Here is a 144,179-nt window from a genome sequence, read left to right as displayed (position 1 = left end):
TCGAATGACAACCCTCGACACTACCACTCGGTTACCTTGGTATTTTTGAAATGAGAATTCAGAAGGTGTGGGCTCTGTGTGAATTTGGTAGAGGGAAGGATGATGTATACGATTGAGTTGAACGATCTAGTAAGTGGGAGAAAAGTTTAGTCTAATAGACAGTAGGTACTCGATCGTCTAGTAACAAGGAGCAATCGTCTAGCAAACTCTCGCTCTCATCTAGTAAACTCTCGCTCTCGTCTAGTAAAATCTCGCTTGGTCATTTAGTCTCTCGAAAGGGCTATCATATAGATTTCTTTCGCTCGATCGACTAGTAATGCGATAATAATCTGATCCTTCAAAAAATGAAAACTCTTTTTATTTTATTCTCTAGTAATTAAAAGTGACATTAACCTCCCACTTGCACGGTTAATGGAGAAAAGAAAATAACCAACTAAAACAATTATCTTATATTTGTTTTTATTATAAATAAATATAATAACTAATTTATCATATTATATTTATAACCTATAGTTTGAATATCACATCACATGTAATATATAAACCATAGTTCTTTTCTCCTTTATTTAATACAAACCATATTTATATTAATTCCTCCAATTAATGTATCTAATACATCAAATCAATTATATCACATATAATTGAACCAATTTAATTATATCCCTCTTGTTAATTTGAACACTTCAAACTAACCCAAAAACTGATTTTCAATTTGAATCCATTGAGCTACCAAGGGGACCTTTTGGACTTGTAGCTTGAAGCTCCAACTATACGTGAATAACTGGCTATACTCTTTAATCACGATATCCATCATTCGTTAATTGTCAGACACTCCACTAAAGATCAACAGTTGTACTCTTCGCACTATAGATATAATTCTGTGTCCATTTGATATAACCAATCAACGGTACGATAACCCTTCACAGATCGCTCGTAAGTACAGTTGAGCCAATTTATCGTTTTGCTTCTGTAGTTACATCTAACTCCTTAGGTACCACTAATTCCTCTAATGAACAATACATCATAGTCCTATTATGAGCGAACACTTCTCGAGCCATGAGAAAGTGTGTGGCGCCATATCGTTTAAGCCCTAGAATCAACCTCAAGGGAGTAATCTATCTACTTACCCCTGTTTCTGGGAAGAAGTGAATTTCGTCTTATGTAGCTGAGTTCCCAGCTCCTCAATCAGACGAATCCCCAAAGTGGTAAGTTTGAGTCGACAATCTGGCTATTCGTACCCATGCAAATCAAAAGACCGTTCTCATAGGCAGGAGTTCCCAACTCACTCAGGATTAAGGTCATGTTACCTATGGTCATCCTAGTAAAATGAAAGTTTCTGTTATGAACGACGTTATATAACGAGACTAAACATTTCGTGGTCCGATCTTATACAAACTCTTTTGTATAGGATACCCACACTCGCATGTCTCCACATGAATGATTAGGATCAGACCATCTGTAGCACTTTACAACACTTGTAACATCTATAAAGCGGGTCGTATCCGTAGTGTCGCCAGGATAAGGTTTCCCTCCTTTATCCATATACTCAGACTATTTAGATTATCACTTAAGGCATGATTCACTTGTATGTCTCCACATACATGCTTAAGTTACAACGATAACCAAAGATCTTAGTTTATTGGTTTGTGGTTAATGCAACTAAAATATCTCATATTTCATAGACAAACAGTGAAGAAAAATATCTCATATTATTATATCACAAATGTTTGTTCATACACGTGTTTACAAATTACAGGACCCTACGAGATTTAGGGCATCAACCCCAACATGGAATATGTAAGCCAAAGTGGAGAGTACCTTTAGGATATCACAAAACACGTTTAACTGACTTCCAATGAACAGAAGTGGGCTTGTGAAGAAACTGGTTGAGCTTGTTGACAATATATGATATATTAGGACGTGTATGAGAAAAGGTACTGAAGAGCATCAATAACACTGCACAACATGGGGTTATTCATAGGATATCTATCGAACATAGATAATTATTTTCCACTGATTACAGGTGTCAGACATGAATTGATATGTGAAAGACTAAGCCGATCAAGAAGATCAATAATATAATTAGCTTGGTTAAGATGAATGCCTTCAAGAGAGCGGTGCACTTCAACTCCAAGATAGTATTTGAGATCAACCATATTCTTTAAAGCAAAAGTGTTATGGAGCTGAGTAATTAACTTTGCAATGTGAGTATCTTAAGAGCCCGTAACAAGGATGTCATCAATATAGATAAGGACAAACATGTGATTAGGATTAGAGGGCATGAAGAAGAGAAAACTATTGGCCTTGGAACGAAGAAACTCTTATTTAAAAGTGTTTGCCTTGAGTCTATCAAACTAAGCTTGAGGAGCTTGTTTTAACCCATATAAAGAACGATGTAGTTTACAAACAAAATGAGGATTTTTCTCATCAACAAAACTATCAGATTGCTTCATATAAACGTCTTCTTCAAGATGCCCATTAAGAAAGAAATTATTTATATCCATATGCTTAATACTCCATTGATGAGAAACAACCAACGTTAGCATAAAACGAATGGTAGGAGCTTTAACAACAAGACTGAAAGTTTCGTGGAAATCAATACCAAGATTTCGATGAAAACCTTTAGCAACGAACCATGCATTATAGTTTTGAATACTCCCATCAGGATGGCGCTTAATTTTAAAAACCCATTTGTTACCGATTAAGTTCTGATTTATAGATGGAGGCACAAGAGACCAACAAGTATGGTTGTTAGACAAAACACTCATCTTAGTGACCATAGCTTGGTGCTAGTGTTTAGAACACAAAGTGGCAGTAACAGAGCTCAGTTCATTTTGAATCAGACAATGATCAATAGTGCCAAGAAAGAGTACGTAGGATTAGATTTAATAATACCACTTTTGGACCGAGTTTGTATCAGATGGACAAATATTGATTATGAAACTGGAACAATATTGTTAAAAGCATCGGATTGGGCATACTCGAACACATCAGAAGTATCATTATTCGGATAAACACCATCACCAATCCCATGAAAAACTAAATTTGCCGCTTGTTCAAGTAAACAAAGCGTCGAAGGGGATGTAGCAAGGATGACAATAGAGGCGGTTTGGGGAGAGATAGCGAAAGGGAGCACATTAGTGGAAGTGGTTTGTGCGGTGGGTAATTTGGTAAGACATAGGGGTTATTTAAGTTTTCGTGTGGCAACAGGACATCACAAGGGAGGGGATTTTGTATGGGAGGACATGTTTGACCACAAATTAAGGGAAGAGTGTTGACCAATTGTGGTGGATTTATGGGAAAGTTTTGTCCTATGAGTTTGAAGGGATAGTTGGAATAGAACAAGGAGTTGGAATTTGAGTAGGAGAGATGACAAAACCATTTTTAAAGGGAAAAAAATTCATTAAAAATCACACTATGATATATGTAAAGGCGATCATTTGAGCTTAAGCATTTGTAACCTTTTTGGGTTTCACTGTAACCAAGAAAAATATACTGTGAACTATAAAATTGAAATTTATGTTTTTGGTAGGGACGAAGACATGGAAAGTAAGCACATCCAAATACTTTAAGAAATGAGTAAGCAGGTTTTTTATGAAATTTTTTTTTCCAAGGTGAATATTACCAAGAATTGGAGTAGGTAGCCTGTTAATAATAAAGATAGAAGAGACAAAAGAATCCCACAAAAAACGTAAAGGCATAGAAGCTTGAGCAAGAAGTGTAAGATGCATCTTAATGACATGTCGATGTTTGCATTCAACAATACCATTTTGTTGACTTGTGTGAGGACAAGAATGACACAATTCAATACCATTGTCTTTTAAATAGAAAGAAAAAGATCAAAATTCTCCTCTCAATCATTCTGAAGAATTTTTAATTTTGTTTAAAAAAATCGACTAAGAGTTTTATATTGAACGAGCATAGATAAGACAACTTTTGAGCTTAAAAGGATAAATGTGAGTGAGTAAAATTGTCAGTAATAGTAACCATCAAAGGAGCTCACGGGAGCAGGGCCTAAAGATCACAATGCACAAGCTCAAGTGGTTTTGTAGTGTGAGAATTATAAGAGGCAAAGGATAAAATGTGAGATTTTCCATATTGGCATACATTTCAAAAATGAGTTATTTTATTTAAAAGTTTCAAATTACAACCACGAAAAATACAGCAAAATACCCAGTTTGAAGCATGGCCTAATCTCTAGTACCATGTTTCATTAGACACATTATTTTTGACATAACTAGACTTAGATTTAGGCTACAAAACTTTCAAAATTATTCCTGGAACTAAGAAGATTGGGCCTTTTTGTAATTGAGTTGTTAAGGCTATTTGTTAGAACCCATTCTTAAGCGTTCCTTGTAGCACCACCTTATTTGTCTCCTTGTCCTTCACAAAACAATAATTTGGGTAAAATTCAACAAATACATCATTGTCCATAGTTAATTTGGCAATACTAATCAAATTTCGTTTAATATTGGGAACATGCAACACTTCTTTCAAGATGATGGACATTTGATTGGACTTTTTAGAATATATAGTTGAATCACCAACATTGTGAATGTTTAGTTCTATTCCATCGCCAACAAAAAAAGATTTAGTACCACAATATTTAATTTTTGAATTCAAATTACCAACATCTTTAGTAACATGGCTTGTAGCTCAACTATCAACTAACCAATTTGAATAATTTAGAATTTCTGAGGTAGCAACAAAAGCCGATGTATTGGAGGAACCTTGGCTACCATGTCCTCTTAAGTTATTAAAATCTTCTTCTTTCAAGCAATAACAAACAAGTGTTGTATGTCTAATCTTTCCGCAAATTGAAAAATAGGTTTGGAATTATAATTGCTCCGGTAGTTACCATTTCTGCCACACCCTCGTCTGCCGTGACCATTTTCATTACCATGATTCCTTCTAGGATTATTATTGGTTGATGATAGATTTTGACCACTCGAGGAGCATTTCCATGGTTATTATAGATAAAATTAACACTACCATCTCAAGAGAAAACATTAGTAAACCCACAACATTGAGATAAATAAGATTACTCTCAAACGTGGTTAGAGATGACCAGAAATCTAGCCATAATAAAGTGGCTTTACCTTCAATAGTACAAGTAATAGGAAGATACTTAGCATCAAGACCTGCTACAACATAAGAGATTAAATCGTCAAAAGATACTGGTGAACCAGCCAATTTCATGCTCTCACTTGTCTGTTTCATCAAAGACAAGTATTCTGCCATACCCATAGTTCCCTTTCTTGTAGTTTGAAGAATTTCTCTTAGTTGGTTGATGGGTACCCTACTTGTTGCACCAAATAGACTATCTAGAGCTTGCCAAACTCCTCCCAATGTTGAGAATCCAACAACTTCAGAGGCAATGGTTGGCGTCATTGATCCAAATAACCACCTGCTTGATCTGTAGTCACCCATTGTTCAAATGCCAGATTGGGAGTAGGAGTAGGAGTTGTGGATGTTGCTCCACTGTCAGTGGGGTTAGATTGTGAGCTGCCCGCCACTCCACTAAGAGGTAAAAAATGAGATGGTTGGATATTTGTACCGAGTACAAAGTCATCTAGTCTCTGACCACGAAGGACGACCAAAACCATCCCTTTCAATAAGGATAAATTTTTGTCATTAAGTTTAACGTTGAGGGTCGTACCTAGAGGATGACCGAAGGGAGTAATAAGGGTATTTTGTGTTTGAGTGGAGGCAGAATTTTCTTACATGATTTTTGGATAGATTGAAGCTCTGATACCAACTTACAAATCAAGTATTAAGATAGCAAATAAATGGAAATAACTTACTGTATACATTTTTATATAATCAAAAAGGGTATAAATACCCAAAAGTTTACATGAGAGAGGCACTAACAAATTATCACATAAAATATGCTAACCATCTAACAACTTCCTATTACAAGAGCTGAAGAATAGATTAGAGAGAAGCTAACAAAAAGACCTATTCTTAAGTTGTTAAGTTGCTTTAACATCAATCATTCTAAATGGTGAACCAAAGGGTAAAGTAATTCCTAGTAAGGGTCTTTGTCAAGGTGATCCAATTTCTGCATACTTATTCTTTATTGTTGTTGATGGCTTATCTTCTTTGATGCAGACTGTTATATCTAATGGTGTTATTTTAGGTATTTTTGTATCACAATTTTGTCCCTTGATCTCCCATCTTTTATTTATAGATGATAGCCTAATTTTTTGTGATGCTAATGAAACTGAATGCTCGAATTTAAAAAGAATGCTATAATCTTATGAATCTGCTACCAATGTATCTATTAACTATGCCAAATCTGCAATGCTTATCTCCCATAACATCCATGAAGATAGACAAAATTTCTTACTTGTAGAAGGCCTTGGCATCTATTTAGGAATTCCATCTTCCCTATCTAGAAGTAAAAATAATGATTTCAAATATTTAACTGATCGCATTTGGGCTGCTGTTAGTGGATGGAAACAATCCTTTTTTTTTTCCTGTAGGTGGCAAAGAGATCCTAATCAAAAGTACAGGCCAAGTAATTCCAACTTATGGTATGAGTTTTTTTCAAGCTTCCTAAGAGTTTTTGCACAAATATAACCAGAATGTTTGTAAGAGTTTGGTGGGGAGCATCTGTTATATATATATATATATATAAGATACATTGGCTAACATGGGATAATCTGTGCCTTCCAAAAGCTTCAGAGACCTTGAGTGATTCAATAGAGCTCTAGTTGCAAAACAATTCTGGAAGTTGTATACTTGCTCTGATTCCTTGATCTAGAAGAAATATTCCACCCTAATTGTTCTATACTTGATCCCACTCCTATCACTAAAGAATCATATCAAATGGAAGAAATATAAGAACTTTTCTTGACCCATAGATACCAAAAGAAAGTACATTCAAACCTCTTTGCATTGATCAATCTTTTATCAACACTAATGTTGCTGGTTTTATCAGTGATAATGGAGAATGGAACGTGGACAAGATATTTAAAGCTTTAGGTTTTGAAGATATAGAAATTATCAAAAGGCTTCCTTTAAATGTTATGAAGAATTGTGGGGATTGGTATCCTAAATCTCTCTTATATTCTTGTAGTTTGTAAACTTATGTAAACAAATTATTATTAATAAAATAATTGTTATTTTATATGTGCATTAACTCAATCTAATAAACTAAGATCCTAGATTATTTTATGTAACTTAAACATGTATGTGGAAACATACATGTAGATCATGTTTAACTAATAACCTGAACGGTTTGTAGTAGATGGATAAGGCTGAAAACCTTATCCTGGTGACACTACGAAGACAACTCGCTTTGTAATTGTTACAATTGTTGTAAATTATTACAAATGATCTGATCCTAATTATTCATATGGAAACATATAAGTGAGAGTATATGAAGAGTTTGTATAAGATCGGACCATGAAATGATTAGTCTCTCTTTCTAACACCATTACTAGAAGAAACTTACATTTCACTAGGATGACCATAAGTGACTTGACCTTAATCTCGAGTGAGTTGTGAACTCCTACCTATGAAGGCGATCCTTTGATTTCCATGGGTGAGAGTGGCCAGATTCGTCGACTCAATATTCCTATCATTTTGGGGATTCGTCTGAGTGGGGGCTGATTTTGGGTCTTGAACAATGAGAGCTCTCACCTTCTCACCGGCTAGAGAAGGGTCTAATTATAGTGGGACTACAACTAATTGTTCATTAAAGGAATCAGTGATACTTAAGAAGTTAGATGCAATTATAGGGGTAAAAAGGTAATTTTGACCCAGCTGTACTTACGAGCAATTTATGGGTCAACACACTGTTGATTGGTTATATCCAATGGACACAGAAATATATCTATAGTGCGAAGAGTGAAGCTGTCGGTCTTTAGTAGAGTGATTGACAGTTAATGAATGTTGATTAATTTGATTAGAGAGTTTAATCAATTAATCTCGTATCAATGAACTTCAATTTTTAGGTCTACACGATCCCCTTGTAAATTTATCTCCATGGTGTTTAGTGTATAAGGAACAAGTTTAAAATGCTGACCACATCCTGTACACTTGCAAAAGAGCGTGCCTTATTTGGAGAGAAATGAACTTAAATCAGATTGTTAAAGGAGACTTCAGTGGCAGTTTCATAGATAGATGGTTTGCTATAAATGAACTCTGTAAAAATGAAAAATGAAAAATTATCGTAATAACTTATTGGGCCTTATGGACAGATAAGAATAATTTAAATCATGGAAAAATAATACCTCCTGTTCAGGCGAAGGTCAGATGGATTAAGCAATATCGTGATGAATTTGTGACTGCCAATCTTAAAAAATCTTATGCCATTGATAGCATGGAATCTCTTTGAAAGATGAAATTGAAAGTTTGGCTACCTCTGTTTGTGGGCTGGTATAAAGTTAATGTTGACGCAACTTGGAGAAACCTTTCCTCTTCAGCTGGTATTGAGACTGCAATTCAAAATGTTGATGGATTTTTGTGGCTGCTTCCGATGTATCTTTGAAGTTATCCTATTCTAAACCTCTATTAGAGATCCAAACGATACTTGAAGGGCTCAAATTTGCCTTAAATACAATACCTAATTGCAAAATAATTTTAGAATCGGATTGCTTACAAACCATCAGTTTGATCAAAAAAAGAAGGAAATAATTTCAAATGGAGCTACCTAGATAGAGGCGGCCTGTGTTAACAAAACTATTTTAAATCTATAGTAAATAGATTAACCCTAGAATCGTTCGTGCCAAATTGTCAAGAATAACATACCAGATTCCATTGAAAATTTGATGATGGATATAAAACGGTTATTGTCTTTCTCAACCAAAACTCTGAATGCTCTTAGTGGGATCTATGTTTTGGTATATGGGGGACCATAGCCCTAAAATTTCTTTTTATACTAGTTCAATTAGGATTCCCATTAAACCCTAACTAACTAGGATGAGCTTCTACCCATTAAGTCCATACTCAATTATGAATCTAGGGCTATAATTAATTAGATCACATAATAGAGTCTAATCTAATAAAATAACCGAATGAGATTAAATATTAATCTATATACATAGCTCATACTTTAGTTATACATATTATTATCTAAATACGTCTAATAATCTCCAACTTGGGCTAGGTCTCTGTACCTAACATAACTAAATTACATAAACCTTATGCACACATAAACAGGTTATTTCAATAATAGAATTCCCCTTTAGTTCAATCTGGTTCATCTCTTGTATTAGCATGGAATCAAGGCGACATTTGTCACTACCCTTGTAACTAAACCTTCCATGATCACCAATTTCAATACATTCAATGACATATACCAAGTATTGATAGATAGCATGGAAACTACATACAAAGTGATCTAGATCATGCTTGTTTCCAATTGGTCCAAATTCCTTAGTGAGATCATTCTTAAAATTTTTTTGCTAAACCGCATGCATGATAAACAAGTTCAGATAATAAAACACAAACCATCAACTTTACTCTATATAGAAAATAAACAAGATAAGGTTAAAGAACATCCTCAATAACAAACTTCCCCTAAATTATGAAATTAGAAAAGTGACTATAATACCCATGTAAGCAACATGCTCATGAAAAACTTTAGGTGGTAAACCTTTAGTCAATGGATTTGCCACCATAGAGCTTGTTCCTATTTGTTCTATCGAAATTTGACCATTTTGATCTCTTTCTTTAACAACTAGAAACTTCACGTTTGCATGCTTTGACTTCGTATTGCTTCTGTTGTTATTGGAATACATCGCTGCCGATTTATTATCACAAAATAATTTCGGTGGTCTTTATATGCCAACCACTATTCGTAGTCTAATGACATAATTTCACATCCATATTACATGATTGGATGCCTCATAACATGCTATAAACTCCACAGCCATGGCAGAAGAAATAATAAGTGTTTATTTAACACTTTTCCAGGATAAAGCTTCTCCAGCCAACATGAAAATATAGTATAAAGTGGATCGTAAAGTGTCTTGGCATCCAGCATAACGGGAATCAGAATACGCAACGATCTCCAAGACTTCTAATCTCTGATAAATGAGCATAAAATTTTTTGTTCTCTATAAATACCTCATAACTTGTTTGGCTGCTTTCCGTTAATCCATCCTCGGGTTGCTCAAATATCTACCTAATACTCCAACTATGAACGCAATATCTGAATATGTACATACTTGAGCGCACATTAGACTTCCAACAGCCGATGCATAGGGAACTTTCTGCATCTTCTTAGTCTCAAGTGTGGTCTTAGGGCATTGACCTAAATGAAATTTATCACCTTTAGCGATTGGGGTATCTACTGGTGCACAATCTTTCATGTCAAATCTACTCAAAATCTTTTCAATGTAGTTCTTTTATGACAATCTCAAAATACCTTGAGAACGATCTCGTAGTATTTCATTTTCTAATATAAAAGAATAATCACCAAGATCCTTCACCTCAAAATTCTTTTTGAGAAATCTCTTAGTGTCATGCAATAAACCTACATCATTACCTGCTATGAGTATGTCATCAACATATAACACAAGAAAGATTGATTTACTCCCACTAGACTTGTGATATACACAATCTTTCACTATATTCACCTCAAAACCAAAGGAGGTTATCACTTCATGGAATTTGTGATACCATTAATGAGAGGCTTGCTTGAGACCATAGATGGATTTCTTAAAATTGCACATCATAGACTTTAAATTACCAAACACAAAGTTTTCTAGTTGCACTATATAAATCATCTCATCAATGTTCCCATTGAGAAACATAGTTTTTACATTCATTTGGTGTAGCTCTAAATCAAAGTGAGCTACTAGTGCCATGATTACCTCGAAAGAGTCTTTCAATGAAATCGGAGAGAAAATCTCTTTATAATTCATGTCTTCCTTTTAAGTAAAACCCTTTGCAACAAGATGAGTCTTATATCTTTCAATATTGCCATACAAATTACTTTTGGTTTTAAATATCCATTTACAACCTATAAGTTTCACTCCTGGTGGCAATTTGATAGGTTCCCAAACGTCATTGTCTTTCATGGATTTTATTTCCTCTTCTATGACATTTATCCACTTTTGGGAGTTAGAACTTTGTAGAGCTTGTTGGAAGTTGATTGGATCATCTTGCATTATGCCCACATCATCTTGATGTTCTTGAAGATATACAATGTAATCACCTGGAATTTCACTTCTTTTTTCTTTACTGGATCTCCTTAGTGGCACTTCTTGAAGGTGTTGAGTATGAACTTTAGGTTCAACAATGGGGACTTGCATTTTCCGTCTCAAACAATGATCTAGAAGTGGGATCATAAAACTTGAAACCCTAGAGCACTCAAAATACCCAATAAAATAGCAACTAATAGTTCTTGAGTCCATTTTTCTTTCTTTAGGCCTATAAGGCTAGTCTCAGCTGGACAACCCCAGATGTGAAGATGCCTAATACCAAGCTTCTTTTCTATCCACAGCTTATAAGGAATTTTAGCTACTGCTTTACTAGGTATCCTATTAAGGATATATGCTACAATCTTTAGTACCTCTCCCTAAAGGGATTCTGGTAAAGAAGAATGACTAATCATACTTATTACCATATCCTTAGGTGTTCTATTTTGCCTTTTCACCACACCATTCATGTTGGGTTTTTCCGACGTAGTGTATTACGAGACGATGCCACATTTCTTTAGGTATTTGCGAAAGGGCCCTGGACGTTGTTCACTTGATCCATCATGTCTACCTATTATTCACCACCATGATTAGATTTGACAGCCTTAATTTTCCTTCCAAGTTGAAGTTCAACTTCAGCTTTGAAAGACTTGAAAATGTCCAAAGATTGATACTTCTCATGAATTAAATATAGAGGTACTCATATCTTAAATAGTCGTCTATGAACATAATAAAATATTGTTATCCATTCCAAGAAGTCGTAAGGAATGGACCACAAATATCTGTATGTATCAGTTCTAAGACGTCTGAGCATCTATTGGCACCTAATTTTCTTATGTTTGTTTTTTTTTTCCTTAATAAATTTCACACAAATGTAAAAATTACTTAAATCAAGGGAATCAAGAATTCCATCTAACACAAGTCTTTGAATTCTCTGTTTAGATATGTGACCTAAACGCTTGTGCCATGACATAACATAATTCTTATTTAATTTACACTTTGTACCACATGAATTAAATAATGGGATCTTGTTAAATGAAGAAAAAGAATCAAGCATATATAGACTATGAATTAAAGAATCGGAACCAATAAGCTTGGAAACTTGAAAAAGACTCTAACAACCTGACCCCCTAGAACTTAAGTTAGGCCGTTACTAAAATACATGCATGCATGACACTTAAAACGACACTTCTTTATGTTGAAATAAATGCTAAATAGACAAGAGAAGTTCAAAAGCCATTTATTAAATGCAATTGTTAAAACAATAATAGGATACCCATGATTCGTAAAGACTATTAAAAGTAGAAAAAAAACAATCCTTCATAATAAGTTTCAAACAGTAAAACTAAACATTAAGGGAAAAATAAGGACTCTAAATTTCATGATGCGGAAGCGTAAAAACTATTCCCAGTGGCACGATCATGAATTCCGCAGCGTCATCATCGGTGCATCTCTACCCTTACCAAAAACATCAACATAAGAAAGAATGAGCATGAAATACTCAATAAGTAACCCCACCACTGGGGTCAGGCTAGGCATCTATGTCCTCTAGATACCCACCTATGGCACATATACACACATAAAACAGGTAAGAGACTGATTCCTATCTTACTGTAGTTAAGTATGCTCACTACCTCTGGTGAATCCCGTAGAAAACACAACTGGTGAATCCCAAAGGAAACACAAAATTAGTGAATCCCGAAGGAAACACAAAACTAGTGAATCCCGAAGGAAACACAAAACTGGTGAGCATCTAACTAATCAGTGAGGACATTCACACAGTCTCAACATTCAAAAATCAACACCGTACGAATCTATGACATACATGTAATCCTTGATACCATGGCTCTACCACATACACATAATCCTCAACAACATATCCTACAACATTCATATATACCTTAACATCATAGTTTCACAACATATAAGTATGCCTCAACATCAGCAAATCAGATACCAACATATGGAAACACATAACACCTCATATTAACAATTAAGTGCCTAAGTGTATAGTAAACAAATCAGAACTCGTGCCAGAACATACTTTGATTCAGGTCATACTATCAATCAACATGCTAACATTTACCATAACATACACTCATCATGCTAGCATACAACTAAAGCCTGGCCCGTGGGCAATTCCAGTGGTAAGATTACTTATCTCGAAGTCGAAATTATGTCTAAGTGACAAGCAAATTAATCTTCCTCCTAGCTTAGATGGATCTTGAATTAGGACTAAACATAATCCAAATTGCAATTAATAAAAGAGCTTAGTTCCAATAACCAAATTAACCAAATAATTCCCAATAATCTTACCCAAAAGCTTGTCGAAACCACAACCAAATCCTCTTGACAGCACACTTTTAACTTCAAAGCTTCTCCAAAACTTGATTTTTAAAGCCTAAACAAATATTTGTCAATAGATTGAGGCAGAACACCATTAGCCAATAAATCCAATTAAAAAAAATGGCACAATCTTACCCAAATCCACAAGTTCCGATGACCTTACTATTGGCAGCAAAAACGACGAGATACGACGGATTCGAAGCACCCTTGCGTGACTGACGGCGAGCGACTTGGCCGTCGGGTTGTAAATCTTCAGATCTGGGCACAAGTGACTGTGGAATCTCGAGACTCTGGGCGACGACCTGCAATCCATGGAGACCAGCACGGGTTAGCGAGCAATACTGCCGGGGTTCGACGATCAGAGACGCGGTTGATCTCGTGAATCGAGTGGCGATGACTGCTTCGTGGCCCAGACGACTTAAAGAAGTCAAGTCGACTTAAGAGGCACGACGCTGAACAAATGCTCACGATCGGAAGAGGGGGCACGACGTTCGTGGGTTTGGACAGAGGCGGCGTGCGGTTAGGAGGAAAGAAGAAAGAAAAAAAATTAGGGATGGTGGTGTTGCCGTGTGGCACGAGGAAGAAGAAGAATAAGGGTTGGTGGGGGGTTTTTAAAAATATAATAATAATAAATGTAATAACTAAAAAGGAAGGTATAAATATAATAAATTCTTTCCGTTTCGAAAGGAAAATTAATTTCTGCCATAACTTTCACATTGAAATTCAAAATTGAATAATTTTCCGCCAAACTTAAATTCCCGCATTTATACTTGAGATCCAAAATGAATTACCAAATAATAACGTTATTGAAATTACATTATTATAAAAAAAAATGTGTGGGGTGTTATATTCTTCCCTCCTCAAAGAACTTTCGTCCTCGAAAGTTAAAACACTGCGGGGTGTTACATTCTTCCCTCCTCAAGGAACATTCGCCCTCGAAAGTTCATTTTTGAAAAAGCTCTGGGTACTGGGCTTTCATCTCATCCTCTCGCTCCTAGGTGGCCTCCTTGAACTGGTGGTTCTGCCACAAGACTTTCACAAAAGCAATTTTCCTACGGCGCAATGTCTTTACTTCTCTGGCAAGGATCTCTATGGGCTTCTCCTCATTGCTCAAGTTATCATTCAATCGCAAGGGTTCGTAGTCGACTATGTGGGACGGATCTGTCACATACTTCCTTAGCATCGAAACATGGAAGACATTATGAACTGAAGACAAAGCTGGGGGCAAAGCCAAACGGTAAGCTACAGGGCCAACTTGTTCCAGGACCTCGAAAGGTCCGATAAATCTCGGACTCAACTTTTCTTTCCTACTAAACCTCAGAATACCTTTCATGGGTGCCACTTTTAAGAATACTTTCACCCCTATCTCAAATTCCAGGTTCTTACGTCTTACATCGGCGTAGCTCTTCTGTCTGCTCTGGGCTGTTTGCATACGAGCCCTGATCTTCTGTATTGCCTCATTCGTGGTCTGCACTAGCTCAAGACCTAGCAACTTCCTCTCACCAACCTCACCCCGGCATACTGGAGACTTGCAACTCTTTCCATATAGGGCCTCAAATGGCAATGTACCAGTGGTAGTCTGATAGCTATTATTATATGCGAATTCCATTAAATGCAGGTGAAAGTCCCAATTTCCTGAAAACTCTAGTGCACAAGTGCACAACATATCTTCCAATATCTGGTTCAGACGTTCTATTTGACCATCAGTCTATGGGTGAAAAATTGTACTAAAATCCAATCGAGTACCCAATGCTAACTAGAGGCTCTTCAAAAAACTAGATGCAAAACGAGGGTCATCACTGGAACTATGATGTTAAGGTATACATGAATGTTGTAGAATATGTTGTTGAGGATTATGTGTATGTGGTAGAGCCATGGTATCGAGGATTACATGTATGTCATAGATTCGTACAGTGTTGATTTTTAAATGTTGAGACTGTGTGAATGTCCTCACTGATTAGTTAGATGTTCACCAGTTTTGTGTTTCCTTCGGGATTCACCAGTTTTGTGTTTCCTTCGAGATTCATCAGTTTGTGTTTCCTTCGGGATTCACCAGTTTGTGTTTCCTTCAGGATTCACCAGTTTGTGTCTCCTTCGAGATTCACCAGTTTTTGTTTCCTACGGGATTCACCATAGGTAGTGGGCATACTTAACTACAGTAGGATATGACTCAGTCTCTTACCTGTTTTATGTGTGTATATGTGCCATAGGTGGGTATCTAGAGGATATAGATGCCTAGCCTGACCCCAGTGGTGGAGTTACTTACTGAGTATTTCATACTCATCCTTTCTTATGTTGATGTTTCAGGAAAAGATAAAGATGCACCAGCGATGGCGCAACGGAATTCGTGATCGTGTCACTGATACTAGATTTTTCGCTTCCGCACCTTGAAATTTGAGTCCTTATTTTCCTCTTAATATTTAGTTTTACTATTTAAAAATTTATTATTAAGGATTATTTCTTTTATATACTTTTGTTAGTCTTTAAGAATTTTGGGTACCCTATTATTTGTTTTAACAATTGCATTTAATAAATGTCTTTTGAACTTCTCTTGTTTAATTAGCATTTATTTCAAATAACTGAGTGTCGTTTTAAATCTTGTGCATGCATTTATTTTAGTAACGGCCTTACCTAAGTCCTAGGGGGTCGGGTCGTTACAAAGACTAACTTTATTATTTCCAAAAGAACAAGAAAAACCAAATTTGTCCAAACTAGAAATAGAAACTAAATTCCATCTAAATGATGATACAACAAAATTCTCATTCAAATCTAAATAATAACCAGTTTTTAAATGTAATCTAAAATTCCCAATAGCTTCAATTGTAACTGTTTTGCTATCGCACAAATAGATGAATCTTTCAACATCACTTGGCAACTGGCTCTACAGGTAACCCCTTCTTTACACGTCACTTGTCGTACTTGGGACAATCTTTCTTGAAGTACCTTCCTTTTTTGCAGAAAAAACAAGGATTTTCATTAACCTGTTTCTTTCTCCTATTATACTGAGATGTCCCTTCTGCAACAACCATAGATTTCCTTTTCTTCTTATCACGAGATTCAATTGCCAACTGAGCACTTTCTGTCATTTTTATCTTAATTCTATCTTCTTTTTGCACACGTTGTGAGATAAACTTATTAATACTCCATTTATCCTTCTAAATATTATAGCTTATCTTAAATTGAGTGAAAATGGTGCACGATGAGTGATAAGTACCAGATGTATGAATAAATTTTCATTTATCTTGATATCAAGTGGCTTTCATTTACTGGCGAGATTGGAGTTTCCATAATGTACTCTCTTATGTTTCCATTGCCCTTATATCTCATATAAGTTAAAAAAGTCAAAAGACTACTTCCTTCCCTTTTTTCATTTTTAGCAAAATATTTCTCAATTTGAGTAACAAACTTATTGACATTTTCACTTTTCATGATAAATCCCCGAAAAGACTCCGGAATGGAGTGCCTAATGATCATCGGACACATGCAATTTGATCGTTCTCACTTTTCTATATTAGTCGTATTTGATCGTTCCTCAATAGAAGTAAGTTTATCAGTCCTTAATGCAAGGTCCAAATCCATACACCCGAAAAGTATCTCTAGGCTTTCGTTCCAAATATTGAAGGTCGAACCATTCAACTTAGGGATTAAACTTAAATTTCCAGATATTTGAGTAAGACCAACTAAAATAATAAACAACAATACATATACTCACAATTAAAATATAACAAAATAATTTCACATATGTGGTGGCCCCTTTAACAAAATACTTAATACAATATTGATGTCCAAACTTTGGGCAAAGCCACCACCTGTAAATGGTACTCTCAACATAGTAATCAAAATACTGATAATAAACTCTATAAAAAAATAGCCTTTCTATGGATCAATTGTTTTTCACACGAGCAATCCTTATAATTGTCATATACTCATTACCCAGAATTTGGCCAAATAACTATCTTCCTTTGGGCCGATAATTATCCGCATAAATCCATGAATATGCACATCTTATATTATTTTCATCAATCCAATCTAAAATATTATACACAATAATATAATAATATTATCGTACAAAAATGAAGAAAAACACTAAATAGTCTTCACCAAAATTCACCCAATAATTGCATACACATAATACAGTTAAAGCAACATAAACATGTGAATATCACCAAAATATCAATCAAATTTAAATATAAATTTACCACATTATTGATCAAATTTCAAAATCACCAAAATATCAATCAAATTTACATTTAAATTTAAGTTTACCACATTATCAATCAAATTTGAATTAAAATTCACCAAATATGATCAATTAAAAAAAAAAATTATTCACAAAAGTTTCAATTAAAAACTAGACTTCAAATTTACTTAATTATTAAAAAAAAAGGCTACTGTTTTTTTAATTCATAAAACTATCAATTAAGGATTACAATAAATAAATTATTAAATAAATTAAGCCGGAAAAAAAATTAAATCACAATTCAATTGGTAGTTAAACAAAATACGAACGCCTATACCCAAAAACCCATGATCCCAAAATACATGGCCGGCGAACATGGTGAGAAGAAAATGCAATCTCTTTCGATATACGTTGATTTCTATGCGCTAATGGTCATGCGTTAGACTGAAGAGTATGCAATATGTGTTAATCGTGTATGCGATAACCATGCGTTCCTGTCACAAGTTTTCTTGCTCTCTCGCCAAGTATAACAAGAACGCAAGTTTCTCGAGATGATCCGAGGTCGAACACAAGGACTTGTAACTAAATGATGTTTGTAAAGTGATGCATTTAAGGCGATGAATAAAAGTAAAAAGAAAGAAGCTAAAGGACTATGTGTTACTCCTACTCCTAGCTAAACAGACTGAGCAATGAAAGTTTGACTATGAGAATTGGTGGAGATGCGGCAACTATTAACGCCTAATAAGATGCATGGAGAAATAAAATTGTGGGGGAGATAAATTCACTGCATCATTAAGTTTGGTTGCAAAGGTAATCCTAGCTCGCCACACTAATGCATCGCATACCTCTCGGTGGTCAGCGCATGCTTATATCTCTATAACGTATGGTTGCATTGAGTATAAGATTATTCCTATCTCTAAAAACATTGCTTACTTTGCTTAGTGAGTCCCACTACTTACCCTCTCGGGCTGTTGGTTAGAGCCACTCAGCAGCTCATAGATAAGCATTGCAATAGCCTCGCACTAAGCAAAGGATTGACTCATTATATTCACACAACGCACACCTCTCGGTGGTTTGCTACATGTGTCATATCTCTATGCTGAATGATTGAGTATGCAATGGCTCTTGCAATCTACACTCAATGCATTTCAATGAATGAAAAAAATGATAAAGAAGAAGAAGATGATGAAGATGGTGTTAGAGGAACTAAAGAGATGCATTGATTACAAAATGTATTAATGTCTTAAGCCAAAATGTAATACAATATAAAGATAAGAGGAGGGATGGAGGGCTAGATGTAGGTAATCTCTTACTTCCATCAGATGTACGTCAAGGCTGTCGATGGTGCCATAGACGGGTGGTTTAGTAGTCTCTCTCGAGCTCTATCTCCAGCGAAGCTCCAATCGTCACTCGGAAAGGGTTTTGGTAATGAAGAATTCTCAAAGAATGTCTTGCTCACATTCTCATCTATGATCACAAGAATCTGCCTAAGGCAGAAACTCGGATGGTTTGCATTTGGGCTCCAAAGGCTCTATTTATAAAGCTCAAACGCCTGATAGCATTGGTAATCCCACTCTGAATCATTGCCACTTCTGACGCGGTAGGTGAAATTTTAACATCATCTTATCTCTTTGATACTCCCAAGGTATGCGTTCATGATTGTTTCTTTTCACGTACAATTCATTCTCCTTAAGTACTTGGGAAAACTTGTCGTAGGTGCTTTTTTTACCTCTGTATCAATGCATCCACGCACCTTGCGATCGACCTTCTATCATGGTTATCATTCTGTAGTTATAGCATTCCATGCGATGAACTAGTCTCATAAAGATCAACGCATGCGATCGATTCCTGCAATAGCTACAAAAATAGATATTTTAATGCAAAATAACGCATGATATAGGGTTAGTGGGGACTTTCAGTGCTGATCGATGCAAGCTCACTATTCCACATGAATCCTTAGCAATATTAACACATACTTTGCTCATCAACCCTCATAATTCTAAATAAAAGCCTACAATAGCTTGTATTTCTACAAGCTATCAGAACACTTAGTCCGAAATCAAATCAAATAAAAAAATGGTCAGTGAGAGATTTTTGCATACTGTCGGTGAGAGATTTCCAAATTACCCTTTATTGGTAATAACTTACCGTCAGAGAAATTGACTGCACACTACCGACGGCTCTACCCACAACCAACAATTGGTTCCTTTTGCGGATTTATTGGTGCCGCAAAGGGAATTTCATTCTCTTAGGGGGCCTTTGACACATGATAAAAGCATAGAGTTGAGTTGAGTTCAATTAGTAATTATTATCTGAAGAGTTATATTGTCTGTGTTTGGTGTGCAGAGTTGAGTTGAGTTGGTAATTATTGTTTGTGTTTGGATATAAAGTTGAGTTGAGTTGAGTTGCGGTATCTGGTGCTGTTTTTGTAAGTGAAATTGATTGTCTTTTTTTTTTTCTTTTCTTTTTTCTATCATTGATTTTAATTTTTAACTATTGATAGCTTATAGAAATACAAGCTATTGTAGCCTTTTACTTAGAATTATGAGAGCCAATAAGTAGAATATGCATCAATAATGCCAAGAATTCATGAGAAAAAGTGAGCTTGCGTCAATCAACACCAAATATTCTCACTAACCCCATACCATGCGTTATTCGCGTCAAAGTGTCCATTTTGCATATATTACAGGAATTGATTGTCATAAAGATTGACTGCATGAGTTGATTGTCATAAAGATTAGTTTGCCGCATGGAATGTTGCATCCACAGAGTGATAATCGTGATAGAAGAATGCTCGAAAGGTAGATGGAATGCGTTGACACCTCAGGAGAAATAAGCTCGAACGCATACATTGGGAATATCAACAAGATAAAGTGATGTTGACATTGGCCATACTGCGACAAAGGTAGCAGTGAGTCAGAACGTAATCATCAATGGTGTCGGCATTTGAGCTCTCTAAATAGCGCCTTGGAGCTTCACTTCAAAACATCTGAGCTTCTACCTTAAGGTGGATCCTTGTGATCATAGGTGAGAGCATAAGCAGACACTCTTTGAGGATTCTCCACCTCCACAACCCCTTCCGAGTGACGACCGGAGTTACATCAGAGATAGAGCTCGAGAGAGACTTCTCCACCATCCATCCGTAGCACCACCAGCAGCCTTGACGCATTTCGGATGAAAAGCAAGAGATTGTTTTCATCTAGCCTTCCATCTCTCCTCTTATCTCTGTATTGTATTACATTTTGGCTTAGGACATTGATACATTTTGTGAATTCTAAAGTATTGACGATGGTTCGAAAGAAAAATCTTCTCTATCATTCAATGCATGGCTATGTCCTCCGCATGAATTCTAAAGTATTGATGCATTTAATATTCTGCTTGGTTCTTTTCTTACTATCTTTTATGCGTTATCATTCTGAAATTCTCTTTTGACTGCTTGCTTTCTTTTGCGTTGAAAGATTATCATCCATGATGGAACTTATAATTCACTATATCCAATAACTAAATGTCGCATGGCTCACCTCACTTTAGTAGCTTCTTCAAGGTTTAACAGTCTAAGTTTTATTATGCGTAAACCTCTGCTCAAACATCTTTTACCGTATTCCTGAACGAGTTTGTTTTTAGCTTTTTGGCAAGGACCCTGCCAATCTCTAAATTTGAGGGTGGCAGTGATCCTGGCAAATGCATCCATCCTAAATATTGTGGTGATTACTTAAAAAAAAAAAAAAACTCTCTTAATAAAAGCTCCACTGTCAGCGTAAGAGGGAGATCCAATCTAATAAGAGTTAAAAGTTGTGAAAGGCACTTACCCGAAATTAGATACTTCGCATGGAACCCATGCAGGTAAGCCAAAACGAAAGTAGGTGACCAGAGTCAACATAACAACTCCTCTATCTGGCGCAACCCAAATAAGCTAAGGCAAAAGTTGAGTTGAATATGGCACGCAACCGAATTTGGATGTCCGCATGACACCCGTGGGGGCAAGCCAAAACGAAGAGCGTAACCAAGTTCAACGCCCTAATTCAATAATGAATCGTAGAGCTTTGAATCTTATTAAATGAACGAATTGTAAAAAAAAAAAAATTCTTGAAATGAGTAAAAAGTTTTTGAGCAAGGACTTGCCAGAATTAAACTTAGAAAAGATCTCTTGGAAGAAGTAGCTAGTTTTAAGGGTAGTGTTGCTGCCAAGGTCATCGGTGCAAGTGATTTATATTTTGAAAAGCTGGTCAACACAAAGGAAAAACCAGAGGGTAAATTTTGAATTTCCTAAGTATAAGACATGCTTAAGGACAAGAATGATTCTAAGTTTGGGGGTGTGATAGCTTGTAGAAATACAAGCTATTATAGCCTTTTACTCAGAATTATGAGAGCCAATAAGTAGAATATATGTCAATAATGCCAAGGGTTCATGAGGAAAAGTGAGCTTGCATCAATCAGTACAAAAAATCCTCACTAACCCTATACCATGCGTTATTTTGCGTTAAAGTGTCCATTTTTGCAGATATTACAGGATCGATCGCATGCGTCAATCCCAGACCACCGCAAGGTTGACCACATGAGTTGATTGTCATAAAGATTAGCTCGCCACATGGAATGTTGCGTCCACAGAGTGATAATCATGATAGAAGACTGCTTGCAAGGTAGATGAAATGCGTTGACACCTCAGGAGAAATAAGCTCAAACACATACCTTGGGAGTATTAACAAGATAAGGTGATGTTAACATTGCCCATACTGCAACAAAGGTAGCAGTGAGTCAGAACGCAATCATCAATGGTGTCGGCGTTTGAGCTCTATAAATAGCGCCTTGGAGCTTCACTTCAAAACATCCGAGCTTCTACCTTAAGGCAGATCCTTGTGATCATAGGTGAGAGCATGGGCAGATACTCTTTGAGGATTCTCCACCTTCACAGCCCCTTCCGAGTGACGACCGGAGTTACACTGGAGATAGAGCTCGAGAGAGACTTTTCCACCATCCATCCATGGCACCATCAACAACCTTGACGCATTTCGGATGGAAAGCAAGAGATTGTTTTCATCTAGCCTTCCACCTCTCATCTTATCTTTGTATTGTATTACATTTTGGCTTAAGACATTAATGCATTTTGTGATCAATGCATCTATTAATACATTTTGTGATCAATGCATCTCTTACTTCCTTCAGCTCCATATTCTTCATTTTCTTCTTCTTTATCATCGTTTACATTCATCGCTTGGTTATCAAAGGTAGTCGCATACTCAATCATGTTGCCTAGAGATGGGATGCATGTAGCAACCCACCAAGAGGTATGTATTGTGGGAGTATAGTGAATTAATCTTCTTCGCTTGGTGTGAGGTGGTAGCAACGCTTGTCTATGAGCCGTTGCAACGTTTGTCTATGAGCTGATTAGCTGCAACTAATTTCCTGAGAAGGTGAGTAGTGGAAAACATTAAAGCAAAGTAAGTTTGTTCCTAGAGATAGGCACAATCTTATGCTCGACGCAACCATGCATTATAAAGATATAGGCATGCGAATGGCCACCGAAAGGTGTGCGACGCGTTAGTGTGGCAAGCTGGGATTACTCGAGCGGCCTAACATAATGAACATTATAATGCGTTAACAATTACTGCATCTCTTCCAATTCTCATAGTTAAACTTCCATTGCTCAATATGTTTAGTTAGGAGTAGGAGTAGCGCATATTCCATTCACTTCTATATTTTTACTTTTATTCATCACCTCAAACGCATCATTTCACAAACATTATTGAGTTACAAGTCCCTGTGTTCGACTTCGGATCACCCCGAGAAACTTGCATTCTCGTTATACTTGGCGAGAAAGCAAGAAAACTTGTGACAGGAATGCATAGTCATCGCATACATGCTTAAACGCATATTGTATATTTTCTAGTCCAACGCATGACCATCGATGCATGGAGATCAAGCATAGCATAAGACACATATTTATTTTTTCTCTCCTTTTCCAACGCAACAACTATACACATATTATTCTAACTTTTCTAAGATTAAAAAAAAAAAAAAAAAAAAAAAAAAACTTCCAATTCTTTTTCATTCTCAAAACATACAAATTCTCTACAAAGTATCCATATACAGAACACAAAGTTTTGAATACAATTTTTTAAACACTCAAATAGAAGTGATTATTCCATTCAAAAATCCAACTTAAATATTAATTACCATAAAAATTTTTAAAAAAAAAAAACTGAAAGGATTAGTGCCATCAAATGAAACTATTGACATTGTTTTAGATATGGATGACACTTAAATGTCAATCTTAAAAAAAAAAAAAAAAACCAAAATCTTACAATTTAAATCATAAAACAACTATTAGATAGTCTTTTTTGACCAATTTATGGAATATAGATTTACCTTTTTCTAAAATCGATGAAATAATTTTAGAAATATTGATGTCTATTTTTTCTATTATTATGTTTATCAGTGTACAAACTCTCTTTTCAAAAAAAAGAAAAAAAAAGAAAAAAAAAAGAAAGAAAGAAAGAAAGAAAGAAAATTTGAGCCATAATTTTAAATTCCATTATTTATTAGAATTATGTAATATTTAAAAAAAGCAAGGTATAGGTTGTTGAACTTTTGTTTAGTGAAACAATAATAATACGTCGTATGTAATATTTTTTAGATCTAAGAAAAAAAATGAAATAGAAGAAGAATAATTAAATCTAAAAGAACAACTATAGAAAGAAAATAAAAAAAGAGAAAGGAGGAGTTGAAAAAGAAAAGGGAAAATAAAACCCATACGAGATAGACGGAAAAATAAGAGAGAAGATGAAAGAAGAAGAGTAAATGTGAAAAGAGCATGAAAGAGAGAAATGACAAAGTAATTGAGGGAGTTGAGAGAGTAATGAAAACGCATGGGAAAATGGCTGAGAGTGAGAATGATAAAAGGGAAAATAAACGAGTGACTTTATCATGAACTTACTGAAGTTGTTTGTTTTTTGAATTGATAGGTTTGGGCGTGAGGTAGTTCCATCCCTTAACGGATAGATAGCGAATAGGATTTCAATTGATGCAATACCGCACATCATGCAATGGAGTTGAACGTATTCACCTAGAGTAAATGTGATTCATACACAGGTTTTTGGGTCTCAAGTGTTAAGTTGTACTTCATTAAGTTCTATATGATGGTATGGTTTTCAACGTTTTAAATTTGATGTTGTTGTTTACATCTAGGCTCATATAAATGGCCTTGTTCCGACCGATGAGGAGAAGGCCTACTTTGATTATATGCTAGATATTCCGACACCAGATGGGTATGTAGATTTGCAACCTCCTCCACGAAAGAATGTTATTCGTGGTCGTGTTGAGGATGAGGGTTGAGAACAAGTTGATGAATCTATGATGGATAGCCGTATTACAAATTCAGATAACACCATGGGGTGATCCACCTGTAGTACACCCTAAAGCCAAGATACTTCCACCAATGATGACCATAACTAGAATCAATATCTATAAGTTTCAAAAGTTTTTCCCCATGGACTGACAAAACTAATTTTCACATTGAAACTAATGTCCTATGCTCAGAAAACCATTCTTGGTGAAGGCTTCTAATATGATCGAACAGTGTAGTCACCGGAAGGAATAGAGCATCCTTCAATATTGCGTTGACACACTCTACAATATTTGTAGTCATCTGATCATACCTCATTCCCTCTTGGTATACCCAGGCCACCTTGACAACCCGACATCGGTAAGGTATTTTTTAACACCGTTGTAGGGAGCCAACTTGTTCCAATAGTATCGAAAGACGGGCTCCCGATATACCCTAGTTTCTAACATGAAGTTCAAACACACATTATCATTGTTGAACTTCGTTGTCAGATTCAGGCTCAAATGATGGATACACGGTGCATTGAATGCATCAGAAAAAACTGTAGCAATGGAGTTTACAATGTTTTTGTGTAGATCGGATACCAACACCAGCCCATTAACTACACCAACAATTGATTGCAATCTTCTCATGAACCACGTCCATGAATCATCATTTTCTTTATCCCCCAAACTGAAAGCAACAGGTATATTTGTTTATTAGCATCAATTGAAACCGCTATGAGCATAATACCCTTATAGTTCCCTTTCATGTGTGCAACATCAACAATAATAACTGGCCTGATGCAATTAGGAAAACCTCTGATTGTAGCCCCAAGTGCCATATAAACATATTTAAAATGCCCATCGGGATCAATCTCCAATTCATAGTGAGTTCCAGGATTGGCAATCTTCAACACTTCCCAATACTGTGGTAATAAATAGAATGACTCTCTAGGGGACCCTCTCATTAAGGACAATGTAGCTTCCTTGGCCCGCCAAGCCCTCTCGTAACTGATATCCTGTTAGGTTTTGTGTCATAAAACTCGTGATTTGTAAACAATAAATTTATTCTATTATCCATAAAAATGTTATTGAGGTTTTATTCAATAAATTTGTTATTGAATGTATGAATTGCTCATTTCATTTTAGAAAGAAGAATAAATCCAATAAACTAAAGATCCATGGCTATTATATGAATACATGAACTTTATATGGAGACATGAGAGTGGATCAAGTTTAGTAAATAGCCAAAATGGTCTATAGTATATGAACAAGATTGGGCACCTTATTCTAGTAACACTATCGGATGCGACCCACTCTGTAGTTGTTACAATTTTTTTTAAAGCGCTACAAACGAAGTGATCCTAATTCGCTCATGTATTGACATGAAAAGCGGGGGCGTTCTATGCAATGAGTTTGCATAAGATCGGACCAAGAAATAAGTCATTCTTACTTTATAATGTTGTTTACTGTTTAAGACTGATTATTTCAAAGCGATGGTCTAGGTAACTTGATCTTAATCCTGAGCTATGAACTCTTGTTTATTTAGGATTATCCTTAGATTTTCATGGGTGAGGGTTGGCTCAACAGCGTCGGCTCAATAAGCCTCCCATTTTAGGGGTAAGATCGAGTAGATAGCAGGGACATAGGATGCAAGATGGAATTCACCCTTACCCGCTTTTTAGGATAGTAAAGAGGTTGTTGTCTTAAGTGCTGACTCCAGGACTTGAACAAAGGATCCCACCCTCTCATTGGCCCAAGAGAGACTTGGTTTAGTGATTGGATCACAAACCAACTGTTCATTAGAGGATCAGTGGAACTTAAGGAGCAAGATGTAATCTCGAGGGTAAAGCAACTTTTGACCCAACCGTTATTACGAACAACCTATGAAGGGTTGATTTACTAATCATTATTATATCGAGTGGACATAATATATCTACAGTGACTGGATTTCAAATACTGGCTTTAGTGAAGTGACCCGGTAGTTAACGAATGGTGGTTAATTAGGTTAAATAGTTTAGCCGGTTAATTTCGGATCATTGGAGCCCATGATCTGTAGGTTTATGAGGTCCCCCTACTAGCTCATATCGAACTAAACCTTATAACAGTGTGGCGAATGAATTTGAAGGGTTCAAATTTGGTTTTTGGAGCAAAGCGTTAAGTCTATATGATATATTTAACCTTATGTTTAATTGTGAATTAAACATAAAGAGAGAGAAAATAGGAGATATTTAAACAAGATTTAAATATCAAGATTATGAATAGGGATTCATATGGATTGGGATTAGTGTTGGATTTAATATTAAATTAAATTAATTAAATATTTTAATTAATTATTTAATATAAAATTAATTTTAAAATTAATTATTAGAATTAATTTTGAAATTAAATGGAATGATCAAAATTGCATTATAAGTCAAATTTGTTAACTAGGTAAAAAAATGCAATGAAAGTCCAAATTGTTGACTTTGGACTTTGAGAGTCAAACTTCGACCTTTGACCAAGTTAGTGGAAAGATTTAACAATTGTGAGTGAGAAATGCCAACTTTTGCATTGCTAAGTGTTGTCTTCAATTTGAAGATACTTGCCCACTAATCCCACTTTAAGTTAGTAGATTTTTTAATGTCAAATTCTCATCAAACTCAGAGTTATATGTTTTGCATGAAATTGTCTTTGAAAGGAAGAGTTTAATGAATTTAATACTTTTGACCAAAGTGAAAATTTGTGAGATTATTTGATAATCTCATAATTATTTTCTCTCAAATACTTAGATTTTTCCTCTTCTAGTTAGTCACTCACTGGATCCCACCATCCCGTTCTAAGGCCGAAGAATAGTCAGAAAGACTCTCGTGGTGGTCTATGAACCGTTTGTGAGGTGATTTGAGCTATTTTGGAGAAGATTCAAGTCTACAAAGGTTGTATTTCTTCTATCATTTTTACTTGTTTTCATTACATGCTTATTCTTTGAAATTAACCTAACTAGATACTTTAGATTCATTATTTCTTCCGCTGCACACGTATTCGTTCCATCATATTCACCCCATACTCCTTGTGAAAGTCTTGAATAATTTCATTTGGTTTATAACCACGACTAACATCCTGGTACTTAGACTTAATCAGTTTAGTTATAACCCAACTCTTAGTTTGTTTATGATCTCATTTTCTTAACATCTTTTGGCATGTGTGGGTGCTAACATATTTACTAATTTTGAACATTTCAGAATCTTTCATTCTAATGACCCTTATCTTCCATTGAAAATTCGAATCTACGCATCTTAAAATATATAACTTCTTAGTAGATTTATCGACACGATACTGGAAGTTCTTCCTAATGGCAAAGACAGACAGTTTCTTAGCCCAATCTTTTTGCTTAAAAACATGTTACCAACCTAGACATCTTCTATAATAGACTCGACTAAGACGACTATGGTGCTCGCCATTAATTTTTCGATACGCTTCCTCTTGTTACATCGGACACGGTGTTCACCACTTTCTACTGGATATGCACAATGCTCACTATCGGTTGTCGAGTTACTATCACCAAAAGGTCCTCTGTCAACCCTTGACTCTACATCCATCATTGACTCTACCACATGATCAACATTAACAACCGCCTCGGACATATCTATATTCGCCACATTAACGTCCACATCATAATCCACTGATATGTTCATTTCAAACACAGTCATCATTAACAACATCCTCAAATCGGTCACATATTCCATATTCAACAACCTACCCATATCGTCTCCCAAATCTAACAGACACACATTATTATTTAATACACTTAATGATCACATCTCATTGGAAACCATATTATATTCAGAAATAAACTCAAGTTCAGATGCGAATGTTGGAATATTTTGAACTGGATATGACGGTATCGTACTCCTAGGTCTATGGACTACTACTGGTAGCTTCAATACTAAAAGAGCCACTTGAGACATATCATCACCAGTTAAGAATTCTTGATTACTGATCCCAAATGCAGATACATTCGGCCTAACATTGTACAAACACCTTATAACCAATTCAAACTCAACATAATTTATCCCATTAATTCTATATATTTCCTATAAAAACTCACTATACTTTATTCTGATGTCAACAATCAACCTTTTCAACTGACCTCCTATGTATTCTTTCTCATCCTCCTTCCATTCACCCCCAAAATAAACAAATATAGGAGGCATCCCTGAAAAAAATCATATACAGGTTCAACAAACTTAATAAATTCAGTCAAAATATCGGGAATATTGCATAATTTCGGTGCAACTATATAAATATCTCTCCCGAGATTTCAATCCTTATGCTAAATCTTGGTAGAATTATACTCAATTTCGGCCGAGATTATTAAATTTTCACCGAGAATGTAGCATGCAAATAACAACTACAACTTTACAAAAGACAATACCGCTACATTTACCTTGTTTTTCTTGAATGTATGCAAAAAGATGAGACCTGAGGGTTTTGAGGACGACCAAACACTAGGAAAAATTTTGAATCACGTCTAGGAAACTTGTTGAGCAAGCCAACCATCTCTTTCCCGACAAATGGGTTATTATAATAATTATGTTATTTTTATATTACTGAGCGCATATTCATAAAATTCATTTCCTATCAATTGAATTTGATATTCAAAAGTTAAAATAATTAACACAATCTTCGGTCCGATCTTGCTTGAGAAGGCCCGAGAAAAACCAATTCTACAAGATTTTAGAAAAAGTGATATTTTTTTAATGTGAAAATTAAAGGGGTTTATTTTGGATAATTTTCTAAAGTTTAATGACTAAATTTGTAATTTTGAAAGTTTAAGGACAAATTGATCAAAAGAGGCAAAATGAGCACGCGGGGGACTTTTTCATTCCCCCGTTCCTTGTGGTGCTCTATCTTGATAGGAAAGATGGAAATTCATAGACACAAATTTGAAGCAATAGAGACATGCAATATAGTTTAGAGACTCATCAAATATGTTAACGTGCCCTTTAAAAAAAAATTGTCCATATTTTTTTCTTTAATAACTTTTCAAAAAAAAAAAAAAAAAAAAAAAAAAAAATCTAAAATCAATTCTAATAAGTTTAATTAGATAGAATTGAAATTACAGATTTTAATTTTTCTTGAAAAAGTAATTATATATACATAAAAAAATCTCTTCCTTTCTAGATTAATAAACAAACACAATTCGTTTTTATCGACTTAGAAGTTAAAAATTCAAATCTCTAAACATTGTTTGAAGATTTTGTTTTTAGTTTTTTTTTTTAGCACATGATAGGATTCGAACTACAAACATCTAGTCCATAATACATCTATATGTGAGTTAAGTTATGCTCGCTTTGATAGTCAAAACTTGGACGGTAAAAATTTCACTCCTTAGGAATTAGGCCTAAAGTTTCTAAACACCAAGCAGCATTCATGTGACGAGTTATAAATTAAGAGTTTTTTTTTTCTTTTTTTTTTTTTGAATGGATGACCTATTCTCAGTCCTTAAGGGCCCGTTTGATAACGTTCCCGTTTCTTTCTTGTTTTCAGTTTCTTTTTCAGTTTCTTCTTTTTTAAGAACTAGAGACAAAAATAGTTATAGAAATATGTTTGGTAACTATTTCTATTTCTTGGTTCTTGTCTCTTGAAAAAAAAAACAGAAATAGAAACTTGTTTAATAATCATTTCTTGTATTTTTTTCCTAATATTTTCCCTTATTTTATAGTTTAAATATAATTTAAATATGTAAAATAAAAAAATATAGCATGCATTAAATTATAAAACATTTATATTATCAAATACACATAAGTGTCGATGCAAAATTAATAACTATAATACAAATTTTCTATCATTTATATGTTGCTATAATTTGATTTGCAATTGTTGGGTTGTATGTCCTAAAACTCGCACTTTGTAAAGTTAAACATTTTCTATTATCAATAAAAATGTTATTCAACATTTATTCAATAACGTTGTTATTGAATTGGGACAGTTGCAAATATAGACATTAAACTCAAAACATTAACAGATATAACATAATGTAAAAAAAATTACAAATATGGCCAAATTTAAATAGTCTATTAGTGATATACCATATTATTGGTAACAGTACCATATCACTGGTAAGGGTCTATCAACGATAGAAGTCTGATAGACTTGTCTATATTTGTAATTTTTTTAAATGATGTTACATACTTGGTTATTATTCCTAAAAATGCTACTAATTGCAATTACCATATTGAATTTGTAAATTGCAATTATAAAAACTAAATCCAATAAACTAAGATATGAGTACTTGAACTTTATGTAGAGACATAAAAATGGATCAAGTTCGAGTAAATAGCCAAAACGGTCTATAGTATACGAATAAGGTTGGATGCCTTATTCTGGTAACACTATAGGATACGGCCCACTCTGTGGTTATTACAATTTATTGTAAAGTGCTACAAACGAAGTGATTCTGATTTGTTCATGTATTGACATAAGGAGTGGGGGCATCCTATGTAATGAGTATGCGTAAGATCGGACCAAGAAATAAGTCACTCTTACTTTATAACGTTGTTTACTAGTTAAGACTGACTATTTCACATAGATGACTTAGGTAACTCGATCTTAATCCTAAGCTAACTATGAACTCTTGTTTATTTAGGATTATCCCTATATTTGCATAGGTGAGGGTTTGCTCAACAGCGCCGGCTCAATAAACCTCCAATTTCAAGGGTAAGACCGGGTAGATAATTGGGGACATAGGGTGCAAGATGAAATTCATGCCTACCCGATTTAGGGATAGGAAGAAGATTGTTCTCTTATGTGCTGAATCTAGGTCTTGAACATGGGCCCCACCCTCTCATTGGCCCAAGAGGGATCTAGTTTAGTGATTGAATCACAAACCAATTATTTATTAAAGGGTCAGTGAAACTTAAGGATCAAGATATAATTTCAGGGGTAAAACAACATTCGATCCAGCCGTTATTACAAACAACTTGTGAAGGGTGGACTTACTGATTATGGTTAAATTAAGTGGACACGATTATATCTACATTAAGGAGAGTGCAACTATCGAGCTATAATGGTATGACTCAGTAGTTAATGAATATCGATTAATTCTATAGAGTTTTAGTCAATTAATCTCATATCATTGGAGCTCACGATCTGTAGGTCCATAAGGTCCCTCTACTAGCTTCTAAAACATGAACACATTGGATTTGTAAATTGAGTGAATTTGGAATGATTTCAATTTGAAATATTCAAAATTGAATTTCAATTTGAAATGTTCCAATTGAATTTGAATAGTTCAAATTAAAATTAGGATTTGTATAATTATATTCGATATAATTAATTAACGTTTAATTTATCAAAATTAAACGAAATTGGAGAGTTTATAATATTTAACTATTGATTTAAACATTAATAAGGTAAATAGAATTCATGTTGAAAATTAGGTGGATGATTAATTTAATATTTGATATTAAATTATTATTTAATTAATTAAAATCAAATTAATTTTCAATTTTAATTCAATTTGAGAAATTGAATTTTTTGAAATTTTAAATTTAATTAATTTTGAATTAATTGAGATTAAAATTCAAATTGAAATCAAGTTTCTTAGTGGAAACATCTAACCTCACTTGAAAAAAGAGCGGATTGTTTCTAATTAGAACACCTAGGCCATTAAACTTGAACTTGGATGTGGCATCGACTCTTCTCATCAGTGCTTGCATGAAGATAGGGGATAAAAACTCTTTGATTTTCTCAGATTTGGGTGTTGGCTGGAAATCTGTTTCTCCACAAGAGTTCTTCTTCCTACCAAAACCCACTCCACTCTTTTCACAAATTCACTTCATTTTTTAGTTCCACCACTCAAATTCAAGGTTGAGAATAGTAGAGAATATCTCTTGGTGTTTCATTAAGAACTTGAAGCTGAGAATTCGTGAAAAGCAACTTGGATTGGAGGAATTCTTCAAAGGTATGTTGGTTTTGAGACCCTCTTCTATAAAATATGTTTTGCATGTTTTTATAACTCAAATTAAATGTAATTAGAGGGTTTATTGATTTTATTTGGTTACGTTGCATGATTATTCATCCCATTAGCAATATTATTTCTCATTCAATTTATTTGTCGTAAATAATATTGATTTAAATCCAACTCAATTATATTATTATGTAAATGTCGTGATTGTAAAATGTTAAAATGAACATAATGAATGTCTTAGTAAACAAAAAACAATAAATTTAAATTTAAAATAATATATAAACACACATATTGCAAATTTAAAATTCAAAATTCAAAAAATATTTAAATATACCTATTGAAAATTTGTAATTTAAAAATTAAAATAATATATAAATCTAAATATTGAAAAATTCAAAATTCAAAATCAAATTAAATATTATATATAAAAAAACTAATAAAGAAAAAATAAATGTAAAAGTAAAAAAGAAATGTAAAAGAAATATTGTCAAATCAATATAAAAAAGAACGAAATATATAAAATAAAAAAAATGAAATGAATTGGTCTTCCCAAGAAATTGATCTCAAGGCAAGTCCATTGATAGGACTAACACGCCTCAGTGCCAATCAGCCAAAGAAAGTTAATATTAGTTTTTCAAATTTGAGCTTTTTTTTTTTTTAAATATTTCTCAAATTTTAGAAATAAGAAGTAAAAATAATTGTCAAACAAATCAGTTTCTTAAAAAATAAAAATAGAAAAAAATGATTAGAACGTTATCAAATGGACTCTAAATGATTAATGACGGACTCTACCAAATAAATGACCCCATCTCCGCCTCCGTCCTCGCCATTTGAAGGCGAGGACGGGACAGGGATTCCTTGTCGGAGAATGGGGTCTCCATGGGCCCAGTTTTTCACGGGGATTCCCCTACTAGTTTCTCGCGGGAATCCCTTACCATATTCAATCTAGGACTTTTTTTTTTTTAGTTTTTTAAGTTTGGACTACTTCTTGTGCTTAGAGTTAGAAATTGACTATTTATTATTGGGTTTCAATTCAACACTATACATTATAAATATATATAAATAAATTATTTTATATATTATAAATATATATTTATGAAAATATAAATATATCAAATCAGGCTCGGGGTCGGAGACGGGGCGGGGATACCGTCTCCAGACGGGGCCCCATAAATGCCCCATAATTTTTTTCCAGTTTGATCCTATCCCCTGTCAAACTAGGATTCTCTATCTCGATTGGGGAAGATCCCTGAGAATTTTACCAACTCTAATTTTACTTATCATAATTATACTATTATCTTCTAAATAATATCACATTAAAGATGACAATGTTTATTATCGTCCAAATGTAATGAATATATCAATTATGATCGGAGTCATCCTTCCATACTGCATAAAAATAGTAATGCACCGGATCTAAGCGATCATCCCTACAAAGAGAAGAAAAAAAAATTAAACCCTTTTTCTTTAGAGAGAAAAAATCAAACCCTTGTTTTTTGGTATGAAATTTGACATATTTTTCCTTTTAGATTAAACAGGATTTTATCGAGGAGAACTTCGAAACTTCAGCAGATTGGCGGCTGCGGCTCTTTTCAATTTGCCTTTTCTTCTTCCCCTGTTTGGAGGTTGGAGGTTGGAGCTAGACTAGAGCTATGGTTCCCCAATGACCACGTTGCCCAGCTCGCCGATCTCTCACGCCACAATCCCCCATCTCTATTTGCTCAATCCCGCAACACCATCTCCCAGATCTTTGACTCCTTCAGAAACTTCATCACTGCCTACAATCCGAAATGTTAAAACCCCACAAAACCCCACCTCGTATGTGCTTCCATATCCTCTTTTCTCTTCTGGGTTCTCGCCAATCCTTCAATTTCTCATCGGAGCCGCACCCTTCTTCACCCCTTTCACTTTCATCCACCACGGACCCTTTCCCTGAATTAGTCTCTAAAATCTCTAACATTCTTTCCGGTCCCAACTGGGAACGGAATTTAAAGCTTTGCCATTTGACCGCCAAACTCAAACCCCATCACGTAGTGAAGATCCTCGAAACGCACAAGAACACGGATTCAGTCTTGCGCTTCTTCTACTGGGTTTCGAGGAGGAATTTTTTCAAACACGATATGAGTTGCTTTATTTCGATGCTGAATAGGCTAGTCCGGGATCGTCTTCTTGCACCTGCAGACCATGTAAGAATTCTAATGATTAAATCATGTAGGAATGAGGGAGAGGTTAAGAGGGTAATTCAGTTTTTGAGTGAGATTAATACCAAATATGGTTTTGGGTATACTTTGTATAGTTTTAATACTCTTTTGATTCAGTTGGGCAAGTTTGAGATGGTCGGTTTAGCTCGAGATGTGTACATTGAGATGCTTAACAGCGGGATCAAACCCAGTTTATTGACATTTAATACAATGATTAATATTTTATGCAAGAAAGGAAAGGTGCAAGAGGCAGAGTTGATTATGAGTGAAATTTTTCATTATGATGCCTGTCCAGATGCTTTTACATATACATCTTTGATTCTTGGGCATTGTAGAAATCAAAATTTAGATTTAGCTTTTGAGATGTTTGATCGAATGGTGAAAGACGGGTGTGATCCGAATTCGGTGACTTATACAACCCTTATCAATGGACTATGTAGCGAAGGGAGGTTAGAAGAAGCCATGGATTTGCTTGAAGAAATGGTTGAGAAAGGGATTGAACCAACAGTATACACATACACCATTCCAATAGTTTCATTATGTGACGCCGGTCGTTCTAGTGTGGCAGTAGAGCTTCTAGGAAAAATGAAAAAGAGCAGATGTGCTCCAAATGTTCAAACATTTACAGCACTAATCAGTGGTTTATCACGAGATGGGAAATTTCAGGTTGCAATTGGTCTATATCACAAGATGTTGGCTGATGGATTGGTTCCAACAACTGTCACATATAATGCCCTGATTAATCAATTGTGTGTGGAGGGAAGATTTGAAACTGCTATTACCATCTTCCGATGGATGGTGAGTCATGACAGTTTGCCAAATACACAAACATATAATGAAATAATTAAAGGCTTTTGCTCAATGGCTGACATTCAGAAGGCAATGGTTCTCTTTGACAAAATGCTCAAGGCTGGTCCTTCCCCAAATGTGATAACTTACAATACACTTATTCATGGATATTGCAAACAGGGGTATATGAACAATGCAATGAGATTGTTAGAAATGATGAAGGGCAATGGATTTAAGCCAGATGTTTGGACCTATACTGAACTTATTTCAGGGTTTTCTAAAAGGGGAAAATTGGATCAAGCATCTTCTCTTTTCAATGAAATGTTGGAACATGGTGTTTCTCCAAATCAAGTTACATATACAGCTATGATTGATGGATATTTCACTTTGGAAAAAGTGGATGATGCTTTGGCATTGTTTGGGAAGATGGTGGAAAGTGGAAATCTTCCAAGTAGTGAAACCTACAATGTGATGATAAGTGGTTTCTCTAAAATCAATCGCATTTCTGAAGCAGAGAATTTCTGTTGTAAAATGGTGAAGCAAGGCTTGGTTCCAAATGTCATTACCTACACATCCTTTATTGATGGGCTGTGTAGGAACGGGAGGACAGATCTTGCATTCAAGATTTTTCATGAAATGGAGAAAAGAAATTATTTTCCAAATCTATATACTTATAGTTCCCTAATTTATGGTTTATGTCAAGAAGGTCGGGCTGAGGATGCAGAAAGGTTACTTGATGAAATGGAGAAGAAAGGAGTAACCCCTGATGAGATAACTTTTACTTCTCTTATGGATGGTCTTGTTGCACTTGGCAGAATTGAGCATGCATTTCTCCTTTGCAGGCAAATGATTGATGTTGGCTGCAGACCCAATTATCGAACCTTTGGCGTATTGCTGAAGGGATTGCAAAAGGGAATCCAGTCGCTTACGGAAAAAGTTGACGCCCAACATGAAATCATGCATACTTGTAGTTCTGATGAGAAATGTATCAGCACACATACAATGTACAATCTCCTGGCTAGATTGTCTTCCTATGGATGTGAGCCTAACGTCGATACCTATACCACTTTAGTGAGAGGCTTGTGTGGTGAGGGCAGATGCTACGAGGCAGATCAGCTGGTCGTGAGCATGAAAGAGAGAGGTTTGCAACCTAGTGAAGAACTTTATCATGCTCTATTGGTTGGCCAATGTAAGAACTTGGAAGTGGAATCTGCTCTTAAAATCTTTGACTCTATGGTTACAATAGGTTTTCAGCCTAACTTATCAGCTTACAAGGCTCTGATATGTGCACTTTGTAAAGCAAATTTCAGACAGGAAGCTGAATGTAATTTTCAGATTATGCTTGAGAAGCATTGGAGTAGTGATGAGGTTGTCTGGACAGTGTTACTTGATGGATTACTCAAGGAAGGGGAAACTGATCTAAGTTTGAAGCTTCTTCATGTCATGGAATCTAGAAATTGCGCTCCCAATTTCCAGACATATCTTATGTTGGCCAGAGAACTATCTGCACTAGGTAGCTCAATTGAAATCCCTCAAGTCTCTAAACAGTTGGAAATTGAAAAAGATAAACAATGACTCAAGGTGCACTTATTTGAACAAGAAAAATGTTCTCAAGCTTCCGATATAATAGTGGACCATGGTCTAATGGTTTCCAATATGTCAACAAATTTGCCTGATGGAATTTTCCATCATAAACAGCAGCAATAATTTTTCTTGCTGTTATTTAATAACATGGTAAGCAAAAATATTCATGACAACCAATTACCAATTTGTGTTCATTGTGTGTGTGTGTGTTTTTGTTCTTATGGCTTTGCTTCAAGTTCAATTTTATTCCTCTTTCTGAAACATCTTTTGTTTTATTGTTGCAGAAGCAAATTGTTGATGTTCTTAGAGATGATATTGCTCTACAAGAAGCTTCTAATTCCTCCAGTTGCTGTTTATTTGACAAGATATTAACCATAATTCATACCAAGCTTCTTTTGCTCGTAGACATGTATCAATTTGTTTTTAAGGCCTTTCAAGGGGGGGTCTTAATGGTAAGGGTTTTGGATGTTTGAGGGAAGTTCCCAAAAGATTATGGGTTGACGGCTTAAGGTAAAAAGACAGCTTGATGGGTTCAATCCTCTGGGTAGAAAGAAAGTTCGATGGATGAAATTCTTTTTGATATCTTTTAGAGCTAGTTTTGGACGGTGCACAGGAAGTCTTCCCGTGGAGTAGTGGGGTGGGTCCTGATGCCTTGTGTATTTTTTGAAAAACAAATTCTTTTTAGCATTGAAATTCCGAGAATCTCTATGTGCTCAATTTTAAGGGCATTTTATGATTCCGTTGAAGATGTTGCTTCAGTGTAATGTTCACTTGTGGGTAGTCGTGTTCCTTATAAAGGGAAACTCATTCTCTAGAATGTCCTTTTTTCCAGTTATGTTGTATCTTATCTTTTGATTTTCTACTGGGAATTGATAAATAATGTGTATTGAATATTCGTGCATCTCAATTTTGCAGGGTAAAAGTAACAGTTTCCGCAGCAGAGTTCTCTATGTTCTTGATAACTAACCAGTAATCACTAAAGCAGGAATATCTGCCTATACGTAATATTGATGCTGCTACACCCCACGATTTGTTGATTCACTTTATTCTTTGCATTGCTGAAGGTAGTACCAACAGAATGCTTCCGTGGAGCAGGTCTCTTCCTTCCCTGTCAATAATAAGAGTCATAATTAGCCACAGGATTACTAACTGAAGCATAATGTCAGTTTGTAGTCTAAAGAGTTGAGTATTTTCCGGGTGCCTCAATTTTTGGCACTTCCTGAATAATGTTCAATGAGAAAGAACCATGAATAAATGTATGTTCGGCATACAAATTTTCCAGGTCTATATCTGACCCGAGTATAATTCATTAATCGATATATCATTTTAAACTCTACAATTCTCTCGAATGTGCACTGTCTATAACCATACTTCTGAAACTTTTCTACGCCTCCCAAAAATTGATAACTTTGTTCGATGGAAACAGTTGAGGCTGATAATGTGCAGTTGGCATGGAGAAACTAAATGGTCTGTTTGAACCATTTACAATTGTTTTAACCCCATTACAGATTTAACTGATTTAGACCCAGAAGAAAGAAGAATCCAAGTTGATTGCCATCGTTCAATGGACTCGAGAGGCAATTTTGAGCTTTTGGGCTGAAGGAAGTGATAGTTCCCTTGGCAGGTAGGCTTTCCTGCAAATATTGATTTGGGTTTGACAATAAGGACCTGTTTAGCTAATGGGTAATCTTCCTAGTTCCTGCTTAAAAAAAAATTATAAATCATTAGAAAAGAGAAGAAAGAGAATAATGCTCTGAAACAGGTATTATTGTCCTTCTCTCTCTTTCATGCATTATGTTGGGGGGCCCTGATTAAAGTCATCTTTAATGCAAAATATTCCTCCTAAACCTTGTCTTCTCTGCAGATTCTCGCTTCCCCTGGCCCTCTTTACAACCCTATTCAAAAGCCATGAAAAAATAAATCTTTGTTGTGAAAGGAATTGCAAGCGTCCTAAAACACAGGTAAATGCTGCATCTTCTTCTAACCCAAGGCTGTTCTAAATGACAAAAAAAATGACACAAACCATTACCTAACCTTTTATTCCTCAAGCTTCCTTCCAAACACTACCATCCATTTTTGGTTTGGACTTGTTGCATACATTTGCTTTCCATCAAGTCCTTTTCCCTAAAATATTCACCAACTCAACCCTCTCTAGACCAGCCTTTAAACTCTTGCTGTTTGGATTTTCTTGCAAGGTAGCTGATTCTCCTCTGTATCACATCACTAATTATCAATCAGAAAAGACTCCATTCCCCTATTCTAATGATAAGAGCAAAACATTCTAATCCTAATATCCTATAAGTACACATTCTCCAAAACTGTAGACTTCACACTATAAGCAGTTGCAGCTTAAACTCGACCATTGTCACCGACCCTTGAAAGTGTTCTGCAGATGGGTAGGCACAGTAGTGAACCCACCATGGTTGGTACCTCCATAGCTCTATTACAAGAAAGGTTCAGACAGTTGCAGAAAGACAAGCAAAGGAGAGAGAAGAAGAAGCTTCTTAACCTACTATCCGAATCAAATATGGTTGATACCTCGATAATGCATTTAGAAACCAACGGCTCATCAACCTCAAGAGATTTGGACTCTAATTCCCTCTCCCTTGGCCTGAACTTGCAGAATGCAGGTAAGCAAGCTGATATTCATGAAGCCAGATTGATACCTGGTGACGCCAAGTTCTGGCCCGGAAACTCAGTCAGGACAAGTGCTTTAAGAAGTTTCGATAGTCCAGATGTCGATACCACTCTTCATCTATAGATAATTTCTTCACTTAGTATTTTCTGTTAGTTTATTTGCTTGGTTCTCTCCCTACATAAGAATGAAAAGTGTGTGTTGAGCTGATATCTATTGTGATCAATATGTATTCTATTGATGGTGCTCTGGACATTTTGTAAGTTGTAGTCTTTTTCCTTGGTTAGCTTAGCTCTAGGAATGTGCCTAATGAGAAAGGGAGGGAAGGAAAGTGATGGAAAATAACTCTGAAATCAGATGGTCGCTTTTACCAGTTTGATTGTGGTTAAATCTCTCTCTCTCTCTCTCTCTCTCTGTGTTTCTTTCTTTCTTTTCATGAAGTTCATTCTTCTTTCTCTGTATGAAAGCTTGTTTGTGAGAGAGAGAATAGTACTTCTATGGATTCTATCTAACTTTATTCTCTTGGCATTTTTATTTGAAAACTCAACTATTTATGCATATGATTTCAATTTTGAAGTGTCAGAGTAATGTATTTATCACCTTGAGACTATTTATACAGTACAAGTGAGAAGGATGTTTATGAAAATGGCAATCCAGTTTCTACTCCAGTTGGTGTTGGAAATACTTAGCCCTTAGGGGCCCCATCGTTATTTTATTTTATTCCATTTTTAAAATTTTGGTTTTCCATTTTTCATAAGTGAACTTATTTGTTTAATAGTCTACTTTTTAAGTTTTAAATAATTGCTTTTGTTTTTATTATTAAACTGCAAGTGTTTTTTAAGAAAAGTTGTATCAAATTTGTAAGTAAATAAACTCTCTCATTTAGCACACTTTAGATTTGCCTTCTCCAATTATACAGTCTTGCTGGCTACCACATTGGCAATCTTGTGGACTGATTTTATTAGAGTGTTTCTAGAGATTAAGTAGTAATTCTTTAAGTGATATTTCAAGTCTTTTAAGGTTCGAGAAATGATATTATTCATCTTTACGTTCATTTTTCTTTGTTAGTGATACACATTGATGTTTGATTGTATAACTTAAAAGAAGTATTGTGGTATGTTTATATGGTTAATTTTAACACGATTCCATAGACTTTTTGGTCCATAACATACACGGATGTCAATTGAGTTGAATTTCTTTTGACAATTTTCATACGATTTTTAAATGTTCGATAAATGATCCAAAAGTTTGCAATCAATAGTGCTTTCAATTATCAATTTAAACCATTTCTTAAACTCTAGAGGCCATATAAAATTTCTAGAAATCAATTTTGAAAAACTTTCCCTAATTATATAAGAAAAATGTACTCTCTTCAAATTTATATCAAATTACTCATTAGAAATCTTTAATTGTTGTGTTCTACCACATGTTTTGTCTTAAGTTAAATTACAAGTTCCACAATATAATATACACAAAATTTCAATTTATATCTTTTGATCTTAAAATTTTCAATTTAATCCCTACTGTTTAAGATGTTGGAATTTAGGCTCTTGAGCTCAGTTTTAATTTAGTCGATAAGATTTGAAAATTTTCAATCTGATCCACATGGTTTTATATGAAGAAATTCATATATTGTTACAATCATTACTATAATTGATAATATGTTTTACATTGTCTTCTAGTTGGCTAATTGTTTTAGTTTACTGCAAACCTAAGCTTCAACTCGTTTAGACATTTACCTCAAAACTCAAATGTTAACTCACAAAAAGAGGGGGGAAAATAGTTGACCATGAGAGAATAGAGTCAAAGTAGAAGAAAATGTCAGATTTTAGATGGGTAAAATACAATTTATGGACATACTTGCAAACTTTAACCAACTCATTAGGACAAATTTAGAACTAAACCAAAACCATAAAGTTTTAAAACCACAATTATAATTCAATTCGAATAAAATTTTTGCTAATGTGATATAAAATCAAGGTCATAGATTTGATTTTCCCACTTCAAATCCACGCACATGCACACATACACACACACGTGCTCACACACACACACGCGCACACAATGTGGTACTTGCCACATAAATTTCGACACACACACCATGACATGCAAAAGAGAAAACTTGTACACCAATGTGGTACTTGCCACACAGATTTCAATGTTTAAGTAAAAAAATTAGGGAACTGAGTGTAGGATTCAAGTTAATTTATATTGAGTGTGATGGAGTTTGCATGTAATCAATGGAAGAAATCATGATCATTAAGCGCTCTAATTCATCAATTTTAGCATCAAAATAAGTATGTTCATAAAATGAAAAAATTGTTTCATAAATTACCTTTGGAGACTTCAAAAATTCTTCAAATTGAGCTTGAATCTCCTTAGCAAAACGTTATAGACCACCACTTGATCTTCTCTACTATTCTCTAGGATCTTAGATTGGATCGTGAGATCCAAAATGAATAAAAATTTAGGGAATTTTTCAGAGTAGAAAACTGAGTTTGGTAATTTTTTTGTGAAGAACCTTTCCTCTTCCCTAATTTAGCAAAACTCAACTGCATCTCCTCAAATCTCAACACCAAAGTTGAGTTTTTGTTCCACTTCAGTCATGCAATCACATTGCACTTCAAGTTGACACCTCAAATGCATAAAAGCAAGTGGAATTTTAGTGGGATAAATTCACTAAGTGGATTTTCTTACCATTTAAAATTAAATTCAAAATTCAATTTATGAATTTTGAAAACTTAATTTCAAAATTATATATATATATATATATATATATATGTATTAAGTCATTAATTAATATAATATATAATTTTATTAATTTTAAATAAAATTAATTCTTAACCATTAATTAAACTATTTAATTAATCAAAATTAATTTAATATCCAATATTAAATTAATCAAACACCAATTCCAAATACATAATCTTTATTTACATATTTAATATTTAAATCGAATTTAAATATTATCCAATTCTCCAATTTCGTTTAATACGATAATTAAACATGTAATTATATCATATATAATTACTAATTTCCTTAATTCGAATTTTTACACTTCAAGTTTACTCATCACGCTATTCTAAAGTTTAATCCGTTTGAGAGCTAGTAGGGGACCTAATTGAAAGAACCTTGTTAGGGTTCTTGAACGGAAGATATGGATCATCCCAATTTTTACTGAATAAAAAAATTTACAGAGAACATAACAAAAATATGCATTTAACAAATAATACAACATGATTTTAACAATTTACAATAAAAAATAAAACGGGTTCAGAACCCTTACCTTTGAAGAATTCAATCTTCACGTTAAATTCTCTTAAAAAAAGGGCACCACCACAATGGTTACCACGGTATTCTTAGAGATGAGAACATAGGAGGAGTGTGCTTTGGCTATTGTGGATTTTGAGAGAGAAGGGATTTTCTTAGTAAAGAGGAGGAGGAAGGATTGAGTTTTTCACAAAACGTTATTGTGTTTTTCTCTCAGGAAGAAGAAGACTAAAGCCTCTTTCACCACTCTTGCACATTGTAGAGAGAAAAAGGGGAGAGTTACAACTTCCTCCCTAAAACTGTTTTTTTTTAATAAAAATAAAATTAATAGAGATTAGCTGTTAATAATAACTTTATATATATGTGTGTGTGAATATATATATATACTATAATTATATACTAATTGATATGATAACTACTTTATCATATAATATATCATTAAATTATATCAAATATAACATATAACCTATAGTTTAATATTGCATCCAATACAATATTAAACTATAGGTTAATTCTCTCAAAAACGATATTTAACATAAATCTTATTTATATTAAATTTAATTATAGAATCCAATTCACATAATTAATATTTGAATTATATTCAAATACATTATTTCCTCTCATTATAATGTATCAAATACATTATAGTAATTATATCATATATAAATAAAATTTAATTAATTATATCATATATAATTAATTCCCTCAATTAATTTGAACAATTCAAATTAGTCCAAAAATTGATTCTCATGAATTCCTGTTGAGCTACCGAGGGTACCTTTTGGGCTTGTAACTTGAAGCTTTAACGGTACATGAATAATTGAATAAATTCTTTAATTGAATTATTCAACTGGCGGACACTCCAATAAAGACTGTCAACTGTACTCTTCGTATTACATGTATATTTATGTGTCCATTGGATAACCAATCAACAATACTGTGGCCCTTCACAAATTGCTTGTAAGTACAACTAGGCCATACTTACTATTTTGCCCCTGTAGTTACATGTGTACATGGGTTGGGTTGAGAGTATTTTTTGGACCAATCCAAAAATTCGGATTGGTTTGATTGGCAACCCAAATGACCCAAATAAAGTTTCCAACCCAACCCTTAAAATTCGGGTTGGGTTGGGTTGAGTTGTCGGGTTATAGCTTATTTTTTTATTTTTAATGAAAAATATGTAAATTTATATACAACACATGACTAATAACTAAAATCTTATAAAATTAAGATGCTAAATACCAAATATCTATGATATTTATTGTAAACTTTAAACAAAGACAAATATCATAACAATTTTAAAAGAAAAATATTAAAAATTCAAAAATTAATCAATACAAAGAAATCAAACTTTAAATAAAGAGGAATATATATATATTTATATATACAAAATTCGGGTTAGTTTGGGTCAACCCAAATTTTTTCTTAGCCAACCCACAACCCAACCCAACCAATAAAAATAGAAAAATTCAACCCAACCCAACCCAAGAACAAAACTAACCCAACCCTACCCTTACATTTTAGGTTGCGTAGTCCGGGTTATTCGGGTTGTCGGGTTATTTGAACACCCCTACCCATTAGTTGCACTCCCCTCACTGTAGATATATTATATCACTTGATATGACCATGATCAGTAAGTTATCCCTTCACAGGTTCTTCGTAATAACGGTTAGACCAAAAGTTATTTTACCCCGAGATTACATCTTGTTCTTTAAGTCCCACTGATCCTCTAATGAACAATTAGTTAATCACTAAACCGAGTCCCTCTCGGGCCAATGAGAGGGTGGGGCCCCTTGTTCAAAACCCAGAGTCAGCACCTAAGGGAACAACCTCTCTACTATCCCTAAAAGCAGGTAGGAGTGAATTCCTCTTGCACCCTATGTCCTCAGGTATCTATCCGGTCTTACCCCTGAAATGGGAGGTTATTGAGTTAGCTTTGTTGAGCCAACTCTCACTCATGTAAATCTAAGGATAATCCCGAATAAACAGAACTTCATAGTTAGCTTAGGATTAAGGTCAAGTTACCTAGGTCATCGCTTTGAAATAGTCAGTCTTAAATAGTAAACGACGTTATAAATTAAGAGTCACTTAATTCTTGGTCCGATCTTATGCAAACTCATTGTATAGGACACCCCGCTCCTCATGTCAATACATGAACGAATCAGGATCACTTCGTTTGTAGCACTTTACAATAAATTGTAACAAATACAGAGTGGACCCCATCCAATAGTGTTACCAAAATAAGACACCCAACCTTATTCGTATATTGTAGATCATTTTGACTATTTACTCGAACCTAGTCCACTCTTATCTCTCCACATAAAGTTCAAGTACTCATGTAATAGTCATGGATCTTTTAGTTTATTGGATTTATTTCTAAAACGAAATAAGTAATTCATATATTTAATAACAACTTTATCGGTTCACAGAATAAGTTTATTGTTTACAAACTACGAGTTTTAAGACATAAAACCCAACATATTCAATAACAGTTTTATTGAATAAACGTCAATAATATCTTTGTTGTAAAATAAAATATGTTTAATATTACAAATTGCAAGTTTGATACATACAACCCAACAGAGTTATAATAATGTATTGGAAAAATTACCTCATAATTACACCCCTAAACTTTAAATTTGATCAATTACCTCTCTAAAGTTTGATAAGTGTTGCAATGAGTCCCTTGAGTTAAAATTTGGGTAACTCACATGTGCAGGGAAAGGGCAAAATTGTACGACTCATCTTTCTTCATTCGTTTTACTGGAGAAATTGACGAGATTGAGATTGAGATTGAGATTGAGATTGAGATTGAGATTGGGCTTGGGATTGAATCAAAGGAATGGCGGATCTGATTCTTCTTCATTAGCGATTGAGGAAAGTAAAACGGAGCCAACGATTGGAAGAATAGAGGTGTCGTCCAACGATGAGAATCCACCAAGAGAAGGCGAGATGAAAAAGAATGGAGTCGGCCATTGAAGAGGAACAAAAACTTTGAAGAAGTTCCAATAGAAAAATAATATTTTGTACAATAGTGAACTTTTCTTATTGTTAAAGTATCATTTTGCTCAATACCAACAATAAATGTTAGATGATATATAATTAAATTTACATTCACCTTTGAACTTAAACTTTTGGATCAATTTATGATTTAAGATAATATCAGAACGTCCAATATTTCAAGCCCACGAAGGAGTGTTAGATGATATGTAACTAAATTTACCTCCACTTATAAGTTTAAACTTTTAGTTCGATTGATGATTTAAGAATACACACTCTGTAAAATCAAAAGTCGACCGAAAAAAAAATGAAGTTTTGGAGTTAATCTGAACCAAAACAACCTAAAAATTGATGAAAAAACATTACATTCCTATTATTTTTTGGGCATGTATGAATGCTAACAGCCAATTTGGTGTGCCATTTTTTTCCAATAATTTCAAGGATTTTTCCATCACTATCAATAAACCTGAAAAAAAAAAAAAAAAACTAAAAATCTAGTGAGAGTACCCTCCGTCAGGATTCTTTGGTCACTTCATCTTCAACAAGGAAAAATTCTTCAAAACGTAAATTATTTTTTTTTTCATATAACCATTTTGTCCTTCCTTTAATACTCAAATTTAACCAAAACGTAAATTTTTTTTTCCTTTCAGACGTGTGAGTTACCCCAATTTTAATTCAATAGGTTGATTGCAACAAGTATCAAATTTTAGGGATATAATTGGTCAAATTAAAAATTTAGGGATGTAATGACTCTGGACAGACCTTATCTTATCCAATCATCTTTGAAAATTCCAATCTCTGATAGATAGATTCATCTCAATAATACACGTTCTTATGATTTAATTATAATTACTTATTAGAACTTTTGGACGGATCACAATAATTGTAAACAAATCCCTTATTGCAGATTTTTCATCTCGGATTCAAAACTGCTATTCATAATTTTTAAAGAACAAAATCGTTCGTTTGGTTTTACATCTGCCAGTTGCACAAAATGGGCATGTCCTCATCCTCCTAACACAATGAGATAAATGTGGATGCTACTTGGGGGAAGAATCCTTCTTCTATGGGTATGGGAATTGTATGTAGAAATTGTAAGGGTTTATTGATAGGGTTGGCATTTTCTTATTCATCATGTGCATTAGATCCCCTTTTATTTGAATTGATGGTAACTTGCGAAGGTATTCAAATGATAACAAGGTGGGAATTCACAAACATAATCATCAAATCCGATTGCATAGATGCAATTAACCTGATAAATGGAATATCATTCTTTCACACAAAAACTTAATGCCTAATTTCTAAAATACATGAAATATATAGAGACTTCAACTATGCCTCTTCTTTCCATGTTAGAAGACATTTAAATAATTTTGCTCATGATGCATCCAAAAGAACTCATAGTTATCATGTTTTAGGTAGGGATGGCAAAATTCTCTGCAAGGTCAAGTCCCTGACCTGATCGAGGCAGGGAATCTCCGGTTTGACTGGAGACGGGGATTTAAATCAGTCCCTAGTCGGGGACGGGGAGGGGATCCCCACCTCGCCTCCGATCCCCGTCCCCACCCTAATTTTTTTAATTGTTAATATATATATATTGTTTCAGTTTTTTTCCTTTTTAATTTTAAAAATATAATATAATAAATTTAATTTTTATTAATTTATAATAAAAAACATGTAAGGTTTAATTTAAACAACTATATGTAATAATAATACTAATTTTCTATATAAAATTTACAATTTCAATATAAATATTAAATTTAGTTAATTTCAAATAATAAAATAAAAAGTGGGAATTTTTTTCGCGGGAATTCCCGACTCCGATCTTGACTCCTAAAATGGGGAATGGGGGGGATGGGGATGGGGAATGCATCCCCGCCCCGACCCCGTTGTCATGCCTAGTTCATGTGTTTGGTGTAATAAATCCCATTTGTGGGCTATTTCCTTAAATAGCATTGATGTATTCTCAAATAAGTGCTCTTGGGCTTAATGAAGTATATTTTTTTATAAAAAAAAATTAGGGATGTAATTGTAATCAACAACATACTTTAAGGAAGGTTTATGTCATTTTTTTCTAATGTATTTATAGAGTTGATTGACTTTGGTTGTCCTGTTGGTTTCCAGAGTCATTTTAGGTTAATTATATAACCTATTGATTGAGGGCGTGCTCGATTTTATGTTTAGCTAAAGTCGGTCACAACCTGGACGAGCATCTCCTCTTAAGTCCATTTTGGTCTTAAAGCAATACTTTGGATTGGCATACATGGAAACATGCCTCATTAGCTATTTTGCTAGGTCGAGGCTGAGGATCCAATCATGTAAACTTGAGTTTTGACCGGAATAAATCCTCTCCTTTAGGCTCAAAATGAGCTACTTTTGGCTCAAACCTTACCGTTTCTTAATCTTGTTGTTTCTATTCTTATTTTATATTGTCATTCGGTCTAAAATTATCCGAAACAATATATATATATATATATATATTAACATGTGAAACCAAGCTGTATGATACGAACCAAGATTGTAATTTAACATCCATTTTATTAAAACTGTTTTGTTTTACTTATTTACAAAGAAACGAAGTTATGTTAAACCATTTCCCTCCCTCTACAGATTACAGACATGAATTTAGAAAAAGATCTCAACTTTCAGAAGAAAATCTTAAATAAATCGAACTTTACCATTTGGCCAACCTCTCCTCTTTCAAATTTAGGCGTTTGCGTATCGTTGAACCCTGCGCTGACCGTATTCGCCCAATTTCTACTCGCAAAGACCACGTCTCTGTTGTTTCTTCTCTGTAAAAGGGTTTGCCACTTGAACCTTTGTCGGCCCTTGTTCGTCTTTCTTCTTCAGGGCCCTGAAATCTGCAAATTACCCTACTGATTATGAATCCCAATTCGACCCTTTTCTGATTTCTGATCTTTCTCGCGGCTTTTATCGGCTAAGAATCTCGAATTCGTTTGGTGGGTAAGCTTTTTCTTTCTGTATTTGAGTTGGGAAGTTGATGAATTGAGTGGAGTTGATGATTTTCTGGCTGATCTTTGAAGTTTCATTTGCTTCTGTTTGTTACTGAGGTATGAACTTGTAGTGAGGATTTGGGTATTCTGGGATATTGTGTTTTCTTCATTCTTGTTAAAGTTCCGGTTTCATTGAGGATTTGTTCAGGCGATTCTAAGAGATCTGAGTTCTTAGTTCTTAGTTCAGTTGTAATTACGTTGCAGTTGATCTAGTTTTAAACTCGGTTTGTTGTTTGTTTTTTGTTGTTCTATTTCTTTTGGAGTCCGGTTGTGGATATGATGTTTCATTGTTTTGGAAACATGAACTCTTTCTTTTCCCTCCTTGAGTACATTGTAGAAAGGGCTTCTCTGCTATGGTTAACTGCATCAGGTTTTTTCTGGACAATATCCCTGCCTGAATCTGAAATCTTAGTGCTCTTTTCTTATAATTCATATCAGATAGATGATTTTATTCCCTGGAGTTTTTCTCCACTATTCTTATTAGCCCTATTGTAATCGCGTTTGGAATAATTTATTTGTTTTTAAAAACTAATTTTTTAGTCTAAAATGTAGATAATAAAACATAGATACTCGTGGGTGAACAGTGTTTATAAGTTGGATTTTCAGAAATAAAAAACAGAATGGCAAATGGTTACTATACAAGCCTTAATTATTAGATTTCTCATTTCTGAAACTTTTTGCTTCCGAGGTTAAAAGTTAGCTAGGAGTTGACAGTGCTCCTAATTGTTCCAAACACAATTAAATTTAGTGTCTTTCCATGGTTATCTTAGGAAAGTTTTTTTTTTTTTTTTTGAAGGATAAAATATCTTAGTTTTCGCCTTCTATGTGGTAAAATGGCAATTAGGAGTCTCTTTTAGAATATTGGCTATATAGATACAGTGTGTAATGTATTTGTGTTTTTGTATAGTGAGTATATGTACTTATAGTGAAGGTTGATGGTGGTTATTGATTCACATTATCGTTCTTTTTTTTTTTTTTTACAGTAAGATTAATGGGTGCATCATCTGGTTCCAATATGCATCACCAGCCTGCATCAAAGATGATTCCCATACGTCAACAGCCACGGCCCGAGGAACTCCAAACCTCCCTTTCATTAGTTTCATCAGACCCCCGACTTTCACCTGAGGTACCCAGATCTAATTCTGACCAAGTTCAAGAGTCTCCTGCTGAGAGTGCCAGTTCTCAGGAAACTTGGCCTATTGGTGATGGAGTGATGGGAAAGAAGATGGAAAATGGAAAGGCAGATAATGACTTTGTGGAGCAGTCAGTTGTTCATCGTCTTTCTAGTGCTGACAAAATCTCCCTTCGTGACATAGCAAGAGACAGGATTGAGGTAATAGCAGAAAAGATGCATCACTTACCGGAGGATTTTCTAGAAAATTTGAAGAATGGCCTTCGAGTTATTCTTGATGGAAATGGCGGTGCACAACAGAGAGACGAGATTTTTATTCTGCAAAAGCTTGTTCAGCGTAGAACTGATTTAACTGCAAAAACGTTGATTAGAGCTCATAGGGTACAGCTTGAAATTCTAGTTGCTATCAATACAGGAATTCAGGCCTTCTTGCATCCAAATATTAGCCTCTCTCAGACTACGCTTATTGAGGTTTTTGTGTATAAGAGATGTAGAAATATTGCTTGCCAAAACCAGCTTCCGGCTGATGATTGCACTTGTGAGATATGTACCAGCAGAAATGGTTTCTGCAATCTCTGCATGTGTGTAATATGCAACAAGTTTGATTTTGAAGTTAACACCTGTCGTTGGATTGGTTGTGACTTGTGTTCTCATTGGTCTCACACTGATTGTGCAATTCGTGATGGAAAGATCTGCATGGGATCCTCGGTAAGAATCGGGACAGCGCGATCTGAAATGCATTTCAAGTGCCCAGCTTGCCATCGAACATCTGAGCTACTTGGTTGGGTTAGAGATGTTTTTCAACATTGTGCACCTTCCTGGGATCAAGAATCTCTCATGAAGGAGCTTGATTTCGTCAGCAGAATTTTTCGTGGAAGTGAGGACCACGGAGGGAGGAAACTTTTTTGGAAATGTGAAGAACTCAAAGAGAAAATGAAGAGTGGAGCTCTGGAGTCTGCAGCAGCATGCAGAGCAATATTGATATTTTTTCAAGGTACATCAATGATATGGTCTTCATATTTTTGGTTTCTCTTGATGATCCTTTGCTTTGGAATAACTTTTGTGCGTGAGAGACTGGTAGAGGGTGTAGATTCAGTTCCGTAAAGAGTAACTGTCTAACTTAAATACATTGGTTTCATTCTTTACTTTTAAGAGTGTGCATGATGATATCATTATCCGTCCTCAAGATGCTTGAATTTTCTGTTGATGAATTCACTAGACAGCTACTCTATTAAATGCTTTGGGTTTCAAAATGGCCCTATAGGATACAAACAAGTATAAAGGGAAGAAGATTTTCTGTTGGAAACTTAGAAGTAGGCTTGTACCTTTTGCGAAAGCTCGAAGGGCGAGATCTTTTAGCTTATTCTTTTCCATAGTTGCAAGAATTAGTTATATGAATAGCATACCTTTTGAACAATTTTTTCGAAAAATATAGTTTTAGTTTATATAAACTGTCTCTGGGGTGCTGTTTCTGTAGAAGTAAAAAGAAAGTTTCCTGGACACTGCTCTTTGGTATGCCATGAATGAGCTGAGATTGATATTGGAGTTCAAGGAGCAATCCACTCCATTTGAGAAGAGCTTTTTTGGTTTTAATTCCCCCATTTATCTGGGTAATTGAGCTATTTTCTAGCTATATTTACTTGATGGCTTTGCAGTTTTACTAGTGATAGTAATAAAAATCTGATGTCCTTGATCTTAATGAAGAGAACGAGACAGACTCTATGAGTAGTCTTGAAAATGGGGAAGGAGCAACATTAGCGGCCCCACAGGAAGCATGCAATCGAATAGCTGAAGTGGTGCAGGAGGTTATAAGAAAAATGGAAATTGTTGCTAATGAGAAGATGAGAAGCTGGAAAAAGGCTCGCATGGATGTTGAAGCCTTCAACCGTGAGGTTGAAGATAAGGCCAAGGAAGCAGCTGAGATAAAGCTCGACAGACAGAGAAAGAAGCTACAAATCGAAGAACTGGAAAAAATCGTTAGACTTAAATGTGCAGAAGCTGATATGTTCCAACTTAAGGCCAACGAGGCAAAACGAGAGGCCGAGAGGCTACAGAGGATTGCTCTTGCGAAAACAGACAAATCTGAGGAAGAATATGCTAGCAATTACCTGAAACAACGTCTGAATGAGGCTGAGGCTGAAAAGCAGTATTTGCTTGAAAAGATTAAGCTACAAGAAAGTTCCAGAGCTTCACAGAGTAGTGGTGGGGCTGATCCATCTCAGATGCTTATGTATTCAAAAATTCAAGATCTACTCTATAATGCCTCTAAGCCTGACTCAGCTAAATGAATGAGAATTCTTTGGGATTCATCCCTTATGAATTCTAAGGTCTTGGGAGCACAATGACATGTAAATTAAAATGTTGCAAATTATGTTGCTTTGTTGTCTGATAATGTATGGAGCTGTTTCTCACTGGATCTTCAGGTACTTGTATCGTAAACGTAATTGAGTGACTTGTTGCTTCTATCATGTCTAACTTAAGTAGATTGTTTATAACAAAAGCATAAATATATTTTATGATGAAGTCAACAACATTACAGCAAAATACTATGCCTTATTAGAAAGATTACTTAAAACCAGGAGCTATTATCTAGAGAATGACTGACAAAGCTGGGTATTTATTTGAATGAACTAAGCTATGTTGATGGGAGGTGGATGGATTCAGTGCAATGGACGGTTCTTCTTCATTGCTGCTGACTGTAAAGATTTTGCTGCTTTCTTTTCGTTCCGCTGAACTATAGTTTCAGCTGAACTCTGCTTGGCTGGTAAAGTATCTGAAATGGAAGTTTTATCATATGTGATAGTTGAGCTTATGCCATGACATCTTATGGATGAGGTTAAGCACACGTTTGGGGTAACAATTCGTGCATTGTTCACACACACGCCCATCTTTCTGCAGTTGGTTATGCTGATCATTCTGTTTGGGATGCTTGATGGAACCAAGCTGCCATTTGGGAAGTGTAAAAGATTGTTGAGCAGTAATGCTGTGGGAACAGAATGGCTTAGAACAAAATCTTCTAGTCCGTCTGGTGAGATTGCAGCTAGAGAAAGTTCCTGATCGTTGGGCATGAAGAAGGTTATATCTGAGTTTTGCAAGGTTTTATGGGAGCTGTTTAAGATATTGAGTAGTATGACAAAGCCATGGTAAGATTTCAATCTCATCTCGTCCATGGCTACCTGCAGGTCGGTTTGGTTGATCGTTGTAGCCTGAGCTTTTGCGACTAAGAAGAGAAGAACGAAAAACCAGGGAGCCATTGTAGATCAGAAGCTCAATGTGTATTTGAAGTGCAGATACTGAATAAATTACTGAGATTTTTGGTGAATTTATAGCAGGACAAGCAGGTTTTAGCCATTTGAAGAAGGTGCATGGCTTGTGTTTTTCAGAATGCAATTTGAACAATGACAGTTAGTTGAGAGAGGAAGTTCATGCCTCAAGATGCTATTGTTCTTTACCCATTTTCTTGCAATAAAAATGCATTTTTAGAACAAAATGGCAGCTTTGCAGAAAAAAACCACAAAAAAGGAATGACATTAGGAATCTCATACCAAAAGTAAAAGAATGAGAAGTTCCACATCAGCAAAATTTTGCTCCATCCTCAGGAATCACAGCCAATTGGGTAAGAACAGGTTTGTTCCCATATTTGGGAAAAACCCAGTTTTTGTTTGTTATTTTAATGAGATAATATTCTGCAATAACAAAGTGAACAATATACAATGTAAAGTGGAAATCATGATAATATTTCTATATCTAACATAATCCTAAAAGAGGATGCTGCTTTTCATGCTTTCTTATTATATTCACATAAAAACAACTGAAGAAGAAAATGACTTAATAATACTCTTCTGTAAACCACCCATTAACACTGTAAAGATCCTCTGCCCTCACATGCCAAATTATTTGTCTCACTTTTTGCAAGTGACCAAAGGGAGAAAATTAAAAGGAAAAGAAAAGATTATATAAAAAATACTCTGTTCATCTTTCAACTACACATACTTATCATTATGATTATCCATTAAACCTGTTTTATTTGCTTCCACTTTGTTAGAGGAAAAGTTGCCATGCTCTATAACATTATGCACATGTTTGAAACTCTTCTAAAAGATTTTTGTCAACAAAATCCACATTCAAATCCTGCACAAATGATTACAATGAATATAGCTATTTATTCATTAACGTTGCTAAAATGACCATAGCTTAAGTAGCATAAAATACATTCTCTCAACCAAGAGCTTGGAAGTTTGAATTCTCCCAGGTGGATATATAAAAACATTTAAGGAGCATTTTAGGTGCTAGTTTCTTTGTTATAATAGTCTGTGTTTGAGGTGCATATTACTATTTTATTAATGAAAATGAGAGAGTATGAGTAGGAAGTGGTAAACAAAGAGGATCTGAAATAGTAATATCGTAGTTAATGGTAGGTTATAAATCTTTTCCCAAAAAAAAAAAAAAAAATCAGTCCTATAGTACTAATTACACTTTCATTTGGAAAAATAGCAAAACAAGGAATTGTATTAACTTATAGCAAAATGCATGGGACACATGTGTATCCATATTTGCTTAATCCGAAAATGTCCCTAACATCTCCTTTAATTACACTGTAATTAATCCAATAATTTTGTTAATTATACTCTAATTAATTTATCAAATACACAATTTTGGTTGTTTTGGTTTACTTTATGATAGATGAATTTTCTCTTTTTGGATATTTTGACATTATTTTGGTTTTTAGTTTTAAAATCCTCCAAATTCATATCTAAGGAAATTTAATCTTCGAAATTTGATTTAGATTTTGAAATTTCATATTATATTACTTTTTTAATGCCATCTAAATCATACTATTTTAAGATGATTTTTATCAATATCTTTATTATGTTTTCTTTTAAATTATTTATAAATTGTTTATATCATTGTCTTTAATAGAATTTCGTTTTAAACATAAAGAATAATAGATCTATCTCGTTTCTCACCGGTTCTCCTTATTTTTAAATTTGACTTTATCATTGTATTTATTATAATTTGATTTTAAACATAAAATATAGTATTTAATTCATAATTACTTGTTTTTATCAACGAGATCAACCTCATATTTCTTTTAAATGAGACTACAAAACGACCATGGTCAACTATCAATTAAGAGTCCATCAGCTCTTTCATTGTTCTTAATCTCTCCCTTTGATCAACGATTAAGGATTCTATTCAATGGTATTTGGGATGAAAGAACAATTATCATGACTTTTAGACTATAAAAATTTTTATCACTGCAAACATATCTTTTAACCACTTTGTTGATTTGATCCAATGTAAGCTTTTTCCTACTTTTAAATATAGTATATATTTTTCGTTTAACCATGTATCATGATGGTTGCAACAATTTTAATGTTATTAGGATCGTAGAGGACAAAGATATATATAATTTCACTGTAAATGCCTTGAATAGCTCCTTTAATTTCCTTGTAATCAATCCAACAACTTCGTTAATTACACTCTAATTAATTCATCAAATTCACAACTCGGGCTCTAACGATTTCTATTCAAATATTCAACGTGAATTAACTTCCTCTTTCCATGCAAATATGTTGGCGAAAATCTCGGTTCTTAATTTGAAAATGCTACTAATTTGTATTTAAAAGATCTTCAATCTTCAAATGTTAATTTGAATTTTCAAACCTCATATTATATTACTTTTCCTAAATTTGACTTTTTTCATTTAACTTTGTTTCATTTGGTTTGAGAAACGTATTTATCCCCCCACCCCCCACCACGCAAACCACCTTAACCCCATTTTCCCTTCTTCACTAACCTACAACCAGCCACTGTCAACTACTATCCACTGACAGTTATTGTCGTCAACCATTGCATATCGTCGACCGTCGATTTCATCGATTGACGTTGCTCGTTGTAACCAACCTCTGCAAACTCGCTACCTATGTCAACATCCGTCGATTGTCTCTAGAATGTTGTCGTTGCTAGTCATGATTGGTGTCACTAAGTATTATCACTGGCCACATCATTCGAGGTTAGAAGTGATTGATGCAAAAATGATTTTTACTTTTATAGAAGATGAATCTAGGGTTCTACATTTCTTAGCCCATTCAAAAGGTAGGTTGTTAATTTTGTTTAGTTTTAATTAAAGTGTAGTTAATAATTTTTCTTAATGAGAGTTTGTAACATCTCATTTGCATGCTTGGGTACTTTGGACTTTTGCAATTTCAAATTTATTATTATTTTAATTCATTTTGCCATTTTTACAAAAGGAAAGTTGGTTTGCTATTTTTCGAATGAAAATTTAACATCTGTTATTTCTCTTGATAGAGAAAAAAAATGAGTTATAATAGTTGGAAATCTCAAGGGTTGATAAAAAAAATAAAAAATAATAAAAATTAAAGCTTCATTTGGAAGATTGGCAAAAAGATTTCAAAATTATAAAAACAACAAAACAAATTTATATAGTAGAAAATACTAATTAGTAAATGACAAAACTGAAGGATTGTGAGCTCCATAGCGAAGCGGGATCGATCCCAATTTTAAAATTCACAGAGAACAAGAATTATGCATAATACAGAATTTACAGCATGCTATACAAGGAGAAAGAATTAGGGTTTGAAGAATTAACTTACCCTTGAAGCCAAAAAGTCTTCATAAATTTCTTCCCGATTGGTCACGAACTCTTCCTACAGAAACACGAACAAAAATCAGCAAATTCAACTTTGGACACCACCACAATAGAACCTCATATTCTCCGTAGGATTGAGAATTAGTAGGAGTGTGTGGGCTCTGCTATGATTTTCGGAGAGGAAGATAAAATTTGAGAGAGGAGAATATTTTTTTTGTGCGTTCCTTAAGAGTGAACCAGAGCACCGTGTAAAACACTGGAAGAAGATAAAAAAATCTTCAGCCAACTTCCCACCCCACGTCTAATTGAGAGAAAAACTAGGGGAATGAGTTATAACTCACTTCTTAAATTAAATATAAAATTTAATTTAATAAACTATATTTGTGTGTTATAACTAACTTATCGTATATTGTATGTTAAACTATATGTTATATCGAATATAACACGTAACATATAGTTTTTATATTGTATCAAATACAATATAACCTATAGTTTGTATTTCTCTCAATAATGCATGGTATTTAATATAAATCTAAATTATATTAAATTTAATGGTATGAACCTCATTCATACAATTAGCATTTGAACCATATTCAAATATTTAATTCCTCTCAAAATAAGCTTTATATTATAATGTATCAAATACATTATATTAATTATATCACATATGATTAATTTAAATTAATTGTAGCATATATAATTAATTCTCTCAATTAATTTAAATTAATTCAAAATTAATTCTCAATAATTCTTATTGAGCTACAAGGGGACCTTATGAACCTCTAGATTAAAGTTGCAATGTACTTGGATAATTAATTAAACTTCTTTAATTAAATTATCTAACATCTGTCAGTCACTCCACTAAAAACCCACAACTGCACTCTTCGCACAAATATCTTTCTGTCCATTGGATATAACCAGTCAACAGTACGATGATCCTTCACAAATTGCTCGTAAGTATAACTGGACCAAAATAACCGTTTTTCCCCTATAGTTACATCTAGCTTATTAAGTATTATTGATCCCTCTAATGAACACACGCGCCACATTGTTCGAGCCCCAAAAGCGGCTTTTAAGGGAGCAATTTATCTACTTACCTCGACATTAGGGAATAAGTTAATTCCATCTTATGTAGCTGTGTTTCCAGCTCTCCAATCAGAAAAATCCTCAATATGGTAGGCTTATTCAGTCGTCGATCTGGCCATTATCATCCATACAAATCAAATGACCCCCTTCATAGGTAGAAGTTCACAATTCACTTAGGATTCAGGTCATGTCATCTATGGTCATCCTGGTTGAAATGTAAGTATCTATTATTTACGATGTTATATAATGAGACTATTCATTTCGTGGTCCAGTCTTATATAAACCTCTTTGTATAGAACACCCCCGCTCACATGTCTCTACATGAATAATTAGGATCGAATCATTTATATTACTTTACAACAATTGTAACATCTACAAAACAGGTCGTATTTGTAGTGTCACTAGGATAAAGTACCTAACATTATCTATCTACTATAAACCATTTAGGTTATCACTTAAAGATGATCCACCTGTATGTCTCTCTATATATGTTTAAGCTAATGAAGAAAACCTTGGATGTTAATTTATTGGTTTTGTGGGTTAATGCTACTAAATGTCAAATAAAATACCTCATTAAATAAATAAATTATGTATACAATACAATTACAAACTATAGAATCTACGAGATTTAAGGCATCAATCCAAACAAAAACTACCCTAAAACAACAAAATTAAGTACAAACGAGAATGCAGTGATACATTTCTTTAAAAACAACTAGAATTCCACAAATACATTATATCTAAACATTCTAGAACCACAAATACACAATATCTAAACATTCTAGAGGCAAAAATTAAAAATCACCCAATATGGTCCTGAACTCTTCCAGGTGCCTATAAAACGTGTGTCTGCGAGTGAAGATGACGACCAGTGGTGGGGTCATTAGAAACTTATGGATATCTACAACGATGGACTTCCTCCAAGGTGAGAAAGAGCAAAGTTGATTGTACTATGAAGTTGTTGTTGGAAAGTGAGTATTTGAAGAATTGCAACTTTAGGACGATGTGACTATTGGAAATATGATTGCATTTGACATCAAACCAATTGTAGGAAGTTTCATCATCTTCATTCCATGTGACCATTTTGCTCAAACGATCTTGAAAACCAACTACAGTATCAATCCCAGAACATCATTGTTGAAAGCGATGTTCAAAGTAGAAACAAGAGCAAGAAACATGTGTGCGAGCGAAAAAGGTCAGCAACCTGACGAGGGTGGTCATAGTCATGACTATAGAATTCAAGAAATGGTTGCTAAACCAACGATTGTAGACATGAGATTGAGGAGGAGAAAAAAAGATTTTGGGGGGCGACTAAGTGATGAAGATGAAGAAGGTGAAATTTAGGATTTTTTGTTATCTTATTTTAATAATGATAATGATAATAATATTGATATTAATATTAAAAATAAACTAAACAAATATATATATATATATATAACAATATGTATTATAGAATAATAAAAAAATATTTAGATACAATTGAATTTGTAACAAACATTTAAACAAATTGAAAATTTGTTAGATAAAATCAAATTAAATAATAAAAGATAGATTCAAATATAAAATGAAGAAAAAAATCAATAATTTTTTGTTTATTGTAGTTAAACATAGTTAGACAAAATCTAATTTGATAATAAAATATAATTCGAGGGAGAAAAATCAGGAAGGAAGCTCATATATTTACAACTACATTGTATTCATAATTTCATTTTCATTTAAGCTTTAATAATTACATTGTATTTATAACTTCATTAACTACAAAATCTACAAAAGAAGCCTAACTTCTTGTAGAGATATAGTAAAAACAAGATTGCAAAAGTGAATACTTATTTGTTTGTCAAAAAGATAAATTAATGGTATTATAATATAATAAGATGATAATAAATAAAAGGTGATTACAAAAATACAAAAAATGATAAAATTTAAATGAAATATATAATTTGTTAGATGATAATTTAAATAAAATATTAAGTAAAATTCTAATCGGGATAAAATATTTTAATCTGAATTTGAAAAAATAAAAAACAAATAAAATAATGTAAAATCCAAAAACATATTATTAATTAAAATCAAAATGATGATAAAAAAAAAAATAAAAAATTGATTAATTCTGAATATTTTCGGAAAATGATTAAATCAAATCTAGACAGGTAGATATTTGAATCAATTAGAGGGAGAAAAATAAGGAAGAAATTAGTTTATTGTGAATCAATTCGTGGAGTGGTTATCAAAATCTAATTTAAATATTTAAAATAAATTCCAATTCCAAAAGATGGCGAAAATTACGAGATGATGCTTATTTTCAGTTTTGAAATTGGATCTGTTAGATTATAATATGATTAATTTGGTTATTAATCAGTCTCTCCAATTACATTGTATTATTAATCAAGCTCTCCACTTACGCTATATTTATATCTTGTTATTAATAATGTAAACCTCTAAACTTGTTTTACTAGTTAATTAATTTTAAGTTCTCTTAATTATGTGTAAAAGATGTGTATTGACATTATTGCAAAAGTAAGTTAAGTAAGTTTAATGAATGATGAGTTTGTAATGTTTAAGAGAAGGAAAATCTTCTAAGTGTGGAATATTGAGCTCTTGGGCGAGGTGGAAAAAAGTTAAAAATTTAGAGAAAGTAGAGGACTCCATGCATTGGAGCTATGAGGCGCCATGCGGCCAAAGGTCCAAGGAGGGGATGTTATGGCTAAATACAATAATTTGGTATGAGAGAAGTATGTGGCCAACCTCGTATGCCAATGTTAAGGGCTAGGTTGATAAACGAGGCGACATAGGATATGACGATGGGTAGAAGTATGCGTTGATCAGGAAAAGGCTAAAGTGGTCGCAAAGCCATGCAGTGAAGTTAAGCTGAGGAGTTCAACTTAATTAACTGGTAAGTAAACCAGGTGGCAGTCTTAAAGATGTCAATTGAAAGAGAAGTATGCCAGGTGGCGTTTAATTAAGCTGGAATGTCATGCAAGCCTAAGTATAAATTAACATGATGAGAAAGGAAAATGGTCTGCTAAAAGTTTTCTTATGCTTAAGGGAAAGAGTACTACTGTCATCTGAAGACTTAGAAAGTGAGTTCTCGACAAGCTTGAAGGAAAATTGGAGGATTCCAATCAACTCAAAGGGAGTAATGTTCAATTTCTAAAGTAAGTGAAAGTTAAAATGTTTATGAGCGAATTCATATAAAGGAGTTTAGCTAAATGAATGTTGGGATTAAAGTGATAAAATTTGGAAAATTGAAATTTGAAATGATGTGGTGGATGAATAAGCAGGTAGCTGCATATGAAGAACAAACAAGCAGCTGACCAAGTGATGATATGCGTTGATGCGTAGATAAAGAGTTCACAACTAAGGCGCTCTGAGTACGCTGCGTAGTAGACGTTCATCGCATAGGCTAAAAAGGTGTTTCAGTGCTTATTGAGCATCCTGAGGAAAGATATCCAAACTTCCAGCTAAGTTATAAGGTAAGATGGCTAAGGATATTTGATGCGGTGAAGATGGGTTATGATGCGTTGAACCTAGTAGTGATACAACGAATTACTAATATGCGATGAAGTTAAGTTTATGCATTAAGCTCAAAAGGGAGCTAGTTATACTGACCAAGGGACCTTTCCTTATTTCAAGACAAACGCAAATAGGAGAGGCTTACAGCCCATTGGATAAGTAGCTTAAGACAGTGAGTGACTAGTTTTCAAAATATTTGTTAAGTGTTTTACTTGTGAATTTTCAATGCATAATTACTTTTACTTTAATGTTCAACGCGTGCTTTTAGTAATGGGAATCGAGTTTAATGCATGATTGATGTTTTAAAAAAGTTTTTATATGAAATTTCCATGTGTTCCACTTGAGTTTTCATGCCATGACTTAGCATTTAAATGAGTTATTTACTGATTCTTGTAAGTTTGACAAGCATGCTATTTAATGATGTTAACATGTATGATAATATAAAAACCTACTCCTAAGCTTTGGTATCGAAAGTATGATAAGGCACCCAATTATATGACGATTCTTGCTACCAAAGGTATGGTAAGGTAAGCAAGATCCTATTCAGTTCTATGTGCACGTAAGACTTATGTTATCGACGTTGATGAGATCGAGCAAAAGGGCTCTCTCTCAACTAAAGTTAGTAGGGATTGAGCAAAATGGCTCTCCCGCATGTTCAGACAAGGGAGTAGAGGAATTTTACAGGATATATTGATGAGTTTAAAATAAGGTTTTTATGTTATGTTTTCTTTATTTCCTAATTGTTATTTCTGAACACTGGTATGTTAATGAGAATGTTTTTATTAAGTTGTTTATACTATGAGTTACGAAGCATGTTTTCTTAAAGGAAGTCACTCATTAGGCTTCCAGTTCACTTTTTTTTTTTTAATGTTTTCCTCCTCAGGTAGCGGTCGACGTCCCGAGGCCTAGTAGTTCTGCCAGTCAGCCACTTCTCAGACCCTCAGAAAGTTTGAAGCTTAGGTAGCTCTTCATGGTTTGTCGATCTAGGTTTTATGTTCGTGACATGGGATCAGGGTAGAGTTTGCATTGAACAAATGTTGTAAATAAGTTGGTTTTTCTGAAACTGCTAAGTATATTAAAGTTGATATTCTGATTAGTAGTCATTTGTGTGCTTGGAGCTATTGCTGAGATTATGTGTTAAGTTCTAGAAAATTATAAACTGCTAATCATGTTTGACATACAGGTTCACATGAGTATGTTGGCAGTAGTTGTCGTAGGAGGGTTGGCAACTGCTATCTTCACATCTCTTCACGGATTAAGAGGATAATCTGGAGAGGAGTGTGACAAATAAAGCTCTACACTTATATTGTATTTAATATTCCAAACATATGAACCAACTAAGGACAAATCAGGTATTATCAAAATGTCAGCTAAAATAGTGACTAAATATGAAATAAGTATAATTGAATCTAATAACATATACAAAATAACTTAAACCTTCAAAAATATGAAGAAAAAGAATATATGGTTAATTTATTAAGAATATGTATAAAATAATAAAAAAATAATTCAAACCTTTGAATAAATTTAAAATTTGATAATATATGGACATTTAAAATATAAATAATTAATTCAAGTGAGATTAATTCGAAAAGTGGTTAAAAAAATCTAAATTAATAATAAAATCTACAGAAACGTTAACTAAGGGAGAAAATCGAGAAGGGTGATTATTTTGGGGAAGGCAATTAATATTAGTGTTTCAAATGAATCGATTAGAGGGAAAGTGGAGAATTAAGGCATCATCAATTACCTTGTATACAGAACCATGTCATTGTTTAAGATTCTACACTTACCATGTATGTGTAGTTTCATTAATAACAAAAGTTACGAACTAGACAAGGGTAAATAGATATTTGAAAATTCACGGCCGTGTGCATGTCATGTGAGTTGCCATAAATCTTATTATCTGTCGATTTTACCATTTTTCAAAACAAAAAATCCTAAAATCTGCCATTCGCTCCAATTCGCCAAATATTTAACTATTATGATTGGAAGTCCAATTATTAATAGGCTACACTCCACCCAATTAAAGTTGGAGGTCCAAACGTACCCTTAAGGATTGATTTAGAATGACTAAATATGCTTATTGAAGTGCTTTTAAGCGCCATAAAAGGCCTTGAAACGGTTAAAAAGTCATTCTAGACGGGTTGTGATCATCATTGCATAGATTTAATTTTCTATATCTTCTACCTTAGACGTTCAAATCTCTCCATTTATCTTGAAATGAATAACAAATGTACCTTTGATTTTGGACTTTTATGGTTGTCATAAGTTTATTAGGCTAAAGGGTCATATATTTCAAAGTGCTTCTTCATAGACAGCACATTCAACAACTCCAATGGATTAAAAAAAAAACATGAAGCTTAAAAGTCAAATAAAATCTGAAGTAAAATAATGAACTTTGGTAAAATAGTGAGCTCTTATGTCATTATATATGACTTATATTATGCACAACATTTGTAAAATCAAGTACTAAAGTAAAATAAAGTATATGCATACTTAAACTAGTCTGTATTTATATAAAAAGAGATTTAAATATTATTTTGATCTTGATACTTTTGGATTTTGTTCATTTTAGTACTGTACTTTTAATTTTTGTTCATTTTAATTATTGTACTTTGAAATATGACTATTTTGGTCCAATTATTTTTATTTTTAAGGAACCAAAATGAATAAAAATTACAAATACGTGAATAAAAAATAAGTACTTAAAAAAAGACAAATAAATATTTTGAAAATTTAAAAACAAAAATGAACTATTTTTTTTTTAAAAAAAAATCAAAATAGTTTTTTAAAGGGAAAAAAACAAGAATTGAATATTGGGTTAGAAATAGAATAGAAGCGGCGATCCAAAGAAACCGTAGAAAAAGGAAACAGAACTTGATTCGAATGTTCAAGTTGAGCTTTCACGGGACCCACTTCCCTCTGATCGCCGATTCTCTCTCACGAATCGCTTTTTCTCTTTTCTAACGGATAATTAACGCCGTCCCACCCGATTTTTTTTTTAAATCAGTTTAAATCTCATTTCCATCTCTCGAATTTTATTCTATTTTGATCACTAAACTTTTAAAAAGTATTTATTTTAGTCCCTTACAATTAAAAACTTGTTAAAACTTCAACGAAAATGTGAGGCAGCATATATTTTTGGGCTCTAGATGTGTTGAATAAGATTGATATGAAGTAAAATGTCAACTATCAATGCACCAAAATAGTGAACGATCAAAATCTTGAACAAAAAATGACTTTCATTTTACCACCATATTCAATACAAAATCAATTTATTACCTTGTTCAAGATTGAACCCGTAAATTTTTTTAGCGTGGTTAACTTATTTGGTAGTTTAGTTATCTAAATACAAGTTATCTGGCTATTTTGTTTAAGAAGTTGACAAAATTTTAATAGCAAGAACTAAAAGTCAAAATAGAATAATATCCAAAATTTAAGAACAAAATAGGATTTAAATCTTTTAAAATTATATAGAAAATAAATAAATAAAAAAAAAGAAAGTAAATTAATTTGAAGTATTGAGTGAGTGCCATCCAGCTAAACAAGCAATGTCCACCCAAAAAAATTATAATATTTTACTTCATCTCAGGGAGAATTTGAATTGATAAAATAAACCCAACTTTTAACTCCTTGTTTAGTAATCATTTTATTTTTTGTTTTTGTTTTTAAAAATTAAGTCTATAGACATTACTTTCACTTTAAAAAAATATATTTTATTATATATTTTTCATCCATTATTTAAAAAACAGAGCCAAATTTTGAGAAATAAAAAACAGCTTTCAAAAAGTTATTTTTGCTTTTAGAATTTGGCTAAGAATTCAATCATTCTACTTAAAAATGCAAATCGTGGTAAGATATGTAGATGATATAGACTTAATTTTAAAAAAACAAAATGGTTACCAAGGGCTTTGGTTTTTAGAGCAAATTTCAATTTATATCCCTAAACTTTAGGGGTTGTACCAATTTAAATCACAAACTAATAATTTTATTAATATAAACCCTGAACTTTTAGGATTATATCAATTTAAACCCCAAACTAATAATTATATCAATTTAAATTATGAACTTTCATAAGTATATCAATTTAAACCCTAAACTTTCATAATTGTATCACTTTACATTAGGATTTGGTTTGAAAAGTATCCAACAAAACATTTATTTTTTTTTCAACCAAACTTATGTAAGTTTACAAGTTTAATTGATAAAATTACAAGTCTTACATTGTGTTTATCCATATGAAACATAATGAAGGGTTTAAATTGATACAACCCTTAAAATTTAGGGTTTAAATTGATACCATTATTAGTTTAAGGCTTAAATTGATACAACCCACTAAGTTCAGGGTTTAAACTAATACAATTATTAGTTTGAAGTTTAAATTGATATAACTCTCAAAGTTTAGGGTGTTAAATTGATATTTTCCCTAGTTTGTTATCTGGTCCTTCAATTCTAACATGTTACACATTTAGTTCTTAAATTTTGAGATTGATTTCAGTTTAGTTTATAATTCTCAAAATTTTACAATTTTATCTTCAAGATTTGAGTTTTGTTTCAATTTAGTCCATAGACTACAAAATTTGTACTTTTAATATCAATTTTTCATTAAATACTTATTTTCAATCATTAACGTTAATGTTTATTAATTAATTTAAATGAATTAAAAGAAATTAAATTTAATTAATTATAATGAATTATAATTATTTTAAGGAAAATTTTCAAAAATAGGAAAATAAGGGAAACTATTTACAAAATAGCAAAATTTAATTTTTTTTATAAAAATTGATAGAAGTCTATCAGTATCTATCAGTTATAGATATTGATAGAGATCTATCATTGATATTATGAGATAGATGTTGATAGAAGTCTATCAATATTTTTTTTTTATCCCTTGAATCAAAGTCACAATGGCCTGAATTCATAAAGAGGAGAGAGAGTAAGTGTGAGAGAGAAAATTAGAAGGAATCATACGAAAAGAAAAAATTGTGCTGCCATTATTGTTGGTCCATAGAAATCTTCATTGGAAGAAGAAATTTATTCAGTGGTGGGACTCATTTCATTTCTTCTATCCTAATTAATAATTAATGTTGGACATTATAAAAGATTAATTTTATGTATAATATAAACTCTAAATACTTTTGCTTTTGTGTCTAATAAAATTATGAGTTATTTTTTCTTTAATTATAGGTTAAAATATAAATTTGACTCTATATGTTTAAATTTGTTCAATTTAAGTCATTATATTTTCAAACGTTCAATTTTAATTATTGCATTCTTAATCAATCTTAAATTTATTGTTCTAAATTTATTGTTTTTTTTATCGAATTGGTAAAATAATAATATTAATAATTTTCTTGCGATTGCAATAAAATATAATATGTGAATATGTTATCAAAATTTAAATCAAAAGCCTAATAAATAAAATAAAAAAATTAAAAAGAATCATTAAGAAACAAGAAATATGGACTAAGATTTCTTGAAAATATTAAATTGAACAAATTCAAAATATAGAGACTAAAAATAGTATTTTAACTTGCAATATATTATCTTTAAGAGATCGTGTTTAGGCATATAAAACTCATGTTTATTTTATAGTTTTCAACACTTTACCTGTAAATAAACTATTTTACACCGACAAGTTTTTCTTATTCCCTTCCAAAATTGTGGGATTTCATTTTCCCATCTCCATCAACTTTTCATTTTTTTTATATAATTTCATCCTGAATAAAAGTTATTTACTTAATTGATTAATATTAATTTTTTTAAAAAAAAAACTAATATAAACATTTATTTTAATAGATCAATGATAATCTATTAAAATATTTACTAACTTATTTTTATGATAAAAATTTATTAAATGAATGCATTACTCTTTTTATATAAATAATTAATTAATTAGCTAACAATATCTTTAAAAAATATATATTTATTAAGGTGAATTTTAATTTGGTCTTTCAGTGTAAACATATAAAATTTTGTTAGTATTTTTATTAATATTCTTTATTTAACCTATCATATTTGTATCTCATTTTTCACTTTTTATATAACATATGATTTATTAAAATTTATTTTTTTATATTATTTGATTAAAACTAAAATTACTAATGTTGAACTTAATTAATTATAAAAATGATTAAGTATTAGTTTATAATTAACATCACGTTCATTTAATATATTAATATGTTGGTTTTATTAATTAAGAATCAATAATAATTTTAATTATACATTATTTGTTTTTCAAATATTTATAATTAAAATTGTTATTGCTTCTTAACTAATTAACTTTTATCAATATATTTAATCATATTACTTTTTAATTAATTAATCTAGTACAATCATATAAGATTGTCATGATTAATTAAATTAAATACAAACATAAATTTTGTTCATAAAATTCTGATAGCATTTTTCATGCACAATCAAACACAGTCATCTTAGATTCTCAAACATCGACATCCTTTATTTCTAAGTATCTACAAAATCTTAAATCAGACGGACCATAAGAAGCTTATAAATGTTCATATCACATATGGCTTGTTTTTCATTTTTAATTTTAACAAATTAGGGAAATGAAAAATAGTGGACTATATAATCAATAATGAATATACCAAAATTGACATTTTAAGTGCATGTTGTGTTTTATAGCTAAACATGCATCTATCTTATTCATATTTGATCCATTTTTATCTTTACAAAAATATCCCATAACTTTCGGTTATTCTATTTGTGTCCCATGGGAATAAAGATGAGATATGATACTTGTCGACTTAGGAAAATAAAGGGTTTGGGAAGAAAAAAAAAAATTAGTGAAGATTAATGAAGTGAGGTTGATAATAATAATTAATTAGTTGGCCAATTACTAACTTTAAAATAAATCTCATGAAATTTTAATTTTATGTCTAATAAATCTCTAATATTTTAAAAGTTCTTAACAACTTCTTAAGCTATCAATTTTGAATTTTAAAAAATGCTTACTAGATACTTAAACTTTTGTGAATAAATTCTCCTATTTTCAATTTTGTATCTAATATGTAATTGACTTATTCGACATCCACGTATATATACAATAAACATAGTTTTGAAATTTTAGAGTTTTATTAGACATAAAATTTAATTTTATATATAATTATTCCATCATTAAAAATTTGAATATTAATTAGGGGCTTGTTAGATATGAAATTGAAAGTTTAAGGATCTATTAGATTTAAACTTTAAGTTTAGAAACTGAATCGATAGATAAAAATTGAAAACTTAGAGATGTATTATAGACACTGTTGAAAATTTATTAATTAAATAGATACAAATCTAAGAGTCGAGAGACTAAATATATAATTTAATAAAAAAAAAAAATCAAATCATTAGTGACAAAAGAAAAAGTTAAGAGAGCAAAAAGGCAATTATGTTCCCAAATTGCATTTTTTTTTTAATAGATAAAAGTGGGTAGCAAATTGCATATTATCCCTTACCAATTTTATAATTATACCCATGGTACATATGATAGGAGGATATTCCAAAGCAAACTCACCTCCTTTTTTGGGCCCATAAAATGGATTTTCAAGATTGCTTCAACAAAAGGAATACTTCAACCATAATGCTTTATATTTTTGTGGGTAAATTTAATCTTTATCAACCATACACTTCCCACTACCCTGTGCCTTTTCCCTCATTTCATATAAAGAAATAAATTTAGTCCAAACAGTTGTCCAATAAAAAATTATCGTATAGTAAATAAAATAAGTATGAGATTCTTAAATAAAATCTTCAAACTTGAAAAAATATTTTATTAAACTAGATTGATTATAATGCTGTCTTGAAAATAAAATATCATTTTGGTCCTGACTCTTCATAGTAGTTATTAGATTAGTTTATTGTTATTTTTTTTTTTTAAAAAAAAAAACTCTATTGAGTCTTTGAAAATTATAAATTTTGAAAATATATTCACATTGTATCTTTTTTTTCAATGAAAATTATTATTATATTTTACTATGTGTTGATGATAATGGTGATAACAACTCATACTAACAATAAGGACTAATTTTAAGATTTATTAAAAGTACATGGACTAAACTTGAACATTTGAAAATATAGAGACTGAAATAGAATTAGATTCAAGTACATAAACCAAAATGATATTTTAAATTGACGATTATGTATTTAAATAATTAATTTGTGTTTAATCTCAATTTCTTGTTCAATCATTTACTTTTTAAATATTATAGCTAATTCGAAGTTAGTTTAATAAATAAGACATCAATTACTATCTTAAATACCATAATATAAGTCTTACCTAAAGTAAATCTAAAAAAAAATAGTTTCCAAAAAATGTTGTTGTTTTTTTAAATCAAAACTTAACTAATAATTCAAAATTATAATTAAAAATGTAGGAGAAAGAACTAGATAAATTATGAGTATATAAATAATATGGAATTAAAAATGTGATCACTATTAAATAAGAAAGAGCTAATAATTGACATTGTATAGTGTCAACTTGAAAATAGTTAACTAATTACAACATTATAATTAGTTAAAAAAAATTAGATTTTCGCATCTCTGTTTTTTTAATAAAAATTGGAGTCGGGAGAATTTAAACCAATGATCTTTTGATCTGAGTACATACAGATGTCAGTTCAGCTAAATTCTTGTTGATTTCGCATCTCCAATTTCACATAGTTGATTAAAAAAATGGTACATCTTTATCGAACAATTGATAAAAATATATATTCTCAACCAAAAAATCAAAATTAATCGAAACTCAAATTCAGCCGTTCAATGGAATGAACTAATTGTGATTGGAATATCAATCAACAAATATTAATATTTATTAATATTTAAAAAAGTATGGCTAATAGGTCAAAACTCCTCCCAATAATAATCAATTATTTGGATGGCTTCAAAATTCTATTCTGTTGTGATTGACATTTTGTCACTTTGAATGAATTGTAAACTCCTCGGACATATTTATCCAACTAATTATATTGTTACGAAGGTCAAACTATTAAATTAAGTATTAATTATATAGTTTCATTTATGTATTGAGATTTTATCAATCTAGTTTTGTTCATTTAATGTGCAATTATTTTCATTGCCACTTTGATAATTCTTTTTTAGGAAATTAAATTATCATTTTGATAAGGGTAATTATTTTAAATGAAAAAATATTTTTAAATATAGTAAAATTTTATTAATAGATATCTATCAATGTCAGTGATAAACGATTCTAGATGCTAGGCACTGAAAGATGTCTATATCGTTGATAGACAGTGACATTTTGTTATTTCGTAAATATGTTGGTTAATTTTACTATATTTGAAAACAATCTTTTTAATAATTGATTATTGAAATGGAAAAAAAACAATAAATTTTTAATACTTTTATCAAGGAAATTATATATAAATATATAATTACTTAAAAATTTAGTTGACGAGACAAATGAAATTGACTAGAAAAAAAAATTGAGTACAATATGTTCAAAATCAAACTTCCATTTAGTAAAATTACAATGGATTAGGGAAAGGGAAAACAAAATACTCTCTTTCTCAAGACCTATTTTTCATTTTTTATATTCCATTTATTTTTTTAATTCAACCACGATTAGATTGTAGCTGAACATAGTTCAACGGTCTAAGAAATGAATTGTTTGACCTAGAAATAGAGGTTCAAATCCTTCTATTTTATATGTATCATTGTTCAAGGTACAAATTGTTGAAGAAACATGTATATTTTCAAAATATTAGTTACAAATAAGATGGGATGATTGAAATTCACCGTCATTTGAACTATAATAATTTGCTAATTAAATGCACAAGTGATGATACATTTTTCTCGAAAATTTACTCCCCGTGTGATGATTAAGGGAAGAAAAACAAAGTATTGAAACATAGAAGCTCTTACAAATATAAATAGTTCAAAAAACAAAAACGAATAAATTTGAGAAAATTAACTGAAGTAAACACAACCTCAATGATAATTGACATGCACTTTCTTCTTAATGGTTGAAGGTTCAAATCTCCTTACCCTATTTATATATAAAATGATTGGAAAAATGGGATATTTTAAGTTAAAAAAATATTTTGATTCTTAAACTTTTGAGAAATTTGTTACGTCTTTGTATTTTCAAATTTACAACAATTTAGTCCTTAAACTTTAATAAATAACAATTTAGTCATTTTACTTTATAATTTGTAACAATTTAGTCATTATGATGAAAAATATTGTTAAAAGTTTATGACATTTCTCATGCATAATTGATTAAGAATCAAATTTGTATTTAAGCCCTTTGAAAAAAAAATAAAGCTATAAAAACTAAACCATTAAATAATAAAAATGAGATGAGATTTGGTACCAGAAAGACTAATTTTTACAAGTTTGAAAATAAAGTAAAATTTTAAATTTAATTTTAATAGTGATAAAAAATAATAAAATTTAATTAATCATAGTTCTTTTAATTATTTAAATAATTAATAGACTAATACAACACATACAATAAACATGAATATTTTGTGAAAAATCAAAGTTAAAAATATAAATCTTGGAACTTATGTCCAATTAAAATAAAACACAAATCTCAAAAATAAAATTGCAACATTTTGAAACGATTAAATTGAAACTAAACTCAACAAAAATATATTTTTCTTTAGTACAAAGAACTAAATCAATCCAACTAAAATTTAGAATATCTTTTTTTTAAATGGAAAAGTGCATTTTTAACCAAAAAGTACAGAAACAGAAAAAAAAATATAATAGAAACTAGAAATAGAATCGACTAAGAAACATTTTAAAACAAGAAATTAAGTTTAAATGACTTCCAAAAAAAAATTGACAATAAATTTCTTTAATAGAATCGAGTTTAGCTGCATTTTTTTTAAGCTACGGCATCAAGCAGATTCCATTAAAAAAAAGAGTAGAAGATGAAGTAGTTCCATCAATAACAGGCTAGTTTTGCTGGCTGATTGATGAATTATTGAGAGATTTCCATATAAGAAAGAAAAAAAAATTGTTCTTTCTTTCAAGTTTCAAGCATTGTTAGAGAAATAATAAAAATGATATTAATGATAGATCAAAAGAAAATTCGAAAAAACAAAAAGGGTCATCTCCTTTTCCAATTCAGTCATTTTTATGGTCAAATTAAACTGATGAACAGTGCCAAAAATTTCATCTTGCTTTCTTTTTTTTTCCTCTGTAAACAGAATTTCCGATGATGCTCTTTCGGTTTTATAGACCCGTAAAGGAGCTGGATGAAGAAAAAGGCCAAATCACCAAAGGTTTTTTTTTTTTTTTTTTTTTTCCTTTTTTCCCCCCTTTCTCTCACTAATAATGCTCTCACAGGTTTCGCAAATTAGAAACTGGGGTTTTTCTTCAGCTAGTTGTGTAAAATGATTGTTTCTACTTCTTGGTGTCTTTCAAAAGAGGTGTGGTTTTGATTGCTTCAAATGCTTGCTACTTGCTTGCTTCATAACTTCTTGAAGAAGAAGACAACCCGTTTTTCCTCTTCCAACCCAGTTGGTTGTCTGCAATTCCTCTTCTGTGTTTGATTCCCTTTTCCTTCTGGGGTTCTTGTATAGCTCTGATCTTGACGATTTCGTGACTTGGGTTGTGTGATAAATTGTGGGTTTTGCACCAATTTCTATTTAAAACACTTGTATTTCGATGCCCTTTTATGTTGGGACTGGTTTTCTCAAGTTGCTGAGAGATTCATAAGTGGGGGGTTTTTAGAGAAAACCATGTCTCAGAATTCTAAACTCTCTTGTTCTAAGGTCAGATTACTAGCTGGTTTCAAGGTGAAGAAGGCTAAGGAGCATTTCCATGGTCAAGGGTGGAGTAACCTACTTTATCTCTTGCCATTTGGAATGATTTTGATTCTGGGTCTTTGGTATATTTTTAGTTTTTGTGATGGGAGTTCAGTTCGGGAAGTGGTGATTCCAAATACGTGTAAAGAGAAGACCTGGAACTTTCTGAAGCATTTCAATGTCAGTGAGACTCAGTTTATTGCTACGGCTTCGTTCTTCTTTCATTCAGATCAGGTACCCTTTCCTGAGCTCTCTCATTATTTGATCTGTATAGCTCTACTTTCACTTCCTGGATAGTTTCAATCATGAGCTTTGAACTTCCCTCTAGATAAGATGATAGCTCGTCATGATAATGCCTTTATGCGATGTATAACCGTTGGCAATTATTGAGAATTGGTTTTCAATATATGAGCACAACATCCTCGGTTGGATATATTGCTGAAATTGTTGTCATAAGGTAGTAATCTGTTTCTTGTGAATGTGGATGAAGCGGCAACTTGTTTGTTGAATAAGGTGTCTGTATAATTCTCAATTCAAGTGTTTTATTTTCCTTGTCATCTGCACAATGAAAAATAGAAAGTGTTTATTCACTTATTACTATCCACAGAGCACAATGACTTGGGTTCAACGAAATTGAAACAATGGCTTGGGTTCAACGAAATTGAAGGATATCTATTCTGAATGGTTTTTTCTATCTTATTAATTCCTCTAAGGCAAACTGTCCATACAATGACAGACCTTTTTTTTGGCTATTTTCTACTCCACACCAAACCGGTTGGTTCCTTATGTAAAGGCTCTTACATGATTGGTCTAAGTATAGAGCATCGATTATTTTGAGAAATGCCTAAAATGTAGTGTATTATTTTCTCCACCCCCTATCTGTTTTTCTACCACAGAACCAGAATTTCTCTGTACTCCCCACATTCCTTCTAACTACTAACTTCCACCGAACTGTAATGCCATCCCATTGTTCACTAACATTGTGCTTAGGCTCCACCATCATATAGGAGTTGGGAAATTTTGGCAGAGAGGGGTTTAAGGTGTCTACTCCGATATATTGATTACGATATCAAGCCAAAATGCCCCAAGGCATTACAGTTCTTCAGCCTATTCGAGAGGGCCGGGGTCTCTTCTTTTCTCTAAGAACTTCCTTACAGAGAAAAAATATAACACCTACTAATAACAAGGTATACTAATATATACTGACCGCACTCACTCCCATACAACATTCTGTGGTCCACACCCAGTATTTACTAACTAATTTCATGTGAAATTCCGTTTCTTGCCCCTTCATGAATATGTAATCAGTATTGGTGGCCTAAAAGGGGTTGGTGCCATCCATGGATCTTTTGAAAATTGGACCCATGAGCTACTAAAATGTCCTTTTATTGTAGTAATGCTCCAACAAGATAAGATAACAACCCCTTTCTCAATGGAATACCTAAATAAGAAATTGGCAAGACATGAGTTGTACAATGTACAGCCTCTCTCTGCTACTAAGTTCATGTAATTATTAGGTAAGTTAATGCCACGCATTAATGATTGTTTCTTATCAGAAAAGAAAAAAAAATCTATTTTGTATTAATCTTTAGGTCACAAGATACTTCGAAGATTCTCATTACTTTGAAAAAGTTACCCATCTTTTCCTTTTCATCCTCACGATAAGCAAGGTGTCATCTTAAAATTCTGAGTTATAGGTCTTTTTTCATAATAAACGAATCTTCCAATCATCACTATCTATTCTGTGCTCAATCACACATAGGACATCACCAACTATGACAGAAAAAGAATAAAGAGGAAACCCTGCATTCCTCTCTTTGATGCCTTGATCTGTAACCAAAGATTTATTTATTTTTAAAAAAGAAAAAGATGGAAAAAGATGGAAAAATTGGTTACATAAATAATCCCCTAATGATCTATGTTTGTCCTGTTTTTTTTCTTTTCCCTTTCCATATTAATTGTTAGTCCACTCAATTGGTGGCTATCCATTGATTATTAATTGCTTGTCCAAAAAAAAAAAAAAATACTTATGTGCTCGATGAATTCTTTTAATTGCTTGAATTCTTGTAAATGCCAAATAGTATGCTCATTCTCACTAAATGTGTATGACAGTCATCATCTCTCCCGTGTGCGAAAGACTCAGAGCCCGGTAATGCACTGAAAGACTGCATTCCTTATGCGTTGAAGATTTTAGAACGGGAACAAGACTTGCAAAAGAAGCAAAGGTGGCTTTCTGAAGATTTACAATCTGAAGGCCAGTGCCCAATTAGGGGTGAGATGGACTCCTCCAATGTTGATCTATTGCAGTTAATGGACAACACACACTCGCTTACTTCAAAATCTTATTTTGGATTTGTGTCTCCATGTCTTCAGATTCATAGAGAGGTTAGACTTTTGTTGCCGAATATTTTCTTTTCTTGTTGATGGGTTACAACACGACTGTCCCTTTTCCTTTCTCTTGAGAGTTGGAAAAATGGATACATGTTTCAGAAAGCACTTGGGAAATATAAGAGGATTTATTCCCTTAAGAAATGGTTGGTTCGTGCATTTGTTGATGGGCAGCCAATCAGCAAAATCCTAGCAAACTTTAACTTTAACGAGGAGAAATGTACTCATTATGTGCAATTTCATGTTTTAGGCAATATTATTTAACCCTTGTGTTATAACTTGTCCCATGCCCATGGGATTTGGATAGTCAGTCTATGAATCTCTTCCATTCAAATGTTGTGCTGAAGTATAGGCATTATGTCCAAGGAAAACCAACTATTAGATGTTCTTTAGTGCTGTTATGGTTTGTGCTTGAAGCCTGGTCTTCCTACATGTTTTAGTGGGTCAAATGAAACTTCAGAATGTAGTAACCTTTAGAAACTTCTCTTTCTCAGGCAAGGACATGTTCTTTTATAATTCTCTATCCATTAGGGTAAGAATTTTAAGTGCTGAAAAAACCATGAGTGATGATTTAATTTATTGATTCATGTTTTTTTTTTCTGGCTTTCATCAGAGGATCTTGCATACTAAGGAAATTGGAAATGAGCATTCTCGAAGTGTGAATGGATTAGTAATGGGATGCTTATGGATTCTTGCTGTAGTGATATCATGCCTGAAGATGTCTGGTTTTCATTTGAAATTAAAAAACCATAAACACAAGCCAATAAAGCATCCATCGGTTGAGAATCAGCCAGTGATTCAGCTACAGCAGGTGTTGCTACAGCAGCAGTTAGATCTATCTCCAAGTCCTCCTAAGGGGGCTGGAAAATGGAGAAAGAAACTTCTTATATTATTTGTTTTGCTTGGAATTATTGGATCCTTTTGGCTCTTTTGGTATTTGAACAACAAAATCATCTTGAGGAGAGAAGAAACACTTTCTAACATGTGCGATGAGCGAGCTCGAATGTTACAGGATCAATTCAACGTTAGCATGAACCATGTTCATGCCTTGGCTATTCTGGTCTCCACTTTTCATCATGGCAAGCATCCTTCTGCCATTGATCAGGCAAGTGACTATCTATCTCTTTTGGTATTTGTGCAACATCATTTTTGGCTACTTTGAATCAATGATGGCAAATTCCTTTTGACACAACTAGACTGTAGAGTTTGTTCATGAGTTTCATTCCCTTCCCCGGAAAAATTGTGTTCCATTAACATGTGGGTAGGACTCCCTAGATATACCTACGTGAAAAGGACCTATAATGGGAGTAACAAGGGAAGTGTAGGAATGCTAAATGGGGAAAATTATTTGGAAGGGAATGGAAAGTGTGAAGCCACGAAACCACCAAGGGGATTGAGTGTTTTGGAAGTGAAGTAAGGATATTGAAGGTTCTGGTTATTATTTTGGAAGAGTAGAGGAACCTCTCAAATTCTCCTCACAGTGTAACAGTTGACTGCTAGTATTATATAAGTAGCTCTTTGTAAGCCCCCAGTTGTTAAAACTTATAGTAGGAGGGGTGAAAGGGTAAATGAGGGGGACTGACAGTTAGTCATGTGGGTGGGGGCGAAGCAAGAGTATGGTTGGCAGAGAGAATGTTGGTATTTAAGGGGGAAGGGACGTGGCAGCTCTCTTGAAGTAGCTGGGGCACCCATTTCCTTTGTTATTATTTTCTTATGGTGTTTGGCTGAACTCTTGGTCATACTCTGGTTGTTGATATTGAAGATAAGCAATCTATCGCTATATTTTGCTATTTTGCTTATGTATTTGCGTGTTCTTAGTGGTTTGCAGATGCTTATTAAGAGAGATACCTAACACTCTCTTCGGAGGGAGTTCTCCCTTCTCCCTTCCCTCAGGCTGTTCTGTTCCCTCTTTTTTCTTTACTATATTCCTTTTTTTCTTAAATTACAAGTTTAGTTCTTAAACTTTGATGTTTGTTTTTAGTAGTCTTGTGAATTAAAAAAAATCAAAAGTTCAGGGGCCCAATTTGTAACTTTTAAAGCATTAGAGACCAAATCGACACAAACCTTAAAGTTCAGGGACTAAACTTGAACTTTAATAAAAAAGAAAAAGTAGTTTTATCGACTTCATACTACATATTCCCCTGTTTTGTAAATGACTTTTTTTTTTTTTTTTTTTTTTTTTTTTTTTTTTTTTTTGTTTGTTTGTGTGTGTGTGTTATAGATGTCTAGTGTTAATTGTACTCTATTTCCAACAGAAAACATTCAGTGAATATGCAGAAAGAACAGCTTTTGAACGACCACTCACCAGTGGTGTGGCTTATGCTTTGAAAGTTACTCATTCAGAAAGAAAGCAATTTGAAGAGGAACATGGGTGGACAATTAAAAAGATGGGAACAGAGGACCAGACTCTGGTTCAGGATTCTATTCCGGAGAATTTAGACCCTGCTCCCGTTCAGGATGAATATGCACCTGTGATATTTTCACAAGAAACTGTATCTCATATAGTTTCCATTGACATGATGTCTGGAAAGGTAAGCTGTATGCACAGCCTTTAAGAGAGAGTATAAGATGGAGATCGATGAAACATATCTTTTAGAAGCTCAATTGCATTAATATACATTACATTCAATTTATAGGAAGACCGTGAAAACATCTTGCGAGCAAGAGCTTCAGGGAAGGGAGTGCTGACATCTCCTTTCAAGCTTCTTAAGTCCAATCACCTAGGTGTTGTACTCACTTTTGCTGTCTATAACACCGACCTTCCTCCTGATGCAACACCAGAGCAACGTATTAAAGCTACTGTTGGGTACTTAATGCCCTTACAACATTCTTTCCCTGAGCGATTTTAGGAATTTATTGAATTTTTGTGTATGTATGTAATGTATACAAACTGAACTCTTACCATTGGCTGACTTTATCACAAGGTATCTAGGAGCATCCTATGATGTCCCATCACTTGTGGACAAGCTTCTCCACCAACTTTCCAGCAAACAATCAATCGTTGTTGATGTTTATGACACAACTAATGCAACTGCTCCCATTAAGATGTATGGATCTGATGTAATAGATACTGGTCTATTGCACATTAGCAACCTGGATTTTGGAGATCCCCAAAGGAAGCATGAGATGCATTGCAGGTAGGATTTCATGGTTAATACTTACATTGTACATGCATGTTTGAGCCAGCATTAGATTATTTGGTCTCTTGGAGCAATTTGTTAACCTGCTTACAGATTTAAGCAGAAGCCACAATTACCATGGATGGCCATAAATGCATCAGTGGGAGTTCTGGTTATTACTTTACTCGTTGGCCATATATTTTATGCGGCCATAAGTCGAATCGCAAAAGTTGAAAATGACTATCATGAGATGATGGGACTCAAAAGTCGTGCTGAAGCTGCAGATGTGGCAAAGTCTCAGGTGAGTTTAGATTTGAGTTATATTATTGCACTGATGTCTGTTATTAGACAATGCTCAAATATATCATGAAGAGCTATATACTTTCTTTTCTCTGTTAACATTCATTTCTATGATATGTATACTATTTTTTTTTTTTGCCTTTTGTAGTTTCTTGCAACTGTTTCTCACGAGATCAGGACGCCAATGAATGGTGTTTTAGGTAACAAAGAAGTTCATTTAGTTCGTCATTTAGCCTAACCATCAACCTTGAGTTAGTATTTTTTAAATTAATAAATTCATTTTCAGGGATGCTGAAAATGCTGATGGACACTGATCTTGACCCAAACCAACTGGACTATGCCCAGACTGCATATGATAGTGGGAAAGAATTAATATCACTAATAAACGAGGTTCTCGACCAAGCTAAAATAGAATCAGGCAGGCTTGAACTTGAAGATGTACCGTTTGATCCACGAGCTTTACTAGATAATGTGCTGTCAATGTTCTCTGGAAAATGTCATGAGAAGGGAATAGAGGTAAAAATCAAGTTATTACCCTTTTCCCACTTTCCTTTTACGTGATTTTCATGTTCATTTGTATGCTAAAATTCTGATGGGCAATTTTTTTTTTTTTTTTTTTCTTGAGAGCAGTTAGCTGTTTATGTCTCTAATTTGGTCCCTGAAGTTCTCATCGGTGACCCTGGACGCTTCCGACAGATAATTACCAATCTTGTGGGAAATTCAATCAAGGTTATTTATAATTACCAATCTTTAATTTATTCTCTTGATACTTCCCTTCATGAGAACATATTACTCTGAATGCATCTTTTCTCATCAGTTCTATATGCAGAATAGTGCATGCCTGAATTTAGCTGGTAAGGGATACATATGCCCTTTGATTTATTCTTCAAAAGGGGTTTTAAATCTTTTTAAAAACGGTATCTTTAGCTTGTTTTTTAAAATTGTGTTTGCTTTCTTACAACTTCATACCATGGTTTTTATCTTTTCTAATTGAACACTTTTAGCCAAATTCTAAAAAAAAAAAGGTTCTTAAATTATTTTCTTTTTAGTTTTCAAAACTTAGCTTAGTTTGTTAAAATACTCCTAAAAAAGTAGATAACACAACGAAGAAACCAATAAGTGGAAATAATATTTATAAGCTTAATTAACAAATGGGGGCCTAAATATGTAGAACAATCATATGATTATCAGCATTTAGACATACCTTTTTAAGTATTGATGATCCTCTTCTCTGTTTGCTGATGTATGACGCGGTGTGTTTATATGGATTTATATGTAACTTGAGAACTAGAATATCCATCAAATTCTGCATCTTAAAATTTCTGCTTGATATATGGATTGCTTTAAAGAAATGCAATATATGCTATTTAGTCTCTTTTCTGAAGTTACCAAAATTATGGTTGGTAATTTTCTCTAATTTATGAGCAGTTCACCAACGACAAAGGACACATATTTGTTACTGTACACCTGGCAGAAGAAGTGAGGACTCCCTTGGAGGCAATGGACAGTGTGCTAAGACAAGGCCTAGACTTAGTGAAAGAGACGCGGGGAAAAAGTCACAATACGTTAAGCGGGTTTCCAGTGGTCGAGAGGTGCAAGAGTTGGGAGTCTTTCAAGATATTTAGAAGAATAGATATGATGAAAGAAGATGACGACGTAATTAAGTTGCTTGTATCAGTTGAGGATACAGGTCATGGAGTTCCTTTAGAAGCACAAAGTCGAATTTTTATGCCATTTATGCAAGCGGATAGTTCCACTTCACGCAAGTATGGTGGGACTGGAATAGGTCTGAGCATCAGCAAATGTCTGGTGGATCTAATGGGTGGGGAGATAGGTTTTGTGAGCCAACCTGGTGTTGGCAGCACATTTTCATTTACTGGATGTTTGAGAAAAGGCGATACGAAGTCCCTTGATACAAAGTGGCAGCAGAATGATTCAGCTGTGTTAGATTTCCGAGGATTGCGAGCGCTGGTACTGGATAATAGAAGCATTAGAGCCGAGGTAACAAAATATCATCTTAAGAGGTTAGAGATCTCGGTGGATATAGTTTCAAGTTTGGCTTCAGCACATGAATACTTAACCAATAATTGCATCAAAAGGTATAATCCTCAGCCTCTTAACATTATTTATTAGTGTTTTAACGACTCTTTGTCAATATAAATTTGATATTTCATTCTTTTACTATGATGTGTTATATGTTATGGATCATTGTTCATCTGTTGCTTTTCCTCAGTCCATCCAAGCCTTTGGCCATGGTGCTTGTCGACAAAGATGTATGGGATAAGGAAACTGGTCCGACAATCCCCCATATGTTTAAACGACATGGGGTAAATGGCAAGGAAGAATCAAGAGGAAGTCCTAAGATCTTTCTCTTAGCCACCTCCATTAGCCCTCAAGAGAGGAGAGCTCTCAAGTTGACCGGTTATGTTGATAATGTAATGACAAAACCCCTTAGGTCAGGTGTCCTGATTGGATGCTTCCAGGAAGCCTTCGGGAAGGTCAACCGAAAGAAACCGTCTATTCTTGGGAACTTACTGAGAGAAAAGCAAATATTGGTGGTCGATGACAATGCAGTCAATAGACGAGTTGCCGAAGGTGCTCTAAAGAAATATGGAGCAAAGGTTACCTGTGTGGAAAGTGGTAGTGCTGCTATTTCATTGTTAAAACCACCACACAAGTTCAATGCTTGCTTCATGGATCTTCAGATGCCTGAGATGGATGGGTAAGTAAATGTGCTTTTAACTTTAATTATATCCTAATGTTTAGCAACATGGGCAATAGTTTTTTGAAAATTCTAAAAAACACTCGGGGGGAAGTACTTTTAAAGCTTTCTTGATATTTCTTTATTAGAAAGCATTTCATTTAAAAACACTGTTCTCAAAAGTCATCGCAATCTTGCTAATAATATTTAGGTGCCCCTTTAGGATTTTCCAGGCAGGAAACGAGGTCAAAATACAGTACATATATCAGTTAATTTGAGTAACTGATAACGTCAATTTCGCAGACCATTGGTTAACAATTAATTTCAATAGTTGATCATTCTGTGACATCGATACGACATTTCAAAGACTTCTAACTTCTTGAATTGGAACAATTGTTTAGTTCATGATCTAAGTTTGCATTGTCATCACTCGTAAAGGGGATATTTTATCAATGATTCTACCTTTGTAACAAGCAGGTTTGAAGCAACACGCCAGATACGAAATGTCGAAAATAAGGTTAATGAGGACATTTCTTCTGGAAAAGTATCAATTGAGATGTTTGGGAATGTGGCTCATTGGCATACACCAGTATTGGCCATGACAGCTGATGTGATTCAGGCTACAAATGAAGCATGCATGAACTGTGGGATGGATGGTTATGTAGCAAAGCCTTTTGAAGAAGAAAAATTATATTCAGCGGTTGCTCGTTTCTTTGAGTCCGATGCTCGAGTAGAACATGAATAGAATGATCATTCTGATTTTAGTGATCCATTCAAGGCATATATGGATCGAGATTGACTCTAATAATGAGTTTTCTTCGGATGAAAGGCCCTACCAGGACAAGGCATTGGGTAGAATCGTTTGGAATACGTCCCAATCTTTACAGTTGGGTAAGTATTTACATTTCGATGAGTTCTAACAAATGTTGTTTCGCTACTCGTTGAGCTTTACATTTGCAAGTTATCTTAGTTTCAATGTCAATAATCTTTATAATGAAATTGTGAATACTTGATACTTTTTTCAGTGACGATGGGATAGATATGAATGGAGGATATCTGTCATAAGGGGTCATTGGTATACCGACACTAACCAGTAACTTCATGCTTTGATCCTTGTTGCCTGATCATACTTTAGTATGTCTCGTCATGAATGCATCGGAACTTTTCTTCTAAAACATTTGTTGCCCAGGCGAGGACTATTCCTGAAGGATAGCAGTTTGATTGAGTCGCTTCATCCACATGGTTCATCTTGCAAAGTTGTCAGCCATTTGCACTTCTAGTGTGAAGGTAGATGCACCATTCATCAACACCCAAGAATACGCTCGACATCTCAGCTGCAAGATTGGATGATCAAGTTGAAACAAAATTCTGTTTTAGTGCAGGAGTGCAACGATCATTCGAATGATGCAGCTTGTCATTTTGACAGAAACATGACATTCCTAGTGATGCTCAAGATAAAAGAAACAAGGGAATGAAGAATCCACAAAATCAAATCGCGAATTCTCAGCTCAAAATGTAGTGGGTGGAATTCTTCAACCTAACTTCAATAGAATTCTTCAACTGAACTTTGATCTGATTTCCTACATGGAACGAAGCCACGACAAACAAGGTGTACCAATTAGAAGATTGGCTGACATTCCAAACAAGAACAGCTTCTTAGGTTTCATGGAGTCCCTGATTCGTCCCGGTTCCATCGGGCAGTTGGTTTTGCTGTTTTTCAGGCAAATGAATAGCTGCTTTAATTAATCACCAACTCTTCTTATTACTATGATGTTCCAATCAAAATTGTGGTGGTGATTCTCATCCTACCAATACTTCTGTGCATAAGGCAACTCAGACAAGTCTGAGACTCTGAACCAACCCCTCAATATGATTCTCAAGATTCATGGTCGAAATAAGAATAAGATAAATAACTTGTAATTTAGAAATTAGAACAAGGGAGAATTGGCTTGTACAGGCTGAATTTCAAATTCTTTGCACCATCTTAGATATATATGGCTGTTCCTTTTCTCCTTCAAACAGCTAGTAGATCATGAATTTTTTGAGAATTTATTTATATCGTCAAAGTTCCCAAAATCAAGTGCAACGGAAAGGAGAAAACTGATGCTAAAAATACAAAATTGGTCAAGGCTAAGCAAGTGTTAATAGACATTGACATGAAATTCTTGGTTGATACTTTATAATTATAACATTGTGATCAAACAATACTGGAAAACTACTGAATATCAAAGCATAAATTACATCAATCAGGTTAAAAGGGGCATACCAGAGAGAAAATCCAAGGAACCAAGCATCTTGGTAATTATTAGCTAACATTTAACAACTCTCTTTTATTAAAATGTTATGGAAACCTACACGTTTAATTTTATTTTACTAGTTTAATTAATTTATACAAACTAGTTAATCCGACTGTAGTGCTATACCATGATTTGGTGCTGTTAATGTGTGTCTTGATTGATGATACAAATTCGAACCTGGAAGGAATGCCATCTTAGCTTTCAATTGCTACTTTCAGCTGCTTATTTTGTCCACTCGCAACTCCTGGGCCAGGACTTACCACCATATCGAGGACAATGCCATCACTTGCTTCTGTGACATTCGACTTGCCATTCTTTTCAATTAATTTGCCTTCAGAACCCGAAAAATGAAGTGAATTATATTTGAGACAATAATATTACAAACCTCTTATCCACCTACGACCTCGTTTCATAACCATTTAGCTTTTGGTTTTTGAAAATCAAGTGTATAAACACTTATTCCACCTCTAAATTTCTTGTTTTTTATTATCTATCTTTTACCAATATTTCTAAAAAAAAAAAGTAATTTTTGTTTTTGGAATTTAGCTAAGAGTTCAACTCTTGTACTTACAAAAATGTAAGTCATTGCAAGAAATTAAGAGGAAATAGATTTACTTTTAAAAAATCGAAAACAAAAAATAAAATGGTTATCAAATGAGATTACTCTGCTACTTACTTGAATTGCTTCGAGACGCCGTATCGTGGCCAATGGAACTACCCACCGGTTTCGATTTTGTGTCATCACTGTGGGCTGCTGTGGATCCAACTGAGTTCAACGTCACTGTCCTTGCAGGGGGCATATCATGGTCATGCTGACCCTCATACGTGGTAAGCACCACTTTCGGATCATGAGACGCCCTCTCTACATGTTTCTTAACTGGACATCCAGGACTTGAGCATCTGTAGTAACTCCTGCACAAAATAATAGCACAATCGTGATTACCAACGTAGTTTGTATTTACTTGAAAAATTGAAATTACATACGTGTTCAAGAATCAACACTTTATAAACAAGATACTAGATTGAAGGGACGGCCTAAAACCAGACATGGGTAATGCTCTTTCTTTCTCCTTGCAGAGATTGGGTCCATATTTGAGTTGGCACTATTTTACATGACCAAAAAAATGTGAAGTTGCTCCTCCATCCCTAAACCCAATATGAATATGTATATGTAGTTTCACCAATGAACGAGCACGAAGGGCAATGAAAAACGGAAGATTCAGGTCAGGTAGAATTAAGAAATTATCGCTCAGCATATCCTCATTATCTGAGGGCTACAAATATAAACGCATACAACCCTCTTACTTGTTAACTATATTCAATCTTTAAACAATATTTTGCAATTGATTAATCAATACCTAGGATTTGGATTGCCTTTCACTAATTTCTGTCCATACTTCCGCCAGCGATATCCATCGTTGACGATGTCAACCTCGCTAGGAGTTTGAACGACAACCCGAGATTCAACACTTGACTTGTCTGCTACTGTCACGTCCATATTACATCTTATCTTCCTTTTGAAACTAATTAAGCGTTAGTTCACAAACTTACTAATAAATAAAACAAAAAACAGTCAGTGCTTTAGCATACTCTCGTTTCAAGTCTGGTGTATCATCACTGTCAACCTCATCGTTAATCCTAGACCTTTTTGAAGCTTCGTCTTTTACATTATCATTGGCCATAACTGATGACGTTTGACGCATATCAGCTAGCTCAGTTTGACGAGGTGTCTGGCCAAGCGCAATGGAGGTCTTATCTTCAAGTACCGAGGCAATGGAATAAATGAAAGAACTTCTTTATATAACCAAAAAAAGATATGAACCATACAGTTTCTTTCTTACCTTGAGAACTTCCAGAAGCATGTTCATCAAATTTTTCTTCAACCACGGTAACACCTCCAACAGCGACTGGAATGTGAGGTTGAGGCTTAGGGTGATCATGCTGGCCAAAGTAAACAGTGTCTGTGATTTTCCCATCGTGAGTGCGCTCCAGTTGTTTTTTCACCATGCAAGTAGGATGCGTGCATCTATAATAGCTTCTAACGAAGACATTTCCCTTAACCAATTTCTGACCATATTTCCGCCAGTTATATCCATCCTCTGATACTTTCTCTCGTATAGTAGAGGTAATACAAACTTTCAAATCAGAATGGGAGTTACGGTCTGCAGTAATTGGCTTATGGGTCACTTTCTCAGTCACTATATTAGAGATTTCTCCTCGATCCACTTGTTCGATTGTAACGTCAGACAGCTTGACAGCTTCTTCATGGGTACTACTGGCAGACCCTGTGCATTTGGGATCTGATTTTGATGCATAAGTTTTACCAGGATCGGCCTGAGACGTTTGCGGTTGACTATCTGTATTGTTTTCATGCTCCAATCGATCAGAATCCACTTCATTCTCAAACTGGTCCCCTGAAGAAACCATATGCACAAGTGAGCTTAGATCATAAGCCAGAGAGCTCTAAAGAACTCTTATTCTCCACACTTCGATTGACACACAAACTGGATGCCACGCCACGTCTAGCTGTATACTGAAACCTGGTAAGAAATGCAACAAAATGAAAAATTGCTAAATGTCATTTTGGACTAGATTGCCTCCGTATAACCAAAAATCAAGAGGCAAGATATCAAACAAACAATTTATTATGATTCGAGAATGATTGTGTCATGTGTGCGTGGATAATTTACTTCAGAGTCATAGTCATAAAAGAAGGCTCGAGGATTCCATGCATATTCTGCATCCCCAAAATTCATGCATTATAACCCCCAAGCTGTTTCGAATATGAGAACGTGTTTATACTCATGAAAAGTGGAAATTTCCATTTAGCCCAAGAACCAAGAAAGTGGAAACTACAGCGTCAAATCGATTCAGAATTGAGAATACAATACTCTACCTTACAGAAGAAGTATTGACTTCGAAAATATAACGTATTTAAACCAAAATATTGAGCATTTAAAAGTTTCGGGAAGAGTGACAAGATATATTATTCAATACATGGAAAAAGAACTTAATTCTCACTATATAACCAAAATTGTTTAATAGAAAAAGAATATACATGGAATTGAGTTCAGACACAACAATCCACTTGCACACTATTCGATGAAATCTTTGAGGCGAACTAATAAACTCTCGTGTTGGTGTTCGAAGTAAAATTCTCACTCCTACTTAGCTTTTAAAGAGCAGAAAGACTTTAAGCTACTAATTTCATCCAAAACATACAGTCCAAGCAGGCTCATCTGAGCTGAGTGACTAGATTCTCCAGGTTCCAGTAACGAACAGAATAATTATGATCCAAATTACAATTTAAGAAACACGACATACATACGAATATAAGTTAAACAAGGAGAAATATTCACATACTTTTATTCCCCTAAAATTACAGCGATAATAGTGAGTTAGACATGAGAGAGGGAAAAAAATCTCAACCTCCAGTTTAGAGCCAAAGCGTCGAAGTTTGAAGCCCTAGAAAATCACACAGGTGTAGTAATTCGTCGTAGAAGCACAGAATTCCGCCAGAAATCAGTCACGGCCGTCAATTACAAGTTTGGCCGCGGAATTCGAGCCGGCGAATCAGAGCTGCAGAAGACGAGTGAAGTCGGTGAATAGACGAAGAAATTGAAGTCAAATTGAAGCTCCGATTAAGAAGGAAAGAGAGAAGAGACCGCCTTAAGAAGATAGAGAGAAGGAATTGAAATGGTTAGAGTTGAGAAGCAGTGATTGGTGCTCCGGCTGAGAGACGTCCGATGAAGTTCCCGGCAAAGTTGATAACAGCTAAGAGCATATTCTATGGCCGTTGTTTGGTAACGCACAAGCTTCCGCTTCTAAATTCCTTGATGCTATGATTTATATAATTACTAATTTTACTACCATATTATCATTCCAATTTACCTTCTCTTTCAATACAAGGGTATTAACGACATTTTACTACTACAATTCAACATGGTTTAATGTTTGGGTGCGACCATGAAATGATTTTAAATCATGGCAAAACATCTCTCTAATTATTTAAAATCAATTCAATGGTTAATTTTATATTTTTCATCATTTTTTCATATTATTAAAATGAATTTTAAATTATTAAAAAATATTTTTCAAATGAGTTTTCCAATGGTAAAGGTAATTTTAATTATTTTAAAAACACTTTTCAACATGTCATATAATCTTATTTCTAAAATCATATTCTTGAATTTGGAAAAATACATTAATGACCCTTTTTATAAATAAAAAATTTGAATTTGTAAAATATATATCTAATTTTTAACTTTTAAAATTTATTTATAATATAACAAAGGCGGTGGATTGTTAAGTGGATATTTAGAAGATAATGATTTCGTGCAACTTAGGTTGCACTTAATCCCGTACTCCACGTTTTTATATACACAAAGAAAAAAATTTTAAAATCATTTTAAGCAGATGCAGATGCAGTCATAGGTGCTAGGGGTGTACATAGTTCGGGTTGGGTCAGGTTAAAGATTTTTGTGGACAATTCAAAAATTCGGGTTGGCTAATAATGAATCATATTAGTTATTTTTTGGAGGGTCAACCCAACCCAACCCAAAATTTCTGGATTGGGTCGGGTTGGGTCACCAATTTTTTTTTTTTAATTTGACTATTTTTTTTTAACTTATATATATATTCGGGTCGGGTCGGGTTGACCCGACCCTGAAATGGGTAATCCCAGACTTAACCCGAATTTAATATTTTTTAACATTTTTAACCCAAACTCAACCCAAATAAAATCTAACCCAATCCAACCCTTGCGGTTTGGGTAGGGTAGTCCGGGTTGGTCGGATTACCGGATTTTTTGAACACCCCTAATAGGTGCAACCAAGAAAGTACCCAAATATTTTCCTGACAACATCTCTCCATTATCTTAAATAAAAAGTTCCTTTTTATTAAGATAACAATTCCTCTTTAGTTGTTTGTTTTTAAAATTTATGTTTTTTTTCCCCTAAATTTTCTATTATGATTTTGACTTATATAAAAAAACACTTGAATTCTTGATCAAATTCATATAAGTAGAAACTAAATAAAAAAAACATAGAAATTTAAGGGTGGAAGTAGTGTTTATAAGTTTATTTTTCAAACAAATGGTTATCAAACCAGACTTTAATTTTTAAAAATTAAGCCTATTAAACATTACTTTGACTAAATGGCTTTTATGTTTTGTGCTTACATTGTAAAAGTATTTTTAAAATTCAAGCCAAATTTTGAAAAAAAAAAAAAAAAAAAAAGTAGTTTTTAAAAACTTGCTTTTTGTTTTAAAAATTTGGAGTTTGGCTAAGAATCGAAACATTTATATAAGAAAGATGAAAATCATGATTAAGAAATTGTGAGAAGACAAAGCAAAATTTTCAAAAACCTAAAACTAAAGGTATTCATTTTATGTCCTCCCTCATAACATAGAGCTCAAGAGAGTGTTAGCAATTGGTCTTTACACATGTTGGAGAAGTAAGCTGTTTTTTTCAAATCTTACGTCGACTCCAATATGGTCTTTAAATGTCTTTGCATTTTGGTATTACCCAAGTTTATGTCGGTTAAAATCACACGTTGAGATTAATAGATATATTTCACCAGATATTTTCCCTTTGAATTCGGAAGTGTGGGCAACATTGGAAGACTAATATGTTGTAGTAAGCAGGGCAAGAATCATTTAACTAAGAAATGTCTTGCAAACCACAAAGAAAAGGGTCATGAGGATGGTTGACTACCTTGCATTCATGAAACAAAGTTCTAAAAATCTCAAGTTAGCAGGTGAAGATGTTTCTTTCAATTATCTTATGACCTGTATTATGGTTGGGTTGGAAGCTGGATTCATTCCAGTAGTTTGTGAAATTGAAGGTAGACAATCAATTACATGGTCTTCTTTACATTCCACGATACTAACCTTTGAACATAATCTTGTGAGATTGAATGTGATAAATACCAGTGAAAATGTGGACACCTCGAGTGCAAATTATGTCTCCAATAGACAAGACATAATCGGGAGCAAACAACAAAATAGAGGCTTTTCTGGAAGATCAAATTATGGAAATGAACGAGGAAGAGGGCATGGAAGAAATGAAAATTGCAGAAACATTGCCCCAAAAGCTAACATGTTAGTTGTGCGGCAAATATGGTCATACTGCAGTTGTATGTTTCAAGAGGTTCAAAAGAGATTATGTTGGGCAACATGCCAGAGCCTCAAATTCTCAAGAGAATGACAAACTGACATATGTCGCCACTCTAGAAATAGTAGCTAACCCATCTTGGCTTGTTGACAGTGGAGCTTCAACTCATATTACTGCTGACTTTGAACATCAAAGTTGACTACAATGGTAAGAGAAAATTAACTGTAGCTAATGGTAACCAAACTTCCATTTCACACATGGGTCATAATCATGTCACCTCAAAACAAACTAATCAGCCAACCCTTACTCTTAACCATATATTGTATGCACCACAGATTAAAATAAATCTTATTAGCATTGTCAAACTTACAGCTAAAAATTGTTGTTTTGTTGAATTTCACTCTTCTTATTGCTTGGTTAAGAACAAGGAAACAAGGAAGGTGTTGTTGCAAGGGACACTTAAAAATGGACTTTATCAACTAGATCTTCTGCTTGCCAAGACCAATTCTTCCCAAGTTCAATGTTATCTTAGTTTGCCATCTAAAAAAGAGCAGTTAGAGTCGAATTTTAGTTTTTTTTAGTCAAGTTTGGTAGGTTAGTCTACAAGTATTCCCTTTTTGAGCTAGTCTAACGTGTCTAGGGATGTGTGGCACCAATGACTAGTCCATCCATCTAACAAAGTTCTTTCAAATGTTTTAAATTTTGCAAATGTAACTGCTCTTAACAATGAAACTGGTGTGTTTTGTAATGCTTGTCAATATGGAAAATCTCATGCTCTCCCTTTTAAAGCGTCAAATTTTAGTGCTAAATAACCACATGAGCTTATTGCTTGTGACCTATGGGGTCTTTCACCAATAGCATCTAACTTGGATCATCGATACTACATTAGTTTTATGGACAAACACTAGGTTGACCTATATCTATCCTCTCAAACACAAAAATCAAGCCTTCCAATCTTTTGTTGAATATAAAAAATTTGTTGAGAACAAGTTTGAGAAAAAGATAAAAACATTACAAACTAGTTAGGGAGGTGAGTTTAGGAGTTTTTCAAACTTTCTTAAAGAGAATGGAATAGAATTTAGGCATCTTTACCTCACATAAGTCAACGAAACGGTCTAGTTGGCTTCTATGCCACTAAGGTTCTGGTAGAAAGCTTTTACCTCACATTTTTTCTCATAAATAGATTACCAACAACAGTTTTAGGGTTTAAATCACCATGGGAGAAAGCTTTTGATAGATACCAAATTAAGTATTTGAAAGTGCATATTTCCCTTGTCTCAGATCCTATCAAACCCACAAATTTCAATTTCATAGCACAAAATGTGTGTTCTTAGGCTATAGTGAAGATCACAAAGGTTACAAGTGTCTAAGCTCAAGTGGAAGGGTGTATGTGTCCAGACATATGTTGTTTTTAATGAAAAAGAATTTCCCTTCAAAAATGGTTTTCTAATTGACTCTGTTACAAAACAAGAGTAATATAAAACTATTGTATTTTGTGTTGCTCCTTATTTTTTAGCACTCTTCATCTCAGAGTAGTTTGGTAACAAACTTTACAACTCCTTTACTCTGCTATTCTTTGTACTGCTATGTTTAGGAGTTCCCAGTGCTATATAAATACTTCACAAAATACTGAATAAGACTTACGCTTCCAAATCTCTGTTTCCCTCTCTTCTTCTTTTTTAGTATTCGTTGTATATCAAGGTGACTCCAAGATTGTTTACGACTTGATTTTGGGAAAAGATGCCTATCACAATGAACTTCAACCTATTGTTATCGATCTTAAGCATCTCATACCTCACTTGGGCATAATGGAGATTCATTTAATTCATCACCAACTAAATAGTGTTGCTCACCCATTTACAAACCATATTTGGATCGACTCCTCATCAACATTTTGGATCGTTGAGATCCCCACCTGACCTTCTATGAATACCCTCCAACTCTATGTCTTTTTCAATTTCTTAGTTTTTGTCTTTTCTTTTGTTCTTTGTTTTTTATCCAAAAAAATCAATTGACTATCAAATGGGATATTAGTTTTTAGTTCTAATTACATGTACATAAAAATATCCTTGTCAAGCTAATTGACATATGTATTCTCACCACTTAAGATGTTTTATTAGTGTCCGGACTATACCTTTCTAAATCAAGCATGTCAATGAAGACTAGAACCATTTTAGGCTGGTTAGTATCAACATGCGTTAGAGAAGAATTATTGAATAAAACAAACAAATATACTTAGATACATATATATTTTAATTTTAATTAGCAATAAGTTTTGATCCAAGAGTGGCTCAATAGTAAGGCTTTGGGATATTTCGAAAGTATCTTCGCTAGTTTTTAAAGGGGAGGAGTGAGTTATGAACTCCATTATGAAGTTTGGATAGTTGTGAAACATGAGTTAATAAAATATAAAATTGATGGTTTCTACTAATGGGATCCACAAATTTCTTGGATAAACAAGAGTGGAGTTCACAATTCACGCTTTCCAACTTCCTATCTCCCAACTCCTTGACCCGAACATACTCTAAGTTCTAAGGAATGGCTTCTTTGACAAAGGCATGTGATTCGTAATACTTATTAAAAGTCACATGTGTTTGTTTGGGTGAGCTTAATAAAAAAAATGTTGATTTCTTCAAACTTAGGCCTTGGGACAAACAAAAGGATCCGTAGGATTAGCATAAGTGGAGCCTTGACACTAGGTACAAAAAGTACTTTAGGTAGTCTTAATAGTTGGGGTCCAAGTCATGGAATTGTATGTATCGATTAATTTGATAATCATTTGATTAGTTGTTTTTAGAAATTAAATTTATGAATATTGCTTTCATTTATGAACTTTTATCTTTTGTTTGTTATCTACTTGTTAAGAACATTTTCAAATTCTAATGCAAGTTTTAAAAACTAAAAAAGCGTGTAGTATTTAAAAATTTAATAAGATTCTTAAATTTGATTAAATATTTAGATATTTATCTAAAGAATGTGAACATTATAGTAAACAAATTGTGAGAAAATAAGTATAATGTTAAAAAACATACAATTTCACTAAAAATGAGTATGATACCAGAATCCAGAATCTGTTCATGGAGGGTGATGTTGAATCCATGAAAGTTGGAAGGAGTGAACAACTTAGTTATAGAAAAAATTGTTACTCATAATTTTATATATATATTTATTTAAATCCAATTCCACAATCTCAAACAAATTTATAAACCTAAATGATTTGGATTTGGATATAAGCTATTTGGGAAATTGTCAGAAATAACTCCCTCAACTTTCCATCTTTCAAAACTAGTAAGCTTATTAAAAAGTTGTTAAATTAGTTTTCTCCGTCGATCTCGGGCAAGATTGACCATCAATATCTAGTTAAAAAATTCAAATTTTCTAATTTATCTATTGTTTTGGCTCTTTTGGGCATTTTTCGTATGTCGGAGAGATTAACGACCGAGATTCTAATATTTTTTTTTTCCAAATCTTATATATTTTGCTAAATTCCAAATTCGGTCATCTTTACCGATTTAGGCCCATTTCTATTTTGAATTTCTAAATTTCTAAACGAATTTACCTATTAGACTTTTTAAATAATGATTGCATTTTGATTTTTAAATTTGGAGAAAGACTAAATTTTGCAAGAAAAAAAAGTAAGATATGGAAAATATATAAAATTTTGGTATTAATCTACTTGATAATTCATCGTTTAGTGTTAATCTGTCCAAGTTTCATATCGAGATTTTATATATTTTCCATATTCTACATTTTTCTTTGAAAAATTTAATCTTTCCAAAAATTTAAAAATCAAAGTCAATCATCTTAGATCCATCTAAAAAATTTATTTGAATTATTGGTAAATTGATTTGAAAACTAGAAATTGGGCTAAAGATTTTAAAAAGTATATAAGATTTTGATATAATATTCAATAAAGATAATCGAATTTGGAGATATTTGAAAATATATAGGATTTGATATAAGATTTACGAATATTAAATAATATTTTGGAAAATGTATCTTAAAAGCCAAAAATAATTAAAAAAAAAAAAAAAGTTAATTTTTTTAACAAAATTTTGAAAATTCCGTGATTGTTCGAGTAAAACTATTTGAACGAGTTTTTTTTTTTAAGGAAAAAAAAAAGTGCTTGTAAGATAAAGTGTTATTTGTGACCATTTTTCATGTTCTTTTCATCTATCTTATCTAGTTATCTTCTTTTTACACCCACGCCCACGATAAAAGATTACGAACAATATAGGGAATTACTGAAAATTATCAAAACATCAGGGCCTTTCAGCAATAAAATTCTTAGGGCACGTGCGTCGGTGGAACTCACACGAGTTGAAAACCATTGGCCGACGAGTCCGTGACAGGCTTCGTAAATTATTCCAAGCCCTAGAGACGGCATAGTTTTTCTCAATCTTCTTCAGAGTCGGATTGTCGAAATTTTCTTTCGATTGATTCTAGTTTTTGATCGGAGTTCGTTAACCTAGCTTTTCAATCATGCTTCTTTCTCCGGGTCATTCTCCCCGGCACATCTCATCACCATCGCCGTCGACGGTTTCCGAGAACGTGATCCAAAATCCACAGAGTTCGTCTTCGATTATTACGCCTCAGAGCTCTAGGAAACATCCCAAGGTTCTTGATGAGGATTCTTATGTGGAAGCGATTGAGAAGATTATCGAGCGTGATTACTTTCCCGACATTTCAAAGCTCAGAGATCGTCTCGATTGGCTTGAAGCGATTAAAAGTGCAGACCCGATTTTAATCCGAGATGCGCAGTTGAAGATCATGGAGCGTCGTGGTCAGAAGGTTAAACGTTTGAACCCTGATGGTAAGTCTCAAACACCTGGTTCCACTTTTATGAGAAGTTTTACTCCTTTTGATGAATTTGAGGGCAAAACCCCGAAAACGCCCGGCTTTGGTGGAAGTGGAATTGCCGGTGAAACAGAGGAGGGTGGTTGTGATGATAAGGTGGTGGATGAATCGTTGTCGCTTGATGAGTTTTTTAGGCAATATACGAGCGAGGATAATTTTAGTTTTTCAAAAATTCTGGAGAAAGATAATAGGAAGAGGAAGGAGAGATACGCTTATTTGACGGAGGGTGAAAAGGAATATGTGAAGTCAATTGAGGATGTGAAGAGAGATAGAATAACTGATGGTTATGGAACTTCCGATCAGCCGCCGAGTACCTTGGAAGGATGGAAATATACTGCAAAAAATTTATTGATGTATCATCCATCCGATAGAGGTGAGGCTCCATTGACAGAGGAAGAAAGGGCTGTTAGATTGAAGTGTCTAACCAAAGAAATTAATCGATCAAGCACTCGGTTCCATGGTAAAGTGATGGATTCAAGGCCAAAAGAAGATGGTACAGTTGAAGTACTTTATACCCCAGTGGCTGGAGCTACGCCACATCCTGTGCTGGATAGAGATGGGGATAGATTGAAGAAGTATGATTTGGAGGATTTGAGGAAGACCCCCAATCCATTTTATGTAGAATCAGGGAAAAAGGCTGAGAATGGCTACAGTTTTGTCCGAACGCCGTCGCCTGCACCTGGTGTTGATGAATCTCCCTTTATTACATGGGGTGAAATTGAAGGAACGCCCTTGAGACTAGATCCTGAGGAGACGCCTATTGACATTGGTGGTTCTGTTGATGGACCTCGTTATAATATTCCATGTCCAGCTGCTAGAGATGAGAAGGCTCATTCACTTTCAAGGGAGGCCGCAAGAAAGCTAAGGGAGAAATCGAAGATGTTTCAGAAGCCTCCGTTGCCATCACCTGTTAGAGGGGGAAGTGCTAGCCCAAGTGTAAGGAGGACCCTTTCTCCAGCCGCCCAGAAGTTCGTTAGGAATGCAATAGCCAAGTCGTCATCTTCATTTGACGAAACCCTTCGAGCCAGTTACAGAGGTGGAAGCCCGAGTGCAGCGACACCTAAAAGCGGGAGGAGTTTGTCTAGGTTTGCAAGAGATGGGAGCTTTGGCTCTAGGTCACCTTCTGTTAAAGAAGGTTCTAATCCTGCTTGGTGATGTAATTTTTCCAATCAATATAATATAAGTGCTTCATGTAAGCCCTTCCTAACAATTCTGTCTTGAAGGTTCTATTCTAACAATTCTGTCTTGAAAGCCCTTCCTAATGTCACTTTTTTCTTGTAAGGTGTATAATGTCAATGAAAAGAGGTCATTTTTTTTTTTTCTTTTTTTGGATATTTGAAAACTAACGAACCACCCATTTGCTAGTCCTGGAATCTTAAATGTGGCTGCCTCTTCTGCATTTAATTTCTGTAACGTTGATTTGATGAATTTCCTCCTTCAATTACTAAGAACGGGGATCTCGAGCTGATGATTAAATGAACTGATTTCACATTGCACTGGAATGGCAGTTTCATCATTCAAGAAACTAGTAATGTAATAGTTAAATGCAGGGAATTTTCTGTTGAGGACCAGAGAATGAACACGAAGTACGATTATTATAATAGTTTTTAGTTGTAGGCTCAAATTGTGTTATATATTTTTGTAGTTTTTCTTTTCCCTAATATTCTATTCAATGCTTAATGGATGACAGAAAGAATCTTGCCTTCGAAGTTATAACTGGTAGCGTAAAAGGAGCAGTTGATTATTAAAGAAGTTGTACAGTATCTCACTCTGCAGTGAACTTAACAAAAGTAAGTTTTGGGATTGAGAAAAATGCTGCAAGGAAGCAAGAGCCACCCTCTTTCCAAAGCATTCTCTCAAGCTTTCAGAAGCCGTGCCGTCTTGGGTGTATTGGCGTTTGAAATGTAACTTCTTCCATAATTCAACTCTTTCTCATTATTGTTTAATCTCTTTGCTAATTTTCCTGATTCTTTTTTCCAGGTATTGGTTCCCTGTCAGATTTGATTCACCTACTCAAATGGGAAAAAAAATTATAATATATGCATGAATACAAAGGGATAGAGACGAGGAGAACCCAAAAATATGGTTCACATGACAAGGGAAAGAGGGAGGAACCCAACCTTATTCTAATGGCCGAGGTGTTTTTACAAGTTCAAGAATTCAACTTTTCAGCAACCGAGAACGTTTTTGAAGCCTTAAAATATGGATATAGAGATTACACTCGTGTGGATTTGACTTTTGACTTTGAAGGAATAAAAACTGCACGAATGTATGTGGACAGACTTAATACATTTTCCCTCTTTTCTCTCATCCATTTTCCTAATTTAACATTGGTTAATGGATTCTAGAATCTTTGGTTGTAATTATTTCTTCGATTCCTGAAATGGGTGCCTGTCATTTATGGCCATAAGAAGGCATAACGTTACTCACTATTGGAATTTGCTTTAGTTCAAAGAATCCCCAACTCACTTAGCTCTCTGAAACTTTCATAAATTCTGGTTTGAAGGTCCTTTAGGAGTTCTGTTGATGGCAGTGATCAGCCCCAAAGTCAGCTCAGTGGCTTCTAGTCCTTTCACTTCACCGAATATTGGGGTTTTGCTTAAGATCAAGATCATTTCATGGTTGGATTCACTGTTTTTGAGATTATATTGCTTCGTCTTTGATTTTGCCTTGATTTCTGATTAACTAGATTATGTCTCAGGAGCCAAGAAACTGGTTTGCCTGTTTCTGTTCGGATTCGTGTTGGGGATAGGATCTTCCACCTCCACAAGGTAAAAGATGATTTCGAAAATATATCAGTGGATGTTATTCTCTTCTTTCTTCTTTCTTCTTTCTATTCTTTTCTTTCCCCCCTCTTTCTAAATATCCAACATCTCTCTTCATATTCAACTGAGAATATTAAATTTTAAGCATGTTTGTTGTCACTCTGCAGCATCCTCTCCTGTCAAAGAGTGGATACTTTCAGAAACGGTTGAATGAATTGACCGAGTATGAGCTCCCATCAGACTTTCCTGGAGGACCCGAAACCTTTGAGTTACTTGCACTATTCATCTATGGCTCCTCTACTCTCGTTGATCCTTTTAATGTCGCAGCCCTCCGATGTGCTGCAGAGTTTCTCGAAATGACAGACGATTACTGTTCCAGTAACCTATGTGAACGATTCGATATCTATTTGAATCAAGTGGTCTTCCAAAGCTGGGATGATACACTAATTGTACTCCAAAAATGTCAACAATTGCTTCCTTGGTCTGAGGAGCTTTTAATTGTAAGCCGTTGCATCGAATCGCTTGCCTTCATGGCTTGCATGGAGATCCTTGACCCCGAGAGAAGACGAGACCAACCAGTTGTAACGATGGATGCATTGGCTAGTCAGGTTTGGAGCTGTGAAACAGTGAAAGAAATCTTGTGCCAAGATCTTTGGATCAAGGACCTCATTGCTCTGCCATTTGAATTCTTCAAAAGAGTAGTGGGATCCCTGAGAAGACAAGGTATGAAAGAAAAATATGTCAGCCCAATCATCGTTTTCTACGCGAACAAATGGATTCTTTCTGAAAAAATGCGCCAGTTCTGGGAGAGTACTGATGAGAAGGTTGCCGATGATGAAGCAATTGAAAAGGTTTCATATATCTTACAAGGTCTTCTTGATCTTCTGCCTATGGGACAGAGGACTAGTAGAGTGGTTCCAGTAGGCTTTTACTTTGCATTGCTTTCAAAATCACTTGAAATTGGTCTAAAAAGTAACAACCTGCAAAAACTGCAAGACCAGATAGCATCAGTATTACAGTTTGCCCAAGTGGAAGACTTTCTTCTGCCGAAAACTGGGGCAGGCTCGGTTTCTTCCAGCATCGAATTAGCTACGATGGAGAAGATATTAGAGACATTTGTATCTTCTAACATGAAGATGAATCACCACCATTCTGGAAGCAACTCAATTGTAGCAGAGTTGTGGGATGAATATCTGACCTACATAGCTCCTGATCCAAAACTCGAACAGAAGCGATTTGTGGAACTAATTGAAAAAGTGCCTGGGGCGTGGCGAGAGAATCACAATCACCTTTATAGGGCAGTAAATACATTCCTGCAGGTAAATCTTGATGAAACAATATATTCTTCATGACATAACTCTTTAATAATCTGTTTACCTTTTTCATGAAATGCCGTTCCATATGAGGTTTAGACCCATTTACTCATCTGCATATACCAATAAACAAGATTCCAAATCAAATAGATAAAGCATTGATTTTGTCAAATACTACACTACAAATGGGTCAAACAAATTTGTTCTATTTTGGAAAATGCCAAATTTCTACCAGCTTTTTTGATCGTCATAGACTTGGTTTTTATCTTTGGTTCTGCAGGCACAATCACAACTTTCCCAGGAGGAAAAATGGGCAGTGTGCAAGTACCTCAACTGCCAGAAGCTATCACAAGAGGCATGCATTGAAGCTGTTCAAAATGAGTTGATGCCACTTCGCTTGATAGTTCAAGCGCTTTTCGTTCAGCAATTGAATACCCAACAGGTGTTCAAAGAGTGTTCAAGCTCATTTAGGTTTGCACGTTATGGCGAATTCTCAGGGAGCCTTTCGAGCTCTAGATTTCCGAACTCGAACAGCCTGAATCTACGAGACAGTCCTTATACAGATGGAGCTGATCCAAACAGAAGAACTTTAAGCTTCTTGCTACAGAAAGACCATGTGATCCAGACACATGAATCCTCAAGAAATGAGTACGAGTCAACAAGTTTCCGAATCCAGAATCTGGAACAAGAGCTGATTTCTTTGAAGAAAAGCATTCAATGGCAGACATTATCCAAGAAAACGGAGACAATGTCAAGCAGCAAAGCAGAAGGAAGAACAAAACTGCCGGATGTGGAAAGTAGATACTCAAGCAAGAAAAATAACTCACACGAACAGGTAACGGGGTGCATCGGCTCCGTTAACTTTTCCACTCAAAGAAACTATGCAAGTCGTCTATTTAAGATCTTCAGCGGAATACGTCTATTTGGAAGTAGGAAACAGAAAAGAAAGACGGGGTTTCCGGCTCTTTGGCGCAGGTCAATGTATCAGATTAACCATCGGCTGGATTTGTAAATGAGAACAAATAACAGGTCTTTAGAAACCAGTTATGGAGAAATATATAAAACAATCGTGTAAACTCAAGTATGTTAAGAAGTAAAGGAAATAGCTATTTATTAAAATTTTCCCTACATGTTTGCTTCTTTAGCATTTCATACACAAATTAGACCACATTTACTTTTCCAGAAATGTAATCAATCAAACACTCAAAAAATGGCCCGAGTAAAGAAGCTCTCTATTGATTAGAATGTTGTAAAGTATGTGCAATATCGCTCTCTATTGATTAAAATGTTGTACAACATGTGAAGGATGGATATTTGAATCTTTTACTCCCATTTAGACACGGATCCATATAGGAGTCAGATGGGGCACATGTGCCGTCTCATTATTCCCACAAGCTACACGAGTCCACCAATTTTAATCCTTCGAAAGTATTTGAAATACGTAAAAGAAATACCATTCCGACAATATTTTCAAAGGAGTTGTAAATGGATCTGTGTGTTCACCAATTATTGATGGTTCTAGAACCCGCATGGCCCAATGATCTTTTATATATTTTTCCAATAGTAATTCTAGATACTATTGCATGTAACGTAGGCTTAGCGGCTCTAGAACTATCAATGATTGGTGAACCCGCAGATCCATTTGTAACTCTTTTGGAAATATTGTTGGAATGGTATTTCTTTCCCATAGGTCAAATACTTCGTATAGTTATTGGGTGTTCTTTTAATCTTTTTATTAAATAAAACTTTTAAAACCAAACATGTCAAGATGGCCGAGTTGGTCTAAGGCGCCAGTTTCAGGTACTGGTCCGAAAGGGCATGGGTTCGAATCCCATTCTTGACATTCTTTTCTTTTTTTTCCCACCTTAATTAATTAAAATTTAACTGTTCTACACCACCAGACAAACTATTTAATATAATTGTTTTGTCACATAATATCATCATATTTCATGATTTATGATTTCCATATATACTCACATCAACATGTTGATACACTTATCTAAAGTTATGTAATTTATTTTATAGGTTAAACAATTAGCATCAAAATAAATTGGATACCACTCGGTTTTTCAACGGAAAAAAAAAAACCCACTTCGGTCTACAATTCAAAATTGTATATTTCATTTTTTTAAATGTAAAAAAAAAATAATAAATGGTAAAAATTTGTCTAATCCTGAATTCAAACAAGGGACCTCTAACGTGTGAGATTAGCATGATAACCATCTACACCACATAAACAAGACATTTTTATTTAATTCTAAAGTTTGAGATGATACATTTTACGAGACGAGTTGAGATGGCAAAAAATAGAGTGAAAAAATTCATTGAATTAATGTTATTTTGCATATTTAATATTTATTAAATTTCTAATATAAATATAATATTTTATGACAGTGTTGTCATAACAAATATCACAAAATTAGAATTTATCGCCCTTGATATTAACGGCAATAATTATTTGTCATGGGTGCTTGATGGAAATCTTTTTGGATTCTAAGAATCTTGGAGTGACTATTAAAGAATGATACGACATATAGTCAGAATAAAGCCAAAGTTATGATTTACTTTCGTCATCATCTCGAGGGATTGAAAATGAGATATCTTACAATAAAATATCACTGTATCATGTTGACAAATTTGAAAGAGATGTATGATCATAGAAAAATAGTTATTATTCCTAAAGCTCGCTATGAGTGGATGCACTTGATGTTACAAGATTTCATATCAGTAAGTAGTTACAACTCCACATTATTTAAAATCAGTTCGAAATTGTTGTTATATGGAGAGAAAATTACTAATGTTGATATATTGGAGAAGACATTTTCTACATTTTATGTCTCGAATATGCTTCTACAACAGCAATATCGAGAGAAAAGGTTTTTGACAATATTCTGAACTAATTTCATGTCTTCTTGTGGCCGAACAAAATAACAAGTTATTGATAAAAAATTATGAATCTCGACCAATCAAAATGATACCAATCCCTAAAGTGAATACTGTGAATTTTAATAATAATGTTATTTTGCATATTTAATATCTATTGAATTTCTAATATAAATATAATATTTTATGACAGTGTTGTCATGACAAATCTCACAAAATTAGAATTCTTCGCCCTTGATATTAACGACAATAATTATTTGACATGGGTGCTTGATACTGAAATCCACCTGGATGCTATGAATCTTGGAGTGACTATTAAAGAATGATACGACATCTAGTCAGAATAAAGCAAAAGTTATGATTTTCCTTCGTCATCATCTCCACGAGGGATTGAAAATGAGATATCTTACAATAAAAGATCACCGTATCTTGTGGACAAATTTGAAAGAGATGTATGATCATAAAAAAATAGTTATTATTCCTAAAGCTCGCTATGAGTAGATGCACTTAAGGCTACAAGATTTCAGATTAAGTGATTACCACTCCACATTATTTAAAATCAGTTCTAAATTATTGTTATGTGGAGAGAAAATTACTGATGTTGATGTGTTAGAGAAAACATTTTCTACATTTCATGTCTCGAATATGCTTATGCAGTAGCAATATCGAGAGAATGGTTTTAAACAATATTCTGAACTAATTTCATGTCTTCTCGTGGCTGAACAAAATAATGAGTTATTGATGAAAAATCATGAATCTCGACCAATTAAAATGATACTATTCACTGAAGTGAATACTGTGAATTTTAATAATAATCGTGGTCGAGATCGTGACCATCACAGAGAAAGAAATAATTATTGTTTTTGTAGTGGTCGTTTTAATCATTCAAATTTCAAAAGAACCACACAAAATGACCACAAAGGAAAAATTCCACAATATAAGAATTAGTCATTGGTCACATACCCGTTGTAGGTCAAAACACTTAGTTAATCTCTATCAAACCTCACTAAAGGAAAAAAAGAAAAATGTGGAAGCAGATTTTGCATATAAAGATAATGACATATTTGACTCATCCCATATGATAATTTGTTTGAAAGATAACTTGATGAACTTATTTATAAAAGCATTACCTACTGCAACATTTGAAAAATTGGTGCACAACATTGAATATGGCGACTCAGAGATCTTAAATGATGTTTTCATGAGGGGATCAAATATATTCTTTTAAAAGTATAAATTATATGAAATATGTACTCTTTTTCCTTTACTATGATTTTTTTTTCCATGGGTTTTTTCCTAGTAAGGTTTTAATGAGACATATTTCTTTTACATAATTGGCATCTAGGGAGAAGTGTTATAAATATAATAATAATAATAAAATAATAATAATAATAGATGTCCATTAGTGTGATGTTTAGTGTCGCAAAGTGTCATTTTTTCATTACCACATGTGTTGGCTATTGGGTTTTATGTCCTAAAACTCGTGGTATGTAAACGACGAAACTTATTCTGAAAATTCAATAAAAGGTGTTATTGAATAAATCTATTGCTTGAATAGAAATCCAATAAACCTAAAAGTCCCTTGACTATTGGATGAATATTTGAACTTTATGTGGAGACATAAAGGTGGATCAGGTTCGAGTAAATAGTTAAAATGATCTATAAGATTGAGTACCTTATCCTGGTAACACTATTGGATGTGGCCTACTATGTAGTTGTTACAGAGAGTTGTAAAGTGTTACAAGGAGTTGTAGGAGGAAGAACCGATCGTGTAGGCGATAAGCAAGTGGGAGAGAATATGAAGCTATCGCGTAGCAAAATGCTTATCGATCGCTTAGAAGAAACTACACGATCGTGTAGATTTGACTGAACAATTGTTTAGAAAAAAAAGTGACGAGTCTATTTTTAGAAAAACAATTGTTTAGAAGAAACTACACGATCGTGTAGATTTTACTGAACAATTATTTAGAAAAAAAGTAGGCAATCATTTAGCAAACACGACACACTATACGATCGTTTAAGAAAGCTAACCGATCGTTTAGAACTTAGTGTGCAATCGTTTAGGCGCTAGGTAGGCATCGTTTAGGCGTGAGGTATGCGATCGTTTAGGCACTGAGCGGCTATCGTATAGGCTCTCGAAATTTAAGCGATCGATTACTTTTTCACACCAACACAAACCTTCCAATCGTTTTCCGAACGATTCAAAATGAAACAAATTTCATTTTTATTCATCAGTTACCATAACTGATGCTGTTCCTCACTAACGCACATCCGTGATAGATTTTAGGTTAATTATCATATAATTAACCAATTAAATAATTAATAAATATAATCATATTATATTTTTACCCTATAGTTTGATATCATGTATCTACTATAGTAATTTCTCCTCTACTTGATGTAAATCATATTTATATCTAATTTCCTAAAAAATAATGTATCTCATACATTTAATCAATTATATCATATATAATTAAATTAATTAGAATTATTTAAATTGTTTAAATAATTGTTTATTAATTTTATTAGAAAATTAATTTTGATTTTAGAAATAAAATATGATTTTAAAATCATTTTGGATTTATGAAATTGAAAAATTACACAAACTTGAAAAATGGGTTTTTCAAGTTCACCTTCAACTAGCTTACAAGGAACCCATCATCTCTTCCTTGATTTACTCCAAGCATGAGCTGCATCCTATGCATCACATCTCTTTGCATGATAGTCTGCAATATATTGAATAGGTTTGGATTGAAGAATAGGTTGTTGAACCGATATAATTTTTTTGAAAAATTCTTGAGAAGAAGGTGTTCTTCAATTGGTTGGTTCGGTGAGTTTCTCCATATTCCCTTTGATTCCAACTTATTTTGAGTCACACACTCAATCTAGAGCACCAAGAGAATAGTAGGGAAGATCTTGTGGTGGTCTACACAAGGATTTGGAGGATTTTGCAGCTGAAAAATGGAGATTTCGATGGTTCGGCCAAGGTATGTTTTTGAAATCCATTATACTCTGTTTTAACATGTTTCTTTTCAGCCAAAATTAATCCATTAGAGTGTTTATGGATCATGTTTTCTTCGCTGTGTGCGGTGTCGATCCAACAATGGCCATATGTCATTTATCTACCTATGCATAGTATCTAAGTATGCCACTTCCTACTTGCTAAAATTTCATATAAATAAATGGTCATTTGTGGATCTTGTAGATATACATACATTGGTTGAAATTCTATGAATTTCTGGAAATTTTTGGAGGAATTTTCTATAATTTTTCTTATTTATTCCAAAATTTTAGTTATTTTATTTATATATTTGTATATTTTTCGTTGTGTCTTGTTTTTCTACTTAAATTAATAACAAACAAGTAATTTATGCCTTCGAAAAGATAAATTTGAAATAAGTTTATTTTTAGGATTAGAAAAGTCGGCGCCTGATTTTCAAAAAAGAAAAAAGGAAGAAGGAAAAAGAAGAAAGGAAAAAAAGAGAAAAAGAAAAAAAAGAAAAAAGAAAAAAGAAAAAAGAAAAAAGAAAAAAAAAAAAGAAAAAAGGAAAAAAGGAAAAAAAATAATCGTCGCCTGAGAGATTCGAACTCTCGCGGGAAAATCCCATGTACTTAGCAGGCACACGCCTTAACCACTCGGCCAAAGCGACAATTGTTGAAAGCAGATGTAAGTTTTCTATTCAAGTAGTCTTATAAATGAAGCACAAGGAGATTTTACTCGTTGCTATTGCTGATCACAAAAAACTCGATTTTTGTAAATAGAAAATTATTGTCAACCTTTAATGTAATATACCTTAATAAAAATTTTAAAAAGCTAGATATATGTTGTTTCTTTTTATTACTCCCAAATGTTCGAATGTTTTATTGACACAATCTTCGATTTTTTTTTCCTAAAAATATTAATTTGGTCACTCACTATTAGTAAATATTAATATTAAATATTTATTTTAAAAATTAAATTTAGTTAATGATTAATAATTTAAGAGAGAGAAAGTTTCTAATTTCTCATCTAAATTTCTAAGGAAATTGGTATGTTCGTGTTCTCTCTCTCTTTCTCTCTCAACAAATCTCATTAATTATTTAGCCCAAAGGGACATCGTCATTTAATTTTAAAAAGTTTCAATTAAATTTATCATGGCATCCCAATTTTTTTTATGTAATTTAAAATCAATTATCTCATAATTTAAAAGTCAAATTGAATTATTCTTAAAATTTATTTCGGGGAAAGATTTTGGAATTTAAATTTATAATGTAAATTTTGGTTTGATTTATGTACAACTGAATTGGGTTTTGAAACTAATTTTGGTCCAAGTCACAATTTCCTTAAATTAAATTGGAGACATTTGGATAAATTGAGATAAAAGAATTAGACCCTAAAGGTTTAGTTTAATTTTTCTGACTTAATTATTCTAGATCTTGATTTAAGATTGTGTTTCGCAAAGAGAAGATAAACTTATTTGAGCTTGTTTTTGGGCCTAAATTCGAAGGTAATTAATTTGAGTACTGGAACCCTCTTGTGCCAAGCAATAAAATTTAAGGATAATTTTGATGGTTCTAAGACTGTATGAATTGTGATGCCTGATTTGAGAGGATATTTGAGCTTATCTTAAGTATATTTGAAGTATGTTATGAGCATGAGCATGAATTAAAATTTTTATATGATTTGGTAAGAGGATGTTTGAGCATGTTGTTATATTCGCATGATTGTGGGACTTCTGTTTTATGATGCATGTTATTTATGATAGTTATGTTTGCCTCCTACCCGTAGTCATATACCAACTATAGATTAGTGTCTCCTTTAAGATTCATTAGAGGTTAGTGATCTCCTTCAAGACTTCACCAGATGTTTGTATTTCCTTCGGGAATCCCTAGAGGTTTGTCTCATTCGGGAATCACTAGAGGTTAGTGTCTTATTCGGGAATCACTAGAGGTTAGTGATCTTCTTTGAGATTTCACCAGAGGTTTATGGGTACATCTCACCTACGGTGGGCCGGGTTAAATTATTCACTAGATGGCCATCGAAGAAAAAAGTAGAGGTTTATGCACGTCCCCACTAGAATTTTGCATTTATTGGACACAAATATTTAGCCTGACCTCGATAGTGGGGTTTGCTTACTGAGTATTTTATACTAATTTTTTCTCATGTTTCTTTTTTAGGGAAAGGTAAGAACGCACTTACGAATGATAGGCAGAATTTGTGATCGTGTCACTGAGACTAGTCAGAATGCTTCCGCTCATGTTTTTTCTATGTCTTCATGATTTTAAACTTAGTCAGTTGTTGAATATATAAAATTTTCAATTCTTTTACATTTTTAGTTGTTATGAATGATATTTCCTAGTGATGTTTAATTTTTTTTTAAGGGTACTCTGTTAAATAAATTTCATTTATTTACTTTTTATAAAAGTTAATTATTTTATAACATTTACTTGGTTTTTTGCAAAATCATAAAAAATGTCGTTTTGAAGTGTATGTCTACATATGGTAATGACCTAGTATAAATCCTAGGGAGCCGAGTCATTATATTTATAGTTTTTAACATGGTTTAATTTAATGTTTCGTGGTGGTTAAATTTTTTTTTCCCATTTTTTTTAAAAAAACTTCAACGAACATGAAACTCTGAGATCTTATTTTGTAACTATTTGATTTTTTGTTTTTTTGTATTTGAAAATTAAGTCTATAGATACTATTTCAATCTCTAAAACAAAAAAGAAAATGATTATGAAATGACACTTAAATTAAACATGTTAAAACGCTATAAATTTAATTAAAACTTTTTAAACCACAGGTGTTAAATTGCAAAATATTAAAATACAACGAGCAAAATTGAATTTTTAAAAACAATATAAATCAAACTTTTGAAACTTTCACTTTTGTGCCGAGCATTAACCTAATCGACATTTTAAAAAATGTTTACACAAAATTAACCTCAGAAAAATGTCAAACATGTCATCGAATTAAAAGACAAGAAAATTTAAAAGTTTAAGAATTTATAGACAATTTAAAGTTAAAAAAAATTATTAAACATAAAATTAGAATTTTGGTTTAAATACTACTTTCGCCTTTATATTTTTTATTTTTGTTAATTCTAATTTTTATATTTTTAAAATGTTCATTTTGGTCACTATGTTTTCAACTTTGGTTCACTTTGGTCATGTATTTTCAAAATGTTCACTTTTATCTCTGTAATTTTAACTTTTATTCATTTTGGTTCTTAAACTTTTAAAAAATAAATATTTTGATTCCTTAAAAATGAAGTAAAAATGGAAATGACGGAACTAAAATTGTCACTTTTTTAAAGTATAAAGACCAAAACGAATATTTTGAAAATACAGAAATCTAAATAAACTAAAAGTGAAAATATAAAAACTAAAATGAGTATTTTAAAAGTACAAAAATCAAAATAAATGAATACTAAAAATATAGAGACCAAAATAGTATTTAAACTTAAATTTTTTTAAAAACTTTCAAGGACTTACCGAAAATAAAGAAACTAAATTTCATGAATACCTAATTATTCAATTTACCCTCCCCTTTTTATCCTATATATATATATATATATATATATATATATATATATTATAAAAAAAATGTAAACAAAAAAAAAAAAATCCACTATAAATATTTTGAAGGAAAAAAAAAAAGTCAAAGCAAAAGAGTCATAGTCTCTGTATCATCTTCTTCAGGTTCTTCATTTAGTTATAGCTTCCACTTTCCTTCTCAGAAGCTCCAATCAATCCTTCTCTTCTCATCTTCTCCTCTTGCGATTTTCTGCAAAAAACCACCCATGAATTCACCTCCAACGCCACACAAATCCCTACCAGCGTCGAAAGCCCTAAGCAATACGCTAATTTCGCGTACGATCCACTCGCCGCCATCGCTTCAAATCCTTGGAACACGTTCACCGTTCCGATCACCACGCACGCATATCCAACGAAATGATGGTAAGATTTCCAATACTTTCTGAATTTGTTCGTAGTTTTCGGCCTGAATAGCAGCGCCAATGTCTGTAATCCACCTAGGGCAAATACCGCAATCCCTAATTTTCTGTGTAGCGAATATTCAACTCCTGGTGAAAGCTCCCCTAATCGGATTCCTATCACGAATCCGATTGTTCCTAGAGCGAATCCAGCGAGTTGGACTCCGGCGTGGGCGTAGAACCACGCCGGACCCAGGGTTTGTACGTGTCGGAGGTATCGGGCTGTTACGGCGCCGATTGGGAGTAGGAGTCCCCAGGATACGGCATTGAGGATGCCGTGGATGACTTTGAGTGTTTGGATTTCGTCGCTCTGGCTTGCGGCGGTGCCGGAGGCGACGTCGAGAGTTGCGATTGAAGAGAGGTCGTCGGCCGTGGTTGGATGGATGGTTGGGGAATAGCCTTGGACGTACAATCCGCGGTTCCAGATGAGATGGATTTTGGTTTTGTTTGGGATGAGTTTTAGTGTGGCGTAGATATGGAGGGCGGCGCCGTTGTGTACGGTGGCCATTTTGCCTCCGTACAAGGCGGCGGAGGAAGAAAGTAGACGGATGTCGAGAGGGCGAGAGAGAAGAGGGGTTCTCTGTAACTTTACAGTTGGGTCAAGAATGTAAGGGAGTACAACAATTTGGCCGGAGTTTGGATCGGAGAAGGCGATTAGAACTCGAGCTCCGGTCATCCCTGGCGACGAGGGGTTGATTCCCCAGCCGACCCAACCAGAGGGAGAAATGAAATTGCCGAAGAAGACAAGGTCCAACGTGGCATTGTGAGGGTGAAAAGTCCAAGCAATGGAAGCTTGTTGGGTCGGGAGATTCATACATTTTTGGAAGGTTTTGGTGGCAGTGACGGTGGTGCAATGGGCGGAGAGTGCGACGGAGATGGAAGAACAGAGGAGGAGAAGGAGGAGATGACAACGGAGCATGGTGGCCGGCGGTGGTGGAATGAGAGAATGGTGGGTGGAAGTGAAGGGGATAATGAAATAAAGTGGAAGAAGTGGGAATTATGAGTATAATGTTTGGTAATGTAATGATGTATTTGGAATTTGAGCAATTTAGACGCATTGAAGGTTGAAAATGATGCATCATTATTATCCCCACTTAGCTACTACTTTAGGGAAATTTCTAAAATTATCACCAAACTTTGCTTTGAAGATAAGCCACTCCTCATTAGTATGCCTTAGTAGATAATTAACATCCATTTTCCTCTTTCTTGAATTAATCTTATATTTGGATTAACTAGTCAATTTGAGTCTGACTCGATTGGTTAAGATATATACTTTTTCTAAAGAATTATCATGGTCTATATGTTTGAATTGTTTATTAGTGAATAGCAATATTTTGAACAAATTATATTCTCTAATTATTTTATTTTATGTATTTTAAAAATATAATCAGGTTTATTGTTTAAAAAATTGAGAAGTTTTTTATTTTTCATTATTAGAAAATATAGTTTGAGAAAAAAAGAAAAAAAAAATTGCGGCGCTAAAAAAAAAAAAGAAGATCCAAATGAAAGATAAAGTTAATTTTGTCTTTTGTCTTTCATTTTATTATAATTTTACCTATTTGATAAATGTTTTTACTAATTTACTATTTTAATAATTTTTTTGTTTAATTTTTAGTATCTATATTTTAACCTTAATTTTAAATTTGGGAGGAAATATCAATTTTTGCCCTCTAGTCAAGTGAGCCTTGTAATTTATCTATTAAATATGTAGACTTTTACAAGTTAATGAATTTAGACCCTCAATTAAGATTTGCTTTGAAAATTATTTATGCATCAATTATAATAATACATTTTATTAGTCTAACAGATGAAGTAAACATGTAAGAATGGAATGCGTAAATGACTTTCAAACATAATATTAATAAAAGATTTAAATTGATTCACTTTTAACAATTTAGAAATTTAATGAAAATAATTTATATATTTTGTACGATATTTTTCAAACTAAGTTTGAATGACGGTGTAAATGGATAGAGTATAAATTGATACAACACCCAAAATTTAAGGATATAAATTGATATTTTTTAAAAATATTATATGTTCTTAAAATTTCATCATCATCCACGTCCTTTGGATGTTTTTGTTACTTATTAAAAAGTAACAAAGTTTTTAACCTAATAAGTTTTTTCCCTAAAAACAAAAATTTAAAAAAACCATGATAAACTATATGGCTCTGGCTACCTTCCAAAATGAGTTTAGAAAGCTAGTAGGCATAAGGAAATTTCTTATCATTTTTCTATTTTCAATGTGAATAATATTTTAAAATTTATACCAAAAAAAAAAAAAGAAAAAAACATTTTTGATCCATCTGACTTGTCCTACTCCCACCCTTACACGATGATGAGCTCATTTTAGGCATCTATAAATAACCCGCATTCAATTTAATTTAATATTGCTAAATGTTTAGATTCTCTCAACCCACATTTAATGTAATATATTTTTAAAAAATTATAAAATACTCTTTTGGTCTTTCATAATTTAAACTCACACTCAGTTTAGTCTTTGTGATTTTAAAAGTGATATATTTAGTTTTGGGATTTGTTTGAAGATGATTTCTAACGAGTTCTTGAAGTTTGAAATGAGTTATTAATTAGTCCCTAGGTATTAACATAGGTTAATTGGTATATTATCGTTCGTTAAGTTAACTAATAGTCAAATATACTCATTTGGAAGTCAATTCAATATCAATTTTAAACTAATCAAATATATCACTTTTGAAGTTCTATAAAACAAAATAAGAACTAAATTTAATTTTTTTTTTTTTAAAAAAAGGAAACATTTTAAATTTAGGGACAAAAATTATTTTTTGTTTTTAGTTAATTAATTAATTTAACCCTCAACTCACAACTGAAAGTTATTGGGCTTTTCTCGGATGAAGGGCGACTTATGGAATGAAATTGGTGGGCTTTCTCTTGGAAGTAGCAGTTCGGCTTCCTCTTCGTAATCTGTTGGGTCGAGAGATTCATAAATTTGTGAGTATTCTACGTTATAGCCTTTAACGGTGGCCTATATTTTATGAATGTCATTGCAGTGGGTAGTACTTCTAGGGTTAGTCATTAATTTATTTTCAATTTTACTCAACTTCTCAAAATATATACAAAATTTATTTCAAATAATTTGCATTGCCTATAACATAGTTTAAATCACTCACAAACCTATATATACAATGTATATTGACACGGTATACATTGTGAAAACTAGATTTTTCGCATATGGAAGAAAGAAAAACGACGGAAAAGAACTAGAAAACATTGAAATAATTAAAAAAAAAAAGTTTGAAAAATCAAGGGAAATATTAAATATATGCATCTAACGTATAAGTTTGAAAAATGATAATTAAAAGAAGAGATACACAAGATTAAGGTTACAAGAGTCCAAGAAAGATTAGCTAAAATCTACTAATGAATAATTTAAATGTTTGGACATTTATTATTATTGGGGATTATGGGTATTTAGTTGATATTTGGAATTTAAGGAATTTAGAAGCATTGTGGGGTGAAAATAATGGATCATCATTATTCCCTCTTAACTACTTGAGGATATTTTATTTGAAAACTTCTTCTCACCAAATTTTTCTTTGAAGATAAGTTATACCTTATTGGTATATGGTTTGGTAGATTATGCAGATTCCATTTTTTTCTCTTTCAATGTTGGATTAATCCTAGTCTTGGATTCAGAATAATGATGTCTTTGATCTAATTTAATGTAAATGTAAGGTTAAATTACATTTTAAAACTTTTAAGTTTAAATTTGTTATTGTGCCCTTTTGGGGGAAAATTCATTATCATTCATACATCTTTTCGATGTTTTATTATTTGAAGGAAATTCATTATTTCTAATTAACAAAAAAAAAAAAAAAAAAAAACATGTCACTTCCTTTCATTTCTTATTCGATAATCGATACTTATTTTGTTATAGCTATTGCACCCCTTAAAACAACTATTGACCTAGCTATTATTTCGTCGATTAAATGTATTATAAAATCAACTCGTGTCAATCAATCGAATCTGTATGATACATAATCCATGATCTGTTTGTGAAAATGTAAGAAAATCAAAGTGCCTATCCGAGTTACGTTCAAATTGACTTCTTTCTAATGTTCATGTCGGTTTTTATTTTTATGATTTTGGACTTTTTCCCTTAATACCGAAAACGAAACTTTAATCATTTTTCCCTGACCCTACTTAACTTACTTATATTTTCACTTTTCCTCCTTATTGATTTGAATAATAATATGTAGTAATCTGCAATTTGATGTCATTTGCACTCTTATGTCACAAATTATCAATCCTAACCAATCAACAAGTTTTTAAATTAGATTTAGCAAAATAAAACTGTTAACAATCAATTTCATCATCATTCAAAGCTTTGATTAAAAGTTAAATAAAAGGAATTAGCATGTAGCAACATAAGTCACATGTAAGTTCTTGATACATCAATTAAAATTAACAGACAATAAACACAAATTTAAAAGATTAATTAAAGAAATGACAATTAAGAAGCAAAATGGCAACATGAAGCATAACACAGCTAACATGCAACTCGTTCCATCAGCTTCTCAACTGATTTTTAAAATGCCAAGATGGTTAAATCAAACAATACTATGAGATTTGTACGAAAATAGAAATGGGGCTTACCTTTACTTTAGCTAATTTTGGAAATTTACTTATATTTCTACTAGTGATGGTTTATTTATATTAAGAAAACACCAATCCTAATTAATTAACCCTTTTCTATTCACTACAATAAAAACAAGTTCCATGATTCTCAAAATCTGTCGTTGAGATATTTCTTGACTTTTTTTTTTTTTAATCTTTGAATCTACCATTAATGAAAGTGTATAGATGAGACATGAAAAATTAGTCATTATTGGTTATTTCGTGACATTTTTTTTTAGAATAGGTGATATTATTATATAACAACAAAGGGATCCCATAGCCTGGGGTCAAGGCATTAAAGCAACAAAGCACAAGCAAAAACAGGGTAACAAAACAAAAACAAAGCCAATAGGATAAGATCAAAACAGAACCAACACATAAATGCAAACTCGCAAACCACCAAGGTGAAAGACAGAGAAAAGAACCCAAAACCCCACAAACTAGGGGCTACAACAAAACAGAGAACAATGTGAAGTTCAAAAAGAAAAAACATCCGTACACACATTAGATAAGACCAAGAAGGTCAACCCGTCAAGAAGTAGCACGAGCACGAACCGTAGAGACCATAAGGTGAACCAGAGTAGACATCGACCTCGGTCGACCTCCATGCAGTCGCCAATTACGCTCCTGCCAGATGTAGTATATGGAAGCACACCAGAAAACACGGAACAACTTATTACGCACCCCCCTTACCCAATCCCACTCGGCACAACCAACTCAACTCTACCCAACTAGCCACCCGATGTGTCGAACCCAATTGACGTAACACACTAGACCACACCTCTCTCCCAAATCCACACTTAAAAAATAAATGTTCCCGTGACTTCACAACTCCCCCACACAGAAGACACCTCTACTCTGACAACACACTCTAACTCCTTAACCAATCCCGCGTACCCAACCTGTCCCTCACTGCTATCACGCACAAAAGGAGTGACGCGGAATACCACCCCCCGCCACACAAAATACCAGCCCACGACACCCTAGGATGACGAGGACGTATACTCTCCCAAGCACTAGCGATAGAAAATCAACCACTAGCATCCGACACCCAAACCTAATAATCCTCTCCCTTCACCCTATGCCCCACTACCTGGATAAAACCCTAGATCTCAAGCAGCTCCCAAGACACTATAAGCCACCTCTAACCTCCCTCACCATCTATGAACTTCGACAACCGCGCTTCCAAACTACTCCTTGCATCATGAACCACCGTAGACCCATATGAGTCCAAAATCGCGCCCCCCGGCAGCCAAGGATCCCACCAAACAAAACAAGACCGTCCATCACTAACAATCATCAAACGAACCAGATGTTTGAATCTATCTCTACTTCGCAAGATAGCTCTCAAGCCCTAAGACCTCCCAACCTCACTCCGAACAGCCCACAACGACCGTCCACGCAAAACATACGCCTCCACCCACGCCACCCAAAGTGACTCGTGACATTTTAATACAACAAACAATAAGCATTTATTGACATTGATTGTCTATCACAGTGACATTTTCTATGACAAACTATTATTGTCAATAAATAACAAAAAAATTGACATTTTCTTCAATTAAACCATTAAATTGACATTAGAAATCTGTCATAAAAACATTAATAATGATACATTTATATTGTTAATAATGCCTTAGTGGTGACAGTTTCTAAATGTTATTAAATTACATATAGTAACACTTATTTATAGTCATTGAAGTCCAATTGATGACAATATTCTGATAGCTCTAAAAAAGAGCTATTATTCCTAGCTTAATTCGGGCTTGTTGTGGGATGTTATGTGTTTATTGTCCTATTTTGTAAGTATCGAGCAATCAAGAGGTAGAATTGAGTATTTGGAGTTAAACGAGGTTAATTTGAAGCAAATTGAAGTTGATTTGAGCATCTAGTCTTCAAAGGAGCAAAAAGACCAAAATGCCCCTGCTTCAGCGTCGCAACGCTCATCCCTTGCTTAGGTCCAACGCTTGCCTGACGCCAGAAGACAGAATGTTGGTTTGTAGGGTTGTTGCAACGCTCTGATTGGAGTAACGCTACCCATGTTGTCCGCGCGCGTGTCTTCTTTTGTCTAAACACAAGGCAACGTTATAACACTGCGATTTATCCTATAAATATATCTCTTCGCCTTTAGGTCAAGGTGTGCTGAATTTGGGGGTTGAATTGATGGACACAGAGGTTGATCTTCATTCTTCTTCTTTTCCCTTCAAATTTTAGTATCTTTAGGTTAGTCTTTCTTTTTTATTTTAGGCTGTAATCAATGATTCAGATGTTTATCTCAGATTTGTCTATGAATTAAGAGGTAATTTCTATCTAACTTCTTTGAACAAGAGCCTATGTCTAATTTCTTGAGAATTATGTAATTAAATTTGATGTTCTTCAATTCTATATTTTATTTGAATCTTGGTGTAATTAGATTTGCATTTATGTATTGGACTAATGACCCTATCATAATTGCATGTCTCCGCTAGTTAATTTCGAACTCGCGCATTTCCTTGTGTTCGTCTATGCTTGAATTTACCCCGATGGTAAAAGATTAGATGTGAATGCTTGAATTTATAGACTAAATAAATCTTGGTAATGCATATTTAATCTAGATTTGAAGAATAATTTGGTTAATTTAATATGGCTTTTCCTGCAATTTAACCGATGGGATTGAATCCTTATTCTTAATGCATATGATTTTTAATTCTATATGATCACTGAGAAGCCAGTAGAATTAGGAGCATATAGTTCAATTAAGGTATTGGCTTTCTATCCTTAATTGATAATTAGGACACTTGATTAATTTTGATTTAATTGATTTTCGGCCTTAGTAGAGATTAGTTAAGTCGAATCGATTTAGTAGTAGTGGATGCATAGGATGGAATATTTGTTCAATTATTGATTTTTATGATAGAAATTGCATATGATACTCTTTCTTGCTTTAGAAATTAGATAGGCTCCTATCCTAGATTACATTTACCCTTTTATTTCAATTTTTCGTATTTTTTCTCTTCCACATTGGAACCCCCATTTACCATTCTAGTTAGAAAATTAGTTTAACGAAACAAATCGTGCTTACCTACGGATCGACTCAGACCTACCACTATTGCTTTGTTTTAGTAGTGATAGGAGTAGTTTGGTATTTACAATTTTTCTTTTGATCATTAGGCTTTTGGGATTAAACGATGCCCTAAAAAAACCTATTGTCATATTCCAATGTCATAAATGTATCTTATGATATTTATGAAATATCAACAAAATGTTAATATAATGATAGATAATTATTTGTTTCATATTTGTCATTACACCTATGTTTCCTCCATTTTTGACATAAAATATGTACACAAATATAAATATGAACTTCCATATATAACGATAAGTTGTGTAACGTTAATACAAGGGAACTATACACAATGAAACTAGTAATCAACTTTGGTGAAGTTATTTACAAATATAGTAATTACAACAAGTGTTGGCACTAAACACACACACACACACATATAAATAACTTACTTGATGGGACGTTTTCTCGCTTCAATAAGTTTGTGCCAAGACCTAGTAAGAAAATATTCATTTTAGAATTTAACTGAATATATCCATGTCAACAAACACTCAAATCTACACTTTAATCATATAGATAAGCTTCCAATGAAACTTTAAGACAAGAACGATATTTAGAGTTACAATATAACTACATAAATAGGCTCAAATCATATTGTAAGCTCCAAATCAAACTTCAATAACATAAATAACCTTCAGATTTAACTCATTTTTCAAAAATCGTATAAAAGATATAACAACTAATAAACCAAATTATAACAAAGAATAAACCTCAATCTTGCTCAAAACATTAATGTTAGAACTTACTTCCAAAAAGTAGAAATACCCACACATGGGTCTATTAGAAAGAATATGATTAAATAAGATAAATGTTGTATCAAAATTAAAACTTATTCGTTTGAATTGGGGGTTGTGAACAATTGAAATATGTATCTCTTGAATACAAAAAATATCACAAAAAAATCTTCCTAGAACTCAAGCACATTAAATTAGCCCAATAAGAGAGCAAGAGTAAACATGAATCCTGAAGCATGCCACATAGCCAAAAGCATAAGACTCATAATACATAGCACAAAACATTCATCATGTTCAAAGGAGACTTACTTTGACAAGAATCTTAAAACTAAATTTGAACATTCTAAACAATCTGGAACTACAAGCAAAAAATTTAAGACTTAATTAGAAACAACGATCTATAATCAAATTTAATTAGAAGTAAAAAACAAATACAATTTACAAAGATATTCATGCAAGTAAAACACACAACATACAAACATAAAACAAACAAACCCAAGGTATAATTATACTTACTTGATGTATTACTAAAAGAAAATCCAAGTCCTGCTAAATAATAATAACAAGGTCTAGAGGTTAAAACTCAATACTAAAATTTTCGTCAAAGTTGAGAGGTGTTCAAAAGGATTTAACAATAATTTACTATAAGAACGAGATGTCTAATTGGAACGTCATATAGTTACTTTTAGAAAGATTGTAAGTAAGATACACCCATTTAAGTATAAATTAAAGAATTTAAAAATAAATAAATCATATCTAAAAAAAATTGCATAAAGTATAAAACATATATTTACACAAACCACCAAAACATGAAGCAAACCTGTTTGCTTGTCTAGAAAAAAAGAGACTATTTTGCACTCCTATAGTCACAAAAAAATGACACAAGAACAGGAAAACAAAACATATACACCATGTATTAAAGAACATAAAGAAAATAAAAAAAACATATGACTATACTTTTTCCACCATAAGATGATCCTAATTTACTTTTAGAAGGAGCAATCAAGATTATCCAATTCTAATAGAAAATTGAAAGTTATATGCCCATACTTTAGCAATATCATTTTAAAATATAGTTATAACCGACAACTTAAATAAACGAATAAAGTTAATACCTCATCTGTTGTATAATTAGTTCCTATTGTACCCTTTTTTCATAAATTAGTCTATTAGTAACGTGAATCATTACCAGTATGTTTTTCTTTCATATTCCCAATCTTCTTCGTTGAATCGAATATCTACTTCATTTTGATTTATTTGTGTTTAATATAACAGATGGTTAGTAAATCTATTCAAATAAACTTTTAAAACACACGTCCATTTTACAAATTTTTTAAAAATCAATTTCTTCTATGTTATAGATAATGATAGACTCAGATGCCATTTTTTTAGTAAATTTTTAATTTTGAATCATTATTTTATCTTTAAAAATCAAGACTTATTATATTTCTCATCATAACTAGTTTTTGTATCATTAATTTTTAATGACAATTAATAGAAGTCATAGATTGATGACACTAAAAAACAATCATGAAATACAAAAAAAATCTAAAATTTTACCTCTTCTGCCAAAAGCATTTTTTTTTTTAATTTTCAATTTATTCACTCTAAAAAACTGGCTCTCTGTAATGACTATTAATTTTAGTCATGAAGTGAAAAAAATGTCAAAAAGTCGAAAATTCTAAAATTTCACGTCGTTTTCCACTAAAATAGTGCCTTTTTTTTTTCTTACATTTAATGATTGCTATTTTCAATCATAGATTAATGATGTGAAAAAAACAGTCATAAATTTCAGAAAATCCAAAAAAATAAAGATAACACTTTGTGAAATATCTTGATCAACAAAACATGATTTGAGGAAAGAAGAAAACAAAATCACTGTATAACTCAAACAAAAACTTACTCGAGTTTTGTAAATGTTCCCATGCAGAGCATCTGAGAGATATCCCATGGGCTAACTAATGAATCAACACTTCCAGTTGCAAAATACTTATGATTGCAGCTGAAGGAACTCTTAACGAAGAGCATCCATGAGAGCGTTCGGATCTTTCCGATTTCATTATGATCGAAATTACTACACACACATTCTATCAAACAGTTATGCAATTCATACTAATTAACGATATGCTTTGATAAATAAAATACAAGGGATTAATTTCACATACCAGTTGAAGACTCTCTTCAATTTGAACACAAAAAACAATGGAAGCAACCTCTACAATCTTTATCGCCCAACAAAATAATCGGCTACGGTAGCATGATCGTCTACACGAACTACAGCAACACGAACAACCACGAGCAAGTAGGAGCGGGGACAACACCATCACTTAGAGCCCTTGGTATTCTCGGGGTGAGAATCCAAATCGTGGTCTTTGTTGAATTTGGTAGAGGTTGGAGGAACGGGCTGAACATGTTGACGATAAGTAAGTGGGAGAGAAGGCTATCGTATAGTGGATGCTTATCATTTAGAGAAAGCTACACGATCGTGTAGGTTTTACTAAGCGATCGTCTAGTAATAAGTAAACGATCGTTTAGAAAACATGGCACACTAGGCGATCGTTTATTAAAGCTAAGCAATCATTTAGAGAAAAGCGTGCAATCGTTTAGACGCGGGTGTGCAATCGTTTAAGTGATGAAACTCTATCGTATAGGCTCTCAGCTAAGCGATCAAGACGTTTTCACACTGATTGCAAATTTTACGAACTCCTTGCAAAATGAAACAAATTTTCATTTTATTCTTCAGTTACAATAACCGAATACTGAATTTTTCCACTAATGCACGATCGAGAAGAATATTTCGGTCAATTATCACATAATTAACCAATTTAATTAATAAATAAATATAATCATATTATATTCTTACCCTATAGTTTGATATCATATATCTACTATAACAATTTCTCCTCCACTTGATATAAATCATATTTATATCTAATTTTCTCCAAAATAATGTATCTCATACATTTAGTCAATTATATCATATATAATTAACCAATTCAATTATATCATATATAATCGAACTCCCTCTTGTCAATTTAAACATTTCAAACTGACCCAAAAACTGATGCTCGACTTTATCCAACTACCTAGGGGACCTTATGGACCTATGGCTCGAAGCTCTAACGGTATGTGAATGGCTGACTAAACTCTTTAGCCATGAGATCCACCATCCGTTAACTGCCAAGCATTCCATTAAAGACCAACAACTGAACTCTTCTTACCATAGATATATTTCTGTGTCTATTGGATATAACCAATCATGAGTACGATGACCCTTCACAGATGCTCATAAGTACAATTGGGTCAATTTACCGTTTTGTCCCTGTAGTTACATATCACTCCTTAAGTACCATTGATTCCTTTAATGAACAATACAACATAGTCCAACTATGTGTGAACACCTCTCGGGCTAAGAGAAGGTGTGTAGCGCCGCATCGTTCAAGCCTTGGAATCAGCCCTCAAGGGAGCTATCTATCTACTTACCACTGCCTCGGGGAAGGAGTGAATTTCATCTTGTGTAGCTGAGTTCCCAGCTCCCAAATCAGACGAACCCCAAAATGGTAGGTTTGAATCGGTGACCTGACCACTCGCACCCATACAAATCAAAGGACCATCCTCAATGGCAAGAGTTCCTAACTCACTCAAGATTAAGGTCATGTTATCTATGGTCATCCTAGTGAAGTGAAGTCTCTGTCATGAACGGTGTTATATTACGAGAAGTTAACACTTCGTGGTCAGGTCTTATACAAACTCTTTGTATTGGACGCTGCCGCTCGCATGTCCCCTACACGAATGATCAGGATCAAACCATCTGTGACAAGTCACAACACTTATGACCATTCCACAAAGCGGGACGCATCCGTAGCGTTACCAAAATAAGGTTTCCCTCCTATATCTATATACTACAAACCATTTTGGTTATCACTCAAGACATGATCCACTTGTATGTCACCACATACATGCTTAAGTTACATACTGATAACTAGGGATTTTATGTTTATTGGTTTTTCGTAAAGAAAATAAAACATACAATTGAGCAAAACAAGATGTGAAGTAAAATATCATATATTATACAACACAAGTATTCGTACAAACTGTTTACAAACTACAGGACACGAGACTTTAGGGCATTAACCCCAACAGCAGCAAGGAAGTCGTTTATTTTTTTCTATGCCTAATTGCAAAAGGTTTCACAATAATTGAAGCAAGCAATTGAAAGTAAAATCACAAGTTTTTTAATAGAAGAAATCTTGACTGGGTCAATTGCAATAAAGTCTAGAAGCAACAACAGAAAGAACCTAAGGAACATTACTATATTTTAATTTGTAACTAACTTTACTAACTCTTATGCTTTAGAAAAATTTCGTCAGCATGACATTACTATACAACAAAACCAAAATTTGTTTACTTCGATACCTGTTCAAAGAAATGCACTTCCAATATAACATTCAAACAACAACCTTCTCTCAACAAAAACTTACTCGAGTTTTGTAAGTGTTCCATTTCTGTCAACTTAAATACCCCAACCTAGACAGAACTAGCCTTAGACAAAAGGTCAAAGATCCCTTATAGATACATTTGCTACAAATTTAATCTTTTAATTGAAACCAATTTAATCCTATTAAACTGATTAAAAGATAAAATTTATTTCTAATCTCATTAGAAAAGTGATCTTAAATCTATGTGAATCATATTTTATAACTATTTTAAAAAATGATTTTAACCAAAGATTTGCATATAATTTTGAATTATTAATTTTAATTTCTAATTTCATTTAATTATAACCTTTATAAAAGAAACGAAATAAATTAAAACTAACTATTACATGTAAAAGTATATTTTAGGTAAATTATAACAATTATAAAATAACCTAAAGTGGTGACATGCTTTATGCAATTCCATTTCATTACTTAACATACATAACACTTATATAATAAAGTAATGAAATAATTAATAACATACATACATCCATACATTCGATTATATATTATAACACTTATAATATAAATTATACACGACTATGTTATTAATACATGCAAACATATATTATAACATTTATATTATATGATGAATAAGCATGCTATAAAATTAAATAATGTATTATAATATTTATAATATCAATGATGCATGAATAATGCATAACCTATGATGGGATTTTACTATATGACATACATTACGACGTATAATTATATAAATTAAATCATACATCATATGCATAATTTAAATAATTATTGGACTGAGATAGGACTCCTAAACAATTAATTAAATTAATATAATACTTATATTAATTTAATTAATTAAAAATAACTAACTATTACAAATTAAATAGCCAACCGGTTCAAAACAAGTGAACCAGACCTTGAACCGCTCGAATCGGGCCGTCCAGCACCTTAACTACCATTGAACTGCTCAAACCAAGCAAATCAAACATGAACTAAATGCAACTCGAACTGAACTGCGCACGAACTAAAAAAAAAATTCTGTCACAAAGCGTTACAATGCAGTGACTAGCATTGCTATGCTACGAAAAATTCTTTCATTCGTCGTTCGAAGCATTGCAACGCTACTGTATATTAGTCACTGTACAGTTGTGAATTCCATCAATTTTCCTCCGATTTTTTATATTAATTTTAATTTTCAATATAATCTTTTATATTGTATCAAATACAATATAATCTATAGTTTTTTATTTCTCTCATACGTGCATAGTATTTAATATCAATCACATTTATACTAAATTAATTATATGAATCTCATCCATATAATTAATATTTGAATCATATTCAAATATCTATTTCCTTTCAAATAAACTTTATATTATAATGTATGAAATACATTATATTAATTATATCATATATAATTAAATTAAATTAATTATATCACATATAATTAATTCCCTCAATTAATTTGAAAAATTCAAATTAATCAAAAAATGATTCTCAATATTCCCTGTTGAGGTATAAAAGGGATCTTATGGACTTGTATATTGAAGCTCCAATGGTTCTTGAATAATTAATTAAGCTCCTTTAATTAAATTATTCAACATCCATTAACTGTTGGTCACTCCACTAAAGACTAATAGCCACACTCTTTGCACTATAGATATATTTTTGTGTCCATTGGATATAACCAGTCAATAGTGCAATGACCCTTTACAAATTGCTAATAATTACAACTAGATCAAAATTACCATTTTGCTCATGTAGTTACATCTAACTCCTCAAGTACCACTGATCCCTCTCATGAACAATAAGTCATAGTTCAAGCTTTGGAATTAGTCCTTAAGGCAATAATTTATCTACTTACCAAGACGTTAGGAAAGGAGTGAATTCCATCTTGTGTAGTTGTGTTCCTAGCTCCCCAATCATACAAATCCCTAAAATGGTAGGCTTATTGAGTCAATGATCTGGACATTCTCACCCATACAAATCAAATGACCGCATTCATAGGTAAGAGTTCACAACAGGATTCAGGTCATGTCACCTATGGTCATCCCTGTGAAATGTAAGTCTCAATTATTAACGATGTTATTGTTGGGAATGATATCCTAAATCTCCTTGTAATCTTATAGTTAGTAAACTCCGTATAAACATATTGTTGTCAATAAAATAAGTATTATTTTATAAGCATATACTCAATAACCTAAATCTCCTAAGATCCGAGGTTATTTCATATAATTTAAAGAAGTATGTAGAGACATACAAGTGGATCTTGTTTAAATAATAACCTAAATGGTCTGTAATAAATGGATAAGGTTGGATACCTTATCCTGGTGATACTATGGATACGGTCCGCTTTGTAGGTATTACAAGTGTTGTAAAGTGTTACAAATGATCTGATCCTGATCATTCATGTGGAGACATGCAAGAGAGAGTATCATATACAAAGAGTTTGTATAAGACCGAACCACGAAATGATTAGTCTCTTTATATAACGCCATTAATAATAGAGACTTACATTTCACTAGGATGATTATAGGTGACATGTCCTGAATTCTGAGTAAGTTGTGAACTCTTGCTCATGAAGGCGGTCCTTTGATTTCTATGGGTGAGAATGGCCAGATTTCCAACTCAACAAGCCTACTGTTGATTGTTTGTCGAATGTGGCAGATGTAATGCCACCGCAACGACTGATATGTGTCGCTTTGTCTTAATCACGCTTCTAGGTAATATATGCTATACTACATTTTAAAATAATGCATGCGATGCTGCTGAGATGCGTTTGTAGTATGCATTCAGTAGTATGTGCGTGTCATAAGTTTTCTTGCATTGGAACCAAGTATAATTCCACCGCAAGTTTCTTAGAGTGATTTGAGGTTGAACACTGGGATTTCGATGCTAGATGCGATATTGATGTGATACATGCGACCGAAAATAAAATAATAATGTGTTGTGTTTGAAAAGTAAAATGCGGCGACAAACAATTAAATAAACAAATGAATGAATAAATGTGAAATTATGAAAGTGTACGAGGGAATGCGATGACAAGTCTTATGAAAGATATCAGAATGAGAACGGGTTGGGGGAAAGGACATCGTAAGTTTGTCAATCCTGTTAAGGCCGCAACTAAGGTTTCGCATTCCCTTGGCTTACACCTCTCAGTGATCGGCCGCATTCTCATATCTCTATAGTGAGCAAGGATGAACATTGCGAACGCAAGGTTATTTCCATCTCTGGAAATACTTCTTGCTTTAGTTAACACATTCTATCAACCTTCTTTCGAGAGGTGGATTAACATCTTCACTTCTGCTCTCATAGGTGAAGATGTCGTTGAGCATGCATTAGCTAAACTTAGCTGACTTTTTCAACATGAATTAACTTACTCGCTTAGTCCTTCCCCCTTACCCTGGAGGATTAGTTACACATGGTGAGAGAAATGGAAGATGAATGTATGGTGGTGAACAGAGAGATGAAGATGAATGTGATTATGATATTACGGATAAAGATAAAGCGATTGTTACAGATAGATGAATGATCAGAAATGAATAACAGTTGATGAATAGAAAGTAAAAACAAATGAGGACAGCGTGTCAATGTCTTGACACGGATCCCAATCGGAGTTGTTTTTCTTGTCGGCGTGTAGGAGGAATGAGGTGAAAAACTTCATTCTCAGGATAGTTCCCCAGGTAGAAATGACCTTTGCATAGAGCTTCTCTTCAAGATTGTGAATGAATTTCTGGCTCCCGAGACTTCTTTTCGGACTTGTCTCGTCTATCTCCTGGATTCTCTATGAATATCTCTTCAGACAACCTCCTCTCTTTGGTGTTGATGTAGCTATTTATAGACCTTAGCACATCCTTCGTTAGTGGTCCTGCTTTGAAAAGTTACTTTTTCTGCTGAGGCTTGGTGGAAACGTCCGCTTTGCTCCACATTCAATTTGTCAAATCGTACAATAGAAAAGCTGTACAATTTCGGAAATCTCCGCGAATACGTCGCTCTTCGATCGTCGCATGCGGTGCGAATGCGTCGCTCTTTTTTTCCACGAGCGATTGTCGCATGCAGTGCGAATGCACTACTCTTTTTGTCCTCGAGTGATCGTTGCATGTGGTGCGAATGCGCTGCTTTTTTTGTTCTCGAGCGTTCGTCACATGCGGTGATACGTGTTTTCTGCAAAACAAAGACTTGGACATCCTTTTTTGCCATCACAATGGGGTTAACGGGTGTGCTTCTGATATTTTACGACTTTTGCGTTTCTAAGTCAATTTCTATATGTTCGACGCAACTTTTTCCTTCTTTTTGCCGCATATTCTAAATAAGATGGTATAAATAACTTATTTCTACAAGTTATCACTACCATTTTGGGGATTCATCTAACTGAGGAGCTGGAAACTCAGCTACACAAGACAGAATTCACTCATTCCCTGATGCAAGGGCAAGTAGATAAATTGCCCCCTTAAGGGTTGATTCCGGGTCTTGAACATAGTGGCCACACATTCTCCTGGCCCGAGAGGACTTGGTCATAGTGGGACTATGACTTATTATTCATTAGAGGAATCTATGGTACTTAAGGAGTTACATGTAACTATAGGGGAAAACAGTATTTTAGCCTAGCTGTACTTACGAGCAATTTGTGAAGGTCATCACACTGTTGATTGGTTATATCCAATGGACACAAAAATTTATTTGTAGTGCGAAGCGTTCAGCTATCGGTCTTTAGTGGAGTGACCGACAGTTAACGGATATTGGGTAATTTAATTAAAGAGTTTAATTAATTATCCGAGTACCATTGGAGCTTCAATCTACAGGTCCATAAGGTCCCCACTATAGCTCATTGAAGTGTTCAAATTAATTGAGGAATTTAATTATATATGATATAATTAATTATAATGTATTTGATACATTATGAGAGGAATTTGAATATGATTCAAATACCAATTATATGAATGAGATTCATGTAATTAAATATAAATATGATTTATATTAAGAGAAATAAAATATTTGGATATGATCCAAATATCATTTATATGGATGAGATTAATATAAATAGATTTAATATAAATGTGATTTATATTAAATGCCATGTATAGTTGAGAGAGAATAAAAACTATAGTTTATGTTATATTTGATGCAATATAAAATTATAGGTTATAAGTTATATTTGATATAACATATAGTGTGTATATATAATAAAGTAGATATTATATATTCTATTTTATTAGTTTATTTAAAATTGATAAAAGGGAAGGAGTTATAAATGTTGGGATTGGTGTCCTAATTCTCCCGAAGTCTCGTAGTTTGTAATTTGTACACATTGTTATGAATAAAATAAGATTTATTTTATTTGGAATTTACTCATATCCAATAAAAAAAAACTCCATGGTTATTGTATGTAAACTTAAGCATGTATATGGGATACACAAGTGGATCATGACTTAAGTGATAACCTAAATAGGTCTGTAGTATAAGGATTAAAGAGAGATACCTGATCCTGGTGACACTACGGATACGACCCGCTTTGTAGAGGTTTGCAAATGTTGTGAACTACTACAGATGGTAGATTCTGACCATTCATGTGGGGACATGCAAGCGAGGGTATCCTATACGAAGAGTTTGTATAAGACCGGACCACGAGATGACTAGTCTCTGTATATAACGTCGTTGATACTGGAGACTTACATCTCACCTAAAAAACCATGGTGACATGACCTCAATCCTAAGTGTTTTGGGAACTCCTACCTTTGAGGGCGGTCCTTTGATTAGTATGGGTGAGAGTGGCTAGATTGCCAACTCAACATACCTACCTTTTTGGGGACTTGTCTTATTTGGGAGTTGGGAACTCAGTTACACAAGATGAAATTCTCTCATTGTGGGATATCTAAAAAAGTTTTCTTTGTGGCCTTCCTTCTCTTCTGGTTATCCTATGAATCGGTAATCGAATCGGCAACTGGTAACAGGCTTTCTAGTTCACTCCTTCTTAGATAGATTGCTCCCTATCATTTTTCCTAAGTAAATTAAACCTTAGGTTGTTAAAATACTCAGTGAGGGGAAAAGATGTATATGATGTGTCATTTTTCCATTCACGTTTCTCCCTTAATATTCACACCGTGAGATGATGCTTGGTCTTGAGGCGCCCTGGGAGCGTCCCCTTTCGGATGGTGTTTGCATGGGTCAATATTAAGGTCAATGGAGAGAGTATTTATAGTAAGTGGGAGAGGGATATGTGTCAACATGTCCTACGGTCTCTTTCATTAGTTTACACCGTGAGACCTTTTTGCACAGCCTTGAGACGGCTTGGGAGCGTCTCCCTTTGAATGGTTTGTGTAGTTGGTCAATATCAAGGTAAACTCTAGAAATGGATAGGGTCGCTTTAGTTTTTTCCCCAATCGGTTTTTCCCTTCGGTTGGCTCATTGGGGCAGAACTCTAGGATCTAAAATTAAGGTTCACATTTATGGAAAATTATTCTCTTATCCATAGCCACATATTATGACTATGAAATATGGCAAATAGATGTCAATACTGCTTTTTTTGAATGAAAATCTTGAAGAGACCATTTACATAAATCAACCAGAAGGGAATAAAATCAAAAGCAAAAGGTTTGTAAGCTTAATCGGTTCATTTATGAACTGAAACAAGCATCTCGATCTTGGAATATAAGATTTGATATTGCGATAAAACCTTGTGGCTTTGATCAGAATATTGATGAACTTTGTGTTTACAAGAAAATCATCAACAGCTCAATAACTTTGTATGTGGATGATATCCTACTCATAGGGAATGATGTAGGTTTTCGGACCGATGTAAAGAAAACTGACTCCGACTGACCGATGCTCACCATATCTCAAATGAGCGTTAGGGCTTAAATCAATTGTCGTTGTAGAGAAGACCCATAGGAGAAGATTGAGACACTCAATAACCATTGAAAAGATAACCTCACAGCTAGACATCGAGATTCACCTAAATAGCTTCTAAAGCCTTCAGCCAAACATCAGGACTCACCTTGGTAGTTATTGAAGAGATAATGTCTAAGATGAGCTTTAACTCACCTTGGTAGTTATTGAAGAGATAATGTCTAAGATGAGCTTGGTAGTTATTGAAGAGATAATGTCTAAGATGAGCTTTAACTCACCTTGGTAGTTATTGAAGAGATAATGTCTAAGATGAGCTTTAACTCACCTTGGTAGTTACTGAAGAGATAACATGTAAGATAGCTTTAAGACTCACATCATCTTGCTTATAATACGTGCATCCAAGAAGCGCGATCTACTTTCTTCAGTTATGATTTTTTTTTAGAGTAGGAAGTCTAGAATTTTTATGCTGAGAAAGTTTAATTATTATTTCTCCATGCCTATAAGGTCTTATTTATAAGAATTTGATTAGGTTCCCTAATCAAATATTATTATTTTAATATCTTATATTAAAATAAAAATATTAATTATTGAATCATATTCAAATAATTTAATTCTCTCAAATTATATATCTCTTATTTTAATCGTATGCAAATTAAATATAATAATGTATCTTATTACATTTATACTTATATATGATATTAATTGTATCTAACTTGTTCGGTTCAGTTTCAAGTTTACCCATCAAACTACTTGACCGTTTCCCATTTAATTATAAGCCTAGTCGTCGCACATCCCTCATTCGAAGGTAAAGCAAATTTCCTCCTTCTCTCTCTAAGAAGTAGGGAAAAAAAAAAGGAAAAGTGAAAGAAGAAAAATAAGGAGAAGAGGAAGCAACCAAAGAAGGAAAAAATAACAAGAGAAGAAGAAGATGAAGAAGAAACAACTGAAGAAGAAAAAAAGGGGAAAGGAAAGAAAAAAAAAAGGAGGAGAAAAGAAATAGTAGTTGAAGAAGAAAAACAAAGAAAAAAAAAAGAAAGAGGAGAAGAAGCAGCTGAAGAAGAAGAAGAGAAGTGCTTTACCATTTCTTGTGATTTTCAGTGTGAGATTTGATTTTTGATTCATGTCAAACTGGATTTCCCTATTATTTAGTTTTCATTTTTCTAAACATAAGATTTGCACACAAAAACTAAATTGACCTGATCGGGATCGATTCGAGTTTTGTTCGTACAAAACCGATCTAGGTCGAGTCGTGGTTGGTTTTTAAGAAAACTAGCCTGACCCGACCCAATTACACTCCTATGTAATACAAACATGCAAATTATTTAGGTTTTGTAAATGTCTTTTTAGAATCTATAGTAGTAAATTTGACTAAATTTCAGATTTTTTTTTTCCCTTAAACAAGTGTCGAGCATGTCTCTCAAGGAGATAACCTAAAAGTCAAACGATGAGACTCAATGACAATTAGGAAAGAGTTGACCTTTTAGCCAAGTGCGGTTTCACATTAGAAACTATTGTAGAAATGATTTATCAAATGAGCATTAGGCTCACATCAATTGCCACTATAGAGAAGGTTTTTCAAAGAAGTATTAAAGCATTCGATGACGGTCGAAAATACTTTTCAGCCGAACTTCAAGACTCATTGTACTCGATTAATAATTTTGAAGATGGAGTAAGGTAGTGAAGAAGAAGATGGGTTGATTGTTTTTTTATTTATTTATTTAGATTGAAGAAGAAGGTAGGTTTTTTTTTCCATGATAATGAAGAAAAGTCCTAGTGCCTTAAATGGGAAAAAAATCTAGTACTATCGTAATAGCAACTCTTTCACTTTATTATTTGACACGTCATTAAATGATTTATTAATTTAATATTTATTTATTTCGTAGACCCCACATGATTTTTAAATGTTACTATTATGGCAAATAATAGATGAATATGGTATAGAAAATTTTCTTAAAAAATATATATTTTTAATTTTATTTTTAGTGTGTAAGGAAAATATGAGTATTAGATTATATTGCACGTAATCATTGTCTTTATTTATTATTACCATTGGATGAGAAGGGAAAAGGAAAACGTGGGGAGGAGAATGAAAAAATTGTTATTTGTGTTGTAGAAATGAAAAGCACAATGAGACACAATGAGAATATAAATATTGAGAAAATATAATATTATATGTTGAAATAAAATAAAACAATAAAATAACAAAATACAGTAAATTAAAAATCTTATGGAAATTAGGATGTCCACTATTTATAGATATTTTGGCAATTAGGATGTGGTTTATTTGGACGCTAATCATGTATAACTTTATGACACAAGTCTACACATGGAATAATTGACAAATGTTAGGTCTTTTGACATCTACATTACACATATATTATAATATTTATAATAATTTGTTATTTGTTATTTATTATTATATTTTGATTATAATAACTATAATAATTATTACTTTTAATCAACAAACTCTCATTTTTTAAAGGTTGGAATTTGATTATTTAATTTTGAAATAGACCAATTTGAATCAGATCTCCAATTTTAAGGACAAAATACAAAGTCAAATGGTAGGGTCGTTTTTCTAGGGTAATTGCAAATTACTTTTACTTTTTAGGCCCTTTTTTTTTCCAAGAGGGTAGAATTCGTAATATTTAGATGTCCGAATTTATAAATGTTTGAAATTATAGATGTTTAATATTTTTAGATAATCACGTTTGTTTTGTAAAAATATTTTTATAAATATTTAAAAATATATTTGATAAATGTGTTTGTTTTATAGTGTTTCTACTAAAAAAATGTTTTAAATTTACCTAATGTTTCAAAATATCCTTATAACTATTTATTAATTTATAATTAATTTAATATAATTTGGACTTATATAATATACTTATTTTTATCAATTTAAATTTATTTTAAATTAATATAGTTTATATTATTTTAATGTTATTTTTCTCAACAAGATAATATATGATAATTTAAGATTCTTTATAATATAAAGACTAATTTAAATTTAAATATTTTGCTAAAAAAATAATAACAACTACAATATAACAAAAAAAGAAAAAAAGTGATATATATGATTAGAAATATTTATTTTAATTATATAATACAAGTAAAGAAGAGTAATACATATAAGAAAAAAAGAAGGGTAAAAATGTAAAATGGGGATGCACTCACATAGAAATATGAAAAATCCATATTTTAAAAAGACATCCAAAACTCTCAAGATGTCCTCCGTATAAGATATCCTAGAATGCTTGAGAATCTTCAGATGTTAAGACATCTTATAATATTAAAAAACATGGTAACTCACATAACCACTCTATAATAATCTAAGATACTCATGAAACAAATTGTTCCTTAGAGTTAATAACTTATAAAGCAATATTTTTTTTAAAAAAATTATAAATATAATAAAATCTATTATTAATAGACTCTCGTCTATAATATAACTATTATTATAGACTTCAATTGATAAATCTAAATTTTGTTATATCTACTCGGAGTTGAGTTGGATTTATGTATTAGGCAACAATAGGTCTGATTTCTTCGTTGAGCCCACTCAAATGGGGCGACAGTTGTTGTCGGTGGGCTTCTCTTGGAAATAGCAATTGGGCTTCCTCTTCGCCGGCTACTGCTTTCTTTCCTCCTCCCTCCACTCCACTGCACACTGAAATGAAAAATAGCGTCGTCGAGAATTCATTCCACGAAAAGCTCTGATTCACTGAAAGTGAGTCACAGTGGGAGAGATGAAGAAAAATGGAGTGAGTTTAGAAGGGGAAACGGTAATTTTGGTGCCTTACATGGAAGCGCACGTTCCAAAGTATCACCAATGGATGAAAGACCCAGCTCTTCTTCAAGCCACAGGCTCCGAGCCCCTCACTCTTGATCAGGAGTTCCAGATGCAACAATCATGGACACAAGACCCAAACAGTAGTTCTCTTTCTCACTTCATCATGTTCATTTGTTCGTTTCCTCTCTTAATTTCATCAAATTTTTATCTGGGTTGTGTTTTAAAGTTCTTGATATTGATCAAAATAAGGCTATGTTCGTTTTCGTAATCCTTCTTAACATGGTGTGGATTTGGGGGTGGTTTTTTCAGAGCAGACTTTCATTGTATTGGATAAGGAATTGGTTGAGGGAAAATTCATCCATGGAAATCCTGGTGTTGAAGGTTAGTTCTTTGGTATTTACTCTTTAGTTTAACTGATAATTTTAGGTTGGGGGAAAGCTTTGTTTATACGTATTGTCTGTTTTTCCAGCCATGGTTGGTGATGTGAATCTTTACATGAATGATCTGGATGATTCCCTTTTAGCAGAAGTCGAAATAATGATAGCTGAATCCAAGAGGTACCAGATTTAATCATCTTTTCGTTATGTAGATGTTTTTATTCTTTGTTTGCTCAAATGCGTAAGGTAATGGTCTTTTGATCTCTGATTTTTCTTCGGTGACTGGTATGTGAAGTTCTGTCAATGTGAATATAAACAGCGTTTCTGCTCTGCCTAATTCTATGTCACGGTTCTCTTCATAGGATCTTGGTTATTGGTTATTGGTTTTTCTATAAGAAAATTTATACATTTTGTGTTGTTCTGGCTCTTTAAAAGCAATGAAGTATTCGAATTATGAGAATTAATGAAGTGTTCTTTCAACTGATTCAAGATAAGAAGCAAATATAATGCTGGAATGAATCTTTGGATGTGCATGTATTAGTAACCATCCCATATTTTTTTTGCAAAGTTGGTTCTAGCTCTGCTCAACTAGTTTAGGCATATATCTTCAACCAAGAATCTGACATTTGAATCCCCATTCCCACATGTTGGACTGAAACAATATCACTTTTTCCTTGCAATGTTTTGGGTTCATTCTTGGCCATGTGTATGGATTATATTGTGATAGGATTTTGTTTTTTTTTTTTGGGATCAATGTTTTACCAGTCCACTAAACTTCTTACGTCTGTATTTCTGTTAGCATAGCCGTGGAAAAGGATTTGGGAAAGAATCTGTCCTGATGATGATGGGATTTGCAGTCAAGAACCTTGGGATCCATACTTTCCGGGCGAAAATTGGAGACTTGAATGAAGGGTCTCTCAGTTTGTTCAAAAAATTGGTTGGTTCAATTTCTTGAAATAAGATTTAAGACTTACTGCAAGTAGATAAATTTTTATATCATCAAATACAAGTGAATCCACACCAACCCAAGTCAGCATGTTTTGTTTAAAAATTTATATTGCACTATTGTTAGTTTTTGTTTTCCTTTTAAACTAGTCCTTTAATCTTCACAAAAAGATCCCTTTTATTTGGTGTAGGGCTTCGAAGAGACTTCTTACAGCGAAATCTTCAAGGAGGTGAGCTCTCTCTATTTTCTTCCTTAATGATAAGCATCTTCCAAGACATCTTTGCATCTATTTAAGATCATGGGACCTATACTTCACTTTATTGTTTGACTTAGTGCCGTATAACAGCAATTTACACAAGTCTTTTGAGATATTGAAGATATGCTGTTAGCTAAAAGCATGATTACTATTTAGTTTAAGGAAAACCTTACGTCTCGATTGACTATGAATAGTTTATCAATATGAGCTGATGTGTCAAAATTTATTTCACTAATATGGATTTGTGGATCCTTTAACTATAATTTTTTAAAGAAAAGAAACTGAGTACTATTAGCGATTGATTTATTGACTACATTTAACATATGTATGTGCATGTACATATATTATAGTTGGTCTAATAATTGTGAGAGAACCTTGTTCACACGAACGAATTATTAGTTTTGTACCATAATGGAAATACTTGATGGCTAGGAAGTTTTTTCTTGTTCTTTTTCCATCTACCCACTTCAGAGAGTTATGCTTTTACATTTTAAGCCTGAACTAAGTTATCATATTCGTGGGCCATATTTGATTCTGACTTTATTTACTTTTGCATATTTGGAAGGTAACTCTGGAGTTAAAGGTAACAAAGTCCAAGCATGAGGAGCTGCTTGATATGTTTGGTAAAATAGTAACTTATGACTAGTGCTTGATCTAACTTCCCCGCCGGGTCTAGAACTTCATTTTGTAACATTTAGATGTGGGAAACTCTTGATGGGTTATCTGATATTATGTTCAAACATTTGATACTTGAGCAAGAAGCAAATCAATATAATACACAAGAATCCTTCTATAAAATAGGATCAAAGTTATGACTTATTTACGATATTTTTTCTTTCCCTCACCTCATCTAAACGTCACACTTTCATCATATTATGTTTTTGTTTGTTTGCCTTTGCATCTTGTGTATTTATGTAGGTTTTCAAGATGCTTGGTTTGACCTTCTGATGTGGACTTTTGGAGATTAGTCTAGAAGGTCCAAATCTCATACACCAACATTTTGGCTTCTTTAGAAAGACTTTAAAATGGCATGGCAGGTATGAAGTCTTTGTTTTAACATTTCTTATCAAATGGATCCCTCTTTAGTTTTACAGTAACAATTAGAATGTACCTGAAGCTATTGAAATTTCACGGTTTCGTGTTCGTGAAAATGGGAACAGATGGAAATGTTGATGCAGGGCAGAGTAATTGATATCACTTGAATATTCTAAATTTTTGTCATCATCTTGACCAAAATTTACCCTGTCAATTCAACGTGTTTTTATTTTCCTTTGATGTGAACTTGATGGGTTTGAGATCAATTTCTTCAGAATAATTAATATTTGATCTTAGTTTAAAAGGCTTGATTATTTTTCATGTTGTATTGATCCTACTTGATTAATTGAACAGGAGGGATATCATAACCCCTTTGTTTGGTGATGAATAGATCTAAAAAGTGAGAAAATTTTGATTTATTTATAAGAACCCTTGATTATTTTATGGAAATTATGAGTCAACAGGGAAGGAGTCCGAAAAATTAGGCAGCTGGATTATAAATTCAAACCATATTAAAGAGGATATTTTATGACTTCTTGGTGGTAGCTGCTCTAAAAAACCTAAAGAGGGGGTGTCTTTGGTTGGTATGAATATAATTTTGAGTTCAAAATGATGGTTAAAGGACTTTTTTTCCTATTTTTTGAAAGGGATGGTTGAAGGATTTAATTATTTTATTTTCCAAGGAAATTTTTGTTTGGATATGGAATTTTTAGGCATGCAGAAAAGGCAGAGGTCCAAAATGGCTGTGGAGGCTGATTAGAGCAAATTTCCTCTCATTTTCCACCAGTGACCAAGCCCTATTGGCTCTTTTAGGTCAATTTCATTTTGTAGTATCATGAATGTATGTACATACATAGGATTTAAATATCGATGTCGATATCAATATCGAAATTTCAATTTTAAGAATATATCAATAGATATATAGATAAAATATCAATATCGATGGATATTTACATAAGTCACGAGATTTTTTTTAAAAAAAACTTATTTAGATTAATAAGTTGTTTTTACTCCAAAATTAAGTTATGAAAATTGTTATTAGTAGTCATATTCATATTGGACAAATGACATTTTTTATGTTTTACAAGCTTTTACAAATGATGTAAGAGATATCTATGAATATTTAATATCGATATCCAACCATTCGATTTACAGATATATCGATAGATATATTGACATATCAATAGATATTTTTATTCTTATTTGTACGTACGCACATATACATTCAATCACATAAAGAAACTATATATCTTATACCATGAAATGTAAATTTTCTCCTCATAATCTACCATACACTTTTGTTTAGTACAACAACTGAAGTATGAGAATTTGAACTTTCGATCTCAAAAAGAGTGTTATATGTCGATTATGTAAATTATCTAACTCAAAAAGTCTATTCTTTTCCAAAAGAGATTAAAGAAATAGAAATATGTAAGTTTATATGATGGCAAAGATGAAGAGTGGTAAAATATCATTTGGGTCGATTTAATTAATAATGCAAGCAAGAGACCAAGACAACAAATATTTAAGTATATGGAGTGGTGGGACTGCTCCAAATGTAAAACAATTATTTGAACTCTTAAAGATTATTTAATGTTGGAATATTTAAATTGGATTAGATAGGAGGCACAATAAAGAGGGAGCAGTTGGGGTATAAAATAATTGTACACTATCATTATCAACTATCAAACATATCATAAAGATTTCAACTTTATAATTTAAATTAATTAAAGCTTCCAAACAAAATAACCTTCAATCAACTTTAACAATGACTCTAAAATAAAAACCCTTGAGAGGTAATTTTGACTTTGATTTGAGTTACATCATGATTTGTCATGGAATTTTTTTTTTTTTTTATTGTTTTTCTTTTTCTGGTTTAAATATTACTTTGATCTATCTACTTTTAGTTTTTTGTTTATTTTAGTTCTTATGCTTTCATTTTTAGTTCATTTTGGTACCTGAACTTTCAAAAAGTGACTCTTCAGATATCTCCACGATGCTATGATATTGTTAATTTCATGGTCGCGTTGTTGTTTTGCTATACTCGTGATCATTCGCTTATTTAGTCGATATGGGATTTTGGTTGCATTCCCAACAAAATGTGATAGAAAAATATAGTGAATGGCTAAACCATTAAGTTTGCAAAAATTTCTATCTTTTAGATGCACCTTTCCTCTTTAAAAAGAGAAGTGTTATTATTATTATTATTATTTTCTGAGTATCGGTTAAAGTGTTGGTATATTATTAAATTTAGTTTCACCTATAATCTTAAGTTTTTTTGATCTATTGATGATTTAACATGGTATCAGAGTAGGAGGTCTTTTGTACGAATTCTTATAATGTCATTTACTCTTTATTTAATGTCATTTATTAGGCATTCTCTAAATTTCGAAGTCCACCAAGGAGTGGGAGTATCTTTAAGTACTCAACATAGTTATTGCATTCATTTTTTTAAAGCAATTGTCGTATATATAACTTTTTTTTTCTTTTGGTCACGAATACATATCATATATCAATTGAGCCTACTCGTTTTGGCATTGAATAAGTTAATTTAGACATAATTGATAAGATTTTATATATAATAATTGAAACAAACCTACAATTAACATTTGTATTTTTTTTTAATTTATATATTTTTAACTAATTGCTTTAAAAATTTTATATTTTGTTGCTCTAGATTAATGGTTAAGTATTAAGGAAAATAGCTTTAATTAAAAAAAAAATAGAAAAATTGATTGCATTCAAATTATGAAAAATTAGGAGATAAATTTTGGTTATGTGAGAATGATACTAGATATACAAAATAAATCTTGAAGGTTGAAATTGAAAATTTATTGAAAATGAAATATGATTTTATAATAATCTTGAAATGAAGGTGTTTTAAGAGTGATTTTAATATTCTGATTGTTTTACCAAACACAACTAACTGCTAAGTTTTTTTCTAAAAATTACGTTTAATCATTTCAAAATCAATCTCAAATGCATTTTAAAATTTTTGTTTCTTTACGGAATGTGAAAAACATAGTATAAAATTTAAGAGAAAACAAGAATAGATTTCAAAAATAGAAACTAAAATCAAAATCATTATTAAACTGAATATAAATTCTTATATTTAAAAGAAAAGAATAGACATGTTTGCGAAAGATTACTTCTTTTTCATTATAAGTTGGTGGTTCATTTTTCTTAGAATAATAATCTTCCATTTATTTTCTTTCAAATAATAATAATAATAATCTCCCATTTATTCATCTCTTACATTTTCAACCATTTACCTTTTAATTTTAATAATAATAATAATCTCCCATTTATTCATCTCTTACATTTTCAACCATTTACCTTTTAATTATTATGTAATGTACGGAAATTTAATATTTATTACAATACTATTTTTCAATGATAAAGGCTTAATTAGTTTAATTAAAGTAAACGAATGCAAAAGGAACCATGCTTAAAATAACACACGTTCTCAAAAGAAAAAAAAAAAAAAAAAAAAAAAAAAAAACCTTAAAATAACACACACCAAACACACGTGTGTGAAAAGAAATTATCAACTTATACCATGATGGCTTTTTTTTTTTTTTTTTTTGAGACATATATACCATGATGTTAGTCAAATAAATAAATAAATAACATGGAATTTACAATTGGGGAATTGCATGAAATATAGGCTATATATTGATGCGTTTTTGGTTCATAAATACGTTTTTTTGTTCTTAGATTTTGGATCTAGATTCTATTTAGTTTCTAGATTTAAAAGTGTTATACATTTATCTCTGAATTCTGAATTTGATTTTTATTTAGTTACAAATTTTAAAATACTATATTTTTACTCTTAGATTTGAGTTTTGTTTCCATTTGATTCTAGATTTTCATGATTTATATTTTACACTTTTAGTCTTGATTTTTCATTAAATACTCACTATTAGTCCGTTGTATTAATTTACCATCACTAGAATTAATTCAAAAGATTTATATTATAATTATTTTAAATGAATCAATTAAATGTTAATGTTAAATATCAAAAGGGAGAAAAAGACTCGAGGGTATCAATGTAAAATATTGAAACCTACACCTGAGATGAAAAGGAAACTCTAAACTCAAAACCTAAAGATAAAATTGTAACATTTGTCACCTAAGTACTTGTTGAGGGTTGTATGAGGCAAGGTCCAAGCCCATGAGTGGACCCAAGTCCAACGACGCCTTGTAGCCTGCATGGGATTTGCACACCCTAAAAGAGAGTCAAACCCTTGGGCCTCAAGTCAATTAGTCGAGCTCGTCTCATTTCACCAAAGGGGAAATGGTTGAGCCAAGCTCTGCATTGGCACCTGCAACTTAGAGGGTCAATCTAGTCTGACATCGTCAACATTGTACATGTCTCAAGCAAGAGTCAGAGGATGAACTTTATAAATAGTCCCATGTGAGCCTTTAAGAGATAAAAAATTCTCTCTCTACTTAGTCGAGCTAAATACATATTGTACTAACTTATGCATCATGGTGTACTTGGCGCGGCACCACACCAGTGCGAGTACTTTTGTAGGTTAGCTCCAGCTCTTGAGACATGTCTAGACAAAAGGAGTGGGCCAAAGGAGTGAGGAGAACTTGGAATCGTACCTACGCCAACAGGATTAAATAGAAATTAAACTAAAAAAACATGAATAAAAGTGTAATGTTTTGAAATTTAAGGATCAAATGAAAACTAGAATAAGAACTTAGAAACCAAAAAAATATTTTCTTAAAAAGTATATTTTTTAATAGCCTCAAAAAGTATTTATTGAATAAAGGCATAATCTTTTTTAAATTTGTTCAAGATTCACCATAATTACCCTATTTTTTTTTCATTAAAACACTTAAAAAAACAATATGTAACACACAATTAAACTTATCAATCAAACCGTATATCTTTTCTTATAGTTAGCTTCCTATCTATACATTTATGGAACTAAAAAACAGCAACATTAGAATATTATAACAAAGAAATAAATTTCTTAAAAAGGGTATTCTTCATATGCATTGAAATTAAGTGAATATTGTGGTCAGGGGTTGTGTGCTAAACATTAATAACATTTAATAAATCATTTTAAAAAAAAAAAAAAAAGGAAAAGAGGAATTGGAAAATAGGTGTGAACACTTGATGAAACGACGTCGTTTGGATGATCAAATGCGTTGTAGAATGTTGAATAAAGCGATCAACACGTCTCGTACCTGTTTTTGGTCAAACTTGTACAAAATGCCATTTTTTTAAAATAAAAATTAATTAACACAATATAATATTTATTCACATTTCTATTTTATAAATAATAATAATAAAGAATAAAATGTAAATTATTCAAAAAGAAAAAAAAAACTTTAGTTTCATTCCAATTTCAATTTTCTTAACTTTGATTCCACTCTTTTCTGTTATTTCTTGCTGAGTCAACAAGTACTATTCTTCCATTTGGCTCCTTCCCAAAGCCTCACCAAATACTAAATTTAAATCTTCAATTTTTGTTTTTGTTTTGTTTTGTTTTTTTGCTTTTTTTTTTTTTTGAGCTAAGTTGAATGTAAATACCAATATTTTCAAGGGTAGAATGGGGATGAAAGATTAATGACAAACTCCCCTAAAAATATGGTAGCTAGATCCCATTTGAGTTTATAAAGATTGAATCAATTTGCTATTTGTTTGTATTACAAAGGCAGAAGAATTTGAGAAGTATCCATCCTAATTTTTAGAAATTATAAGCTCACAAACAAAATGCAAACACTTTGTAAAGTCAAAATTCAAATCTTATTTTGATTTTTCATCATTATTTTTTTATAAAGAAAATAAATTAAACCAAGAACAAACTAGATAAAAAAAAAAAATTATCAAATGAAATAGAGCACACTCTATTCAGGAACCAATCTCCCAAAAAAAAAAAAAAATTTCACATTCCTCATCGGGAAAAAAGGAACTACAAAAGAAGTTGACATGCACCCTTTAACAACATTTGACGTCTCAGATAAATCCACACAGTCTAATATTTGTTAAGGATTTTGATGATCTCCACTCAATCTTCAAAGGGTAATAAATCATTGTCTTTAAAACAACTCAAGCCTTCAAGAATTTTCAGATCTTCGAGAGCTTTGATCACCCATTTAATCATTAAAGTAGTTATATCTACAAAACTAACTATAGATTTGAAATTCCCATAACACCATTAGTCCCAAAAAAAAAAAAAAAAATCCCATAATACCCATAAAAATGAAGATTTGAAACCCTAAAGTTAGCTTGGGAAAAAGCAATCATAGATCTAATTCAAACCCTAGAATTAAATAAATGAAGTAATATGGGTAGGTGAGGGGGTGGGGAAGATTATTTGCAAAGAGAACATAAGACTCAAGGTGGTTGATTTCTTAAAGCTTTTTAACCATGGTGGAAGTTGGAATTAGTCAACATTTTCAAGGTGTTTTTCCTTCTCTTTCTCTTTTAGGTGGCTCCCATTCTATAGAAATAGAAAGGGGGAAAAACCCCAAACCCAAGTAAGTTTTTTCTAGAAGAATGGTTGAGAGAGTAGAAAAGTAGGTTAACAAATGTGAGTTGTTGAACATGGACAAAGACACATGAAGCAACCAAGAAGAAACAAAGACTTCCCAAAAACCCAAAAAACAATACAAATTCACATAGTTGAAAAGAAACATCCTTTCATGAACACAAATTTATGAAACTTTCCATTCAATTATACCCTATAAATACTCACTTTCTTCTTCCTTCTTCCTCCCTCAAACAATAATCCCCTTCATCTCAGAACAACATCTCAACAACAAAACTGAAAACAATTACCTCAAATCCATTCAGTCCACCATGGAACTGAAACTCCAAAGCTTCTTCTCTGTTTTGATCCTCTTCTCTTTATGCCTCTCAGCCTCAGCTCAGACTTGCAGAAACTACAATGGTTTTACAAACAATGAAGTGTTTGAAGCTTGTGTAGATCATCCAGTGCTCAACTCTTTCCTTCATTGGACCTTAATTCAATCAAACAACACCTTGAGAATTGCTTTCAGACGTCCTTCAACCTCTCCCAATCAGTGGATTGCTTGGGCTATTAATCCACAAGGCCTCGCCATGTTTGGCTCTCAAGCTCTAGTCGCCTACCGAAATTCCTCTGGAATTCCTCATGCTTACACTTCAAACGTGGCTTTCCCTGGTCCAACCCTGCAAGAAAGCAGCATAAGCTTTGAAGTTCCTCAACTCACAGCCACTTATGTCAATAATGAAATGACCATTTTTGCAACCATTATTCTTCCTGCTAGCATGACCACAATTAATCAAGTATGGCAAGAAGGCCCTTTGGCTGGAGGTTCTCCAGCTTCCCACGCCATTACAGACACAAACAAAGCTTCAAGAAACACCCTCAATTTGCTTACTGGATCAAGCACAGCAGCTGAGGATACTGTTCTCAAGAAGAGAAACGTAAGTGTTTGATTAGGATTTTCATGTCTTTTCTGATCTGGGTCTATTTGATTGTTCTCATTTGTGGAACCCTTTTGAGGATTTCGTGAAATTTCATCATCTGATTGAAGGGTTTTGATCTTTTGGTGTTCTTCTTTTCAGACTCATGGAGTTTTGAACGCTGTTAGTTGGGGAACTATGATGCCGATGGGAGCAATTTTCGCTAGATATTTGAAGGTTTTCAAAGGAGCAGATCCAGCTTGGTTTTACCTTCACGTCGCTTGTCAATCCTCCGCCTACGCCGTCGGTGTCGCCGGTTGGGCCACCGGTATAAAACTCGGCGGCGAATCCCTCGCTGTTGAATACAACACTCATCGCAACATTGGAATCACCCTCTTCGTCTTCGGAACTCTTCAGGTACGAAAAACAGAAACCCTTATCAAAACACCAAAAATAAAAAACCCAAATCGAAATCGAATCAAAATTTTGTTGAAATCCTCACTAATCGTGATTTGGGGTTTTTCCATTTTTAGGTTTTCGCTCTGCTTTTGAGGCCAAACAAGGATCACAAATACAGAATCTATTGGAACATTTACCATCACTCAATCGGATACAGTGTGATTGTTCTTAGCATCATCAACGTCTTTAAAGGATTAGATATCTTGAACCCTGATGGCAAATGGAAACGAGCTTACACCGGAATCATCATCTTCTTGGGCGCCGTCGCCGTCGTTCTTGAAGTCGTTACATGGATTATCTGCATCAAGAGAAAGCGATCAAACTCCGATAAGTTTCCTCACAACATCAATGGCGTAAACGGGATCAATGGAAATGCTACTAGAGGAGAAAACAGAGTTTGATTATAGTCTCTGATTTTGGATGTTTGATTTACATTTTGAGTGTTTTTTGTTTTTTTTTTTTTTTTTCCTTGTGTTTTTCTTGTTTGCATTAGTAGTAGTGATGATCATATTGTAGAATATTATTTTTGTTATTATAATTATATAAAAATTCTTTTTTCTTCTTTTTGTGCATTCATGATTCATTTCAATTTTATGAATTTTTGTTTATAAGTTAGGAAGTTATAAGGGGAAAGAAATGGGGAATACAAGCAATCTAAAAATGTAAGAAGTGGATGCACAAGAATGTATCGAATTTAGAAGTTCAAAATTTACCCATAAAGAGATGATGTTTGTTTTCTAATGGAATTTAGTATTTTTTTTTTTCTTAGCTAAGATGTTTATTGTCAATGGTATAGGTTTGAATTCCATTTTGTAATGTAAAATTTAAAAGAG

The 144,179-nt window shown here is 33.1% G+C and overlaps 10 protein-coding genes and 2 non-coding genes across 22 annotated transcripts; 8 read left to right on the top strand and 4 right to left on the bottom strand.

Moving 5' to 3' along the window:
* Nucleotides 1–34,382: 34,382 nt before the first annotated feature.
* Nucleotides 34,383–40,674, top strand: LOC120077786 (pentatricopeptide repeat-containing protein At5g65560-like). Of its 5 annotated transcripts, none has more exons than XM_039031811.1 (5): nt 34,383–37,677; nt 37,812–38,164; nt 38,443–39,151; nt 39,392–39,488; nt 39,920–40,674. In XM_039031811.1, the coding sequence occupies exon 1, from the start codon at nt 34,744–34,746 to the stop codon at nt 37,516–37,518; it is 2,775 nt and encodes a 924-aa protein (XP_038887739.1). In that variant the 5' UTR covers nt 34,383–34,743; the 3' UTR covers nt 37,519–37,677; nt 37,812–38,164; nt 38,443–39,151; nt 39,392–39,488; nt 39,920–40,674. The 5 variants fall into 5 exon arrangements, with proteins under 5 accessions (XP_038887739.1, XP_038887736.1, XP_038887738.1 ...); XM_039031808.1 differs by having other exon boundaries at nt 37,812–38,358; XM_039031810.1 differs by having other exon boundaries at nt 37,812–38,622; nt 39,036–39,151.
* Nucleotides 40,675–49,034: 8,360 nt separating this feature from the next.
* Nucleotides 49,035–53,041, top strand: LOC120077860 (OBERON-like protein). Of its 3 annotated transcripts, none has more exons than XM_039031940.1 (3): nt 49,035–49,503; nt 50,430–51,572; nt 52,283–53,041. In XM_039031940.1, exons 2-3 carry the CDS (start codon nt 50,438–50,440, stop codon nt 52,864–52,866), a joined length of 1,719 nt encoding a protein of 572 aa, XP_038887868.1. In that variant the 5' UTR covers nt 49,035–49,503; nt 50,430–50,437; the 3' UTR covers nt 52,867–53,041. The 3 variants fall into 3 exon arrangements, with proteins under 3 accessions (XP_038887868.1, XP_038887866.1, XP_038887867.1); XM_039031938.1 differs by having other exon boundaries at nt 49,036–49,396; XM_039031939.1 differs by having other exon boundaries at nt 49,037–49,392.
* Nucleotides 53,042–53,210: 169 nt separating this feature from the next.
* On the bottom strand, nt 53,211–54,319 carry LOC120077861. The gene has a single exon (XM_039031941.1). It carries the CDS (start codon nt 53,830–53,832, stop codon nt 53,239–53,241), a length of 594 nt encoding a protein of 197 aa, XP_038887869.1. The 5' UTR covers nt 53,833–54,319; the 3' UTR covers nt 53,211–53,238.
* An 18,511-nt stretch (nt 54,320–72,830) lies between these two features.
* On the top strand, nt 72,831–84,078 carry LOC120077930 (histidine kinase 2-like). 3 transcript variants are annotated; one of them, XM_039032042.1, is made up of 15 exons: nt 72,831–73,054; nt 73,119–73,813; nt 75,692–75,964; nt 76,581–77,072; nt 78,223–78,498; nt 78,604–78,773; nt 78,892–79,104; nt 79,201–79,387; nt 79,535–79,586; nt 79,673–79,902; nt 80,017–80,115; nt 80,815–81,485; nt 81,620–82,108; nt 82,565–82,978; nt 83,113–84,078. In XM_039032042.1, the coding sequence occupies exons 2-14, from the start codon at nt 73,514–73,516 to the stop codon at nt 82,830–82,832; spliced, it is 3,720 nt and encodes a 1,239-aa protein (XP_038887970.1). In that variant the 5' UTR covers nt 72,831–73,054; nt 73,119–73,513; the 3' UTR covers nt 82,833–82,978; nt 83,113–84,078. The 3 variants fall into 3 exon arrangements, with proteins under 3 accessions (XP_038887970.1, XP_038887968.1, XP_038887971.1); XM_039032043.1 differs by lacking the exon at nt 72,831–73,054 and having other exon boundaries at nt 73,514–73,813; nt 83,113–83,180; nt 83,277–84,078; XM_039032040.1 differs by lacking the exon at nt 72,831–73,054 and having other exon boundaries at nt 73,071–73,813.
* A 302-nt stretch (nt 84,079–84,380) lies between these two features.
* Nucleotides 84,381–88,219, bottom strand: LOC120077931 (WRKY transcription factor 1). 3 transcript variants are annotated; one of them, XM_039032045.1, is made up of 7 exons: nt 88,050–88,219; nt 87,814–87,963; nt 86,226–86,924; nt 85,975–86,140; nt 85,743–85,907; nt 85,061–85,296; nt 84,381–84,715 (listed from the first exon to the last, which is right to left on the bottom strand). In XM_039032045.1, exons 3-7 carry the CDS (start codon nt 86,809–86,811, stop codon nt 84,579–84,581), a joined length of 1,290 nt encoding a protein of 429 aa, XP_038887973.1. In that variant the 5' UTR covers nt 86,812–86,924; nt 87,814–87,963; nt 88,050–88,219; the 3' UTR covers nt 84,381–84,578. The 3 variants fall into 3 exon arrangements, with proteins under 3 accessions (XP_038887973.1, XP_038887972.1, XP_038887974.1); XM_039032044.1 differs by having other exon boundaries at nt 87,814–88,219; XM_039032046.1 differs by having other exon boundaries at nt 85,743–85,898; nt 87,814–88,218.
* A 6,616-nt stretch (nt 88,220–94,835) lies between these two features.
* On the top strand, nt 94,836–96,564 carry LOC120077800 (splicing factor ESS-2 homolog). Its single transcript, XM_039031840.1, has one exon. The coding sequence runs from the start codon at nt 94,980–94,982 to the stop codon at nt 96,507–96,509; it is 1,530 nt and encodes a 509-aa protein (XP_038887768.1). The 5' UTR covers nt 94,836–94,979; the 3' UTR covers nt 96,510–96,564.
* Nucleotides 96,565–96,798: 234 nt separating this feature from the next.
* On the top strand, nt 96,799–100,560 carry LOC120077799 (BTB/POZ domain-containing protein At5g48130). The gene is made up of 7 exons (XM_039031839.1): nt 96,799–96,940; nt 97,045–97,258; nt 97,335–97,623; nt 97,861–97,975; nt 98,056–98,125; nt 98,287–99,438; nt 99,713–100,560. Exons 4-7 carry the CDS (start codon nt 97,881–97,883, stop codon nt 100,442–100,444), a joined length of 2,049 nt encoding a protein of 682 aa, XP_038887767.1. The 5' UTR covers nt 96,799–96,940; nt 97,045–97,258; nt 97,335–97,623; nt 97,861–97,880; the 3' UTR covers nt 100,445–100,560.
* A 634-nt stretch (nt 100,561–101,194) lies between these two features.
* On the top strand, nt 101,195–101,275 carry TRNAL-CAG. The gene has a single exon. It is a non-coding gene; the product is annotated as a tRNA-Leu (tRNA).
* Nucleotides 101,276–105,883: 4,608 nt separating this feature from the next.
* Nucleotides 105,884–105,965, bottom strand: TRNAS-GCU. The gene has a single exon. It is a non-coding gene; the product is annotated as a tRNA-Ser (tRNA).
* A 2,847-nt stretch (nt 105,966–108,812) lies between these two features.
* LOC120077973 (cytochrome b561 and DOMON domain-containing protein At2g04850) lies at nt 108,813–110,580 on the bottom strand. The gene has a single exon (XM_039032116.1). The coding sequence runs from the start codon at nt 110,209–110,211 to the stop codon at nt 109,009–109,011; it is 1,203 nt and encodes a 400-aa protein (XP_038888044.1). The 5' UTR covers nt 110,212–110,580; the 3' UTR covers nt 108,813–109,008.
* Nucleotides 110,581–132,628: 22,048 nt separating this feature from the next.
* On the top strand, nt 132,629–135,793 carry LOC120077832 (N-acetyltransferase 9-like protein). The gene is made up of 6 exons (XM_039031894.1): nt 132,629–133,005; nt 133,175–133,246; nt 133,335–133,422; nt 134,047–134,179; nt 134,379–134,417; nt 135,010–135,793. Exons 1-6 carry the CDS (start codon nt 132,822–132,824, stop codon nt 135,088–135,090), a joined length of 597 nt encoding a protein of 198 aa, XP_038887822.1. The 5' UTR covers nt 132,629–132,821; the 3' UTR covers nt 135,091–135,793.
* A 6,290-nt stretch (nt 135,794–142,083) lies between these two features.
* LOC120077831 (cytochrome b561 and DOMON domain-containing protein At5g47530-like) lies at nt 142,084–143,920 on the top strand. Its single transcript, XM_039031893.1, has 3 exons — nt 142,084–142,908; nt 143,050–143,304; nt 143,421–143,920. Exons 1-3 carry the CDS (start codon nt 142,300–142,302, stop codon nt 143,745–143,747), a joined length of 1,191 nt encoding a protein of 396 aa, XP_038887821.1. The 5' UTR covers nt 142,084–142,299; the 3' UTR covers nt 143,748–143,920.
* Nucleotides 143,921–144,179: the final 259 nt, after the last annotated feature.

Source organism: Benincasa hispida, chromosome 5 (assembly GCF_009727055.1).
Source record: "Benincasa hispida cultivar B227 chromosome 5, ASM972705v1, whole genome shotgun sequence".
Lineage (NCBI taxonomy): Eukaryota > Viridiplantae > Streptophyta > Magnoliopsida > Cucurbitales > Cucurbitaceae > Benincasa > Benincasa hispida.
Note: the sequence above shows the minus strand (reverse complement) of the source record. Positions and strands in the feature narration are given on the sequence as shown.

Bases quoted from the DNA above. Each gene is read 5' to 3' on its own strand.
- LOC120077786 (XM_039031811.1), top strand. From the start codon at position 34,744: ATGTTAAAACCCCACAAAACCCCACCTCGTATGTGCTTCCATATCCTC.
- LOC120077860 (XM_039031940.1), top strand. From the start codon at position 50,438: ATGGGTGCATCATCTGGTTCCAATATGCATCACCAGCCTGCATCAAAG. The intron at 51,573-52,282 runs GTACATCAATGA...ATCTTAATGAAG, and splicing joins AATATTGATATTTTTTCAAG to AGAACGAGACAGACTCTATG.
- LOC120077861 (XM_039031941.1), bottom strand. From the start codon at position 53,832: ATGGCTCCCTGGTTTTTCGTTCTTCTCTTCTTAGTCGCAAAAGCTCAG.
- LOC120077930 (XM_039032042.1), top strand. From the start codon at position 73,514: ATGTCTCAGAATTCTAAACTCTCTTGTTCTAAGGTCAGATTACTAGCT. The intron at 75,965-76,580 runs GTTAGACTTTTG...GGCTTTCATCAG, and splicing joins GTCTTCAGATTCATAGAGAG to AGGATCTTGCATACTAAGGA. The intron at 79,587-79,672 runs GTAACAAAGAAG...ATTCATTTTCAG, and splicing joins GCCAATGAATGGTGTTTTAG to GGATGCTGAAAATGCTGATG.
- LOC120077931 (XM_039032044.1), bottom strand. From the start codon at position 86,811: ATGGTTTCTTCAGGGGACCAGTTTGAGAATGAAGTGGATTCTGATCGA. The intron at 85,908-85,974 runs GTATGCTAAAGC...ACGCTTAATTAG, and splicing joins ACACCAGACTTGAAACGAGA to TTTCAAAAGGAAGATAAGAT. The intron at 84,716-85,060 runs GTAAGTAGCAGA...CGGGTTCTGAAG, and splicing joins GGCGTCTCGAAGCAATTCAA to GCAAATTAATTGAAAAGAAT.
- LOC120077800 (XM_039031840.1), top strand. From the start codon at position 94,980: ATGCTTCTTTCTCCGGGTCATTCTCCCCGGCACATCTCATCACCATCG.
- LOC120077799 (XM_039031839.1), top strand. From the start codon at position 97,881: ATGGCAGTGATCAGCCCCAAAGTCAGCTCAGTGGCTTCTAGTCCTTTC. The intron at 98,126-98,286 runs GTAAAAGATGAT...GTCACTCTGCAG, and splicing joins GGATCTTCCACCTCCACAAG to CATCCTCTCCTGTCAAAGAG. The intron at 99,439-99,712 runs GTAAATCTTGAT...TTGGTTCTGCAG, and splicing joins CAGTAAATACATTCCTGCAG to GCACAATCACAACTTTCCCA.
- LOC120077973 (XM_039032116.1), bottom strand. From the start codon at position 110,211: ATGCTCCGTTGTCATCTCCTCCTTCTCCTCCTCTGTTCTTCCATCTCC.
- LOC120077832 (XM_039031894.1), top strand. From the start codon at position 132,822: ATGAAGAAAAATGGAGTGAGTTTAGAAGGGGAAACGGTAATTTTGGTG. The intron at 133,423-134,046 runs GTACCAGATTTA...CTGTTAGCATAG, and splicing joins ATGATAGCTGAATCCAAGAG to CCGTGGAAAAGGATTTGGGA. The intron at 134,418-135,009 runs GTGAGCTCTCTC...CATATTTGGAAG, and splicing joins ACAGCGAAATCTTCAAGGAG to GTAACTCTGGAGTTAAAGGT.
- LOC120077831 (XM_039031893.1), top strand. From the start codon at position 142,300: ATGGAACTGAAACTCCAAAGCTTCTTCTCTGTTTTGATCCTCTTCTCT. The intron at 142,909-143,049 runs GTAAGTGTTTGA...TCTTCTTTTCAG, and splicing joins CTGTTCTCAAGAAGAGAAAC to ACTCATGGAGTTTTGAACGC. The intron at 143,305-143,420 runs GTACGAAAAACA...TTCCATTTTTAG, and splicing joins TCGTCTTCGGAACTCTTCAG to GTTTTCGCTCTGCTTTTGAG.